This window comes from Mustela nigripes, chromosome 14, assembly GCF_022355385.1.
Source record: "Mustela nigripes isolate SB6536 chromosome 14, MUSNIG.SB6536, whole genome shotgun sequence".
NCBI lineage: Eukaryota > Metazoa > Chordata > Mammalia > Carnivora > Mustelidae > Mustela > Mustela nigripes.
This window is the reverse complement of record NC_081570.1, coordinates 12939119-13080861: the sequence shown is the minus strand read 5'-3', so window position 1 is coordinate 13080861 and position 141743 is coordinate 12939119. Positions and strand designations below refer to the sequence as shown.

Below are 141743 nucleotides of genomic sequence, written 5' to 3'. Positions count from 1 at the left end.
GAGCACAGAACATTCTCAAAAGATCATACCCTGGGGCCAGGCTTTTGGAGGTTAAATTCTGCCTCTGCCATCCACTTGCTGTGTGACCTTGGGTAAGTTCCTTAACCTCTCTGAGCCCCACTTGCCTCCTATGTACTCCTAAATTAAAGAACCTTCCTGAGTGAGCTTCCAGCCCTGGGAGAGAAGACTGAAACAACACTCCAGGTTGTTGACCCCATCTAGACTTTTGTTCCTCTACCCCTTCCCCACGTCACCCCCAGCCTTTCCGCCAGAGCTCAGTCACACCGCTGAGACCTCCCAGATTTCCTTCTCTACTGGCCATTAGCCAGACTTCACAGCTGAACGCTGAGTGACTAATGGAAGCTGATGGCTGAAAGGCCTCCCTATTAATTGGGGCCTAATCGGAGGTGGCTGAAGCCACAGCTGGGCTGTGGGAAGGCAGCAGTCTGCAGCCGGTCCCCCTGGTATCTCTCCTGCCACCGCCGCGGAGGAGGGTCTGAGTCCCAGGTAGCAGGGTACTAGGGTCTTCACAGACCTTCATTTACTCATTCCACAAAGATACACAGGGGCAGCTGCACGTTGGGTGAGGACATGGGGCAGCCGATAGCCATGTCCTGCCTTCACGGGGCCGAGAGTCCAGAAGCAGAGTCGGATGGTAACTGGTAGTCAAGGCAATGTCCACTGGTGAGAAGTGCCCCTGGCCAGTGAAGCAGGGAAGCAGGTGGAAATTTCTGGAGAGAGGCTGGGACTAGGCTTGAGGAAAGATGACTTGAGGACCTGAGCTGAGACTTTAAGGATGGAAAAGAGGGAACCAAGCAAAGAGCTAAGGGAAGAGCCTTCCAGGCAGAGGCAAGGGCCCGTGCAAAAGCAGAACTTGGAGCTGGAGTCGGAAATCCTGGGTTTGAAGCCAGACTCTGCGCGATTTGCTGAGTGGCTTTGGATAAGGCCGTCGCATCCTGATGGGGTTGGACTTATCTTCCGAGACTTACCTTCGTGTAAGTGAAAACTGTGAAGGCCACAAAGTGGGGTGGTAGGAGGGGTAGCCAGGTGCTGGGCAGCCAGGGCCAAGGTGTGGGAAGTCCAGCCAGAAGCCTGCTGGGCTCTGGCTACAGGTAAGCCTGATGTCTGGGTTTCACACGTCCTGACTAATTGAATTAACTCTTAGCACTTTAGCAGCACAGGTCCCCAGCTCTAGGTTTCTCACATTCAGCCAACCCTGGCAGCAATTTAGGAAAGGGCATTTCATTTCTCCCAGGGCGATGGAGAAGGTCAATGAGTGGGTGGGGGCCCCTCGGGAGGTAGACCAGATGTCTCTAGGAACGGTTGGTCCTCAAAGGACAGGCAGGTACAAACCTGAGGGGGAAATCAGTTCTCCCCTCCTGTCCTCACCCCAGGAACTCCAAGAATGATTGGGAGAGACACACCCTGTCTTTGGGGAACTTCCTTGTCTGACAAGAGAGACATAGCGGACCGTGACCAGGCAGGTAAGGCATTTACCCTGGGACAGTTCTCGGTCTGATTTTAAACCAACAAACATAAAAACACATACCAAGAAATTTATGGAAGAAATCAGACCTGGTTGCGGAGGACTCCAAGGGAGCACTGGAGATGTTTGTTTTCCACGAATGCGGCAGGTGCTCCTTTGGGCTGGGTTTGAGCCGTGGTGAGAGGCAGTGGGACATGAAGGCTTAAGAGAGTTAGACGACCTGGCTTCATACCTGGCTCCAGGACCCTCACTGTGTGACCTTGAACATGATATTTGACATTTAGTGTTTTCGCTTCTTTCGTGTGGGAAACGGGAGGTGATGGGACGCAACTTAACTTAATCCATATCTGTAAAGCAGAGTGCTTAGCACAGTACCTGCCTGGCTTGTAGCTGAACTTGACAAGAGCACATCATTGGAGTCTCTATACTTTCCCCATCTTTCAGCTGGGCAGACAGGCTCTGGGAGGGGCGGTGCCTGCCTGGGACTTGAATCCAGACCCCCTGACTCTGTTTTGGGTCTTCTTTCCACTGATTCCCCATTATGGCCACATTAACAACATCCCAGCACCCTCAGAACTGCCCCGTGAAGCCATCCAGGGAGACACGGGTGCCCCATTCTGCAGATGAGGAGACTGAGTCCCAGAGAACCTTGCCTGAACGTAGGACCGCACCTCACTCCCTGCGTGTCCCTAGACCTTGGCATACAGTAGGCGATCAGAGACCACTTTGCGAACTGAAGGTAGAAAGAGGAGGGAAAAGACTGGGGATGTGGCTGAGACTTAGGGCAATTTAATGTTCCCCTGGGCTGGAGCCCAGACTCTGGAGACTCTACCTCTGATCTCAATCTTCTGCCCCCCAGGCCAGCCTCTCTCTCTCTCTCACTTTTCTCTCTCCCATTGCAAATCCAGATATTTGAAGTAGGGTCTGACCCCAGGCCCCTCTTCTGACCTGGGGGCAATTTGTGTGAAGGCCGTGGGGAGGTGGGGGTGGACACTCTGGGTGCGGACGGCGAGGCCTCGTGTCTAGGGCCATGGGAAACCTCACACCTGGCTGGGGAAGATGACAAACACGGCAGAACAGCGTCTATGACATCCTGCGAATTAATCTGAGCATCCTGGCCCTCGGGCAGTACACGCCGTGGCAGCGGGGGGACCCCGTCTGCAGCCCTGATTAAATCAAAGCGTTCTGCCGGTCCGTGCCTGTCAGGACAGCCAAGGAGGGCGGCTCAAGTGGTGGAGATGCAGCTGACACGCTGGGGGAAAGGGAAGCCAGGGTCCAGGCAGAGGGGTCTGAGCAGCCCAGAGAGGGCAGGAGCGGAGGGGCCTCTTTGGTCTTGGGTTCCCCATCTGGACAGTGGTGCTGCTCACCCCAGCCCTCCTCTCCTGGTGATGCAAGCTGCTCCCGGGGCTCCCAGCTGGGTGCTGGCTGAGCAGATTCGCTTGGTCTCTGCAGACCCCAGAAATAGTCAGTACTGCGTGGGTGCCGAGGACGCCTCCTGAACTGGGTATCGTAAGCAGAAGAGGAGTTATCTAGGCTCCCCCCGCCCATGGCCCTCACCTCTCCTTATCTCCCCTCTCCCCATGGTGGCTAACTTAGATCTCCATGCCCCCTCCCCCTTTTTAAGATTTTATTTATTTATTTGGAAGAAGGAGACAGTGAGAGCACACAAGCAGGGAGAGTGGCAGGCAGAGGGAGAAAGAGAAGCAGACTCCCTGCCCAGCGGGGAGCCTGATGTGGGAGGGGTGAGGGGCTCCATCCCAGGACCCTGGGATCATGACCTGAGCTGAAGACAGATGCTTAACGGACTGGCGCCCTCCATGCCTTCTTACATACTGTTCTCTCCACCTTCCTCTTCCCCTGCTGTGGCACCTGGTAAACTCCGGCCCACTGTGGAAATATGCAAGAGCCGCCAAATGAGAGAAGCAAAGGCTTTTCATTCTGCGCTCACCCGTAGCACAGGAATCAGCCACCATCCCCTGTGTTCCGGCAGAGACTCAAAGGCAGACAGAGGAGTGGGAAAGCTCTTGAGTGGGGAGAAAGGGAGTGCTTCGGGGGTGCCCTAATGGGAGGCTGCTGGCATACAGACGTGCAGGGTTAACCGGAGGCAGAGCATCCTATGTGACTGGTTAGGGTACAGAGCTAGCTCTCTCTGGTGGGTCCTAAGTTGGCAGTGGGGACAACAAGTAAGGAAAGCTGTCAGTTGTGAATCAGGTCCCAGCCATCTGAGGCTGGATCTTACAAAGTCATCGTTTAGCTTTACCTAGTGCATCACTAGGGACGGCATCCTGGCTTCCAGCACGTCTGACTGGTAGCAGGCAGACTGGCTGGCTGGTTTGCAGATACGGGATTGATTTCCTGGGCAGGTTGCTGCCAACGTTCTAACTTGGTCAACATTCTGGTTGGTCAACTTGTACATAAGGTCCATGGGTGTGGTCAGCCTCTCAACATCCTTTAAGAGCAAGAGCCAGGGCCACCTCCTCCAGGAAGCCTTCCTAGATTCCGCCAAGATCAGCACAGCATCCTTCTTCCATGCTCCCCTATTCCTCCACTCTCATGGAGGTCTTGTGGCTCTTAGTTCAGACTCTTCGGGGTTTGAATCCCGTTTTTCCCACTCCTTAGCAGCGTATCCTCTGAGCAAAACGATTTCATCTCTCAGCGTCCTCATGTAGAAAACGGAAGGTAATGATAGTACTATCGCGAAGAGGAGCTGACCCAGAGGGCTTCCAACTGGCTGCTTCTTAGCCTTATTAGCATTATTATTACCAGCACCCCAGTGAGCATCAGAGCGGATGGGGATCGTTTTGTTTACGAATCTCTTTCCCCTTTAGACGGTCACGTGCAGGTCCCACCCCCTCCCCTTCAGCCGCCGCTGGCTCCCAGGGCAGCCCAGTCAGTACAACAGGCAGTCCCGACCCGCCAGCCTCATCCCTACTGAACAGGGGGCAAAAGCAGTTGCGTATTCATCTCCGTTCTTAATGCATCGCTCAGAGTCTGCACAGGAGTGGGAGCCCCGAGGAAGTTTGCTGAATGAAGGAGTGCACGAGTGAGTGCACGAGGGGCCGGTGCCGTGCTAGATTCTGCTCTCCTTCTCCCACCCACAGGCCTGAGCAAGCCTCCTCTTTCCTGGTTCTGACAGCTGGTGTGTTTGTGTGTGGGCAGGGGGAGTGGCTGGGACCCCAGCCCATGGCTGTTTTGTTCTGGAAAGGGGTTGAGGATAGAGGAGGAGGATGAGGTTGGGGCGCTCCGTCCAAGGGCAACCTTCTGACAACTGGAGCTCTCCAGGGTGGGGGTCCCTGCAGAAGGGATGAGTTCCTGGTCACTGGGGGTGTGTAACCAGCATTAGAGCTGCTGTGTGTGGTGCTTTTGTTTTAGTCATTCACCTTTTTTTTTTTTTTAAGATTTTATTTATTTATTTGACAGAGAGAGATCACAAGTAGGCAGAGAGGCAGGCAGAGAGAGAGAGAGGAGGAAGCAGGCTCCCTGCTGAGCAGAGAGCCCGATGCGGGACTCAATCCCAGGACCCTGAGATCATGACCTGAGCCGAAGGCAGTGGCTTAACCCACTGAGCCACCCAGGCGCCCCAGTCATTCACCTTTTTAAAAAAAATGCACTCATTCACCTACTGAACATCTCTACATGCTGGGTACTGAGATGGGTTTTAAGGATGGAGGGTGAGCCACACTGGGTGGAAAACTTCATCAGATCAGTGGTTCCCAAAGAGCAGGGTACTGAGAACCCCTCTTACCCCTCCTTGGCCAGAAGCGTCCATAGCCTCCTGGACTTTTGGGGCTATTACAAAAGTTATTGCTTAGTTTCACAAGTTATTTCTGACGGAGCCCTCCATCTCTCCCTCTCAGCCCATCCCTCTCACAAATGCCAGAAGAAAAGAGAGGCGCTCTTGCAAAAACTTACCCTTACCAGCAAAGAAAGCCACTTCTCACTAGAAGCTTAGCTACCACATGTTTGAATAAGTAGAAATCACTTCAAGATGCCAACAAGCTCACGAGCTGAACCCCAGCTGTAGGTGGGCAGATTCTGACCTTAAAGTTAAAAAATAATTTTTTTTAAAGATTTTATTTATTTATTTATTTGACAGGCAGAGATCACAAGTAGGCAGAGAGGCAGGCAGGGAGAGAGGGAGAAGCAGGTTCTCCCCTGAACAGAGAGCCTGATGCGTGACTCGATCCCGGGACCCAGAGATCATGACCTGAGCTGAAGGCAGAAGCTTAACCCATTGAGCCACCCAGGCGCCCCTCCAATTTTTTAAAATTGAAGTGTGACATAAATACAAAAGAGAGCACAAATTGCAAGCATAGAGCTGGAAAACTTTCCACTGGGTAAGCACACCTGTGTAGCTGGTACCCCAGTCAAGAAAAAGAACATGGGGGGGCGCCCTGGGTGGCTCAGTTGGTTAAGCCTCTGCCTGCAGCTCAGGTCGTGATCTTGGGGTCCTGAGATCATGCCTCACGTGGGGTCCTTGCTCAGAGGGGGGTCTGTTTCTCCCTCTCTCCCCCCACTGCTCGTGCTTTATTTCTCTCTCTCAAATAAATAAAATCTTTAAAAAAGAAGAAAAAGGAGAAGGAGAAGAAGAAGCAGCAGAAGAAGCAGAGCATGGCCAGCCAGTTCCTGGGGAGCCCCCTTACACCCCCTCCTCCAAAGATAACCACCTTCCTATTAGCAAAGCCTTCCAGCACTTAGTGTGTGGACTGGATTGTGTGTAGTTGAACCTCATTCTTCCCTTCTCATGGCCATGTGGCATTCTATTGTTGCAAGAATGTATCTCAATTTATTTACTTGTTCTATTGTCCGTGGACATCTGGATAGTTTCCAGTTTCAGGCTACTGTGAAGAGCACGGTCATGGGCGTGCCAGTAAATGGCTCTCGGTGGATGTCAGCGCTCTTGGACACGTGAGTAGGAGTGGGATTGTGGGATCCTGGCACAGGTGCATGATCAGCTTTCTAGATGTGGCCTCTTTCCCAAAGGGGTTACACCAGTTTACACCCCTAACAGCAGAGTGTGAGGGTCTCAGTGGGGCTACATCCTAAAGAACCATAATGTCTCTCCCCATGCTCATTCCGGAATATAGTTCTGATTTAGGTTTCCCCAATGAGGAATGAACTCAAACCCCTTTTCTTGTTTATTGGCCATTTGGGTATTTTCTTTTGTGATATACCTGTTCAAGTCCCTTGATCATTTTGCCACGACTTTCTCTATTTCTCATTTATTTGTAAGAAAAAAGACTTTGTGATGTTCTGGATATGAGTCCTTTATCAGCTCTATGCAAATGTCTCCTCTCTCTCTCTGAGGGCTGCATATTCATCCTCTCAGTGGTCTGTGACTTGACGAGATTTTAGCCTACCTCAGGGTCCCAAAGATAATTCTCCTTTTCTTGTGAACATTTTATTATTTTACCTTCCACGTTTAGACCTGCAGTTCATCTGGAATTGACTGGGTATGGTGTGAGAAAGGGCTTAAGATCCATTTTTGCCCATATGGATTTCCAGTTGTCCCAGTACCATTCATTCTAGCTGGGGAGGATGGGGTGTGTGTGTTGGGGGGGGTGATGTGTTTGCAGAGACATAAGGGTTGGGGGAGCAGGAGGAGGGGGGTGGGGGGAGCTTCTCCTCCCCAGTGAGCAGAGCCATCACTTTGGTCTTTCTGGGGCATGTTGTCTCTAAACCCTGGGATGTAGGGTTTGTCTTCAAAGTAGTCCTTGTCAGAAGCCCGTGCAAGGGGCTGTTCTCAAGTAGAAACTGCCGCTGCCCCTCCCACGCTGGGGAAGCCTGATTGCCTGAGACTCTGAAGCTCTGGGTGAATAAATCTGTACTGTGAATGCCCCTTTCTGGACAAAATATGGATCTTACTACTCGTTCACTTACTTCCCCTTCCTTCCTTCTTTCCTTTCTTCCTCTCTTCCATCCTTCCGTGGACATACTATTCAAATCCCAGTCTCCCACCCCTGATTTCCCTCTTCACTTTATCCTCAGCACTGAGAACATTCGGATACTATATATCCCTTTCATACATATAAATTTTATTTATTTTTTTCCAGGTCTTAGTTCATATACAATACAATGTACAGACCTTACATGTAGAGTTTGATGAGTTTTGACAGATGTATATACCCATGTTACCACCTCCCCAGTTAAGATGTGCATTTGGGGGGACACCTGGGTGGCTCAGCATGTTAAGCGTCTGCCTTTGGCTCAGGTCACGATCCTGGGGTCCTGGGACTGAGCCCCGTGTTGGGGTGCCTATTCGGTGGGGAGTCTGCTTCTCCCGCTTCTTTTACTGCTCCCCCTGCTTGTGCCCTCTCTCTCTCTGTGTCAAACAAATAAGTAAAATCTTTAAAAAATGCATTTCCATTACCCCCAAGAAAGCCTCCCTCATGCCTCTTCCAGCAAACCCTCTCCAAAGGCAGCCACTGTTCTGAGTTCTATCTTCATACGCTAGGTGAGTTCTTGGGCTTCATATGAATGGAATCCTACCGTAACACTGTATATTTCACTCCTTTATCTTTATAATCTGTCTCCTCGACTAGAATAGAAGCACTGTGGGCATAGGTTTCTGTTTGTTTTGCTCGCTGCTGAATTCCTAGCTTCTAGAACAGAGCCTGGCACGTAGTTGCAGCAGATTTGATGAATAATCGTGTGGGTAAAGCTATGGCATTTCCCTTCCCTTCATGTCTCTGTAATAAGGGTCAGGATGGAAGCAGAGGGACAGTTCCAAAGCCACCCTGCATCCTGGTTCCCCCACCTAGCTGTGCTCTGAACCAGGACGAGCAGCCTTCGTTTTTTCTTTTGTGCAATGGGGGTGTGAGTGGGGGATCAAAGGAGTTAACATACATAAAGCACTTTAGTAAGCTTTAATGAAATGCTAATGATCATAATTAAGTGATTAATGAACTGCTACTATGTCCTTAGAATTAATCTAAATCAGCCATTCATTTATTTTACAGATATTTATTCAGAATCTATGTGGTGACACACACTGGGGCTCTAATAGCGAATGAGACCACATCCCTTCTTCCCAGGGGCTGGCATTTTGATGAAAGAGTGTATTGGTTGGGGCCCAGGCTAAGTGACTAGCGTAAGTAAACACAAGGGGCACCTGGGTGGCTCTGTCCGTTAAGCACACGACTCTCACTTTTGGCTCCGTTCATGACTTCGGGCTTATAAGATTGAGCCCCACATCAGGCTTCACACATACCATGAAAGTCTTCTTTCTTTCTTTCTTTTTTTCTTTAAAGATTTTTACTTATTTATTTGACAGAGAGAGACAGCAAGTAGGGAACACAAGCAGGGGGAGATGGAGAGGGAGAAGCAGGCTTCCCGCTGAGCAGAGAGCCTGATGTGGGGCTCGATCCCAGGACCCTGAGATCATGACCTGAGGTGAAAGCAGACGCTTAATGACTGAGCCACCCAGGGGCCACCACCAGGTGTCCCTGGAGTCTTCTTGAGATTCTCTTTCTCTCTCTGCCCCTCCCCCTGCTCTCTCACTCTCAAAAATAAATGAATGAATAAATAAAGAATAAGTAAACCCAACAATACAGTGTCTTAAACAAATTAAAGAGTTTGTTTGTTTGTTTACCTTGTAACATTCCAGAAGAAAGTGGGTCAGCCCTCCTAGGGCAACTCTGCCATTTTCAATGTGGCTTCTACTTCTGGGTTCAAAATGACTGCAGCACCTCCTGCCATCTCATCTGTAACCCAGCAAGCAGGGAGTGGGAAAGGGTAAGAGAATTTTCTGTCCTTTTCCTTTTTTTTTTTTTTTTAAAGATTTTATTTATTTATTCATGAGAGACAGAGAGAGGAGCAGAGGCAGAGGGAGAAGCAAGCTCCCTGTAGGACTCGACCCCAGGACTCTGGGATCATGACTTGAACCAAAGGCAGACACTTAACTGACTGAACCACTACGCTCCCTGTCCTTTTCCTTTAAGGCATGGCCTCAAAGGGTCCAATATCACTTTTACTTAGATCTCACTGACCAGAACTTACGTGACCACACCTAGTCACAAGAAGTTCTGGAAATGGAATCTCTAGCTGAAGTTTGCTTTTTGTTTTTATTTTGTTTTGAGAGAGAGAGAGAGAGAGCAAGAGCAGCGAGGAGGGGCAGAGGGAGAGCGAGAGAGAATCTTAAGCAGACTCTGTGAGCTTGGAGCCCAAGGCAGGGCTCAATCTCACAACCCTGAGATCATGACCTGAGCCGAAAGCAAGAGTCAGATGCTTAACTGACTGAGCCACCGAAGCTCCCCTGTAGCAGAAGTTTTTTAAGAGCTTGGGAACTAGTGATTTGAGGCAATGACTTGACAGCCCCCAGCTGAGCCAAGCCCTTGTTGGGTAGCTTGGGGTACCTCAGAGCTAGGACTGCCAGATTCAACAAATGGAGATACAGGGCCTCCTGTCAATTAGAATTTCGGGTAGGGGCACCTGGGTGGCTCGGTGGGTTAAAGCCTCTGCCTTCAACTCAGGTCATAATCCCAGGGATTGAGCCCCACATCGGACTCTCTGCTCAGCAGGGAGCCTACTTCCTCCTCTCTCTGCCTGCCTCTCTGCCTACTTGGGATCTCTCTCTCTGTCAAATAAATAAATAAAACCTTTAAAAAAAAAAGAATTTCGGGTAAACAATATTTAGGGCACGTTTTTACTAAAAAGTTATTTATGGCTTATTTGAAATACTGTATTTTATCCGTCATTCCCATTCCAAACTTCCTTGGGTGGGGCTTAGGTTAGTCTTCCTACTGCTTCCTCCCGCTACTCCAAAGCCACCGCGAGACAGTGGGCCACCAGACTTCACTGTGTGCTGGCGGGGGGAGGGGCTGGCGCTCAACGTTGCAGAAGGAGGCAGGGGACAGGGTGCTTGCTTCCCTGGGGCACGGCCGTTGGGACAGACAGCTGCCTCTTGGCCCTGAAGGTGTATTAAACAGTTGCTCACGGTTGGCCCCGTGGGACAGCTGGCCCTAGGACAGCCTAGAGGTGCCCATTCCTGGGGTCCCGTCACAGTGTGCCAACACCCGCCTCAGAAGGCTTCTTAGAGGAGCTGAGCCTTGAACTTGGAGTTTCCCTCCTGCGCCAGAGCAGGGCCCAAGTCTGGGAATCACCCTAACCCTCGTTCAAACCCCAAGTCTGCTCCTTCCTAGCTGGGGTATCCTGGGCAAATCCCCTCACCTCTCCAAACCTGGGGTTTCTTATCTGTGAAATGGGGATCCAGATAGAACCCACTTCACAGAGTGGTGGTGAAGACGGGCCGACGGACATGGGCTCCGGTGGTGCTCCTGGCCCGTGTTTATCTTGCAAATCATGTCTTCGGAGTCAGGTCTCTTACAGAGTTGTCCTCACTGTTTTTATGGAGACTTTGAAGGGAACAGGAGGCGGGAAGGGGGACCGGAGGGAGAGCCAAGGTGAAGGTGTGAGAGGGGCTGGTCATCAGCCTGGCCAGCCAAGGGGACTGGCACCCCAGGGTTGCGCTTGGTGTGGTGGGTGACTGGGTGACCAGCTTGGGGACAGTTTAGGGAGGGCAAGTCCCTAAAGGCCAGCAGCACTGTCCCTTCTCCTGTCCCTACGCCCGTGCCCCTGGGCACCCCTCTCACCCGCTCCCGTGTGCCTCTGCTTCCCGCACCCTGCTGCGTCCCAGCCCACCACGGCCACGGCCATGGCCACGGCCACGCTGTGGAATTTCCAATTTTCAGCTAATGTGCAGGTCGTGACAGAGGCTCAGAGGCCCTGGTCGGACATAATGGCAGAAGAATTGTAAATGTCGCCCTGAGTGAATGGCAATGAGGAAGGGCAGGGAGGGGACATTTTCCATCGGCCGCGCAGCAGAGCCCGGGAATGCATTTTCTCTCGGAGTGTGTCGCATTAGATTTCCAGAGGTGCTCGGGCTCCAGGTACATGTCATTAGTAACAGTTTGGGCGATAATGAATCCTTTTATTTCTTTTCCTCACAGCTCATGAATACATAACAAGGCCCCGCTCAGGCGCATCTGGCCTGGGCCCCCAGCCTCCCACCACCTAATCTCCTCGTGCTCCAATATCCAGGCGACCCAGCTGGGGCCTTAAAGGGGACGCATGCCCTTTCCTGCCTGGGGACGCGGGCCGGCCGAGGGGCCGAGCCTGGGCTGGCCCTGGCTGCTGGCCGAGGGCTGGGCACCACGGAGACCTGGGACGTGAAGGGGTCCCCAGGTTCTAACTCCATCGAGAGCACCGTGGAATGCATCCAGTAGGCACTCAGCAATGCTGCTTGGTGAATGGTGACTGCTTGGCTGGAGCAGAACGGTGTGAAGGCTTTCTAGGGCTGCCTGGTTGAGGCTGGCCAGACCCCCTACCAGGTTGGACTGGGAGTTTGTGACCCCCTTTTACAAGGAAGCCTAGAAGTGTGGGGGCTTCATGTGGGGCTGAGGCAGGGCCCAGCTCCTCCCCAGCCGGCCGTCACCTAGGGAGGGCCCCAGGGAAGGGCATGTCCTCAAGGGGTTCCCGGCTTTACAATATATTTGCTACTAAGAATTGTATTTCTACTTTCCTCGTGAATCTGCTTGGCTCTATTATTTCATTGAGCAAATGCTTCATGGAGGAAAGGAAGCTGAGTTTTTTACAATCGCTTTCCCAGATGTCTGCAAGCTTCATCCTCAAAAACGTCCCTCCTGGGGTGCCTGGGTGGCTCAGTGGGTTAAGCCTCTGCCTTCAGCTCAGGTCCTGATCTCAGGGTCCTGGGATCGAGAGCTGCATCAGGCTCTCTTCTCAGTGGGGAACCTGTTTCCCCCTCTCTCTCTCTGCCTGCCTCTCTGCCTACTTGGGATCGCTCTCTCTCTGTCAAGTAAATAAATAAAATCTTTAAAAAGAAAATAAATCCCTCCTTTCTCCTCCCCCTTTTGACCGCCTCTATTTCTCTTCATGGTCCAGTCGGGTCTGCACAGCCTCGATCGTATCTCCCGTCTTGTTTCCCTTGCTTGCTGTCCCACTGGGACCGGAGCTCTGTGAGCACAAAGCCACTGTTCTCTGCCGGGTCATCAATGCCAAGGATGAGGCGGGTGGTCAGCAAACACGTGCGAAAGGACGAAGCAGCTTCTGCCACGGTCACCGAGAGCCTGGGCCGCTGGACTCCGCCAGCCCTCAGAGGACAGACCGGTGACAGGCCCGGGAAAATCCCCCAGACTTGGGGCGCCTGGGTGGCTCAGTGGGTTAAGCCTCTGCCTTCGGCTCAGGTCATGATCTCGGGGGATCCTGGGATCGAGCCCCACTCCGGGCTCTCTGCTCGGCAGGGAGCCTGCTTCCCTCCCTCTCTCTGCCTGCCTCTCTGCCTACTTGGGATGGATGTGGTGGGGTGGGCGACAAGAGAGGAGCAGGCCAGCGTGGCTTCCAGGCTGGGATGAGTTTAGACACTGAGATGACAGCCCGTCTGTTGACGGCCTGGGTCTTGGCTCTTCCACGGTTCTGCTTCAGCCAGGGGGCACCTGCCCACCAGAGCCCCAGCGCTGGTGTTTGAAGGCCACTCTGATGCTGGGACCAAGCCCGGGACATCCCTGCTGAGGGCCTGCCATCTGGCTGGTGACACTGAGAGCACGTTAAAATGATGAAGAACTCAGTTCCTCTGAGTGGCAGGTATTATCATGAGCCCCATTTGGGCACAGAGACAGAGAACTCAGGCAACTTGCCCAGGGATGCACAGCATCGAGTGGTAGAGGTCAGATTTGAACCCAGACCATCTGGCTACAGCGTGCAGGTTTGCGATGACCAGAGACTGTCCTGCTTTTCTGATGTGGCTCCCTAAGAAGCGGTGTTACAAGCACCGTCTCCCCACAGCCATCCAGCCCATCTTTCTGGATCCACTGTACATGGAGAAGCTCTCTACAGTTTCACTCCCAAGTCCGAGTGGGGTTGGTGTGAGGTCTTGAACGGACCTCACTGGGCAGCAGCATCTGGACATTAGCCATGGGGGCCCTGACAGGCCAGACGTGGGTTCTAGATCCACTTGGATCTGCTACTCATGGCTATGTGATTTTAAGCCCCTCTGCCTCAGTTTCCTCGTCTGTAAAATGGGGATGATACAGTCCCACATGAGAGGGAGGCTGGAGAGAGCAGTGGGACGCTGGTGAGGCAGGGCCCACGATGCTCGGTGAGTGTTAGGTTAAACAAAAAAGCACGAGGGGAGGGGTGGGACCCGGGTTAGGGCTCCAGCATGACCTCATCACCGTGCTCACCTGTCAGCACCTCTTTTTTTTTTTTTTTTAAGATTTATTTATTGATTTTAGGGGGGAGGGGCAGAAGGGGAGATCATGTCAAGCAGACTCTATGCTGAGCAGGGAGTCTGATACGGGGCTCGCTCCCACGACCCTGAGATCACAACCTGAGCTGAAACCAAGAGTCCGATGCTGACCTGACTGAGCCCCCCAGGTGTCCCCTGTCCTCACCTCTCACCCCCTCTGCTGTCCTCACCTCCACCATCCTCATGCTCACTCCCGCACCCCACTGTCATTGTATTCCCACCGTGGTCCCCGACATGCACTGATCTGGGATCAGAGGCAGGTTGCCTGGAATGCCCGTGGCCCCATCTGGCCGAGAGCCATGCCCGCACCTGCCTTGGATGCGCGGACGCCACGCCATGCCTCCAGGAATGCAGAACCTGCTCAGGGCTCGGGTCTGACCGGGAGCACCCACGGTGCCACACGCGCGGTCCCCAGGCTGGAGCCTGCTATGTGCCAAGTCCTGGTCCTCAGTGCTTTGCATTTATTACCTTACATAATGCTTGCAAATTTTCTGAGGGGAAGGCATCATTAGTCCTATTGTATAGATGAAGAAACTGGGCTCAGAGAAGTCAAGTAATTGGCCCAAGGTCACACAGCACGCATAAGGAAGAGCCTGGACTCAAACCTGGGTCTGTCTGATCCCGAAGCCCATCATCTTAGCCACTGCCTTTCCTCCGCCCACGCATCTCTGCCTCGTGTCTCTGAAATTCCACCGCAGCTAAGAAGCCTTCCTGGATTAAAGGACAGAGGCGAGATAAATGTCCCTTATTCCTTTGCCGTCATCTGTACCCAGTCGTTCATGGTCTGAGGCGTGTCTTATGTAGATTTTGTGCAAATCTTGCACCGGGACCAACCCCCTCTCAGGGGCTTACCTCAGAGCTGAGTGTCTGGAGGGCAGGTGGGAGCGGAGTGTTAATGCTTCCATGCCTAGCCTTGCCCCTTGGGGTACCAGCACCCTTGGCCTCGACCTTCACCACGCCTGGCTCTGCCATTTGCACTGGTCACCCTTAGGGGAGCAAAAAGGCCTCAGTCCCAGCCCTAGCTTGCCCACTTATCAGATCTGTGACCTTTGGGCAAAGAGTTCCTCCGTGACTCAGTTTCCCCATTAAAAAAAAAGAGCATCATAATGCTCCTTCCCGTGCTTGAAGAATGGTGGTCACTCTGGGATTTCTTCTCTTGGTGCAGCCCTCCCTCAGTGCAGGGACACCCTCCCCCCACAGTGAGGACCCCCCACCCGTGCCCTGCACAACCCCACCGGCCTCACTGTTGACTTTGGCACTCTGCCCTCACCTGGCCTGCCGTGACCGGCCTGGAATTTCAAGCTGAATTTGATTTGACCTGTTCCACGGGGCTGGCCCCTAAACCAAACCATATTCCCGCCGAGGCTTCAGTGCCCAGTGTCCCCCTGAGAGGAGGGGACGGAGCCTGGCTGGGCCACCGCCTGGGGCCACATTCGCCAACTCCTGCCCGGCACTGCCTCCTGAACTAATTCCATAATCCTGCCTCCTGCCTGGCCCCAGCGGCTCAGGAAGGGCTCTCTGGCCTGCTCTGATCCCACCTTCCTGCTCAGCCCGGACCCCATAGCCCCTCGGCCCCTCTCCCGCCCACACCAGGGCTTCTGAGGTTCTGAAACTCATTTAGGTTCCGGGCTCTGCTGCCTTGGCATCCCCGCCCCCCGGACCCCCAGCCAGGCCCCATAACAGGATCCAGATGTTCCTTCTCCTGTCCCCAGGGTCCCTAGAATAATCCGTGACAGTTGGGGAGCCAGAGGGAGCAGGCAGAGCTGCAGGCACTGCTGGGGTAGAGAATGGAAATGGGGCGGGAGGCCAGGGGAGGGATAACCAAACACGCCCTGGGGCGAGCATCTCTGTCCCGGTCCCTCCGCCCTCCCCCAGAAAGCATCCTCGTCTCCCCAGGTGAGGTGGGAGTTCCCGTGCTTGCTGGCTGCGTGACCCTGGGTGGGTTGTGGGCCCCCTGAGCTCATCTTCCTCCCTCACTGGTTGAGCTCTGACCTCCCAGCATCGCTCCAGGACCTCGTAGGTGAGGGGCTGATTTGGCACGGGAGCCTGGCACACAGTAGGAATTCACCAAGCGGTCTTGGATGAGTCGCCCCTTCCCTTGGGTCTGTTTCCTCATCTATAAAATGGGGATAGTAGCGCCTACCTTTCAGGGTTTCAGGGAGAATGGGCACACACAGTAGGTGTTCAGCCACTGGCAGGTGCTTCTCTCTTGCCTTCCGGTGTCGCTGGCTAGCACTATGTGGCCAAAGGGGAGGGGCGCGGCGCACTTCCTGGAGACTGCCTCTGAAGGTCCGGACTGGGGGGGCTCGGAACAGAGACCAGGTGTACCTCTAGGCCGTCTCTTCCTCCGCCTGGCACCCCCTGTCCCATTTGAAACCGAAGATCTCTCCCATCCCCAAGACACAGTGGTGCTTAGTACATGCTTGCTAGAAGATAACCAGGATGCCCCCCACCCTCTTCCTCCTCCTCCTTCTTCCCCTCGCCCCTCCCCTGCTGCCCTCCAGAGGGCTGAGGACCCCTTGGCCTGACCTCTTTCCCTCCCAACCCTCTGCTCTCACAGGGGCCCCTTTCAGTGTTGACACTCAGGAAAGGAGGGACTGAGGACCGGGTGGTGGGTAGGAAGGCTGGCCCCGGAGAGCCACAAGGCCACCCGGGCCCCCTGCAGAAGAAGCTGGGGGACAGAGTGGGAGCTTATGAGCTTTGGTGTGGTGGTGGTGGGGGGGTCCCAAAAAGCCACTCAGCCTCTCTCCGCATCTTCAGTTCCTCCCTGGAAGTAGGCTAAGAGTCGCTACTAAGTGCTGAAGCTTCCTGGAGGGCGGGTCCTGTGTTCAACTCCTCCTGAACCCGCTCTCTTCCTCCCGCAGCACAGGGAGTTGCCGAGTGGTCCCCAGGGGGGCAGCTGGTTAGAGACGCAAATTATCCTGCTCTATCTCCACCTGCTGAGTCTGAAACCCTGGAGCTGGCAGTCCCCGGTCTGTGTGGCAAGCCCTCCCCGTGATGCTTGCTGGGAACTCAAGGGCAAGAGCCACAGACCTCCGTCATCCTCCTGTCTGCACCCCAGGACCTCTGAGACCGTCCTGAGAGAGTCCTTCCCGTCCCCCACAGGCCACAAGGGGCTCCCCAGCACTTCCCAGTGTCTCCAGTGCTAAGGGCTATGCCCTCCCCTGGTCTGGAAGCACAGCTTTTTGCCAAATCCCTGTGAGGTGACTGCCCGCCCCCTAGGGCATCACCAGCCCACAGGTACCCCGGTCTCTGTGACGGGCCAGGTACCAGCCCACCTCCTCTGTAAGTGGAGGCGTGCCCTGCAGCCATCAACAGGACCCTCGCCACGCCACCCTCTGCTTTGTGAGGCGGCAAAATGAAGTGATTTAAAGCACTGATAGGCTGGGTTTGAGTCCTCAGTCTTCCACTTACCAGCTGTGTGTCCTCAGATACGTTTCTTAACTTCTCTGTGTCTGTTTCTTTTCGTCTTTAATGCAGAGATACTAATACTCATTTCTAGGAGGGTTGCGGGAATTAAAGATGATAATGTGGGTTACGGCTGAGAACACCGGGCGTGTTGCACGCCCCATACGCACGTTAGAAATGATGGTTCTCTGGGCCCGGTCCACCCACGCTCTCAGCCTTCCCTGCTTTCTGTCCTCCGTGGACCCTGTGCACCAGCCAGTCTGGGCTGCTGGGAATCCCTGAACTGGCTGTTTTTTTTTTTTTTTTTAAGATTTTATTTATTTATTTGACAGAGAGATCAAAAATAGGCAGAGATGCAGAAAGAGAGAGAGGGGGAAGCAGACTCCCTGCTGAGCAGAGAGCCCAATGCCTGGGCTCTCAATCCCAGGACGCTGAGATCCTGACCTGATCCAAAGGCAGAGGCTTAACCCACTGAGCCACCCAGGCATCCCAATGCCTGCTTTTAAGACCAGCGTGCTCTTTGTTTTCCTTACATTTCAGAAAATTCCCAGTTCTATTTATTTAGTATCTATTTATTTAGTATCATGCATTCATGTGATTCAGAATTCTAAGGACAAAGGCGTCTCTCCCTGTCCCCCTCCCCAGAGGCAACCCCTGTAGCCGGCTTCTCAGGCAGCTTCAAGAGACGTCTCACACCCGTACAAGCAAACACACCACATCTATTTTTCCCTCTTTAGTACACAGATGCTGGTATTCCGCACCCCCCCCCACAGTTCTGCACTTTTATTATGATTATTTTTCACCTCGCTGGATCTCTTGGAGCTCTTTTCCATGTTTAGTAACTACAGAACATCCACATACGAGTATGTTCTTGGGAGCCGTGGTCCAGGTGCTGTTTACGGTCTCCTGCCTGGTGAGCTCTGATTGGCGGTGGTGAAGGTCAGAGAGACTGGGGCTTGGATCCCAGTTCTGCACCAGCCCCTGTGGGAGCCCCTTATGTGGAAGAAACTGGGAATGGAAAAAACTGAGAATGCATGTCTCCAAAGGGGGACCGTCCTACCCCCTTCCCTGCCTTGTGAGCTGTCACCCGAATGAAACTGCGTTATGCGTGTTGGGATCTTAGTTCTACCATAAACGGGGTCTAATAAATGGTGGCTGCCAGGACAGGTGTTAGTAATGATAAAAAGAGGCATTTCTGCTCAGTCTGTTACAGAGAGGACTGCTGGAGGCTGTGAGGCTAGTGTCTTGTTGAAAAGGTCCTCTGCTTAGAAGGAGCCTTACCAATGGCTCATTGCACAGGAAGGGCCCTGGGAAGGGGACATCCCATCCCATCCCATCAAGGTGTGGGGATGGGGGAAGCGGGGGTCACCAGATGAGTCCCCAAACCCTCCCCATGCACCTTGGGGACAGACGTGGCGAGAGCTTACCTCTGCCGTGTTTCGTTCGTTCTTAGTCACTGGACACACTCAGGCTTGACGATTTGGGGAGTTTATTGAAGTTACTTGTCTCCATTTACCTCTCTCTGGCCTGGGGCTGTGAACCAGGCTGCACAATGCCATTCTCAACGGCAGGGGTGAGCTTTCACCCCGCCCCTTCCAATCTCCCTTCTAGGAACGCTGATGTGTTGAAGATCATACCACAAAGTCAGTTTTCTGTCCTAAGTCATTGGGGTCATCCTTGGATTATAAACCTTTTTCTGTGTTGTTGAAGATGTTGTAAAGGTCCATTAAAATGTCTGCAAAGCAGCTCTTTGAGTGGAAATACCATGTTATCCTTCACCATCCCTCTGTTGTTGGATCTTTGGGCTCTTCTCATTTTATTTCACTCTCCTGGCCTCTCCACAGAGATAGCTTTGCCCCCATCAGAGGCTTTTCCCCTTGAGGCTGGGATTCCTAGGAGTGGAGCACCTTGGGCGACAATTCTGATGTTTAAAGATATTTATCCCCTACCCGAAACCCATCACCTCCACTGGGCTTTGTTATTTTTTTTTTAAGATTTATTTATTTACTTTAGAGTGACCTTTGGGGAGAGGGGCAGAGGGGGGGAGAGAGAGAGAGAGAGAGAGAATCTTAAGCCGACTCCCCACTAAGCGCGGAGTCTGAGATGGGGCTCCATCCCAGGACCCTGAGATCACATTCTGAGAAGAAACCAAGAGTCAGATGCTTAACCAACTGAGCCACCCAGGTGCCCCTCAGCTTTGTCTTAATACATGGATTTGCAAATACTGCCTTTCTAACAAGATTCTGACACCAATTTCACATTGGTTTTCCCTGAAGCATCTCTGTGGTTCCTGAATCCAAGGCCATCAGAACCTGGCACAAGTCACTTCCCAACGTGCCCAGGATGGTCCTGGGAGGCTGGGTACCAACTGCTGTTGAAGCAGCACGTGGAGGACAGCCCACCCTGCCACGTGCAGCTGCCTGCGCCCCAGCCGTTCCCATCCACCGCCCCGTCCCCACCACTTTGTAGCTGTGTGATCTCTTAGAATATCTTAGCCACTCTGAGCATCCGTGATCTTTAAAAATAGGACTAAACGTCCACTCATCTGAATGTTGGCTGGTGGTTTCTGAAGGCCCATGCAATTCTAAGCATTCACTCATTCACTTACAATAATCATTTAATTAATGCAGCGTCTGCCTCTGAGTTTGATTCATCATTCTCCACGGGTCCATGTCTCTTCGCCAGTTCAACAGAGCAGTGAGCTGGGTTCAGACAGTCATGGGCTAGAGTCCTGCCTCTCTCGGTAGTTAGCAGGGGGACTTGGGTGCATCAGTGACTCTCTCTGAGCCTCTGTGTTCTCTTCTGGAGATTAGGAACAGTAATGTAACCGGTGAGGTGAGTTGATCGTGCGGATTAAACATACAATGTATATAGAATACTCAGTAAGCAACCAGCAGAGTTTAGCTATAATAATAATTAGATGCTATTATGTTACATAAGGTCTCAGACAACTTCTAAGGGGGTCATTTTGCCCAAGGACCAGGATGATCAAATGCCTTCACTATGTTTGCATGTTGTGTGGAGGTGGGGGCACAGAGTGATCTGCATGCTCCCAAGAAGGTTCCCCAGGGCTCATTCAAGGGGGCTGCTTTATGCTCCCAGGGCCAAGGAGGCCACTGGGGGCGGAGCGCTTCCTGCCCGTGACTCAGAAAGAGACACTGGGAACAGGAGAACCAGATTCAAGGACCTCATTGGAGACCAGACGGACTGAACGATGGAGCAAGGCAGTGCCCGAGCGTTAGAATAATGTCATAATCAAGGGTGACGATGTTATAATGTAGGATGTTAAAATGATTCAATGTTAGACTGTGTGGCTATTACAATAATAGAATGTTATACTAGAAGAACTTTGGCTTTGGGAGGGCAATTAAAGAGGATGTGGTCTTTTGCTGGAAGTGCAGGCATGTAAAGCCGCAGGGAAAAAACACAATATGACTTTCCTAGGGGCTGGTGGGGGCTTTTTTTTCCCCCTAGGGCCTGGTTGGGGCTTTTGATAGAATTGTGAGAGGGAAGAACTGAGCTGGTACCATTTTTATATTCTGTGTTTTATAATTACAAATTATAATTACAAATATATAACACATATTATAAATATATAAAGAGATATCATTATATATCACCGTATCTATTTATATGTGAATTACAGTTTTTATATTATAGCATGCACTTGGGAAGAGAAGGCGAATTTAGAATGTGTTTTGGAGATAAGATGAAAAAGCTTAACCATTTAAATGCATGTTGGTTTTGAGGTGGGCTCTTTGGGGTTATTTGCCCCGGGCATGGGCACTCACAGTCCCTTTCCCCTTCCTTGGGAGGCTCGTGGAAATGTGTGCAGATGGCTAAGTTTAGATCAGCCCCTTCATTCTACAGGTGGAGATGCAGAGGTCCAGGGACAGCAAATGAGCTGGCCAGGTGTGTGGGGGCTTTGCAGAATCCTAAGAGGAATCTGACGTCCTGACTGCATTCCCGGTCCCCCCCCCACCCCTCCTGCCTCAGCTGGCCCCCCAAGTCTTGGTCTCACCGGAGCGGCACGGAGGTAACCCTCCTTCTTGCGCTTGGGATCCGTGAATTCTGGTTTGGAGTAAAGCTAATGGTGTACACGTCACACTCACCCCATTAGCTGTTGACTTGTCTCTGGTTTCAAGGTCAGATCTTATGTATGTCTTTGCACTGAGAAAATAAAAGATTGGGTAAAGGGGGTCATCGGGTCTGCCTTGAGCTTTGCTGTTTTAGAGAACTAAGAAGCCTGGGTTCAAATCCCAGCTCTGCCATTTCCTAGCTGGGGGATCTTGGGCAAATCTCTCATTGACTCAGTTTTTCCATCTGTTAAATGGGGTTAATAGTGACCTCATAGTAGTGTCATGAACATTAAATGAGAGGAAGAGCCTCAGCAGGACGCCTGTGACAGCGCAGGTGCTTAATAAACATTATGTTTACAATAATACTCTGTCCTAACAATCTCTGCCTCCTGCTTCTACTCCACTCCCAACACTGTCCCTGGATACTCACACACATATGTTTCGATGCCCTGGGGTCTCTTCTGGGCATAGAAAACATGGCTCACCCCCAAATACCAACGACATTTTGGAGCTCGGGTTTGCTTGATGGACTAGGAAGACTTTTTTTTTTTTTTTAATATCTCAAAATCCCTTAGCATGCGGAGCCATGGCCTGAGAGGGGGAGTTCATGGCTGCTGAAGGGCTGCCATGTTCTGTGAGAGGTAATTCTCACAGCTCCCACACTTAAGTATCATTATCTCCAACTTACGGATGAGAAAACTGAGCAGAGACCAAATTGGCCAAAGTTGGAGGGCAAAAAAGAGGTGGAGACAAGTCTCTATAACCCCGAATTCTTGATCCTAAAACCTGTTCTTGATCCTAAAACCCATTCTCTTTCCACCCAGATATCCCATTTTGCTTTCTGAGCAGGGGAGCGACCCAGCCTTTATCTGGTCTTGGGGTCAGGAAAGGGGAGGGAGGGTGGAGGGTATGGTAGGATGTGGTCCAAGTTCAAAAGTCCCATGAAGTAGCTTCCAGACAAACAGCTGGGAGACACGGCCCTGGGTCTGGAATTGCTTTGGTAATTCGCTGCGCTGGCCTGGGATGCCTGGTCAGTTTCTCTGGAGAACGTTGAGTTTGTTCCTCGTCAGCGAGGTCCTGCACTCAGGGCAGTTGCAAGACGGGACCTTATCAAAGCAGGTACAAGTGCTGCAGAACAAAAGCAAATGTGCAAAGTGTAAAGCAAAGGGATCTACGCTCTGCCTCTTATCCTAGATGTTTCCCTCAGGCTCCGTGTACACCTCAGAGAGCGAGTTGGAGGACAACACTGCGGAGCCGGAAGAGGGGCCAGACTCTCAAGTAACCCAGGCTGGACTGGGGAAGAGTTGGCATTCCCCTGGAGGAAGGAAAGGCCCCATACAGCTGGCCTGAGAGAGAGAAGTGGGACCACACAACAGAGTGGAACCAAGTCCCAAGGGCGGTGGGGGAGAAGAGTGGGGAAGCCCACCCAGGAGGCCATGGGTCGGGGCAGGAGGCTCAAAACCAAGACCAAGAACCAGGGTCGGGGGGAGGTTGAGGTCTGTTTCTAGGTCATCTGGAGGCAGATCTAATGGCTCAAGAAGTCCACCCAAAGCTCCGACCACAGCGGTGGGTCGTTCATGGTGATAGGCTTACAGAAGATGAGTCTAGCAATAACCTTCATCAAAGTCACCCAACTTGGACCTGGGGACAGAGACCCCCTGCCCCGGGAGCTGAGACCCACTGGGCGCCTCCCCTGTCCACTTTTGCTGAACCCCAAATTTCCTTGTCTAGCCCATGGGGCTGGAGCGAGCCCCAGGCAGCGCCTGCTCGTCCTTCCGTCTCCAGCCATAAAGAGACAACAGAATGGAAAAATAATTAAAAAATAAGAGTGGAGGTTGGGGGCGGGGTGCGTTGGTAAGGGGGAAAGCTGGGGGCTGGGGAAGCGATTTCCAGAGGAGAGACGGGTAGAGGGTTGGAGTGGCTGGCGTGGAGATAACCAACAGATGCGATTCTTCAGATAAGCGTAGCAATTTAGATAAATCTCCGGCTTTGGAGCTGGTCGCCTGCGTCCCTCTCCTCCGTCTGCCTTTTTTCAATTTTATCTCTGAGCCAAGGGAGGGGGAGGGGGAGGGCAGGGAACTCGGAGGGGTGAGGAAATGGGAGGAGAGGAGGGCAGGGAGGGGGGCCAACTTCATCTTCGGGGACTTTGGCTTTTCTTTTTAATGTGTTTTTCCCAGAAGGTGGGAAAATGCCAACACACACTCGGAGACCTAGAAGGCGGCCTATGTTTTTTAAAAAGCGGCGGACAAAAATCAAAATATTTGAAAATGTATTTCATGGTAATTATGTCATATTTCATGGGCTGGTGCCACTACTGAAAGAGAGGCTGAATGCCTTAATTTGTATAGAAATTGTAATCATTTGTTCATTTCAAGGTGAAAATTGCATTTTTTAATTTAAATTGTATCCTGCATGATAGTCTATTATCTAGTAAAATTGTCTCCATGTCTGAATGCCTTATATGCAGCTGCAATGCTTGTTACAAATCCACTTATATTCATAAAAGCAGGTGGACATCTCAGGAAATGGAAGCCGTTGTGTGTGCGGGCGTGTGGCTGCGTGTGGACGCGGTGAGCCCTCTTGCCCGGCTCTCACTCCCGCCTTCTCGTCCCCTGTCCACTCCCCCCACCTCTGACTCTCATGTCAGCGTTTCCAGATCTCCTTAACAAACGAGCGTTCGTTGGAATAAATGAGGAATAAATGCACCGTGCGTAAGGGCAAGGTCCGGTCCGAGTCTGGGGGGCCGAGGCAGGGCTGGGTGCCCCCCTTGTCGTGCGTCCTCCCTGGGCAGCTTGCTGCCTCGAACCCCACTCTGGGCCTGACTGCCCGACTCTGAGTCCTGGTTCTGACCCTAGCGAGCTGCACTCTGGGACTCAGTTTCTTCGCCTTTAAAATGGGATAACAACAAAATCTACTTTGTCTGGTTGCCGCCAGCAAGCCATGACCCGGCAGGGAGGGGAGCAAATCCACCTGCCACCTGTCTAAAGCCTGCTGAGAGCGGCTTTTACATTTTTTTTTTTTTTTTTTTTTTGTGGGAGGAGAAAGAAGTCAAAAGAAATGATAGGAAATTACCTGAAATTCAAATTCAAGGGTTTATAAATAAAGTATTATTGGATCACAGACATACTCGTTTAAAATTGGCCCCCGGCCCGCCACATCAGAGCTGAGTAGTTGTAACAGAGACCGCAGCCCACAAAGCAGAAACTAGTCTTTTTTTTTTTTTTTTTTAATTTATTTACTTGACAGAGAGAGATCACAAGTAGGCAGAGAGGCAGACAGAGAGAGAGAGGAGGAAGCAGGCTCCCTGCTGAGCAGAGAGCCCGATGCAGGACTCGATCCCAGGACCCTGAGATCATGACCTGAGCCGAAGGCAGCGGCTTAACCCACTGAGCCACCCAGGCATCCGAAACTATGTCTTTATGGATAAAGTGTGCCCAGTCCTGAAATAACATAAGTGAAGCGCTTAGCTCAGCGTCTGTCATGTCTAGGCATCCAGCCCCATTAGCGGTGAGGACAGGCTGGAGACTTAAGGAAGTTTGAGTGCCCAGAAGAAAATCAGCCGACCAGTATTTCTGTGGCAACGGTTACCATCTGCCCAGCTTACATATGTGGTAGGTACTGGTCAAAGAGACAGAGTTTCTCTCTGGGGCAAAAACTGGAAATGGGGACCTTGTTATCCCAGAAGAATTTCATCCAGGGTTTTCTTGACAATTCTATGACTTTTTTTTTAATTCCTGGGATGTCAGAAGGGGTTCTGGACCGAGAGTTAGATACTCTCTCCATCCATTACTCTGGGGTTTAGTTTCTCACCTGTAAAATGGGTCCCTTCCAGGGGCACTTGGGTAGCTCAGTCAGTTAAGCATCTGACTCTTGATTTTGGCTCAGGTCGTGATTGCACGTTCATGGGATCAAGACTCCGCCGCATGGAGTCTGCTTGAGATGTTCTCTCCTTCCACCCCTGCTCGCATGCGTGCGCGCTCTCTCTCTCTCTCTCTCAAAATACATAAATAAAATCTTTAAAAAAATGAGTCCTTTCCAGCAAAAGGTCCAGCTGCAAGTGCCTTATGACACGTGTGAAGGGTCACATGTTCCTGGCATATGGCAGCTGTCTAGATGGTTCATTTCTTCCTCGCCTCTCGTAAGCGTAGGTTTGGTGGTCCCTGTAGGACCCTGTTCGGGAGCACTGACCACCCATCTTTTAGTCTGTCCATCCATCCATCCCTCCTTTCCTCCCTCCTGCCCTCCATCCGACAATTTCCAAGCATCTCTGTCCCAGGCACTGTCTTGGAGGAGGGTCCTTTGTGGTGTCTCTCAATTCCAGGCAGCCTTGGGCAAAGGAGATAGAAATCTGCCCTCCAGCACAAGCTGGGTGTCCTTTGGTGAGTGACTTCCTCTCTGAGCGTTATTTCCCCAACCCAAAAATCGTGGCCCTCTCCCTCCCAGGGTTACGGGGGAGTGCTAGAGATGGTGGGTGTCAAAGTGCCTCAGAAACTCTAGAGAGCCACGCAATACCTTCCCCAGGAGTCAGGTTGGGCATGACTTGCCCAAGACCACACCTGGGAGAAAGGAATGCAACTGAGTTTAAGGCCAATACTTGGTGTTATGGACTGCGTGTTTATGTCTACCCCCAATCCCCCAGTTCCTATGTTGAAGCGCTAACCCTACCGTGATGGTAGTTGGAAATGCAGCCTTTGGGAGGTAATTGCCATTAGATGATGTCATAGGGTGTGTCCCCCACGACGGAATTAGTCCCTTTGTAAGAAGAGGAAAGACGCTGGAGTCCTCTCTCTCCAGGTGCTCGCACCGAGGAAGGGCCACGTGGGCACACAGCTGGAAATGGTCTGCAAACCAGGCAGAGAGTTTGCACTGGAACCCAACCACACTGATACCCTGATCTCCGACCTCTGGCCTCTGGGACTGTGAGAAAATAATCATTTATTGTTAAGGTAACTTTTTATGGAGTCCAAGCAGAAGTGAGACACCCAGGTTCTCAGCACTCCCCCCACCCCACTTCCTCCCTGGATGTATTTCATGAAGAGAAGAGAACGCTAGCCTTGTTGTGTAGCCTGGCGGGATCTGGGGTTCAAGGGTCAGGGGTGGGGCTCTGGGGCCTCAGTTTTCCCATTGTTTGTCCATACCAGCCGTATGACAGAATCAACAGGGAAGCTAAAATAACAACAACAGCAGCAACAGCAATAACAATAACAATAAAAATAAACATGCCCGAGCGTCAGTCCCAGAGGTACTGGGAAGAGCCTGGACCCAGCGTGTTTAGTGCCCCTCCCCCGCCTCTCTTTGATTCCACACAGAGTATTTGTTGGGTGGAGGCCCACCCCGAGCACCGGTCCCCTGAGTCTGGGACCATTTCAACCCTTCCCGGGAGCCCAGGCGTAGCGGAGGGGCACTGAGGGCAGCAGCGCACAAGGCATGTCCTCCCGTAGCCCAGCCCCGGCCAGAATTCCTGGAGGGTTCCCAGTGCTCCCTGCCAACTCCGGGGAGTCTGGGAACACGGGAACAATTCAACTGGGATGGATCCTGGGGCTGGGGAGCTGGAACCCAGAGCCCCGAGATCATGCCTCTTCCCCAGGAGCTCCTGCTCCGTTTGAAAGCAGTCTACGCGGGGGGCGCTATCCTGGCCATCTTCCAAGCACGGTTCCGTGTTCACAGGGACATTTACCATTTCCTAGGGGCCTACCAAGTTCTCGGTGCCCCGCTGACCACCTGCCTTGAGGAGGACCTCACCAGTTGCTCTCCCGTCCGGGCTTCGGGCGCCTTTCTCCCTGCTCTCTTGCCCCCTCTGTCCCTTTGCACCTTCGTGCACTGGACTCCTCTCCCTTCCACCTCGGATGGCTGGAGTGCCTAGAGCCCGGTCCTTGGCTCGCTGTTCTTCTTCTGTCTCTACCTCACTCATTCCCTAAGTGACCTCAGCCAAACTTAAATACTGCACAGATTGCACCCCCGCGCCGTCAGCCGCTGCGCCCCCTCCTCTCCTGCACGCGCCACAAGGGGCAGGTGCTGCCTCTTCATGTGGAGCCCCCAGGTGGTTCTCTGCTCCCACCTGCGGAACCCCTGCCCCACCCTCCACTGGCTCCTCCCCAGTCTTCCCAGCTCTGTAAATGGCCTCTCTGCCACCTACTTCTTAAGCCAAAGTCCTGGACAGTTGCCTCTTTTCTTGTCCCCTTCGACACCCCAGGCCACGAGCAGGACCAGCTGGCTCTTCTTCCAAAACGGGTCCTGCATTTGTCTTCTCCTCTCTACCACTGCATCTTTATTCATCTATTTAGCAGAGAGAGAGGGAATGAGCAGCTGAGAGACAGGGAGAAACAGACACCCCTCTGAGCGGGGAGCCTGCCATGGGACTTGGTCCCAGGATTCTGGGATCATGACCCAAGCCAAAAGCAGATGCTTCAACAACTGAGCCACCCAGGTGCCCAGACAACCTTTTCTTGACATAAATCAGATCATGTCATTCAAGATGCCCCCATGGCTGTCATTCATTCAGGAAATAAAACCCAGCCTCTGGCAGGGTCTACAAGGCCCCTGCCTGTTTCAGCTTTCCCATCTCCTACCCCAGATGAATAATCCATTGACTTGCCTAAATGAGCAGACGAAGGAATATCTTGGGAAGGGCGGGGGCTGGGCACTGAGAGGCAGGGATGCAAGCCCCGGTTATTCTGGAACTTTGGACAATTCCCCTTGTTCTCCATATTTGTTGCAATGAAATCTCCTGTGAAGTAGGGTCTGTCACACCCATTCTACAGATGGAAAAGTGGAGTCTTGAAGGAACTCTTTCCCAAGCCAAGGGCACCCTCATCCCAGTAACTAAGAGGGTTAGGATTTGAACACAGGCCTATGTGGTTCCAAAGGCCACACACCTTCCACTGTGCTGCTGCTCTGACTCCGCTTCCCACCTGAGACCCTCCGCAACCCTGTCTCCAGGTTGGGCCAGAGGCACATCCAGCTGCTGGAACCACACCTCTTCTTCTCTGACTCTGAGTGGGAGGGGGAGCCCTCACTCTGCAGAATCCTCCATCTGCCAGGACCTGGCCACTTCCAGACCTGCTGCATGGGCTTGGAGAGGACACTTCCTAAACCACAAGGTACCAGACGGCCACATCCAGCTGTCTTCCAGAAAGACCAGCTCAACGTTTGCTCTTGTAGGGATGGAAAAATTCCATTTACTTAGTTGGTGTGGGCACAGTGCAGGACAGCCGAGGCCTCTATCTCTCAGCCTCGGGGCGACAGAGCTAACCCCTCCTGATCCCCCTCCAATCCCGAGTTTCTCAGCCTCGGCACTGTTGACATTTAGGGTCAGATAACTTTTTGTGGGGGGCTGTGCTGTGTACTGTAAGGGGTCTAGCAGCGCCCTTGGTCTCTGCTCACTAGATGCCAGAAGCATTCCATTCACCCAGGTGTGACCACCGAAATGACCTCCAGACTGCCAAATGTTCTGGGACACCAGGGAGAAGCACAGCTCTCATCGTGGGCGTAGCTTGGTCCTTACCTGCCCTAGCTTATAGGATAGTAACCGTTCTCCCAGATCGTACCCTGCCAAGTTTCAGGCATCTAAGGTTAGTGACTTGCTAAGTGCCAGGTGTTAAACATCTAACAGGGATGACCTCATTCACTCCTTACAGCAGTCCTCTGGGGTAAGTATTATTATTATCCCATTTTACAGACGAAGAGACACAGGCCCAGGGATATCGGGTGAGTCCCCAGCAGGGCTCTATCCCTGTAGATGGCAGGTACGCCCAGCTACGTTCTCACTCAGTCCTGGTGCCGTGGTGTGTCATGGCATCATGGTGCTCAACTTCCAGAGGAGGAACCTGCAGTTCGTGTGGCTTCCACGAGCTCCCCTAGTGCCCCCAGTCACGGCAGTTGGCAGAGTCAGAGTTTGGACCCCAACCTTACAGTAAAGCTCATTATCTTCCCACCACTCCCGGCTGCCTTTTAGACTCATCAATATGCTTCCAACTTGACAGACACTTGGAGATGGTTAACTGATTCAGGAGCTATTTATTGATGTCTACAACAGAACCTGTGGTTAAGAATGTGGGCTCTTCTGGGAGGCCTGGGTGGCTCAGTCAGTTAAGCATCTGCCTTCAGCTAAGGTCATGATTCCGGGGTCCTGGTATCAAACCCTGCATCAGGCTCCTTGTTCAGCGGGGAGCTTGCTTCTCCCTCTCCCTCTGCCTGCTGCTCCCATGCTTGTGCTCTCTCTCTGACAAATAAAATCTTAAAAAAAAAAAAAAGGAGTGGATTCTTCCTTATCTTTTAGAGACAGGGGCTGATGTATCTAAGGATGAAATGATGGGGACATGGAACTTGCTCCGAAGTGGCCCGTGATGTGGAGGGGTGGGGGGTGGTGCAGATGAGATGAACTTGGCAGGGAGTTGATAATTACCAAGGCCAGCGGATGGCTACATCTTGTGTTCTACTTTCATGAACATTTCCATCGTACAATGCATTTAGCAGTGTGGACGCTGATTCCTGGTTTGGGTTCAAATCCCAGCTTCACTACCTAAGGTGTAAACTTGAGTCATTTTCTTTGACCCTCTAGACCTTGGTTTTCTCATTTGTGAAGTTGGGGGACAGTGAGTGGTAGCTCGTAGGGTCTTTGTGGGGATTAAATGAGGAAATGCAGAGTGCACAGGCCTGTTCCCTCACAGGGCGGGGACCTGCTCAACAGCGGGAGTCCCGGTGGGGGGGGGGGTCACAGCAGGTCCTTATTCACTGTCTACATGGAGATGTGGGGAGCCAGTCTCATTACAGGGCTGATCCTAGTGGTGTCCGTGTCCTCCTCCAGTCAGGGTCACCAAGGAGGCTCTGAGCTCTTGATGGCCCTGGAGGGGCCTGAGTTATATATAATATTAACAATAATATATATTATATAATCCTGAGTTACCCACTGAGCGAGGAGCACCCAGAGCTCCTAATCCCCATGGAGAACGCTGACTCTATGCAAGTCCATCCCCTTTGACCCCAGCATGATGAGGCCTCGTCTGGAATTCCTGGTGACCGAAGTGCCACCTTCCCACCCATCCAGCCCTCGGCCTTCGCTTTCTCCGTGCTCCCTCCGGGTTGGCCTCTTTCCCTCATCAGCTCTCTGGGTCGCTTGAATTATTCCCATGTTCCCAGACTCTCCAGAGTTGGCGTGAAGCACTCGGATTCCTCCAGGAATTCTGGCTGGGACTGGGGCACGGGTGGGCGTGCCATGTGAACTGCTCCCTTCCGAGTCCGTCTGCCTCCCCTGGGGGTGGACTCCTGTTCTCAGGGTTGCTGCTTGGGGAATGGGCCTCCAGCCAGCAAGTATTCCATGAATTGTCTTACATTTCCCAGAAAGCCTTGCAAGTTGGAGCCACATGGCCAATTCCATGAGAAATAATGGTGTGACTTCTGAGCCAAGGCAGCTAAGAGCCTGCGTTCCTGGCCACCCTTCTCCCTGACTATGGACACCGGGGAGGCCACACATTCCAAAAGGCACAGACACTTGGAGGAGAAAACAAAATTTTCCTTTGTAGACGCACTGAAACTTGGGGTTTATCTGTCTCGGCAGCAGAGCCAATCCTCACCTGACTAATATAATAGGGCCTTCAGAAACAGTTAACAAAGCCAAAAGACAACTGACAGAATGGGAGAAGATATTCGCAAATGACGTTATCAGGTAAAGGGCTAGTATCCAAAATCTATAAAGAGCTTATCAAACTCAACACTCAAAGAACAAATAATCCAATCAAGAAATGGGCCGAGGACATGAACAGACATTTCTGCAATGAAGACATCCAGATGGCCAGACACATGAAAATGTGCTCCACATCACTCAGCATCAGGAAAATACAAATCAAAACCACAATGAGATATCACCTCACACCAGTCAGAATGGCTAAAATTAACAAGTCAGGAAATGACAGATGCTGGCAAGGATGCGGAGAAAGAAGAACCCTCCTACACTGTTGGTGGGAATGCAAGCTGGTGCAACCACTCTGGAAAATAGCATGGAGGTTCTTCAGAGAGTTGAAAATAGAGCTGCCCTACAGCTAGCAATTGCACTACTGGTTATTTACCCTAAAGACACAAACGTAGTGGTCTGAAGGGGCACATGCACCCGAATGTTTATGGCAGCAATGTCCACAATAGCCAAACTATGGAAAGAACCTAGATGTCCATCAACAGATGAATGGATAATGAAGCTGTGGTGTATATATACACAATGGAATACTATGCAGCCATCAAAAGAAATGAAATCTTGCCATTTGCAACAACGTGGATGGAACTAGAGGGTAATATGTTTAGCAAAATAAGTCAATTGGAGAAAGACAACTATCATAGGATCTCCCTGATATGAGGAAGTAGAGAAACAATGTCGGGGTTTGGGGGGTAAGAAAAGAATAAATAAAACAAGATGGGATCAGGAAGGAGACAAACCATAAGAGACTCTTAATCTCACAAAACAAACTGAGGGTTGCCGAAGGGAGGAGGGCAGGGAGAGGGTGGTGGGGTTATGGACATTGGCGGAGGGGTGGGGTATGTGCTCTGGTGAGTGCTGTGAAATGTGTAAACCTGGCAACTCACAGACCTGTACCCCTGGGGCTAATAATACATTATATGTTTATAAAAAATATATAAAAAATTTTTTAAATCTTTAATCCAAATAATAATAATAATAATAATAATGCCTTCAAAGGGGTCAGATCCACCTCCAGAGGGTCTGGAGACTAAAGATGAGCTACATGGACAACTGGACATGTCTTACCAATGAAATCTCTGCAGGCCAAAGCTTAGATGAACTTTCCTGGTTGGTGATAGTCTGTGTATATTGTTATACCCTGTTGCTGCAAGGAGTTATCACTGGCTTTGACTCCACAGGGCACGAAGCTCTGTGTTTGGAGACCCCCACCCCCACCACCTGACCTCAGATTCCAGCATGCATCTCTTCTCCAGGCTGATTTGCCCCTGCATCCCTGTGCTGTCGTAAACCACAACCATGGGTGTAACAGCTTTCGATGAGCCCTCTGAGTTTTTCTAGGAGATTATCAAACCTGACGGTAGTCTTGGGAACCCCCAAACACTGAAAGAAATGAGTGTCAGAAGTGAGGGTGGTTTTGGGGACACTGTCTTTGACTTCCTCTGTCCTGGAAAAATTATACCCAAATGTAGTACCAGGCGAATGGACCCATATATCCCAGGGGGTGGGATTCATGGGCCAACTTGTCTTCTGGGGACACAATCACAGATGAGGAAAGTGGTGAAGAAGGTCACCCCTTGAGAGCAAGGTGTTGTCTAGCAGGACTTGATGACCACCCCCATCCCAGTCTCAGGTGTTTAGGCCATCCCGTAAGGGGGCTGGCGCAGGTGTGCCACCAGGACCATTTATGGAAGTGGAGACAGAGGCGAAATCGGATGGGCTGTTACCTAGCACACAGAGGTGACGCTCAAATATAGTCCCATGGGGGAAGTTCAGTGTCACCGAACACGAGAAGGAACAGAGGGAAGTCTATAGCACAAAGATATTCATGCAAATTCTTCACACACACACACAAACACACAGAGGTATTTTTCAGGAATTTAAGGATGTACTTTCAACATGAGAGACGCTAATGGGTGAAGAAAATGATCAACAAAATAAGACCATGACAACTGCGTTTGATTAGAATTTACAGAGCTATGGGAGGGCACCCTAAATTATAAAGTTACTAGCAGAACTGGGCTCACTTGTCTTGGCTCTTTTGGAAAGTCTTCGCCTTGGGTTGTCCCCTTTTCTGGTCTTCACCTCAAGCAAGTGCACCGGCTAGCATCAATTTTGATACAGTTCCTTCTGCTTTTTGTGGTGCCTCATGTCTCCAACCTGCCTTCAGCACCGCATGCACCCAGAAAGATGGGTAGATCTTGATGCCTCCTCCCAGCTAGTCAAGGGGTCTCAGTCCTGATTGCAACTTAGAATCACTTGGGGTGCTTACCAATTACCTGCTCCCTCCTGTGCCACACTGCTGATTCTGTTGCCTGGGGTGGAGTCTGACATTGACCTTTAAATGGCCCCAGGTTGAACCCATGGATGGGAACCATGGAGGTTCCTCATCCAGGCTTCCCTCACTCAGAGCCTGCTCTCCTGCCACTGACATCACCCATGTATCCCTCCCTGGCTCGGCTCTTTCTAAAACAACCTTGAACGGGACCTGGCATAGACTGACTTCTCAGGGGAATATTTCTTTGAGATGAACTGTTTTAGACGAGATCGGGCGCGTTCAGGGTGGTATGGCCGTAGACTGAGATGAACTGTTTTAAAACTGTTCAAATAGATGAGTCACACATGTCCTGCGCCATTCAGCCTGGTGCTGCAATCATATATAATTGTTTTTTCGGCTGATCCCAGGTTCAGCTCCTAATTCCCACTGGATCTCAGAACTCTTACTTACAGAGGGCAAAATCGTTGTCTTTTTTATTTTTCAAGTTTTGAACAGCTGGGACCCACCTCCTTGCTTGTGAGCCCCACTGCTTTATTGGGAGTCCATGGGTTTGAGGCAGTAAGTGGGGAAGGGCAGGCTCTGGGGTCATTTGGGTCTGGGCTTGATGCTCCTCAGGCATGAGATCCAGAGTAGGATACCAACGGCTCATCATAAAATGGGCTGACTTGAGAATGGAAAGAGATTGTATATGCAGACTGCTTAGTGCTCTATCCAGCACATATAAAATGTATCATGAATAAAAAAGGATTCTTAACAGCTTCTTTTGGTGATTTTAGATACCTCCCAGCATTAAGATACCTCCTTGCCTGCAGAACCAGGGGCCCAAGAGGGCACAGAAGCATGGGGCCAGTAGCAGAGAGTTTATGGAGAACTTCAGAACCAGTGGTCTTACAGAGCCCACTTACCTGCAGTTGGGACAGAGCTAATAACCTTGTCTTTCTGGCCAGAGGACTATGAGAAAAATCTCCTGTGAGCCAGAGAGTGTGAGAAATCTCCAGGGTTTTAAAAAATTGATTTTTCAATCTCTGCCCGGCCCCGAGACCAACCCCTATGGTGGATCAGCTTTGAGGTTATGGAAGTGGTGGCAACTGGGCCTTTAAAAGCCAGAGAGAAAACTTGTCCATCTGGATGGAGGAACCAGGCAAAGGGGTCCCATGTTATGAGGAGTGCGGAAGGAGTTGCAGGGTTTAAAAAATATATCTGTTGCTCTCCTGTGTCTTCTTCCTGAAGGCGGGTCCAGTCACATCAACCGTGACAGTGTGGGAAGTTAAATGCTAACAGAACCTCATCTTTTTGGCCAGAAGGATCAGAAAAGGGAGCCCCTGGGAGCCAGGGGATATAACGAGAATCTCCAAGAGGAAAGAGATGGAGAAGAGGAAATCCTAATTCTGTATATAAAATGACACAAATACCTCACCCTCTAGCTGTGAGTGCACAGAACACACATTAAAACGCAAAACAAAACAAAGCAACGGCTTTGAATACTGAAAGAGTCTATAAACCACTACCCAAGTCCCAGACCAACCCCTGACTGGCACATGAGTGGGATAGACTGAAACAGCACAGCAAAGGCTTTGCACATTGGGCTCAAATTGAATCTACTCTTCCCTGAAGGCAAGACAGATCTTGAGATCTGAACTTAAGTGGGTTGATTGTCTGCTAAATTAAAACAGAAACAAGATAAACAAAATCCCCATTCTCCAAAGGATTTAACAGGCTCCAGAATCTCATCACATAATGTTTCAAAAATCCAAAATTACTTGATGTATTAATAACCAGCAACCACAACCAATTTTCAAGGGAAAGGACAATCAATAGATGCTAACCCTGAAATGATAGAAATTAGAATTATTAAGGATTTTAATATGGCTTTTATAACTGCACTCCATGAGGTAAGGGGAACATTCTAGAAAGGGGTGATGATACAGAAATTCATGGCAATGAAATAGACACTACAAAAAAGAAGTAAATAAAAATTTTGTAACCAGAACATATGATATCAGAATAATAATAAAAATCACTGGGCACATTGAATAGCAGGATGAAGATAACAGAAGATAGTCACTGCATTTGAGAAATGATTTAATCTGAAGAACAGAGAAAAAAAGATTGAAAAAAAAATGGACAGAGCTTCAGAGATCTGCGGGACAATAATGAAAGACCTAGTATTTCTATCATCAAAATCTCCAAATAGGGGAATAAGAGATAGACACAGGAAAAATATTAAATAAAAAAAATGATGGCTAAAGTTTTTCCAAACGCAAGTGAAAAAACTTAAATTTACAGATTCAAAAGGTCAGTGAATCCCCAAGAGGGATAAGCTCAAAGAAAACCGTGCCTAAACACAATCTAATCAAACTTCTGCAAATAAAAGATAAAGAAAGGCTTTAAAGCATTCAGAGAAAAACTACATTTACGCAAAAGGAAACAACAGTTCAGGTACCTGTAGATATTTCATCAGGAACCACAGTGACCTGAAGACACTGGAACATCTTTTCTGAAAGAAAATAAACTGTCAACCCAGAATTCTATACCTAACAACAACAAAAAAATCTTCTAGAAGTCAAGATGGAAATGACTATACTTTTGAATGAGGGAAAACTAAGAGAATTCTTAACCAGCAGACATTCTCTAAAAGAAAGAGCAAAGGAAGTTCTGGCTGAAGAGAACTGGTACCAGAGGGTAACTTGGAAGTTCAGGAATAGAGAAAAGGCAAGAGAAATGGGAGATATCTGGGAAAATAGACTACTTTTCTCCTCTTAAGTTCTTTAAAATATATGATTGTTCAAGGGAAAAGTATAATATTGTTTGGGGTGTTTGGTGTATGTACATGTATACATATGTCAGCTATAACATCAAGGTTGCAAACTTCTACATTTTATTTGAAATTGTAAAATATTAACTCTAATTAGACTGCAAAGGGTAGTTATATAATAATTGCTAGACCAATCTCTAAAAAAATATTAAAATATGTTCCAAAAAACCAACAGATAAATTAAAATGGAACATTAAAATATGGCTAGAACTCTTTCTTTTAGAGAATGTCTCTCTCTTTTTAGAGAATGTCTGCTTGAGATATATATATATATATATATACATATATATATATATATATATGATATATATGTATATATACATATATATGACCTATACATATAACAAATAAGATGTATATATATAAGATTTTTATATATATAATGGAATACTACTTAGCCATCAAAAATGAAAGTTTGTCATTTGCAATGATGATGACCTAGAGGGTATTATGCTAAGTGAAATAAGTCAATCAAAGACAATTATCATGATTTCACTCATATATGGAATTTAGGAAACAAAACAGAGGAGCATAGGGGAAGGGAGGGAAAAATAAAACAAGATGAAATCAGAAAGAAAGACACACCATAAGAGACTTTTAACTATAGAAAACAAACCAAGGGTTGCTGGAAGAGAGATGGGTTGGGGGACGGGGTAGCTGGGTGATGGGCATTAAAGAGAACATGTGATAGGATGAGCACTGAGTGTTATATATAACTGATGAATTACTGAACTCTACCTCTGAAATTAATAACACACTATTTATTAATTAATTGAATTTAAATAAAAGAAAATAAGATTTTAAGAAAAGAAAAAAAAAAGAGACAGTCCCTCAAAGCACATCTTTTATTTTTTTAAAAAAGATTTTATTTATTTATTTGACACAGAGAACACAAGTAAGCAGAGCAGCAGGCAGAGAAAGAGGGAGAAGCAGGCTCTCTGCTGAGCAGGGAGCCCAATGCGGGGCTCAATCCCAGGACCCTGGGATTATGACCTGAGCGAAAGGCAGACACTTAATCAACTGAGCCACCCAGGCGCCCCAAAGCACATCTTTTATATTTCAGGAGTTTATTCTTGAGTTCTTATTTTTGTCATCACACTGTCTTATTTAGAAAGACACTAGGGAGAATGTCCTTTAGCGAGTTTCTTTTTCTTTTTCTTTTTAATTTTTTTTTTTTTTTTTATTTGACAGACAGAGATCACAAGTAGGCAGAGAGGCAGGCAGAGAGAGAGGAAGGGAAGCAGGCTCCCTGCTGAGCAGAGAGCCTGATGCACGGCTCAATCCCAGGACCCTGGAATCAGGACGTGAGCCGAAGGCAGAGGCTTTAACCCACTAAGCCACCCAAGTGCCCCTTTAGAGTTTCTTATTTTCTCATTGACATCAGTACCTCATCGTAACTCATCGGTTTTCCTATTTTCCATTGGTTGTTAGGAAACTCCTGGCATCTCTCTATAATGTTAACAAGCATTCCTATAATAAAAGATCTAAGGGTCACATAAGTTTGTGAAAAAGAGCTAAAGAAAGTGAAATTGGTTTCATTCATTCTGTGATCTCACGTAATCTTCACAAGTGCCTTGGAGGTTGGTACCATGGTTATGCCATTTTTGCAGATGATGAGAAAGCCAAGTCCTCAGAGAGACTACTTGCCCAGTATTAGCTAGTAGTGGCATTAGGATTGGAACATGCTGTTTGATTTCAATCTGCTCTCTTAAAACCACAGGCAAATCATGTATATAAAATACGTGGCAAAAGGAAAAGTTTGTCCACATGACATAGGCATCAAAAGAGCTGGCCTTAAGGGCTAACTTCACAAAAGGAAGGTGTTCTATAGGGTCAGGAGGATGTAGCCCAGCCCAAAGAATCTAGGAATCCAGCCACCCATACCCCAACACTTACCCAAGTCCTTCTGCCTGGGAATGCTCCAGTTCCTGTCAGTTTTACCCAAAACTGTTCTTGATAAACCACAAACTTCATACTGGTGCCTGTTCCTCACCCTGACTTCTCCCAGTCCCTACTTTCCTTTCTTGGAAATCTGCTCTCTGCAGACCAATTTGACAGGGCTGGGAAAGGAGGCTCTATGGGCTTCAAATATATGATGGAGGTAACTGCTTATGGTCAGCTGTGTACTGATGGACATGGGGGAAGTAGAACCAGACAGAGGGATTTTTGGTGTGTGTGCTAAATTTCCCAAGTAATGGGTCCTAATTCCTAATTCTCTGTAATAGATATCCAATTCTCTGTAATAGATATCCAAACTCTTTCCATGCCTCAGCAACAGTGAAATGGACTCCCTTGTCCCTTGACCTTGAGCTTGACCATGAGCTTTGCCTTGGCCAATGGGATGAGAGTGGATCCGACAAGAGAAGAAACTTGAAGTGGGGTTTGAAAAGTTTGAAATGGGAACCTGACGATGCCCTTTGAACTCTGGTTATCTGTACTTATGGCCCAGTAGCAACCTGAACAAATATCATCAGACCTAGAACCTCAAGTCTTGCTGCCCATCTGTATTAGTTTTTTATTGATGCATAACCAATGAGCACAAACTTAGTGGCTTAACACAACACCCCCCCCCACCTTTATTATCTTGAAGTTTCTGTAGGTCAGAATTCTGGACACATCATAACTGGGCCCTCTGCTCAGGATCTCACCAGGCTGGAATCAAAGTGTTACCAGGGGCTGTGATCTCATTTGAAGGCTCAATGGTGGAAGAATCTATTTCCAAACCCATTCAGGGTATTGGTAGGATTCAGGTCCTTGGGTAAGACTGAAGTCCCCACTTTTTTTCTGACTACTGCATGGGTCACTCTCAGCTCCTGGGAGGTACCCTGATGTCATGTCATAGCTGTCATGATAAAGAAGCTTACTTCTTAAAGCCGCAGGAGAATCTCATTCCAGTCTGCTGTGATGGAGTCTTGAGTAATGTAAGGTAATCACAAGAGTGACTATACTATCATCTTTGCCAGACAGTGTAACCATGTCAAGGTAGTGACCATCCCATCAAATCCCACCCACTCTCAAGAGCACATATACCAGGGAACAGGAGTCGTGGTGGACATCCTACAGGTGATCTGCCTACCATAACACCCAAGCCTAGATTAACAAAACCATGGTTGACCTACAAAACTGTGGAAGTGAGAATTAATGTTCATTGTAAGCCAGAGTTCTGAGTGGCATATTATGCAGCACTACAGTGGCAATGGCTGATTGATACACTTCAAGAAGTATTGTCCTCCCGGTTCACAATGTCCTATCTGCATTTTGGGGAGGCAGCCTGCTATGATGGACAGGACATGGGTATGAGTCATGGGTTTGAATCTCTACTCCTCCACCTCCTAGTTGGGGATGTGGAGCCAATTGCCTCACTTCTCTGGGGCCCTTTTCTCTTCTGTACAGTAGGGTCCACAATGCTTACCACATTGCAGATGGTGGGACTGTCACCTAAAACAAGGGCTGAGGATCACCTGGTACACAGTAGGCACCATAAATATTAGTGTCTTTTCTATCTAAAGCTCATATTTCTAGCCAACATGCCCTTGTATTCCAAGAATGAGTGTGGTAAAAATTTAGTGTCACTGCAATGTTCCTACCTGTGGGTTATCTGGATGGTCTCTCCTCATCAGATGACAGGGGAGACCTACAGGGCTCTCTAACCCTGAGCCAGATTGTGGAAGACAAGCCTGCTTGGTTTCCATGGGGTACAGACCATCAACATCCACCATCAGACAAGCCCCCTGTTCCACATCTCCAGCACTTCAATATTAGGATGTGACATGGAAGCCTTCTTTTGGAGAGTTCAGTCCCTACCAGTAACAAGCTGTGCGAGCTTGTGCAACTTTCTGACCCTTGGCTTCCTTCCCCATACATTAATGGTGAATTCTGCCCCCCAAGCAATGTTGTCATGCCAATGATAGGACAGAAAGGGCATGCATGGCACACCGCAGGAGATTTTTACTCAGTGTTCCCTTTCCCTCTGAGAAGAGACCATCTTTGTGGTTCATTTAGTGCCACTCTTTGCCCCATCCTATCTCCAGGTCCACTCTGGCAAGGGGCACAGAGCGGGCCCTTATAGAAATGTATGTTTTCACATCATTAGACTCACTTGATCCTCAAGAAAACCCCCTGCATAGGTGGGCATGGGTCCCAAGTGCTGTTCCTGATAGTTCCCTCTCCCATCTCCCAGGCACAGGATGCATTACACTTCCTTCCTCCTTTCAAGGTCAGTGTAGCCATGTGACTTGCTTTGGCCAATGGGGGGTGAGCACTTGTGTACACCAGCCACTTCAGGTGGACACTTTAAGAGCCAGCACACAAATTACCACATCTCTCTTTCATTCTGGTGCCAGCAGCCAGCAATAATCAAGACAATGCCTGTTCTTGATCAGGTTGACTATGATGAGTGGTGGTCACAACTAGGAATGAGAACAAAATTAAGCCTTTTTGGTGTTAAAAGCCACGGAGGTTTGGGGTTGTTGGTTACCACATTCTAGCCTGATACAATGGGACAAATGTTATTCCCATTTCAAAGATCAGAGGAAGTGGCTTGTCTGCCGTCACACAGAGGGTACCTGGACCAAGGACAAGGCTTTATCTGAGGGAGCATTTTTATTCTTTCCAGGGGGGCACGAGAGAGCAGAGGTGACTGGAACCCTGAACATACTCTCCCGGGTGCTTCTGGGAAGTGAGTCCCCACTCCCTGCAACAGGTGTTTACATCACCAGGGCTAGGAGATTGATTCTGTGTTCAGAGAAAGTCAGTGGCAGCCTGGGGAGTGGAGGAGGTGGGGTTCTGGAAGCTGTGCTTTCAGGTGTTCCAGACTCAACACCACAGCAGATGGAAACCTCATCTCTCTCTCCTGTGTGTCCCTCCCCATTCAGGGCCCATGTATCTCCTGTTTCAGGAATTTCTTTCCTTAACTAGTCAATTTTACTCCAGGAAAGATTGTGAAACTCATTGCTATAAGATGTGCATGAGCAATGAGACTAGGAACAGAGGCTGCTATGTTACACAGCATTACTGCAGTACTGTGGCAATAGCTGACTGATACACTTGTCTATCCAATGGTTGTTCTTTCTTTTTCCTTTAGACACAGAAACCTGGTCTTATTCTGGACAGTAATATGCCTGGGCAGAAGATTACATTTTTCAGCTTTGCTTGGTCTGTGGGATGAGATTCTTAGAAAAGGTCCCCTAGAGGAGGGTCAGAGAGCTCTCTCAGGGCCTCTAAGGGCAAGTTTGTGTCTGGGAGCAACTCGGCATCATTCAGCACCCAGCACTGAGCATTGCTTTCCCAGCACTGACAGTGGACAGCTCTGAGCCATTGCGGCACTCTCTGGGCCACATTCCACACCAGCTTTCAGCTCAGTTTACTACCAGGGTAACCTGAAAGATCCTTAGGGATTATCTAGCCGGTTTTTAAAAAAATATAGAGAGAAATAGGGTCTGAGACAGGGAGAAAATTTTCTCAGGACCCACCTCAAGTCACATGCAGAACTAAGAGTACTACTTGACCAGTTCTTGACTCTTCCCCATATCTTCCTGACTGACTGAATAACTACACAGTTGGGGGTGGGAGGGTGGGGAACGTGGGAGGCAGCCCTGGTTCTGACATAAGCTTCCTGGGTTCCTAGACAGCTGGTGGAAAGCTCATCACCCTGCAGGGATACTAAGTGAGGGAGGGAAGACCCAACCTCCCTCAGTCCTGCTGTGGAGCACCTGGCTGGGTTAGATGGACTCAGGTCCATAGAAACACCTTACAGTCCTTCACGTACAATTTCTCCCAGCAATTCCCCCACATTGCCCCTTCCTGTTCAGATTATCTGAGTATACCAGTACCCTGAAATGACATGGGTATCCTGATTTAGAGCCAGGGGAACATACGTGGAGGGGATGCTGCTGTTCCTTGCCCAGATCCCCTTTACAGGGCCAGCGTACTTGTCCCCAGTGGATGTGATATTGCATTGCATCACAGTGCAATGTGATTTGGGTGCCTTGCTGCACCTTCCTCTGGAGAGCTGCCCTCAGGCCACAGGAGCCACTTTGACCAGAGTCGCTTGGGCACATTAGCCTTTACTCACCTACCCACATTCCGAGGGACAGCCAGCAGCCAGTGAGTGACTGACCCTTTGGAACAAAAGGCCAGTCCTCCACACTCAAGGTGAGACTAACTCTGTGCTACTCATCCTCCAGAGCTCCCTGCACTATCAGGCTGAAACTAGACTCTAGTTAAAGCTCCCTCTTTGTTTAGCTCCTTCCCCTGTCCTATGTTATTTCCTTCACTCCCTTATGCCCTTCCCTTGAGAGCTCTCCCTCCATAAAATCACCTGTCCTTAAGAACATCAGGTTCTGCGTCTTAAGGACACATGGAAGCTTCCTTCCCCTCCTCCCCCCACTCCTCCTCCTCCTTCTTTTTCTTCTTCTTCTTCTTCATTCACCTCCTCCTCCTTTTTTTGAAAACATGAAAGTTTCTGAGTACTCTCCTACCTTCCAAATTCGATGTATTGGGAGAGGACCACAGAGGGCTCTAAACTTCGCAGCAAGAAATCTAGCCTAGTGAACAGAACCGAAATTTCAACAGCGAGATGCTTAAGCAACACCATTCATTGATCAAATATTGATTAGGCATCCACTATATGCCTAACACCTGCTTGGTATGGAGGACCAAGAGGTCTTACCCTGACCCCCTAAATTAGGCCAAACAGCTTCTCAACCACCCCTTGGGTCCTTTTAGGAAAGCTGCCTAATGACAATCAATTGAGGACACAGAATCTCGGAAATGCTTTAATTTCTTTTAATGTATAACAGTTACGCCTGAGTTACAGAGGAAGCACTTACAAGCAGGTAGTTAAAGCAAATGCCAATTTCTCTTTCTAGTCTACTATTCCATATAGCTGAATAAATTATGGTGCGATTATATTTAAACACACACCCTTGTGCCCACAGGCCCACACTCACACCCCACTCACACTCTCATACACACACACTCACTTACACATGGAGGAATATGGCTGTGAGTCAAACACAGAAGCAACCAAGTTGCAATTATTAGGAAGAAGGAATGATCTAGAGTGCTATGTAGAAATTTCCCAGGTGGGGGATTGGCGATGTTAGAGTTGACAGAAAAAGCATTCAATACACAGTTGTCGCTGAGCATGTCAAGATGGCGGCCGGAATACCCCTCCCCCACCCCCCATTTGGTCTGGGTTAGGTGTCTTTGCAGGACAGAGCTGTCAACTTCAAAAAGCGTCCAGCAGGGAAGGGCACATCAGGAGCTTGGCGAGAATATCAACCTGAGAGAGGCAGAAGAGAATGTCTTTTTTGGGCAATCATGGAATTTCACCAAGTTCCAGGATCCAAATCTCAGAATGCTTTGCCAGCTCCATCTAAAACGTTGGATCTTGGTGGAGTCTGGGCAAAGTCTGGGCCCTGTTCTGCTCTCAAGCCATAGTCAGATTGGAAATCTGACCTTCTCATTTTCCTTCTGGGCAAACCTCCCTCTTCATCCTTCTGTCCTTCTCCCTCATTTCTCTATCTCTCTTCTTCATATTCTTCTGGCAAAAGAATGGGAAAGGTAAATCAAGTAAAAAATAAGAGTATAAAGCATAGCTTGGTTCTTACACATCACTTTTTTCATAGCAAGAGAGAAATACCAAATGGGAAAACAAAGCAATAAAAATGAAAGAACCCAACAGAGCCTGGAATGTATAATCTGAAACACACAATATGTAGATATATCCCTACAGATGGTCCCTGGCACTAGCACGACACACACTGTGGGGGTTTTCTTTCCTTTTTTAGTATATATATATATGTATATATATATATATTTATATAAAAGTCAACTTCCTATAAACGAACAGCACATCACCACATTTCCAACTAATATACAATGAGTTAAGAAGAGGGACCCCCCCAATAGGTAGGACCAACAGCTACTTGTGATAAGTTGGAGGAAACATCTCTTATTTTGCTATGGATTCTATTTACAGGAATGGATGGGGATTGTTTCTGGGCTGGCATGGCCACTGAGTTTCAGGCCTTCTTTGTAGGCTGTGGTCAATCCTAGAGTTTGAAGCCTTATACCTCTTGTCCCACGTTATCTCTCCAGTGAAGGGGTGAGCTGCCAACACGAGACAGAGTTTTATGAACTAAGGTGGCCAGACACATTAATACACAAGGTTTTAGGGAAAACCCATCAAGGTCAGGGTCTCTCTCTGAGGGGGCGGGGCTCCAGGCGGAATAAATCCCATTTACTACCAAGATGGCGGCTTGGGAGAACTCCAGAGAAGTCAGACATAATAAGTCGCTTGGTTTATTCCCATTTCATCACAGAGGGCAGATGTTTGGGATTGGTCCTAGCATAGGAATGTCACCTCCTGGGGGTGAGGCTTGGGCAGTTTTAATGTCACCTGCCTGAGAGCCCTGCTCCTGGGTATGTAAGGGGGCTCAGATGATTTCTGAGTCAGTCCTCCAGCGGGGAGGACTGACCATTCAAGGAATGTCAGTGAAGACCGTGGTTGATCTTAAAATCTGCTTCCTGGTTGTGTTGGTTTCAAACACGGGGACCAGGTCACCAGGGGATGACACAGTCTTCCTTTCTGTCCAGAACTTGAAGGATCAAAAGTCTCCTGTAGTAGATGTTTCATTCGAAATCTTGGCTGAACTCCATGGGCTACACATGTCCAGGTATCTGCTGCTACCAGAAAGTTTATCTGTCCCCATATATGAATAGGTTCCTCTAAACCAGAAATACAAGCCCCCCTGGCCACAGTCCAGGACAGGCTTGATATTACCAAGTCTGAAGATGAGAAGCAGGTGAACATCTGTCACAGAGGAGGCGTCCATGCAGGAAAGCATCCTAGCATCTTGCCAGTCCAGTTTCCCAGTAGGGAGGAACTCAGGTTGACTCCCAAGGCAGCAGCCCTTCCCTCCAGGAATGTCATGTTGGCTGAGAGCAAGGGGCACGGGTGGAGCAAAGAGGTGGCCTCACATGCCCAGGTGGGGACAAGCAATCTGGCCCAGTCTCTGCAGATTCAGTGCTGTGTCTCCCGTCACAAGTGCCTTTAGCCTAGCAGCACTTGATAAAGGTGATCCAAGTGTAGATTATAATCATGTTCATGGTGAAGATGAATATAGTTTTGAAAGTAGGTGAAGGTGGTGGAAAGTCCCAAGGGAGGCATAGCCAGGGGCTTGAACCGTTCCCCAAATGTCTCGACTTTTAAAGAGAAGAGATAGGAGCAAGCCATGGGTGTGGCCAAGGAAGGCGCCTTTCCTCTACTCTCTGGAACATTTGGCATCCCCCACCTGTACAGGAGTGGTGGCCTGAAGACTGGCCACATATGTCACCCCCCCCCACCCCAGCTGTGCTGGATGACCAGACAAGGCCCTCTCAGCCTAGAGTGGATCAACACTGAAAGGTGCCACTGTCAGTGGGACAGGGACACTCCCCCTCTCACCCCAAATGTTAAGGGGAATTGGTGGTCTTGTCTGTGGGTAAGCAGTCCTTGCTGGTCCAAGAAACCTCCTCCAGAGCTCCAAGGGAAGCTCTGTGCACCCCAGCAGCTTAAAGGGCAGATGGAGGACCGCTTCCCAGAGGTTTAGGTCTCCGAGGCAGGCTCTGGGAGAGATTGCAGCTCCATGGGTTGTGGACTCAAAGGCATAACCCTGAAGACTTTGGTGATACAGGTCTGATGCCCACAAGCAGAGGGACCCCAGCTATGAAGCCCCCTTCTGAGCCTACCCTCTGCCTCTTCACACAAAACTTGCTCCCTCCCCCTCCCATCTGATTCAGAGAATGAGAAAACTGAAGGGCTCGTGGGATCCCCAGACCCCACGTAGGGTGGGCAAGATTGGCATTTGGGCTTCAGTCTAGACGCCTGCTGTCTCTGGGTGCCTAGGTTGGGTACTTGTACCCGGCAGCCCACTGCTGGTGAACCCTGCCTCCTGGGAGGCCTCTATCTGCCCTTTCTGGTCCCCCTGCCTGGGCTAGACTCCTCTCCTACACCCAGCAGAGGTGTGTGGGGAGGGTCCTGGAGTCCTCAGAATTCCTGGGTGATTCCCCTGGGAAAACCACAGGGCTAGGGTCCTCTCTCTGCTGACATCCCAGCATCCAAAGGAGGAATGGGCTCTGGTTCTGGGCCAGAGATCCACCTGCCAGGGCTAGTTCCCAGCGCTTCCAGCTAAGAGTGACCCTCTGAACTCCACCCCCACCTCTGGCCAGGGCACTCACTGGAGTCTGGTCCAAAGGGCTCTAGTACCTCATCCCAGTCACCATCCTCCTTTGGGTGCCCAAGGTACTCTTTTCAGGGTGAGCTTCCAGTTCTGTGCCTGAGATAGCACAGAGACCAGGACAGGATTTGACTAGGGGGAGGACTGCAGGCTTAACCAGAAACCCTCCGGGGGAGACAGTGGAGGGGCAGATTCCAAGGGGGTCACTCTGGGCTCCTGAACATAAGTGAATGGTAGACTGGCTGCACATCTCCAGAGCACTGGCTATGAGAAGGGAATGGGCTCCTTTCCTGGCCTCCTGGGACCCCAGGGCAATGAAAGGACGGAGGCTGGGAGGCTCGGGGATCAGTAAGGGCTGGACTGGGACTTGGTCTGGGGCAGGTTGTCCCAGGGGCCCTAGTAGGCCTGGCCAGTTTCCACAGGCAGGAGTCCCAGCACAGCAGAATGCTCCCCAAGCTTCATACGACGCTGTGTGGAGAGGCTCACGTTTTTGGCCAGGTAATCAACAGCAGCTGGAGGAAAAAAAAAAAAAAGAAAGAGAAAATCCTAGACATTGAGGTTCTTTTTGCCGATTCTTCCATCTGCCCCACATCCATCCGTCCATTTATTCATTCATTGATTCATCCATCCACCCTTCTGTCTACTTGTTCTTCAATCCATCCATCCATCCATCCATCCATCCATCCATCCATCCATTTATTCATTCATTGATTCATCCATCCACCCTTCTGTCTACTTGTTCTTCAATCCATCCATCCAACCATCCATCCATCCATCCATCCATCCATCCATCCATCCATCTTGTCACGAAACTCTTGCTCTTATCTCCTCTCTGACCATGCAACAAATAATTTACTTAACACTTACTATTTGCTCAGTTCTCTCATGGGTTCTGTAAGAAGCTACAGAGGATATCTACATTGCTGACTGAAGAATTAGTTCCAACACACCTGTATGTATGTCTGTTATGGGGAAAGTCCAGTGAATCTCACAGAGCCCAGGTAGTAATGAGGGCAAGGTCCTTCTGTCTTCTCTGGACCCTGAGCCCAGCTCATGGATGAGGCAAAGCAACATCCCTTACTCAAAAGCAAAGCAGAGATTAAGAGCCTCTTATGGTTTGGGGGGTGGGTGGGAGGGATGGGGTGGCTGGGTGATGGACATTGGGGAGGGCGTGTGCTATGGTGAGTTCTGTGAATTGTATAAGACTGATGACTCATAGACATGTGCCCCTGAAACAAATAATACATTATATGTTAATAAAAAATGTTAAAAAAGAAAGCAAAGTAGAATTTGCAATTGAGCTGAGGGGTAAATGCAGAAGGAGAAGCCAGGACCCTGATACGAAGAGAGCTGAGGCCTTTAGCTTTGAAGTTCTGGCCATCCAGATGGGGAGAGGAGAGTCTGAGCATGCATGAGCAGTGGAAATGAAAACCTCTGTGTAGTCATGGGCACGAGCGTGAACGCTGACATATGAACAAGGCTCACACGTGTACATGCGGGCAAGCCGTGTGTACCTGTGTGAGTAGAACAGTGGGGATGCCTGTGCACACACAGGTAGATGCGTACAGGTGGGTGGCACCTAAGCCGGGCACACGTGTCCGTGTATGTGTGTGTGTGCAGGTGTGACTGCTGGGTCAAGCGTGCACGTGCTCTGTCTTGATTGTATGAACTGCGCCTGCATGAGGCTACTGCAGAAGTCAGCGCTGGCCAGGTGACTTGGCTGGCATGTGACCAAGGTCTCTTGAGGCACAGAGATGCCTCCTCCGAAGCCGGAATCCATAGCTGTGGCCAATCCAAATCCTGGGATCTCTTGGATCCATGAGGTGAGAAGTAATCGAATGAGTGCTGCCTTGGAATCACAAGGCCTGGCCCGATACTCTCCCTGTCACCTGCCCACTGAGGGACCGTGAGGGTAGGGCCAGGAGGTGTGGGCACCGCCAGTGGGCAAGGCCCAGGGAAGTGAGAGGGCAGTTATCAGTAATTGGGGCCATATTCCCTAGAGGTTCAAATCCTGCACCCACCAACTTCTACTCTGTGATCTGGGGCACACCAGCTCACCTATACAAGCCTCAGTTTCCCTGTCTATAGAACGAGAATGATGATAGCACCTAGGTCAAAGAATTGTGGGGCATGAGGTGAGAAAATGTATATGAAGGGATTCAGTGCTCAGTGAGCTCAATGGCTTTGGGCTTTTGTAGGATTGGGATTCAGTGGGATTCCTACCTGATGAAGGTAGGAAGGAAATGAGGTGCGAATGAAACAACTCAGAGTCCCAACTCTCTCTGGTTCATGCAGCTTTGGGCAAGTCACTTTGCTTCTCCAGGCTGGTTTCTTTGTCTATAAAATGGGCACAGTAAATCCCAGCCTCATCAAGGGCTTTTATGAGGATTAAATGAGATGATGCACTTTAAGATGCTGGGCATAGAGGGCTCAGGGATTGCACCTAGTTTCCCAAAGATATGCAAATGTCCTGGGGTTTTTGGAGTGCCTGGATGGGCCCTGTGGTCCTCAGCTTCCCAGGTTCTTGAGCTGGAGCTGAGACCCTGAGTGGTGTCCCTGAGGTCACCCAGCCTCCAGACTCCCAGCTGGTAGCACAGAGGTGGTGGTGGCCAGCCTTGTCCTGCCTTGGGTCTGCCCCTCACTCTGGGTGGAAGCATGAGAAGCTCTGATCTCTGGCCTCAAGCATCTCATCTCTGCTCCTTGGAGCAGGTCTTATCTGGGTCCTGGGGGACCTGGAGGAAGCCGAACTGCAGAGCAGCAGCAGGAAGAGAGGAAGGAGCTGCTGCCTACTGAGCTGGTGCTCCGCCCATCCTGGTCTAAGTGCTTCCTGTGTGCTCACTTCCATGATCCCATTTTACAGATGATGCGGCTGAGGCCCGACCCTAAGACACTGTGTAACTTGAAAGGTCGTATGGCTCTTAGGCTGTGGAGCCAGATTTCAAGGCCAGGTGTTCTGGTGCCAGCTCCTAACCACCCCCACACCTTTACTGGCAGCGTCCTACAGAGAAACCCCTGATGTGTGCACAACACTTAAGGGGCTACGAAGCACTCTACACCCCAAATCCTGCACTGGCCCCATTCTCTACTCTAGGACATGTGAGGGGTCCCAGGGCATGTGGTCAAGCCAGGTGACCTTTCCTGACTAGCTGAAGGCTCCCCCTGATTGTGCCTCACACCCGACTCTATGCTGGGCTCTCCAGCTCTTCCGGGGTGTGGAATGGAAAGGTCTGGCTGGGAGGAACAATCAGAAGGACAAAGCCTGATCCCTCCTGCATTGCGCACTCACTAGAGGCTGGGTGGACGCAATCTCATTTCACCTCTCACCGATCCCAATAATCTCAACAATGGTACAGCTGTTCCCATTTTCCAGAGGTGGAAACTGAGGCACAGAAAGGTTGCTGACCCACAGTCAGACATAGCCTGTGAGCTGGAGGAGACCAAATTTGTCCTGCTTGCGCCTGTGGTCACTCTGGGTCATCCTTTTTAGCCTCTCGCGGCTGCCAGACAGGGCTCAGCGGACAGTAGGACTCACGTCCTGTCAAGATGGGCAAGGAGACACCAAGAAACTCAACTTTGCTGATGAGCAGCCAACTTCAAGGGCAACCCTCCTGCCGCACAGGCTGCCTCTCCCTGGGGTCGAGCTGGAGGCCGGTGAGGGTGGGGCTGTGACATTTCTCATTACGGCCTCTGTCAGTGGCCCTCCCTGTCCCTCTGTCTCTCCGCGTCCCTTCTCCTCTGCCTTGTGCCCGCGCCTGGGCTCTAAATGTCTCAAATTAGATTAATCGGGAGTTGGCAGGAGATGCCAACCAGTAAACAAATCTCAGCCATCACCGCCTCGTCAGCCCGCGGCCCCAGAGGAGGACCCTTCTAGACACAAATTCTTATTAGACTTGTCAGATCTATTAAAATTCTTTTCACACTTCTGCGTTCTATCAGTCCCATCATTAGTACGGCCCTGGCCTCTGGGAACGCCAGGGCCATACTAATCTGCTGTGTGCCCCGTCCCTGCCCCCTGCCCCCACCCCCTCCAGGGACAGGAGAGACAGACAGATGGACAGATGATGGCCGGGGACAAGCAAAGAGGGTGTGGAGGTGTCCCTGGGAAGACAAGAGGCCCAGGAAGAGGAATGGACTCTCCTGCGCAGGAGTCTGGCCACGTGCACGTGCCCCGCCCACCAGCAAGGCTCTCTGAGGGCGGGGCTGTGGGCGTGGCTTCATTCACACAGAGGCGGGATCTCAGGCAAATAGCCTCTCTGGGATCCCCTTCCTCCTCTGTCCCCCAGGAATAAACCACGTGCACCACACAGGGCATCCATGAGAGTGAGACCCACAGCAGGTGCTCAATAAACCTCGAAGCCACGTGTCTAGACACACGTCAGTGCACACTCAGGAATCAATGTGTGTGTGTGCAGCTCTCTGTGCACTGGTGCCTGTGGGGTCACGGACGTGAATCTGTTATACAAACGTGGGCCGAGATGTGTATCATTACTGGGTGTCTGACTCAAGTCGGTGGTTTGGCCAAAAGAGAAATGGGTTGGAAGTTAGGGGACCCAGGGCCCATCGTTCATCTCCTGTGTGACCTTGGGGAAGTCCCTAGGCCCTCAGAGCATTAGCTCTTGCATCTGTAAGCTGAGGACAAATAAAATCTACTTGGGGTGGGGTTTTGAGGATGGCATGAAATGAGCCATCAGCCCCATGCGTGGGTGGGACTCACGCTTGGGACAGATGGGAGCAGGGGATGGGCGGACCAGGGCACAGAGGCTGTCCGGGATGTGCACTCTTGCACTTGGGCTGGGAATCCAGTCATAGGTGTATTTGGTCTCCCATGAACATGGGGCAGGTGGTCCATGGCAACTTGATGCGTCCCTGTCCCTGGCTGTCCCAGAATGTCAAATGCGAGGAAGAAGGTGCAATGGAAAATCTCGGGGTGGGGGGGGTGTCTCGTCCCTGGATTCCCATTTCCCGGATGGCAAAACTGAGGTTCAGGGGCAGGGGGATCTGGGGGCAGAATCAGTGATAGTGGGGCCAACTCTCCCCTGAGCCCCTCCCAGTCCAACCCTGGGACCTTTGTGGGGAGGGGTGGGGTCTGCCCCAGGGATGCCTTCTGGATAGGGTTGGAGAATATGGCTCAGGAGGAGCTCTGAGCCACCCCCTGGAGGAGCCAGGGAGGCAGGGCTGGAGCTAGAAGGGGAGAGTGAGGAGAACCGAGAACGGAAAGGAGGGAGGGGGAGGGGAATGGCTTTGGCCAGCTTCTCCCCTAGCAGAGGGGGAACAAACACTCCTTTCTCGCCTCCTGGGCCCTTTCCCTTTTGATCCCCCCTCCTTGCAGCCCCCATGCTGACTTTGGGGTTAATTTTATTTCCGACTTGGGCAGGCACCCCTGGAGCAGGGCGCGGGGCTCCGGGTGTGACTAACGCCCGCCCGGGGCCGGCCGCCGCTGCCTCCGCGGAGCCGCTCTCAACTCTTTATCAAGAGCATGTGTGTCCCGTTCGCCCTGCCCGGGCACGGGGGCTGGGGCCAGGGATCGCCCTGGGCCCCTCTGGAAACACTCGCGTGCACACGTGCGAGCCCTGCCCTCCACCCTACCTGCACACACGTGATCTACCCCCTGCACACACTTGCTCTACCCCCTGCACACACTTGTCCCTCACGCGCACCACTCCACACAGGCACGGCTACACACACGGGCAACACCACGTGTCTGTGCCCTGAGACACAGCTCTACACAGGGACACGTGGCCTCACCTAGGTACACACCGTAGCACACACGCACCCAGATTTACACACCGCCCATGTAGTGTGCGTGCCCATACACGTGTACTCCAGGACATTTACGGATCCATGGACACAGGCAAGCATCTGTGCATACCAGAACGCACAAGCGTACCCTCAGATATGGAGCCACATGTACGTATCCGCACACCCTTACACACGTCTGCACACATGCGCACCTGCTTGTTACACACATCCCCAGAATGACATATGCCCATCACAGACATCACACATACAGACACACCACCTGTGCACACCTGAATGTACACTGAAACACACGTGTATATGCAAGACAGACACACTCACAGGACCAGATGTGAGCACTTGCGTGTTCACACAGACTCACACGCCTATCACCTGGACGCAACAGGCTCATTTAAATTCAGATACGTGAACAGCCAGGTGTACACACACTCACGTGTGCCCCTCACACACTCACACATACAGCACACACCCACACACAGAGATGTGTGGGCAAACACGTGTATGCTGAATGACAGGACACACACAGACACACGAATCATACCTATCTATGCCGTGTGTGTTCTCATACACATAGGTGCACACACATGCACTGAACAGACACACACACACACGGGGCAGGGGCCATGAGCACAGCTTGGAGGTGGAGGCCGGCACAGCTGGCCCTCATTTAGCTGTGGAGGCCAAGGCCGAGTGAGGAGGAGTGGCTGGTGTGGGGGGCAGGAAGCAGAGGTCAGGGAGGCCGGCAGGGCGGCTGCGGAGGGAGGCAGCGGACGCCCTCGGGCTGGGACCTCAGCCTCTCACCCAATGCCCTTCTGATTAGTTTGACACCAGCAGGTGAGGCCTTTGCTAGGGGTGGGGAGAGGAGGGGAGACTCCTCCCGGTGACCCCCGCTCCCAGTGCCTCCCGCCTGCCCTCACACTGCCCCGTCTGGCAGCTGGAGGCTGTGGCTGGGTCACTCTGCCTCTTGTAGCCTCTGGTCCGAGGGTCACCCGCCCCCCTTCCCCAGTCCGCATCTAGGCAAGGTACCAGGGCGATGGTGGCCAGGGAGGGTACGTAAGACCAGCTCAAAGTTTGGAGCAAACAGGGCTGAGGACGGTGGGGGCTTGGGTACGGGACAGAGAGGAAAATCCAGCTGTCCCCCCTCCCCCGCACCCTGGGGCAGAAATGGTCAGGGTCCCTAGAACCACACCATCCATCATGGCAGCCGCCAGCCACACGTGGCCCTTGAGCCCCTGAAATGTGGCCGTGCCAGCGAGGAACCGGATTTTACATTTTAATTTAATTTTATCTAATTTAAATGTGAAAAACTGAAATTCGATTTAGCTTAATGATTGGGAAACTTTACAGTATATCTGGAACAACTTGGGTGTGTAAACCCACTACTCCGTTGTAATTTTATGAAATTTAAATACGGACTGAGTAGTTCTATGAAAACTTAAGTGACCGAATTAAAAAGGGCCGGATTTCTAAGATGCTGCATGAGAAAAGAAACGGGAAAACATCTCACTCATAACTCGGTATGGATTACGTGTCAAAATGATCGTTTCCCATATACCAGGTCAAACAAAAAATGTTCGCGAAAAATCATTCCACGTGCTTCTCCTTACGTTTTCAGCTGTGGCTCCCAGGAAATTGTAAATGCCCTTCGTGGCTCCTAGTACGGTTCTATGGGACGGCACTGCTCTAGAGCCACGGTAGCGGGAGTGCAGGGCCCGGGCTCAGTATCAGCTTAAGACAACAGCCCATTCTTTCTGGGCCTCGATTTCCTCATCTGTGAAATGGGCACTCCCACCCCAACACCGCCTTGCCGCTCTCTACAAATCAACAGACCATCCTCGGAGTGGGACGGGGAGAGGGAGGAGGACGCCTGGGGCGCCAGGCACTCACTTTGGCCGTACTGGCCGTACTGGTAGCCAGCCACGGGGTCCACGCTGTAGCCGGTGGTGCTGTAGGTAGGCGGGCAGTAGGACTGGGAGGTGGGCAGGCTGTCTCCTGGCTTGATGGAGTCGGCCCGCTGGCTGCAGCTGGCCGAGATGGACGTGGCCGAGTCCAGCCCACCATGCAACGGGGAGATGGAGAAGTCGGCCTGTGGCTGCGGCGGCACGGCGCTGGGGTTGCTCAGGATGCTCATTACCTGCGGGGGAGAGACGATCAGCGTGGCCAGAGCGGCAGGCTCGGAGTGGGGGGCTCGGAGGACCGGCCCTTGGCTGGGGTTGCTCCCTCGACATCCCTGTGCAGCACCAAGAGCCTCAGTTCACCAGGTTTGCTAGCCCCTGTGGGTCAGACATTTGGTGGTTTCTCCTGGTCGGATCCTGACCCATGGAATGACCCCCTCATCCAGAGCTCCAGGGGGGCAGGGAAGGGCCGCGTTCCCCTCCTGGGTATCCCAGGCCTGGCTCTAAGAGACATCGGGTGCCTGTCACATGAATGAATGAACCTACAAACTAGCTGATGTCTCGCCCATCAGACAGGAGCTCCTCTGAGACAGGAAACCGTGTCTCCCCTATCAGACTCAGAGGCTCCCATCTTCCAACACAGAGGTTAGAACAGGACCCTGGATCTAGCCCAGCTTCACCCCTGGTCCTGAGGCAGGCCTGCTCTGCTCTTGACTTGGAGATCCTGCCCCTACAATGCCAACATCCATGGTCAATCCTTTTGAAGAGCGTCGCGGGTATCTTTCTCTGAATCTGGTAACTCTCAGATGTCTGTGATCGTCACCGCGTCCCTGCTTGGACAGGATAGCAAATAGGACTGGTGATCCCAGCCTAGCTGGGAGAGGCTCACTTCTCCATACTCAGCTTAAAGAACCTGGCGTCGGTTCACAGATGTGTTCTACTTATTCCTTCAACAAACATGCACTGATGGTGACTGCAGTCCAAGGCCTCGGGCAGGGCCCTGGGTCTTCAGAGGAGGAAGAACCACAGTCCCTGCCCTCGGCAGGGGGGATGTTCTACATCTGGTGGAGGAGGCAGCAGGGAGCAGACCATCAGGATATGAAGTGGTGAGGAGCACGACAGAGTCCGTTCAGCGAGGGCTGTGGGAACCCAGGGAAGGGCCAGTCTGGTGGTCCAGGAAGGCTTCCGGAGGAGGTGACAGCTGCTGTCCAGCTCTCCAGGAGAGAGTGGGGAAAGGCAATGCAGGCCGCTAGGCGCCCCTCTGTGTGGAAGCACGGGGGTCCCGTGCCATCGCGGGAGATGATGGAGAGGCAGGCCCTTGTGCTGCCGACCCACAGGGCCCAGGACCCTGCTGGCCTCCTGGGGAAGCCACATGCCTTGTGGGAGGGAGGCTTCAGCTTCAGGTGGGAAGCTGAGCTGCTAACCCGCCCCGCAGGGAGCTGTAGCGGCAAGCTGTGTTCTCTGGTTGCCTCTCCAGAGAAGACAGCCTAGAGGCATCAGAGCAATGATCTTGTTGCTGACTGGATGCCTTCTGGAAACTTCTACCTTCTCCCCTGTGACTTGTCCCTACCAGAAACACTGAGGCAGGGCGGGCGTCGAGGGCATGGATGTGGAGTCCTCAGGCCAGGGACTGCCCCTGGTCTCCTCCACTGACAGCCTAAGGTGTCCCTTAGCAATGTGACTGCCCGCAGTCCTGAGGAAAAGAACATGACGACTGTCCCTAGTTCAGAGGGTGGCTGGGGGGCACGAGTTGGTGTCTGTGTGCCGAGGGCTTTGTGCCAGGCCAGCGCTCCTGGAGACAGGTCCCCAGCGTCCCCCGGCCTTGTCCTCCCTTTTTCCTTCCTTTCCTTCGTCTTGACATGAGCTCACACGGCTCTCCCGGTCCAGAGGCCTACCGAGGTGTGCGAGGCTGCGCCGTGAGGCCTCTTCCTCAGACGAAGTAACAGAGACCTTCAAAAGGCTAAGGCCTCTCCAGACCTCACCGCAAGCCTGTGGGGAGCAGCTCCCCACAGAGGCCTGAGCCCATTCGCCTGACAGGGTCACAACTGACTCTCCAGGGGTGGGTCTGAGCATCTGACCCCTTCAGAGGTCCACACTCCAGGGGCCGGCAGCAGCTCGTGCCCCGGGCAGCCGCTGCTCAGGGGCCCCTCGTGGCTAGGGCAGGAGCACAGCCTCTCCCTGACCCTTCCCTGGATGCTCCCGGCACAATCCCCTCACCCTGGGGCTCACCATCCTGGGTCCTTTCGCTCCCCTTTCCCCCAGAGCCAGAGTCAAGGGCACTGGGCCTGGGGAGGGCTGGTCTTTGCCTCCCCTACAGCTGTGGGGGGGATCTTGATGGTGTATCAGCCCCATCAACAAGGCAGACACGCAGGGATGGGGGCGCGAGAAGGGGAGGGTCCGGGCAGGTGTCTAGCTACTCTGGGCCATGGCCTGACCCGTGGAATTTCCTGAACTCACACTCTTCAGTGGGAGGGGTACAGGGAAGGTGGCAGGAAGGACCCCCCGAAGGGGTTGGTGGGGAAGGAGGCCTGAAAGTGTGGGCTGTGTTTGTTGCTTTCCGACTGTGCAGACGGGTTCTCTGGGGCCTGGGAGATTTGCTGTGTGTCTGGGCGGGATCTGAGGGCGAACTCAGGAATCTAGCATTTGCCAGGGGGCTAGGGGACCTGATTCCCTTCCATGTTACCCGTCAGGTGCCCAATCTAGACTCCACTTTCCATCTGATTTAAGAAAATCACCGCCCACTCCATGTCCACCCCCGCCCACCACCGCCCCAATATAAGCGTTAACCCTGCTCTCCCCTGGAAGGAGGCCTGGACTCCAAAATTAGACTCAGAGGCTCAGGAAAAACACACAGACCCCATTTCCCATCCTTTAGGAGGATAACCGTGGGCACGGGGAGACTCTCGGGAGGGTCTTGCAGCTCTCGTGAGACCCCGGTTTAATCCTCCCTCCTGCGCTCCGCCAACACACCAAGCCCACAAGAGACGATGGAATGCAAGGGGAGAAGCATGTTTTGGGATGGGCTGGGAGCTATGCACAGACGGTGCTCATCCTGGCAGACAGAGACCCACAGAGAACTGCCACAGATCTGACCACAGCATTCAAGAAAGATCAGTGGCTCGGCACCTGGGTGGCTCAGTCGGTTAGGTGTCTGCCTTTGGCTCAGGTCGTGATCCCAGAGTCCTGGGATCCAGCCCCACATTGGGCTCCCTGCCTAGGGGGGAGTCTGCTTCCTCCTCTCTCAGTTGCTCCCCCAGCTTCTGCTCTCTCCTCTCTCTCTCTTGCTCTCAAATAAATAAATAAAATCTTAAAAAAAAAAAAAGATCAGTGGCTCCTCATTACCTCCCAGATAAACAGGACCAAGTCTTTTTGTGATCAGACCGCTACCTACCTGCTCTAACTCCTCCCTCTCTTCCTGCCTTACACATTGCGTCCTGGCTACCAAGTGATATGGGGTTTCCCGAAGACATCTGTCATTCATTCATTCATTCAACAAACATTTCATAGAAGGCTACCATGTGCCAGGCTGCAGAGAGGGCTGGACCCACCTTTGCCCCACCAGCACAGACACTGTGCCTGCTACATACTAGGAACCCAGAAAAACCAGCTGAATTCATGGATATCACTTAACAAGTCTGTAGTGAGCACCTATTACGTGCCAGACGTTGAGCTGGGCATGGAGGATGCAGCAGTGAGCACCAGCTACTCCATGCCCTCGTGGAGCCAGCCTCTCCTGAAGGAGGCTGACAACAAACCAGTAAATACAGAATATAATTTCTGATGCTGAGAAGTGTTTATAGAGGAGAGACAAAGGGGATAAGTACAGTAGTCAGGCAAGAGCTCCCCAAGAAGTGCTATCCAGCAAGACCAGAAAGAGCCAACCAAAGGAGGATGTAGCAGAAAAGCTTTGCAGGCAGCGGAACCAGCAAGTGCAAAGGCCCTGGGGTGGGAGCATACCCAGCAGGTTTAAGAAATAGGAAGAAGGTCAATGCTGAGAGTGAAAATCCTGAGAGCTCCAAGGCCTCTTGGAGTTTGTCAGAAGGGGCTTGTGTGGTGCTCAGGGGCTGGGGCTGGGGGGCGCTCAGCACCAGCTTCAGGCCAGGGGAGATTTTTCCCGTAATGGGATTTGTTCAATGGGATTTGCCCCGGAACATCAAATCAAATCCACATCTGGGAGAGGTGTGAATGAGGATGCAAGGAGGCTGCACACTCTCTCCCGCAGTCCCTGGCGGCCTCTGGATCAAAGGGCTGCCATTTCAACCCGTGCCAGGTCTCCAGGCATGGCAGTTTCCAAGCAAGTGGGACAGGACCCAGCTGAAGAGAGGTGGTAGCATGGACTCCTCGAGCAACCGAGCTAATATTCCCCCTATTATGCAGACAGGGAAATTAAGGCACAGGGAAGAGGAAAGGCACACCCCGGAGCACCAAGCCAGGAAGCGGCAGGGTTGGGATTTGAACCCGGGTCTTCCTGACCCGGAGCTGTGCTGCTTCCTACTAGGCTGTGCCAGAGACAGTGGGGAGAGAGGCCCTTGACAACCTGGCAGTGGGGGGTGCTGAGGACCCAAGTGGCCCTCTGTGGCCCCAGGCTGGCCCCTGGACCCCTGGAAGCCCCTCTTCGCCGGCAGAAGCAGGAAGCTTGGGCCAGGGTTAGCGGCCCAGCCAAAGTCTGGGGCCTGCAAACTTTTGAACTTGAGGAAGTCCCAGTCTGATGCGGTAATCCACCCCCCTCAAGAATGCTAAGGCCTCTCCCCCGGTGGGTTTTACTTTTTTCCCCGTGACCTTGCTTTCGCTAATGTATTACTTCTTGGTACGTTACCGTTACTAACTCAAAATCAATACCGACCTCCACATCTGTAAGGTTTTATCTGAAGGCAAATCTCCGGGCTGTCTGTCAGGCTGAGTGACAGCCGTCCCTTCCACGGGCCCCCACCCGCCGCAGCCCCCGCCCGCCCCCAGCCCCTTCCTCTCTCTCTGCTCTAAATCAGTCCCAGCCTCCACCAGACTAAATCAATAAGGGGCGGCCTCATCCCCCTTCCGCCGCTGGGGAGAGGCTTGCAGGTTTGGGGGGTGCGGGCTGCAGGAGCCCCGTGCCAGCCCCTCCTTCCACATCCTCCGCTCACCACCCCCTCCCCGGGACGCGGTGGCGCTCTCCCCTCCTTTAAAAGAAGGGGATGGGAAAAATGTAATTAAGTCCCTCCGCTCCTGAGCTGGCCCCAGGGCCTGGGACCGAGGAGGCTGAGCGGTGGGATCTGCACCCTCTGTGATAACCAAGCGCGCTTCGGGAGCGAGGCTGCAATTAGGGGATCGCCATCACGGGGGCTCCGTGGCAGGGTGCGGGGTGGGCGCCTGGGGACCGCGGAGGGACACAGAGGAGACAAGCAGGGGCAGGGATCACGCCTGCAGAGGTCAGGACAGTGGGACCTGGAGATGGGACCACGGCTGGGAGGTGGCCAAGGACCACCGGGACCTGTGTCAGCAGGTCAGGGCGCCCCCACCTCCGCAGGGCCAGGGGGGACCCCGAGGCCCCAGAGGGACTCAGCTATTTGCCGCCGGCCAGAACACCAGCACCAGCACCAGCATCCGGGCTCCTCCGCGGGTGAGCTGGGACCCTCGGTGATTTCTTGAACCTTCTGTGCCTCAGTTTTCTCATCTGTACGATGGGCATGGCAAGAATTGTAGCTACCTATAGGGGCATTGTAACTGAGGAAATGCACCTGGAACGTTTCAGGCAGTGCCGGGCACTGGGGCCTGTTCTCAGCACAGGCTCGCACTCCCCCTCGGCTTTCACTTGGAGAAGGCAGGTGGCCTGAGCTCGACATCAACTGGAGGGCAGATTCCCGGAACTCCTCCCTGCCCTGACTGTGTCCTTCTCATCCCTTCACACAGTGAGAGCTTTCTGGGTGGAGAAGCCCTGCCCCCACACAGAAGGGCATGGGCCCTGACGGCCAGTCTGTGAAGTCTCCAGCAGAAGCTGAGGCCTGAAGGGGGTGGTGACTTCCACTCCAGGAGAGTGTCACCACAGACCAATGGCACACCATCCCCCGGGCTTACTGACACTCCTCCTGCCCTCAGCCTGGAGAGGGGCTCCCTGAGCACTTTCATCTCCATTCCAACTCAGATCTCTGGGTCACTTCTGATTCTACAAGAGGTGAGGGAGGGGGGCATGTTTGGAAGGCAGCCTGTTCCCACCATCAGGGGAGAAGGCAAGGGCACAGATGGCCAGGAATGGAATGCAACGCTTGAACTTCATGGTCTATGTCTCTGTGAGCTGAGGGATTACCAGGGGCAGCCTAGCTCACAACGCACCCTGGTCCCCAAGGGCCTGGGGCCTGGAGTCCCTCCCTGGGTGCAGATGGAGCTCACTGGGGTTGACTGAGGGCAGGGGAGGCGGGACACGGCTGCCCCATTGGGCTCTGTCTGCCCAGTTGCTGCCTCCCCACCTTGGCTGCCTGCTGGAATCAGCGGGGAAGTCTTTCAAAATGCCGACACAGTGGGGACAGGATGCCTGGATGGTTCAGTAGGTTAAGCCTCTGCCTTCAACTCAGGTCATGATCCCGGGGTCCTGGGATGGAGTCCCGCATCCGGCCCTCTGCTCAGCAGGGAGCCTGCTTCTCCCTCTACTTGCCTCTCCCTCTGCCTGCTGCTCTCCCTGCTTGTTCTCTCTCTCTCTGACAAATACATAAAATCTTAAAAAATAAATAAATAAAATGCCAATGCCAGGGGTGCCTGGATGGCTCAGATGGTTGGGTGTCCGCCATTGGCTCAGGTCATGCTCTTGGGGTCCTGGGATGGAGCCCTGCATCAGGGCCCCCTGCTCAGCAGGGAGCCTGCTTTTCACTCTCCCTCTGCCCCTTCCCCACCTCGTGCTGCCTCTCTCCCTCTCTCTCCTCTCTCTCAAATAAATAAAATCTTAAAAAAAAAATATATATATATATATACACATAATGCCGCTGCCAGGATCTCTTACCCTGGAGATGCTGATTAGTTGGTCTAAGGGTCTGGACATCAGGAGCGTTTAAAGCCTGCTGCCCCTGCTGCCCCTGGTGATTCTAATGCGAAGCCAAGTTTGCGAGCCACTGCTTTCAAATCATTGTTATTACCGCTACACACACATAGTAATGACGGCAAGTCCTCACCCACGTGGAGAAGACATGGGCGCGCACACCAAACACACTGACACGCGTGCTGACTGCACACGGCCTTAGGCAGACACACCAACACGAACACACAAAGAATGATACACATGAAAAAGTGTGCATACGCACACAGCTGGGTCACAGCCCGTCACATGTGTCACAGACCCACACGCAAACACGCACACACGTTCACACACACTGCAACCTCACAACACAATCGCCAGCTCACGGAGGCAAGCCTACAAGCCTATGTTCACCTTACCGCAGCCTCCAGTGGACCCCCCAGGCACACATCACACAAACACACCCCCCAGCCTGTCCCACCGCCGGGCCCCAGCTCCTCACTGGGATTAGTGCAAGCGAGAAATCACCCACCCAGGCAGCCAAGCACCCCCCTGCTCCCCCTCTCTCCTGCTCCCGTCTTGCTAAGAGGATCGGCCCCCTCCCCTCTCCCTGCCCCCTGTGGACAGCGGTAATGGGCTTCGGGTGCTGACTTTGAGCTTCCAAACAAGATTTCCTGCCAGCCTCCCCATCCCCGCCCCCCCTTCGCCTTCCATCTCTCTGCCTATGGCCCTCACCCTCCCTTCACTGTGAGCATCTCAACCAGGAGAGCTGGTGCCCCGCCTGCCCGGCCCGCTCCCCTGCCCCCGCCACGCACCCCCTGACCCCAGCCTCTCTCCTGCACCACCACCAGCCTTCCGCGAATGCTTTTCTAAGCCTGGTTACTGCCATTTTCTGGCCCAGCACAGCACCTTACTGTTTCCGAAGCACTTCCCTTCAAGCCTCCAACCTTTCCAGACGAGGGACAGGCTTAGGGGCTCACTGAGAGTCACCTGGGGGAGTGGCATCAGTGCGGCAAGAACCCTCAACGCCTGACTTCTAGTCCAATACTCTGGTCCTGCGCCCAACTCAGGTCTTCTTTTACCATAGACAGCTCTAGGTCATTCTTGGGTCCGTGTGTGTGCGTGTGCGCATGTGTGCCTGTGCCTGTGTGTGTGTATGTGTACAGTGTGGGTGTACATGGGGATATCACATGTGGGAATATTGCATGTGTGTCAGAATATGATGTGTGTGCACACATGCATGTGCATGAGAGGACTGTGTATGAATATATGAACTTTGTGTGTGTGTGTGTGTCTACATGTGGGTCAGTATTGCACGTGTGTGTGTGTGTGTGTGTGTGTGTGTGTGTGTTCAAATATGTGTCCTGGGTGCCCCCTCTATCTGGTCTCCCCAAGGGAGGGTATACCCCAGGGCTGGGGATTCAGCGGGTCACTGACTGCTGTCTCTGACCGGAGGGGAACTCCCCAGCCCCAGACTCCTCTGGGTTCTCTCTCCCTCCCACGTAAAAGCCCAACACAGCTGACCTGAAAAGACCAGGAGAGAGGGTCTGTCTGTTTGCAGAGGGAGGCAGGGAGAGTAAACTCCGCAGAGAAGGTCTTCAGCCTACGCTTGGGTAAGAAGTCCCAGAGTACGGAGGAAGATGAAGGAAGGCTAAGCTGGAAAGTCTTAGGCTTGGGCCTCATCCAGAGGGATGCTGCCAGCCTTGCGGTGGCACTGACCCTGATCCTAACCCTGACCTGGATTTAGCCAGGAGCGGCTGGGGGCAGACTTGCTGTCCTAGTCCCAGTGCCTGGCATGTAGTAGATGTCCAACTAATATTGACTGAGTGAATGAATGAATGAATGAATGAATGAATTTATCTGTCTTCCCCAGCACAGGGCCTGGCATGGAGTTCCACGAATGAAAAGAAGAAATGGAGGGGTCTTGTGGCACATTCACACCCGGCTCCTCCCCTCCATGGATTTCAGAGCCCCCCCCCCACCCTGGGGGTCCTTCGGGCCCAGCGAAAGACTAAAAGTAGGGGGGATGGACTGAATGACTCCCATGCATTGTCTAAGAAGTTAAAGATACTCTTTTTGTAACACATACACACACACACACGCGTGCGCGCGCACGCCCGGACATCTCCAATGTTTGCTCTACGAGATGTTAATCTCCAAAATCTGGAAACATCTAGAAATATCTGGAAGCCCTGGAGAGGGGCTGGCTTTGGCATCCCCTCCCTGGATGGTTCCTGAGTAAGGTATCCAAGCCAGGATGGCCGGGGACTCCTGGCTGCCGGCGGGGGTGGGAGCTAGTGGGGTGGGGTGCAGCGGGATCCGGGGACCATCTCTGATGGGGCGATAATGGCGGAGGGGGATTAGAGCAACTGCTCTGAGCGGTGGCGGGGCTGGAATAGGAAGGGGCCGATCGCCGGGAAAGATATGACTATTTAAAGATAATGATTGCATAAATTTAATTAGCACAGTTTCACGCGGCAAATGGCCGTTTTGTAATTAATGTATCTGGCCTTACTAAGCATGAAAGATCCCATCTCCTCCCCCTCCCCTCCCGCTCCCCCTCCTCTGCAGCCCTAATGAAAGACAGAGAGCAAGTGACAGAAACAGTTCGTCCGTCAGTGGTTCCGCAGCTCCAGGTGTCAGGGGCGTAATTGGCTGAGCCGAGGGGAGGGGGGTGGGAGGGGGCTGGGGGGGGCGCGAAGGGGGCCTCCTGGACTCTGGGTCCAGGTTGGGAAAGGAGGGGAAGGAGGAGGCCTAGGCTCTGGGCCCCCCTGGCGTGGGGGATGCTCCCCCTTGGTAATTGCCGGAGACGAGGACACAGATTGGCCGTGGCAGGGAGTGAGTGCTGGCAGGGAGGCCTCGTTAGTACCTGGGCAGACAAGCTGGCACATATCACAATGCGTTAAGGACTCCCAGCCGTGATAGCTCAGGCCCGGCGTCCCTTCTCCAAGGAGCCAAGTCCCCGGAGCAGAATGACCAAATGCCTCCCCACCCCCACCCAACCCCGTTATTGAGAGGCTCAAAAGGAAAACTAATCATTAGCTTCCTTTATGAAGCACCTACTGTGTGCCAAGCACCTACTATGGGCAGGCAGCTCTGCCGTTCACCCCTTAAACCTACAGCGGGAAGGATGGGTATTTTCATCTTCCTGAAATTGGAATGCATTTTACCACCTGTCTTGCTGGGGCTGTCCCAGCAGCCAGGTAGCATCTGTGTCCCGCAGCAGTGACCACGGAGCTGCGTGCGAAGGTTTTCACGATGCCTTCTGATAAGATCAAGGATGGGCCAACATCGAATTGTCTTAGGTTCAAGGAAATAAGGGTATCAGCTGTTCCAGGTTCTAGGTCAGGAAACTGAGTCTTGGGGAAGAGAATTACTTCTCTGCAGTCTACACAATGAGTGAGTGCCGGACTGGGATCTGAACTCAGAAGGTATAATGCTGAAGATGATTTTCCCTCTAGCATCTACCTAAAAAACCCACTGCAGGGCGGGCTCGGAATCCTTCCTTCCCCCGTGATGCCATTCCCGGCGGGCTGGCAAAGATGCTTGGCTGACTCCGTAGGAAAGCCTCTTTGTTAGGTGCGGATAGGGATCAGTCATGGTGACGTCCTTCAGATTCAGAACAGCCTGGTTTTCCTGGAGGATGACCAGGTAACAGAACGGAGAGGGTTCCTGCTGGTCTGCCCCTTACCCTCGCGCTGTGACCGTCTCGGGGCTGTGTGCACACCCACCTCTCCGACAAGGCCCCTCCACCGTCTTCACCCGCCGGCCTCTGCCAGGTTCGGCCACCAGCCCCTGCCCGGTTTTCTCGGGGTGCGGGGAGGCCCCAAGCCAGCCTAGGCTGGGTGGAACAGGGCCCAGCCAGCCCTCTCCTGGACCAAATTCAATTTCAAAGCTTAATGAGTTTGCAGAGGAGCCGGGTGAGCTCGTTGACGCTACTCTTTGCCGGCTGGGTGGTTCCCGGCCGGGCCACCGAGCGCGCAGCGGCCCAAGCAGGGAGAGCCCTGGGCTCCATCGACGGTGGCGGGGGCACGGAGCGAGTGAAAAATGTCAGAGCAAATTGTTCTTGACAGCGTTAATATCTGCACCTCATAGCAATAATTACATGTAAATAAATAGCAAAATCACAGTCAGCTGGAGGCAGCTTGGGGAGGACAGACGCGGCTAAGGACCAGCTGGGGACCCGAATGCATTGCTCCAACCCTTTCTTCCCTCCTTCGAGTCTCTGCTCCCCCCCTCGCCCGCAACCAGATCCTTGCTGCAGCACGGAACAGAGACCTCAAGTTCCTGGCCGCTTGTATTAAAAATGGGAGGGAAAAAAGAACACGTTGGGACCCCCCCCCCCCCATGGCTCACCCTGTTCTCATCCAGCTGTGGGGGGACAGCTGGAACAAGCATCTTCCCCGCCTCTTCCTCTCCTCTCTCTCCGAGCATGTCCCTCCACCTGCGGGTCTCTTAGAGAGACTCGCCTCGGAAACCCACATCCCTGCCCTGACCCCTGTCCCGGGCACCGTGCTGGCCGTCTCCTGGCCTTGACCTCCGCACAGCTGCCCCGACCCAGGTCCTCCTTCTGCACTCTCTGCTTCTCCGATCCAATCACTTTCTCGGTCACCCAGACCCCACACGTTCCTCAGCCTCTTCGCCTCCCCGGCCAGCCCGACAGCCCTGCTGCTGAGCAACAACACACATCACACGAAAGTCACCAGCCGAACGTGGTGCAGCATCCTGACACGACCCTACTTTACAGCCCCATTGTGACCAACAAATATGGCGGTGCCGTGGCCAAGAACCCAAAAGGCGCGTGCGTGTCTGTGTCGCAGGTCTGTGTCCCCAGGGCCCCGAGAGTACACACTCAACCCGTAGCAGGGGGACTTTGAGAGGAGCTGAGAAGCCCAGTGTGCGACCAGAGTCGCCTCTTGCTATCCCACTGGTTGGCTTCTGTGCTTCTGTCTGCAAAAGCAAGGACCAGTCTTACCCACGTCTGGGTTCACAGTCCTTAGCAAAAGGCTCCCCGGAGGTGTTTGGGGGACCAGGAAAAGAAACCAAAAGGAAGTGGAAGGGCTGAGACAGGAGAGGAAGGAAGGAAGAGGCTAGGAAGGTGGGAAGGGGGGAGAAGAGAGGAAGCGGCTGCCCAGGCACCTGACACTCTGCAGATGAGCCCAGGTGTACCGCAGTGGCTGGCCTGAACCCAGGGTTCCATCGCTCCCCTCCCCAGAGAGACCCACGGGCCTGTCCTCCAGGGACCCAGGCTCCCTCCTACTTCCTGTCTGCACTGTAGAGAGTTCCCCTGTCTGAGCTCCGCTGCCCCAGGAGAAGGAGCGCGGAGGGCCCTCCAGCGCCGTCCCTGCCCGGCCTGCCTCGCCTGCGCAGGGCAGGGAACGCAGGCTCCATTCTTCACGAAACAAATATCTTCTCCAGAGCAGCCCCGCGTCCCACACTGTCTTATTTAGTTCACCGACTAATCCACTTATCGAGGATAAAGCGCCTGTGAATCCCCATTTGATAAAGGCAGTCACAAAATTAGCAAAAACGTGCCCACGGCTCCGACGTACCAAACAAACAAGAGGCTGGGGATGGCTGCGGAGAGATGTTGTCTCTCTCTGGTCCCCGGGCCCCCGCAGAGATGCGGGAAGAGATAGCAGCTTTCTCACGGGGCGCTGCAGGCTGGGAAGGCGATGCCACGGGTTATTTGGGAAGGGGGCTGGGCAAGTGGGGAAAGGAGCTGGAATGGGGTCCCGGCTCCCTCCGACACTGCGTGCACCCCAGTGCCAGGCCGGGGCCCCAGCTCCCAGTATGGCCCAACTCCATGACCCTGTGCCCATCACACGTCCAAATACCACTGCTCAGCATCCTGGCTGACGGCCCTTCATGGCTTTCACTCTATTTGGACAGCGTTCCAAGCCTTGCATGTGTTAACTAATTTCTCTGCTCCTCACTATACCCCTGGGAGATCGGTACCCACATTTTATAGAGCAGGAAACCAAGGCACAGAGAGGTCAAGTCACTTGCTCAAGAACACACAGCTGCTAGCTACTGCCTCCAGCTGGAGAGTTATTATTGAAAACTCTTCCACTCAACCCTGGCCAATTCAAACTTAGTCTCCATCTCTGACTATGGTCCTCAACCCTGACAGCAGTCCGACCACCTGGCTGTACCCGCCCCATGATTCATGGCCCCTTCCCCTGCCACAGCAAACAGCCTTCAAGTTGCTGAAGCCTGGATGCCCCCTCCAAAATCTGACAATGCCAAATTCAACTCTCTGTGCCTCTGTCCGAGTCAATGTTATTCTTTGCCCCACGTCCACCATTAGCGACTGTGGCATCTAGCAGAGCCCAGAAGTCTCCCCGTGTCGCCCCAAGGGGCTCCAAGCCCTTCGAGGACACTACCTCCTCTCGACCACAGCAGCTGGGTTGTTAATGCCATCACACAGATGGGAAAACAGAGACATGAATAAAACCTCAGCCTGAGCCAACCGACCCGTCTGAGCGTGGCTTCGAGGAAGGGATCTTTTCTCTGTTCTTGGTGGCTGGAGAAGGTGCAGGAAGAGGAAGGCACAAGGAGAGGCTTCTGGAAGGCTCAGTCCCTGTGCTGCCCACACAGCCGCTGGCTTGGGGAGGAGGGGCTGGTCTCTGGCCTGGGGGGTGTGGGGACATTAATCACAGGGAGCACCTGTGGTGGGGGGCATCTGGAACTAAAAGGAAACACTTGTCAGAAGGGCAGGACTTCTTAACCCAAGGCTCTGGGGGCTCTGAGACCAACCACTGCCCCGCCAGGAGGCCAGGGCCAGGAGCAGGGCATCTGGGGGTCAGGCCCGGGCAGCCCCCTTTGCTTGGGAAAAGGTGCTGCCATGGACACCCGGCCTGCCGAGGGGAGGAGGGAGCACAGAGCAGCAGGCTACGGTCAGGGCATGAAGACCCCTTTCTGCTGCTGCTGCCTTCCTGCAGGAGGACGGAGCCAAGGGCACACAGCCGGGAGGTGGTGAGGCTGCGGCTCCTGCTGCTGCGGCTCCTGCTGCAGAGCCCGCTGTATCTCCCTCAAACCCTCTCTCTCTCCGTGTGCCCCCTCCAGCTTCGGGGGGCCCCTCCTGTCTCAGCTCCCGGTCCCCACCCCACTTCTGTAAGTACGTGTCCCTCCAGTTGGGCCCCCGAGTAGCCATCGGGCCCTGCTTGCTGGCCTGTGTGCTCTTTGTCTTCCTGCCCCCGTCCCTGCCCCTGTCTGCACGCCCCTCCCCGCATAGCTCTGTCTCTCCATTTTTCCTTCTCTCCCCCCTGTTTCTGTCTCTCACAGTCTCTGGGTGTCTCTCTCTTCCTGTTTCTATGCCTCCATGGGCTTCTCCCCCAGACTCTCTTTATCTCCCCCTACCTCTCTCCCTCTCTCCCCATGCCCCCCCGCTGCTGCTCCGTTTCCCTGAAGCAGCTTAGACCCTGTCTCTCTCTACGGGTCTGCTGGTGTCTCTCTGCCTTTCACTCCTGCATACCTCCAGCAGGAGGCGCCTCCCGCATCCACCTGGAGCTTCCTCCGCCAGACCTGAGCCCACCCCGCCCCGCCCCACCCCGGGGGGGCCAGGCTCACACCCTGGCCCAGCTGGCTGTCACCATAGCATAGGACTGCCCGGCCAGGGGAACACTCAGGCCACCTCCCCCGCTCCCCTGCTTCTCCTCTAGGCCTTCCCTGCAAGGCCCCTCCCTTCTCTTGCCTCTGCTGTCCAGGGCGGTCCACTGAGTCACTGCAGGGAGCTCACGGGGATTCTGAGGGCCGGGCAGTTGCACAGGCCCCTTCAGCCAGCGCTTCTCAAACTTTCCTGAATCCCCTGGGAACTTGAAATCCAGACCAGACCCAGAGCAGCCAGGGTCTAGTCCAGCCTCTGCCTGTCCTGGCAGCCCAGCACAGAGGGGAGTTTCCTCTCTGCCATCTGGCAGATCTGGGCTTTGGATGCCAACGTTATCCCTTGTTCTTGACCTTGACCTTTGGCTCTCTGAGTATGCAAAATGGGCCTGACGATTCCAGGCCCTCAGGATTCAGTGAAGATCAAATCATGGAACAGGGCAGAGGTACTCATGGATATCCAGGTTCTAAACAAATCGATGATGTCATTGCCGTCACTATGGACAGTATCAGAGCTGAAAGAGCCACCCTGTTCCTGCTCCTTCGGGAGCCAAAGCAGGGAGGGACCCCATTTGGGACAGCTGCTTCCTCCCTAGAGAGGAAGCATGGAATCAGCTGGGTTTGAGGTCAGCATCCAGGGGACCTGGGGGAGAACATGGGGAGTTAGGGGAGCGGGAGCTGGGGTGGGAGCACTATCTGTGGTGGGGAAGGGAAGGTAGGCCCTGTGGGAGGCTCAGGAACTTCTGCCTTGGGCATCATGTCTCAATTGCAGCCTGGGTGTGCCCCCTTTGTATAAGACACTTGACAGCGGCCCTTGTAGGACCTCTACCCTCCAACCTCGAACATCAGACCCACTGTCTGGAGAGAGGAGTGCATGCTGAGCCCTCATACTCTTGCTGGTCCCCAAGAGACCATCAGGATGGAGGGACAGGAGCTGGGCAGGGGTGGGTCTTCCTCACACATCTCACCCCGCTTTCCTCTTCTGGTGCTCCACACTCCAGATTTCCCAGGGCTTTGTGTCAAAGTGGGGATAGCCCATGGCACCGGGAGCAGAGGCAGAGCTGAAGGCAAGGCTGTCCGTCCAGCCACTGGCACACCGACTCGTGCCCTCTGAAAAGCCTTGTTAATCCCTGAGTCCTTCTAGGCAGTGAAAAAGGTGCAGGGCCGCCGTGGGTGTCTGTCCTCGTAAGAGGAGGCACTGGGTCGAGTTCACTCTTTCTAGGATGCTTTCTGCCTTGGACCCTGCTGGAAAGGATCTGAACAGTTCAGTTCAGACAGACCCTACCCTGAGGTCACTTCCTAAAGAAAGGGGAGGTCAAGGCGCTCCTGAAGCTGACAGGGGGGCCAAAGTTTGCTAATCCAGTGCTTTGATAATCCAGGCCGCCTTTGATGGTGTCTTTGAAAATACGGATTCTCCTGTTCCCCATGCAGACCTAGGGCATCAACCAAACGGGGTGGAGCCTGGATTTAGATTTTTACAGGCATTCCAGATCATTCTGATGCACAGGCTTGGGGAACAACAGTCTCTACTGAATCCCCGACACCAGATTCTCCAGCTGAACCCCCCCAGAAACAGGGCGCTCAGGGCTTTACGACATCACCCCTTCCACGCCAGCTTGGATGTGGACATCCTGGGCTGAATTCTGCCTCCCCATGACCTCCATGCCCTGCCACCAATGGGAACCTGCTGGTTCTCTTGCCCCGCAAAAGACAGCTTTGTGGAGGTTTCTGGTAGAATGGTGGAGGTTCCCTTCTGGTTTACTTTACAAAATCTGACCTCCCGGACCTCCAAGTGGGACCGCAGCTTGCCAAGGAAGGTGGCTGGAATCACAGCTGAAACCCTCCAGGTAGTCTGTCCGGCTCAGCCAGCCCAGAGGAAGAGATTTCCCTTGTAGGGGAATTGGGTGGGGGGGCTGTCACAGATACCCCTCTACCCCCATTCCTCGTCTTGTCTGGGGCATCCCCTTCTCGCCAGAGGCTTTAGGCTTCTGGCTTGTTTGCTTGTCTCTTGCAGAACTAGCTGGAAGGAAGGTCCTCGAATGCAGAGGCCACGGAGCTGGGCAAAGAACAAATGGTCAGGGTGTCCAGCCATGCCCACAGCTGTTTGCTGGATCCCTATTGTGTGCTAGGTTTTGTGGTGGAGACATGGGCCACCAGGATAACCTGGTCCTGGCTTTAGGGGGAGATGGCAGTACCCAGAAAGTTAGAATTCAGAGCCAAAACTGCTACTGTGGAAGGGGGTGTGGCCACCCAGACTGGAGGGTCCGGAAGGTTTCTCAGAGGAAGTGGCCTCTGGGCTGAGACGAGACAGATGAGTGGGGGGTTGGCTAAGAGAAGGAGGGAGGCTGAGCATGTTCCTGGGGAGGGAAGGGCAAGCGCACTGGCGCAAGGGAACCGAATGAATGCACGGGGACTGGGGGAGGAGCCCTGGCCCCGCTGAGGAACTGCGTTTCTGCCTGCCTCTCTCCGTCTCTCCGGAGCGCCAGCCTGGCCCCCGGCTCGCCCACTGTCGCCGCCCGGCCCCTGGGCCACCACCGTGCGCACCTGGCCGGACCGCGGGCCGGACGGACTGCGCGCGTTCCGGGGGCGGCCTGGCTCGCGCTGCTCCCCGGTCCCGGGCCCGGGCAGCAGGAATTAAGCAGGCCGCCGAGCCCGAGCGCGTCCTTATCTCGGGGAGACAGTTGTTGGGAATCACTTTGACTGAGTGGTTTTGTCTCCCCGCATTTTCCACTGTCAGGCGGCCTCGGGCCATGGATCAAAGGCGCGGCGGCGGCAGCGGCGGCAGAGCGCAGGGAGGGGAGGGCGGGCGCGCGGATCCGGCCGATCCCTCGCCGACCGCCCCCCCCCCCCCGCCCCGTCCCCCTCTCCCAGCCAGGAACCGCGCCCAGCCCCCGCCCGAAGCCTCACCCCTTCCCACCCAGGGTCGTGAGCCTGCGAGGTCCGTCGGAGAGGGGAGGTTGGGAAAGGAGAAATGGGGGGTGGGGGGAGCGGGGGCTGGAGACACAGCGGAATGAGCGAGGGAGTGGAGGAGAACCAGAGATTAGGGGAAAGAGAAGGGAGAGCGGGACTGGGTTTGTGGAGAGAAGGGAGGAGCGAAGAAAGGGGTCTAAGAGCAGTCTGGATGGAGGTCCGGTGAGGGATGGGGGCAGGGAGGGCTGGGGAGCTGGAGCCAGGCGTGGGGGAGGCGGAGAAACAGAGGGAAGTGTCCAGGAGAGACTCAGGTTCGTTTCCCATCAGCTGGGACCAAGAGAAAGTTCTGGGCTGAAGATTGGGGTTGGGACGTGGAGGCAAGACTGGCTGGAGACCGAAAGGGGGGGGCATGACTGTCTGGGCTGGGACTGCGGGGGCGGGGGGGGGGGGGGGGGGGGGGGGGGGGAGTCTGTCATCCTAAAGAAAGTGCTGTCCTTCATCACTCACAAGGAAACAGGTGCTGAGTGCAAGTGACTGAGCGAGGCCGCACAGGAATGGGGATGGCGCTCAGGCTTGACCTCCCAAAGTCGCCAGCAGTGCCTGGGAGACACGGGTCTGGATCTCAGATGCTCCCAGGAGCCCCAGGGGAGGATGTTCTCTGCCTGTTTCCTCTCCATCAGCCGTTATCCTACAGCCGAACTCCCCGGGATGGCTCAGAACACCTGTCCCCACTCCCAAAAGTGTTGGAGAAAAGTTCACAGCTGGGGAGAGGGCCAGGAGAGAGGAGGGGCTGCTGGGGAGGGTCCACAGGGAGGGGGACCCTGGGGCTGAGGTTGGGGCAGGGCAGATGCCTAGACAAGGAGGCAGGAAGGAGCAGGGGAACTTCAGGGCACCGGGGGAACATTATTTCTGCAACAGGATGTCTGGGGCCTGGCCCTGCCCCAACTCACTGTGTGGCCTTGGAGCCCCATCTGCAAATAGCTACCCCGAAGTGTGCCAGATGCCAACACACTTTGCAGATCTCAATGTGCTCATTCCTCGGACCACTCTATTAGATGGGAACAACCGCTAGCCCCAACTGACGGCAGGGGAAACTGAGGCAGAGCAGACTCTCCTTGGAATCACGCAGGTAGGAAGTGACAGTGCTAGAGACTGGGACCAGGTGCAGGGACCCCAGAGCCCACGTTTTGATACCCCTGCTCTCTTTCCTCTTAGGGCACTGGGAATAACGACAATGAAAACTCACCAGCAAGTGGGAAACAGACCGTTCTCATGACATGTGCCAGGTGAGAGCATGGTCTCTGGGGCCGGACGGGCAGGGTTCAAGTCCCCGGCTTGCCACTTGTTAGTGATTTGGCTCAGGCAAATGATTTAAACTGCTTGGTTTCTCTGTACCCCCCCCCCATTTAGGAGGCCCTCCCCCTCCAAAGGAGATGGTGCAAAAAGATTAAATGAGCTGATCCCACGTGAGGGGCTTCGCACAGCGTCTGGCCTATGTTAGTGCTCTGGAAAAGGAACAGTTCTTTTTACCTACTATTGTCTAGTAATACAAGCACTTTCAATGCAGCGGTAAAATGTGACAAATGCACAGGGAAAGCACAACTAACCCACCATGAGGGGGTGAGCAAAGGTCCTGGAAGTTGGCCAAGCCTTAAGGAATAAGCGGGAGCAGTTTCGAGATGACAGGGTAGGGGAGGAGGAGTCCCAGTAGAGAGAGACACAGCAGAGAGACGCAGGAGGAGTCCCGGCGGGCACAACATCCTAGGGGCAGGGGACGGTGTGACTCTTTGGAGACCCTCCCTCCCAGGACCCGCTGCGTGTTCTAGCTGGGGAACTGCCCCGCCTCCCAGGTCCAGTCACTGGCCATCCTGGCGGCCTCGTTCCCGCTGGGGACCCCAGGGACTGGCCTGGAGCCACTCGGCGCATCTGCCTGCTGTATTAATTGCTAATCTCCCTCATTTTCTTCCCCTCTATCTGCTGGGACTGTCTCATTCCAAGTCCCCGTGCTAATCACAAAGAAGGACAAATCCTCTATCTGCATTCTTTCCCACCCAACCGGGCAGCTCTGGGAGGCTAAAGCAAAGGCCTGCTGGGAAGGCCCAGGCTGGGGCCCCACGGGGGTGAGGAGGGGGTCCAGGACACAGAGGAGGGCCAGCCCCTGCCCACTGATCTAGGGGCTGTGACTCATGGGCTCGTACAAAGAACCCACAGAAATCGCAGACTCTGAGCGGGAAGGTTCCTAATTAGCAGCCGGACCATCTCTTGCATTGCACAGATGGGGAAACGGAGGCCCAGAGGGGAAGCATCTACCAAAGGTTGCACAGTGGGCGAGAAGCAGAGCTGGCAGGGAGCTCAGATCTCCTGAATTTCCAGTTGAAAACTGGCCACGCCAGACCTCTGGTCCCAGAAAAGAAATGGCCCAAGAGAAGGAGGAATAAGGCTCATTCGGTTTCTAATCAGAGCAGGGAGAAGCAGAGAGGAGGAAACTGTCACTTATTAATCTCTTACTATATGCCCAGGATGGTACTAGGTGTTTCTCATGAACATTCCCAAGGCCTTATTATTGCTCATAATCCTGCAGGGTGAGCAGTATCGGCCTCATCTAATAGCGGAGGAAACCGAGGCTTGGAGAGCTCATGTAACTTGCCTGTGGTCACAAAGCAAGGAAGCAGGAAGCTGGTGTCGGAACCCTGGGCTGTACGATCATTCCACCTGCCCATGACGCATCTGCACTAGACTCGGGTTTCGTACTTGCCCTGTGATTTGCTGTTGTCTTGCCAGCACCAGCCTCCTACCCCTTCCGTAAATATTGTCTCCCCTGAAATACACTTGGTTAGAGAGAGACAGCCATGTCGTTTCTTTTTTGAGCCTCCCTAGAAGCTGCCCTAGAAGCTGTGTTAGTAACAGGAGCTAGGGAAATGAACTTGAAGGGAATCGTAAGTAATGACATTCAAGTACAAACTAAATGATCAGCGGCCTCAAAAACCTTTTGGGAACAGAGCAGAGCATGTGATCAGGTTTCAGAGGCTTAGGGGCTCACCAGTGGTAGTTGGAGACCTACTATGTACCAGACGCTGGGGTCTGTGCAGTGCCAAAATGAATTATCAGCCACTGGGTGCTAAGGCCTCCCTCACTAAAGAGCACGTCCCTGCCATCCAGGCTCCCCTTCTCCCCTTGCTTGAGCACCCAGTCTCACTCTGCCTGTCATAAGCTCACACCCCTAGCTTCTCAAGGTGCACGGTCCAGATTGCTGCACCTGTTTTGGTGGTAGGCGAAAAAAACGGCCCAGAGCAGCCCCGACGGAGGGCAGCCCTTGACCTACATCTCTTTTCCAGACTCAGAGACGTGGACTCCAGATGCTGTCTTTCCAGAATCCCACCCAGTCCTCTAAGGAAGGAGAAAGGGCCAGGGGTGACCCTCCTACTCCTCCCTCGATGATAAAAAGACCCTAAAGTCACCCAGAAGCAATAAACCAGGCCCCCCCCAGTTCCTGGCATTTCCTGCACATAGGCATGACCTGACTTCCTCAACCGCAGTCTGGAAAGTTCCTGATCCCAGCCAGTCTCGCCTCCCCAGCCCCCCTCCACCCAGGAAAAAGGGGTGAGAAAGGCAGAGAAATAAACAGGGCTCTGTTTTCACAGGAGATGAGGCTCTGTCCTGGCCTCTCCCTGTGGGCTGGAGCTGAGCCTTTGATTGACGGGAGCAGGTGGTTTTGTTTGGCGAGGAGCTGCCGGGCAGGGGCGGCAGCGGTGGGGGATAACTCAGCTTTTCCCACTGAGGTGGGTTAACTGTGGACAAAGGCAAAGCTGGTTGTGAGAGCAGGATCTTGGCAGGGTTTGTCCCTCTAGGGACTGGCTGGGCTCAAGGATGCCCCGGGCCCCACGGCCGATTCTATGAGCCCCGGGACTCACCCCTGCCCTAGGGCTGGCCTAGCTAGGAGTCAAGGGGAAAGGACACTTGGGGTGCGGGGTCACCTGATGAGCTGAGCTGATACTACCCACCGCCCCCGCCTGGCGCTTCGATCAGGGCTCGGAAGAGAGGCTGGCAGATGTGGATGTGGCAGAGGGCTGTCCGGGAGCTGGACTAGCCCCGGGTACGAAGAAAGCCAGCAGGGGAGGGCCAATGCTGCTCAATGGCATTTGGCTTTAAGGCTAGGAAACTCTGGCCACAGACTGTAGCCCTTCCCACCAGCTGACCCCTGACCCCGTTACTGTTGGTCACCATGAGAAATGGGTATGTGGGCTGGGTGGGGTGACTCAGCTCCTCTGTAATCCCGGGGAAAACCACTCAGCGTCAGAGCCATGTCCTTCCAGCCTGAGCCAGTCACTCTTTCCGTCCTTGCTCATCCTTTCCAGGGACCTGAGGCGGGCCAGCGGAGAGAGCCTTTCCCCGTGTTTTCTGCAGAAGAGGGCGCTTCCTGCGCCCAGCACCCTCTCTTCCCAGGACTGGGGTCAGGGGGACATACTACCCTGTCCTGGACTGGAAAGCGAATCAGGCATTTTCCAACTAATGGAAGGGAGGGTAGGAGAGCGAGGGGGGAAGGGAAGGAGGAAAGAGATAGAAGGGAGTAAGCAGAGTTGGAGGCCAAGATACAGATGCGGAGGCAGGGGTGAGGATGCAGGGAACGAGAGACGATTTAGAATTTAGTAAGCACCTTCTATGTACCAGGCATTTTACTCACATTCTCCCTTTATCCTCATGGCACCCCCTGAAAGGTAGGGATTATCACTCCCATTCTCAGGCGGAAAAAAATGAAGACCAGAGAGGTTAAGCAAGTTGCCTTAGGGCCACACAGCAACTCACTAAATGGCTGAATCAGAACTCCACCCCAGAGCTGCTTGATGGCAAGGGGCCGAGCAGTGTCTTGCCCCTCTCTTCCTCCTACTGGGTGGTGGGGGGAGGGCCTGTAGGAGAGATCCCCGGGGAGAAGGCAAACCTGGGAGAGATCTTGAGAAGACACGGGGAAGGAAGCTGGAGGCAGAAGAGGCGCCCAGAAGGGAGGAGAAGGAAGGGCTGGACGCCTCACTCGGCTGGGGGCTGGGGTTAAAGCCCCGTGTTCCTACAACCCACTAAGCTGGAGAAATGAATTTTGATCCCTCCAAAACCCAACCTTGGAAAATGTGAGAAAGAAGGGTCTCCTTTCAGGGGAGCAGGAAATCCTCCACACCTCCTCCCGATGCCCTGGTAATGCCAGGATGTCCCCAATCTGCTTTGAGGAATGGAGAGATTAAGAATAATAAAAAAATTGCAATAAAATACGTGTGAAGGAGGGGGTAATTGTGGACAAACGCAGCATTCAAATTCATTTTTCAGCTCTTTTACACACCATTTCAATCTTATTTTCTGCTTGTTAATGAGATCTTGTTGCCTGGGCTAGGCAAAACCTTCCAATATCGGGACGTAATTGCACATAATTTTCTCTCCTACCAGTGATTTGCATCAGTTTTTTAAAAATTCTGGGCTATTTAACACCCCACTATCCCCCTCCCGTCTTCCTGCCTACAAATCTCCCACTCCCTCCTCCTTCCTCATCCCTGGTCCAGCAAGACTCATTTTAAATGCTTATTATAAACGTAGTGTCGCCAATAAAGAGAAGAAAAAAAAAAAAACACAAGGAGGAAGTGATAGGAGAAAGAGGCACAGGGAGTTTCCAGAGCCCACCGCATGAGGGGCACAGCTCAGTTCCCCAGAGCCAGCGGTCATATTCCGCTGAGGGTCACCGCAAGGCACAGTGCGTGGTCCTGGCTCTGCCACTCAGAGGCTCTGTGGCCTTCAGCAAGTTGCTGAACCTCTGTGAACCTGTTTCTCCAGGCGGAGGTTTTCTGCAGAGTTTCAGTGACTTCCTAGAGCCAGAGTGCTTCCGTGGGATCTGGCTCTCTATAGGTATACGGCTCCCCTGGGGCCCTCGCAGAATGCCAGAAGGGGCATCTGTTATGGTGAGGCATTTGGATACCCCTTTCATAAAGAAATTAAAATAAAGCCTTGAGCTTTTAGGAGGAAGGGAAAGCTTAGCATTTGTGGATTCGGACTCTGAACCTGACCATGCCCCGTGGGTGCCAACGTCAGCTTCACCAGATGGGGTGCAGGACGCACCTGGGGGAGGGCAGCAGATAGAACAGCTAGCCCGGTGGGCTCTGGAAGCAGACCCTTCCCATCCCAGCGCTGCCACTTTCCAGAACCTACCACAGAGCCTGGCACATGGTAGGTGCATGGATGGATTTGGATGGATGGATGGCCCCAGACAAGTTGGTTTTCTCATCTATAATCTGAAAGTCACAAGATGTGGCCAAGACTCTGTTAGGGAAAGTGGTTATAGAGTTTATCTCTGTCCCAGCCGGCCCATCAGGAGCGTCTACTCCACGTTAGCTGTCGCCGTAATTATTCTGGGCAAAAGAGGGGAAGGAAAGGAGAACATCAAGGAGCTGAAAAGGACAAAAAGACTTGCTGTTCGGGGATCGTGGCTATATGAGAACCGTACACTTAGAGTCCGTTTCGGGAGTTCAGTGTAGGAAAAGGTAAATATGTAAATCCCTTGTACAGGTTCCTTCCCCTTAAGCTCCAGAGTGGAGCAAAGGACACGATGAATGTGGAGCGAGATGAGCGGAGGTGGCCAGGAAGAAACACCCCCGTTCTGGGAGGCAGCGGCAGGAGCCCTTGGCTGGGGGGTTGGGGTTCTGGGGGGCCTGGAGCAATTCTCACTCCCTGTCTGGGCCTCAGTTTCCACTTCCAACTCTGACAGAATCTGCATCTAAAAAGCCGGAGGGTTTGGGGAGCTCAAGCCAAGGATGCGCCATCCATAGATAAAACTCTACCCGTAGATGCCCTAGGGCAGCGGTAGAAGCCAGGTCTCTCCCAGAGAGCTCCCAATTTGAGGGGATCCTGAAGAAGCCCCCAGCACAAGCACAAGCCCCCACCCTGCCCGTAGCCTTCAGCAAAACGACAGGACTGCACTCTTGCCCTAAGCTGTCCCAGGCTGTTTTTTTTTTATCTAAGAGCCATTTCCAAGGACCTCAGCCTAGGGGATCTGCGAATCCTAGTTCCCTACATCTCGTGGGCAGTACACTGACCCTCGAACAACATGGGTTTGAATGTGTGGGGACACTTCATACGCTCTGCCCTGGACCCCGCCTCTCACATAACAAACAGTTACGGGGTGCCTCGTCTGTGCCAGGCGCTGTTCTAGATGCTGTTTCAATGACTACAGCACAGCCCCGCTGCACATGTATTTTCTCTTCCTTATGCTTTTCTTCTTATGATTTTCTTTCTTTCTTTCTCTTTTAAGATTTTATTTATGTATTTGACAGAGAGAGAGATCACAAGTAGACAGAGAGGCAGGCAGAGGGGAAGGGGGAAACAGGTTTCCTACTGAGCAGAGAGCCGGATGCCGGGCTTGATCCCAGGCGTGATCCTGAGATCATGACCTGAGCAGAAGGCACAGGCTTAACCCACTGAGCCATGCAGGTGCCCCTCTTATGGTTGTCTTATGACAACATCTCTAGCTCACTTTCTCGTAAGAATGCAGTATAAAAGAAATAGAACCTACAAAACAGGTATCCGTGCCCTATTTACCTTCTCACTAAGTCTTCAGGGCAATGACAGGCTATTAGTAAAGTTTTGGGGGAGTCAAAACTTGGACATGGATTTTCAGATCTGTGGGGGTGGGCACCTCTCATCCCCACATCGTTCAAGGGTCAACTGCTTTGGTTTTCCTTGTACATCTTCAGAAAGACCCCATGTGCAAAACTGGGGACGTCTGCGTGCTGAGCACCGAGTCCCTGATCTTCTAAAGCTGGGCTTTGGGGTGGGGTTACGAGGGAACCAAGCCTCACTGGTGTCTGAAGTTCTCAGAAAGCCTCTGCCCATGTGAGTCAACTCTGTCCCTTGGCCCCTAACCTGAGGTCCTGGCCTCAGTCTTCTCATCCAGGACATGGGTTGAATGAGGTTTCCCCTCCATCTCCACTGAGCAGAATGGGAGAGGATTTCTTCTGCCAGTCTCCATAAAGGAGGGTAAGCATTTATATTTCTGAGGTCACAGGGTGGTGTCAGTTCTGGTCTCAGGCTCCAGAGAGGAGAGCAGAATCCTGGTTTTGCTACCCAAGTAGTGAGGGTAGAGGAAACACTCAGAACAGGGTGCGGGCCACAGAGGCTTGCAAGTTTAGCTGCCCTTGCCACAGCGGTATTAGATACATTACGTGAACTTGCAGTTTTATTATGTATTGTCTGTCTGTCCTGTTAGACCGCCGGCTGCATGAGGGCGGTGGGGGGGGGGGTGTCTTCATCTCTGATGTGCACTGATTTATCCCCAGGGCCTAGAAGAGTGCCCGGCACATGGCAGGCACTCCGTAACTCTTTGTTCTCTGACACCCAGTGTGCAGGGTCCAAGGCAGAGCTGAATCAGTGGTTTTTCCATGGGATTCTGCTGGGCAGGTCTCTCCTTGGAGACTCTGAGGCCTGACAGCCCCTACTTCCCAGGTTGGGTCTGAGACAAAGACCCAGGTCGGGCCCCGGGAGGGGGGGGGGCTTCTCCAGGCAGCAGCGCACAGACCAGTGTGAGCAGCACATGCTCAGCAGAGCCCCAAGTTCATTTCCCAAAAGAATCACTTTGGGCTTTCGTAAGAACAAGGACTAAGGCTACCTGCGGTCTGAGAGGAGGAGAAGCCCCATCCCAGACGGAGCCCACCCCATCCCTCTGGCCCACATGAGCTCCGGACAACCACCCTGCTACTGGGGGGCGGAGGATGAGACCCAAGGAAGTAGATCTGTCCTGGTGGAGAGCGCCAGCCCGCACCCCTCCCGAGATGGCGCCCATGTGCCCGATCGTGCAGTTGGCCCGCTCAGAGGGAGGAGGGGCCGTCCCGGGACTCACAAATACCAGGAACTCTTGTAAAGACCCAGAAACATCCCCGGCTGCCCCCTTCCTCCGGAAGCAATTGAAGCTTAACCCCGGCCATTCACACGGGCAGAAGCACACACAGCCTGCCCTCCTGTCCCCACTCCGTGCAGCCCCCTCTCCCTGCCGGCAGCTGTTCACCTCCTGGTCCCCTCTGCCCCCGTCAGACCCTCCATCTGTCTTCACACCTTTGGTGGGAACCTCTGGGCAAGTCTCCAGAGTTGGCCCAATCCATCATGTCCTCAGAGCCTCTCTGCCTGAAGTGGGGAAGGGGGGAGCCTCCCAAGCAAGGGTCTCTGGGAGGAGAGGCGAGGGTCCAGCTCAGGCAGGGAGAAGGTCAGGCTACTGGCTGCTTACAGTAATGGCTGTTTTTTCCCCCTCCTTTTTCTCTTTTTATCCTCCTTCCCTGAGGCTTGTTTCTGGGCTCACACAGGTCCTGGGACATCCTTACTTTTTACCGCATCCCTGAGCCAAGCTCCAGAAGCCAGAGGCCTTTTATTTGCTTGTCCCTTCTCTGCCCTGTGACAAAACTGGGCTTTGGGGAGAAACCTCAGCCCATGCCGAGACAGTGGGTTGCGAGTCGGCAAGACGGTGCCCTAGACTCTGGGCTCTGCCCGGCCAACGGGTCCCTGGTCCCCATTCATGAAGTGAGAAGGCTGGCCCATATAATCTGATCTTCGGACTTCCGAGTGATGCTCCTGTGACCTGTCTCATACCGTGAGGCCAGGCCTGGACTGCATCCTCAGGTGTGGAGACCTCGGGTCTCCATGGCCACGGTCACCAAGCCAGCTCTTGGGTCCTGTCCTGTCCGTCTCTTGACTCTCTGGAAGGTTAGCTCAGCCAGTGTGTGCTCAGTACTGAAGCCATGGCCTTGAGCCTCAAAGACGCCAGCTACATTCCAGCAGGTAAACGTTCTGGTTTGCCGGCTGCATCATCCCCGCCCCATAATGGGCGCTCCAACAGGACGTGGTGCACCACCGTTAGGAGCTCTGCAAGGAGCTGGTCAAGTCCCCCAGGGCTCAGCTCTGCCCTGGACCTGGGCGACGTGCTTCATGCCTGTCCGCTCACAGCTTCCTCAACAGCCCTATGAGATGGATGCTAGTGTCATCCCCATATCATGGATGGGAAAAATCAGGACAGAGAGAGGTGAAGGAATCTCACCCACAAATAAACGATGACACGAAAATGCAGTCAGCTGTCAACCACACTCGATAACAGAGGCAAACAGGGATGAACCCAAACCAGGCAGAAAATGAACATTCTTGCAAAGGTCTTAGACCAAGGGTTGGCAATGGGTTTTCTCTAAGGGCCAGAGAGCAAACACTCTTTGCTTTGTGGGCCGGGTGGTCTGTTTCGAAATTTCTCAGCTGTGGTGTTATAGCCCCAAAGCAGCCATAAATACGTAAATAAATGGACATGGCTATGTGCCAATAAAACTTTATTGACAAAAACAAGAAACTAGATGGATATGGCCAGGGGGCTGGAGCTGACCTTCCCTTTGGTCCCCTTTTTTCTTCATGTAACAGATTTCTCACGCTAATTGAATCATCTTGGCGATGGGGGGTTGGCAAGAGGACTAATGTTTTTTGGTCCCTATTTGGTGTCAGGCTGGGTGCTAAGGCTTTGGCCAGTTAGACGCTAAGTTCAGAAAACACCCTTCTTAGGAGGTCAGCAACACCTGGTTTGATCACTCTTTAGTTCTATGGGGGACCAACCGAGGCTCAGCAATGCTAACTTCCCAATGCCCTGAGCAGTGGAGATGGGATTTAACCCCCTGCAAGACTCCAGCTTTCCTACCCGAAGCACAACAGTTCAGAAAAGCTCGCGCCAGGTGTGTCCCCATAGACACGAGGGAGGCGACTCAGAAGGCAGGAGGAAGGGTGAAACCAACCTTGGATTTAATTCTTTCCTCTGTGGGTATTTGAGAGCCTGCTGTAGCCCCAGAAAAGAACTCTCAAGGTCACATGTATCACCACATCCTGCCCCCCAGACCCACTGGTCACTGCCATCAGCCTCAGCCCTGTCTTTCTGACTTGATCTAAGGGCAGTCCCATGACTTCTGACAGCAGGAGTAGGCACTGAAGGACTTTGCCAGCAACCCATTGGACTTGAGAGAATGAGCTCCAAGACCCCATAGGGACCCCATGGGAGACCCCATGAGGTTCCCAGTCTAGAACTCTAGAACCTTAGCTGTGTTTCTCACTACCGATCGGATGCTGCCTCTCACTCACAGGTCACTCCTGGGGAAAGGCAAGAGATGGAGCCCAGGACGGCATCCAGAACCTGGTTCTAGAACAAAGTGCGAAGCACAGTCAGCATCCCATAGGAAACGGTACAACCCACACAATGTGTGAAAATACCCGACTTTTATGGACCGAGCAGCCATGAGGTGGGTGGAGGGCCAGTTTCAAAAGCTCTGGGGGACTGTCAAGCCAGGAGCACATCTATAATGTGGTCTCTGTGTGCTGCTGGTGGCCAGAGCCCTTTCTCCGCAGCCGCCTGCTGGGTCACCAGGACCTGCGGCTTGAAGAACATGAACCCAGGGCGAAGGATCCCAGAACACTGCCCCGTGAAGGTGGAAGGAGCATCTCCACTTCCCACTGTAGCTCTCTCCAAGGTACCCAAGAGTCTGCCATTTCCCGGGCACCAGTCTGGTGAGGCCACCTACCTGGGGAGACAGGCCGTTGCTGACGGGGTTCATGTGGTTGGAGGACGCCGCCGGGTTCATGAAGCTGTCCGAGTAGCTGGAGAAGCTGTGGCGGGCTCCGTAGGCAGAGCTGGTGTCGGCGGCTGCGGCGGCCGCGGCCAGTCCCCCCTGGTGCATGGTGGACGGAGGGAGCGGCTGCGGCCGGTGCACGGTGCTGCCCCCATCTGTGGAGAGACCCAGAAGACGGCCTGAGCGAGGGGCCCCAGCCCAGGGATGGTGGGAGTCCCAGCACAGGGAAAGAAGCACCTGCTTGGAAAACAAGCCAGAAGCCTCCTCCTCCCAGTGTCCACCCAGCAGAGGGAGGGGACCACCTACTCTCACTACTCAGGATGGGGCAAGCTGGCTTCTGGGCTGGGCACGAGGGACTAGCCGAGTCTGGACAGACAGCTAAGCAACGTTCCACGTAAACTCCAAGGCAACTGTGAGCCAGCCATGTTGCTCAGTGTTTGGCACACAGTAGGTGCTCAATAAGTGTCCTCTGGACTCAGAGTCACGCCTTGTTGGGAATTCTGTTAATCTACCCAGACCTGTCCCGATAGCATTTGTGGGGACCAACCACTTGCCTGGCGCCTTTACAAGCACTGGCTAAGGGTTTGAAGCAAGAATACTGTTCCCATTTTACAGATGAAGAAACCAAGGCTTGGGAGGGTCGGGGCACTTGTGCAAGGTGATAAGGCTAGTGAGTGGTGGGCCCAGGGTTTGAGCTGCTGTTTCCGTTCCTGGCTGTAGGGTTGCTGTTTTGCTTTGCCAGGGTTCCTCCACGCAGCCTTCCAGAGGACGGGACAATCCTCCATTTTTCATCAAGAATCATAGGGAAGGTCCCCTGTCTCCTGGGCTTCCAGAATTCCAGACTGCTAGCCCTTTAAGAGGGAGCCATAGGGACATCAAGTAGTAGGACTGCTAATGTGTGCTGGGAGGGGAAGAGAGTTGGTGGGCTGGGGCAGAATGGAAGGAAGGTCTCGGAGGGAGGGTAGCCTTGTATGTCACTTCTATGTTTTAATATGACTGCAGGAGAGGCACATGACTTTACAGTGTGAGAAGCTCGGTGCTAAAAGTGTATGGGAAGGCTATGTTGTGCCCTCACCTGAATGCTCTGTGGTCTGTGGGCAGAACCAAGAAGTTTAAGGCCAAGACCTTTGTGTGTGTGTGTGTGTGTGTGTGTGTGTGTGTGTGTGTGGTAATAGTCTATCCATATGCAAATAGACAAATGGTCATTTAAAAAAAAATAGCCCTGGGGCAGCTGGGTGGCTCAGTTGGTTGAGCATCTGAGTTGGGTTCAGGTCATGATCTTAGGGTCCTCCACTCATGCTCACTCGCTCTCTCTCTCTCTCTCACGTAAATAAATAAAACCTTTAAAACTTAGCCCTTATGATTCCTTTTTGGTTAAGGAAGGGAGGAACGTGGGGGTGGGGGTGAAAAGGTGTGGTTGGAGTACCCTGACAAGCTTGCACACTCACCTTGAGAGATGGTGGTAGTGGGGTAGGTGGAGTCCGGCAGCTGGTAGGGGGGCAGCGTGGGCATGCCGGTGGGCGGGAAGCCCCCGGGCAGAAGGTGGTTGAACGCTGCCAGCTGGTTGGCTCCTGCCTGCTTACGCCAGCGGGCGCGGCGGTTACTGAACCAGACCTGGGGGGGTGGAGAGCGGAGAGTGGAGAGCCCTCAGCCCGCCTCCGAGTGGAGAGCTGAGCCACAGCTAGAACCGGTCGCCGAGCCATCACCCTCTGTCCAACCAGGATCCTCCTCTGTGGAGGATCCCCTCCTCTGTGGAGGTCCCCAGCCTCCTGCAGCTCGGGATAGCGGGCAGAGGCCTCCTGTGGGTGTGATCCCAGCCTGTCCTCACCACCAGCGAGGGGAATATCATTGTTATCCCCATTTTACAGATGAGCAAACAGTGATGCAGAGACAGCAGGGGACTCGTCCACGTGATAGGGTGAGCAGGATGCGTAGCCAGGTCCGGGAGGACTCTGGGTGCAGTGTTCCTTCCACTGTAGCGGCTCCTGTCCTAAAGGACATCCGTGGGGGACCACCCTCATTCTAACACATGCTGCCCCCCACCTGGCCAGAGCCACTGGCCAGAGACAGATGCAAGAACCAGTCCTTTGTTCAGAGCCAAGTGGCTTGGCTTTGCTAAATTCTGTTTACCCAGCACAGGCCCCCTCGATCTGGAAAACCCACCTTACACAGACACAGGCATTCATTAGGCATCCGTGGAAAAATAACCTAACACATTTGAGGCTTCCTCTGCTCCAAGCCCTGGGCTGATGCTTCACGTCTGTCCATACAGAGACCCATGAGATACATCCCTTTAGACCCATTTCATGGAAGGGGAAACTGAGGCTCACAGAGGTCAAATACTTTGCCCAAGGCCACACAGTTGGCTGTAACGAAGCTGAGGTTCAAACTTAAATCAGTCTGACTTTCTAAACTCCCCTGTCTGGATTTGCAATGAGTTCTGGGCCCAAAAAGGGGAATGAGTGTGGGACCCAAGGGTTGCTTCGGGGGGTGGGAGGTTCTTTTCCACCCATGGGCTTTTCACATGCTGTTCCCTCTAACCGAGACCCTCTTCCCGCTGGCAACTCCTCCACCAGCAGGCTCGGTGGCAACGCCTCCTCCTCTCTGATTCCCTAATCACCGCATCTGAGGCAAGTTCAGGCAGGTCCTGCCTCCTCGCCAGAGGCCCCCAGCTTCCTCATGAGCTCCCCACCACACACGCACTTAGTCTACATATTTGTTTCTGGGCTATGCTTCTCTTTGTCTCCCTCTCCGGTTCTAGTCCCATGGGCAGAGGCCACACCCTCCTTGCTCAAGGATTAGGGCTCCATAGGTGCTCACGGAATACTTGTTGAATGAACGAACGAACAAAGGAATGAACAAGGCTATAGAGACATGCTCTGGTGTGTCTTTGCCAGGGCTGGTGCCGTAAGTCTCAGTTGGGAGCCAACCGCTGCACCCAATGAAGACCTTGACCTGTCCTGGCATAGGATCACTTAAGATCCCCTCCCCCAACCGGTAGACCATGTCCATGGACACGGGGGGCGGGGTGGTGAAGGCAGTCTCAGTTGGATGGTGGGGAGCAGAGTGCTTCTGTGCCCCTGGTGTCTTTCGTTTTCTGGATCCTTCTGGAGGAGAGGAGCTCTGCTTAATTTTCCGAGACAGATGAACAGAAAAGCTGCCTCTGACGCGTTGAAGACGCGCAGAGAAAGGAGAGGAGGTGGTCAGATCAGAAGTGAAAAATGGGCTTTGGGTCAAAATTAAGGTCCCGGCTTCTTCCCAATCCCCAGGGGGCTCCTGGTGGGATGGATGCCAACTGTTGGACCGAGGAGCTTCTGAACCCATGAAAAGGGGGCAGTGTCTCCTCACTCCCTGCTTCTGGGAGAGGGGGAGGGGCTCATGTTGTTTTCATTCTGTGTTTCCCAAGGGGTGTGCCTCCTAGCACCCCATGCGGGAGGAATATCCCAGACAGCAGACCTTAAAGAGCCCTGAACCGCTCTGCTTGTCCTCTAGGCCATCTGGGTGTCGGGGAGACAAGGTTTGGGCTTGGTGCTGATGGGGCCTCAGTGCCTGGCTAACACCTGCTGAGCTTCCTTTTTAGCACACAGAGAGGAGCCCCAGCCTGTGCTGTTCTCCTGCGGGACATCCACCGTGTTTTTCGGCCTTCCCTCGTGTTTCCAGAGGCCTTCCTTATGTAACAGTGGTAGATGCTTTCACTTGAAAATATATCGATTTTATTTTAGAACTGAATTACAATCCGCGTAACCTGTATTATGTGGCAGCAGTCTCGAAGCTGGTCTGAGAATGACTTAGCTGTGGGACCTGCTGCGCCCGTGTGGCACGCTGCCGCTGTCCCTTAGCTGGGGGTCACCCCTTCCTCGAAGGAAGAATACTGAAGGAGGTTGGAAACGTCCCCCCCCCCCATCCTTCCTGGTCTTTTCCTTCTCGCTCCTTCCTTCTCATCTCAAACCCTCGCTGGGACTCCGCTCTGTGCCAAGCCAGATGCCAAAGATGGAGAACAGAACAGGACAGTCCTAGCCTTCCTTCAAGCTGCCCTCTGCTTGGGCACGTGACAGACAAGGCAAAGAATGCCTATTTCCAGGGCAGTAAGCTCAGGGGACATACAGGTGCTGGGAGGAGGTGTGAGGATGCGCTTCCAACTTCACCTCTCAGAATCTGGGAGGACTTCCTGGAGGAGATGACACGCCCTTTGCTGTCAATTCTCTCACCTCTTCTTCCTCTATTGTTCTGTTTTCCCTGGAATGCCTCCTTCCTGGCAGGCACCTCCCTCCTCACAAAGTATAACAGGATGATTAAGAGCAGGGACTCTAGAGCCCGACAGCCTCGGCTCGATTCCTACCTCTAACTCCTAGCTAGGATGGGCAAATTCCCTTAACCCTCTGTGCCTTTGCTTCTTTGTACCTAACACTGGCAATCCCCTCCGGTGCTTCTGGACCTCCAATGAGTTCACACTGGCCAAGTGCTTAGAACAACATGTGCAACTCTCATCCTTCTAGAAAAGCCTCTGATGGCTAAGCTGGGGGAGCTCTTAGCCAGCAACCGCGGCAAGTGGCCCATTCACAGGAGGGGAGCGGAGGCTTCGGGAGGGACAGGGGTAGCCCCAGCACCCACCCAGAATCCCCGATCAGCGCTGCATTCTTTGAGAGCAGAGGCCGAGTTTTGGTAACCATTTTTGATCCTTCTATCAATACCTTGCCCTGGGAGCAGGACGCTGCGGGAAGCAGCTTTTACGGAGCTGAATATTCCATTTGGTCCTTCTCTGGATGGAGCACAGAAGAAAAGAACGGGACAGGCGGACTTGGGTTCAAGTCCCAGCACTGGTGCTTCGTAACTGTGTCTTTAGGACATTTCTGTCCTCCACTAAAGCTCAGGTTTCTCACCTGGAAAGGGAGTGACTGACCGTACCGACCTTCTAGGATTACAGGGAGGATGCTAAGGATAACATAGGTGGAACACATCGTCCCTAGCACAGAAGAAGGGCGCGATAAACACGATCTACTCTTAGGGAAAGATGCAGTCACCGTAGTTCATCAGCGAGTTCTTCTAGTGCTTCTAAAATGGGATTCCATTCAGGGTGGCTCTGTTTCTGGAGGAAATACGCAGGCTCAGAGATCCCTGCACTTGGGACAAAGTGGATTTGTTTACCTCCAAGGAAGATGCGCGGTTGGCCCCCAGCTGTTTAAAAATGAAGATTCTTCCAGAGGAAGTTACTGGTCCCCAGGCATGTGTCCTCCTGCCTGACCCCCTTCCCCACACTTCCTGGTGGCTTGCTGCCTGCCGGCGAGACAGGGGTGTCTCCCCCAGACATCACAGATGCCAAGTGACACCTGCAGGCTTCAAAAGCCCGCTGGAGCAGAGCCCAAGGGAGGGAACGTATCTGGGTTACTAGAACCCCGCCTGACATGTGTTCCTGTTTCCTTGTTTCCTGGGCTACAGCTCCGTGACAGCAGAGATTTCTGTCTGCTGGGTCCCCGGCGCCTAGACCAGCGACCTGCATGGGAAAGGTGCTCCGTTAAGTGAGCGCCAGAGGAAGGCACCGGGAGTTCCCATGGTGGCCAGGATCAGAACCATCAAGAACAGGTGCAGCTTAATGAGACTGTACCCCGCCTGCGGCGCTTCTGTGTGCCAGCCACTTCTTAACATTGAGTGTGTGTTTTTCTCATGTGGGAACACTGAACCCTCAGAGTAAGGGGGGCTATTAATGTCACCTCCACTTAACTAAGGCCAGAGGGATGTCCAGGTGGAGCTGGACCTCACACCTCGGCATCTGGCTCTGAGCCTGCTCTGACCGGCTCTACCCTCCCACCACCTCACTGGGGCCACTGAGATGACATGTCTCAGGACTGCAAAATCCCAGAACCACAGACTCTTAGAAACAGAGACCCGAGACCCCAACACCATAGGCTCGGCGCAGTGCTCAGAAGGCTTTGAGCTCCCTGCCCGACTACCCACAGCAGGAGCACTCTCACCAGCTTTTCTGATCCACTGGACATTGTACTTTGGCTTGAATGCTTCTAGTAATGGAGATCTCATCACCTCACCAGGCAGCTCTGATTGTCAGTAAATAAGGATCCTAGAACTTTAAGGAGCGTTGGTGATCATTCAGATCCTTGCCTTTATTTACAGATGGGAAATGAAGTCTCAGGAAGGGAAACTGATCGGTTGAAGGTGATTCAGCTGATTAGAGTCAGAGACCAATGCAAACCCAGGCCTGTGGCTCCCAGTCCCACCATCAGCGGCCTCTTAGCTGCCTCTTCCAAATCTCTCCTCCAGGCCAAATGTTCTATCAATATTCCTGTCCTGGTTTTTCGGGAGTCAACCTTTGTTTGTCCTTTTAAAACCCAACATATATGGACCTCTGCCCTGCTGGGATTAAGCTAAGTTCTCAGGCTAAAATTGGGAAGACTCACTGCCTTGGGGGAGCCCAAAGGATGGCAGAGGGGTCAGCATGAGCAAGAAGTCTGCCTTGGCTCCCTCGTTATGCATTTGCCTGGGCTCTGCCTGCTCCCCCTATTCCCAGCCCCCCTCCGTCCTTGGACCTTGAGTGACACCTGTTTCTGGGTCCCCTGGGCCAATAAAAGCACGGCCCTGACAGCCAGGAAATTTTACAAGGCACAGTCAGGCTTCAAGGTGGTGGGAAGCAGCCGCAGCCGCCAGACGTGGGAATGAGAAAGCACCCAGGAATGTGCCCAGGAGAACAGCTGCAGGAGGATCAGAGCCGGGGGAGGGAGGCCCGGAGCCCAGGGCAGGCTCAGATATCAGCCTGCAGAGCAGGGGTGGGAATGAGACGAGCTGGCTGCTGCTGCCTGCTCCCTTCCCCTGGGGGTCTTCCTCAAAGGCAGCCACGGACCCGCTACTCCAGGAGTGGGGGTGGGGAGGGTGGAGAGAAGTACACTGGCTCCATACCAGCTTGCTTCTAGAACTTTCCCTACTGCTTTCAAATCCTAGGCTCTGAGTCAACCTCTTCCTTCCCCATGGAAAAAACTTGGGCTCTGGATTCCTTCGGGACTGAGTTCCGGGGGCCCAGCTCTGTGCCCCTGGGCATGCCTCTTCTCCAAGCCTCTTTCCGCCCCTGTGGCTTGCCCGGAGGTGCCAAGCCTGACAAGGTGGTCTTAGGTTCCACCAGGTCATGTGTGAGAAGGCTCAAAGTGGGTGCCCAGCAAAGGCTGCTTGCGCTCGGCTGGGAGTCCCTAGTGAACAGTTTGGGGGGCCCTCCTACAGACCCGTCTCCCTCGCTCGCTGAGAAGACGGGCCAGGAATGGGTCCCCTCAGGAGATGCTCAATGGAACCCTCTGTCTTCCTCCCTGACCTGGGGACAGGAGACTGCTCCCTCCCCCACTGCTGGCCAGGTGGCAGGTGAGGGCCAGGCTGAGCCCAGGCAGGCTCGGCTCCTTCTCCACCTCCCCCGCCCCCAGCCCCCCTGATGAGGAACCACACTCATGGGCATGGAGGGAGTGTTCAAGGTCTGCCCATCCTCCCTCTGATGCTTCTAACCCACCAGGAACGTGTCTGCTCCGTGTGCTTCCATGCTGCCTGTAATGGGAAGCTCTTCACCAGTCTTAAGAAGCTAGGCCGCTCACCAATTTCCCTTCTAGTCACTTCCTTCCCTTATCAGAGACCTGGAGCCGTTTATGCATCCTGAGCCCTCTCTTCTGGCCCTTCCCTGGAGGCCTGAACACAATCCAGCAGGCCTCGCTGCACGTCCTGGCTCCCCCAGGGCTGCCCACCCTGTGCTCAGTGAGTCAAGCAGCACTTACTGCCCGTTTACTCCGCATTACGTGCCTCGTCTACACAGTCCCTGGACCACCCGCTGGAGAGCCCTCTGGGGGTCCACTCAACCCTGGGACACCGGCCACCTCCACCTTCTCCGTTCCGCCAGCTTCAGTATGCCCGCAGGGCAAACACCCACGGCCCCGTCTCACCTGCACACGTGCCTCCGTCAGCTTGGTCCTCTGAGCCAGCTCCTCGCGGGTGTAGATGTCCGGGTAGTGGGTCCTCTCGAAGGCCTTCTCCAGCTCCTCCAGCTGCTCAGCCGTGAACGTGGTCCGACTGCGGCGCTGCTTGCGTTTCAGAGGGAGGTCGGGTTCTGACTCCACGTCCGAGCCCTCGTCCAGCCGGTTCCCTGCAGCAGAAGGAGCGGGCCGAGTGAGACGGAGGGGCGCTTTGTGCCTGCCTATCCACCCACTGCCGCGCTGACCGCCAGATCGCTCCTGAGCTCAGGAAGCGTGTTTCCCACAGCACTGCTCACCAGAGCGATGGGGGGACGCAAACTCCATGCCCAGCCTCAGGGCACTGGCTACATACTTTGTGGCATGACTGGTCTTGCTTTTAAATCCCCTATAGTTGGGTACTTGGGTTAGTTCCACTGACACGGAAGGATGGCCACGACATAGGACTCAGAGTAGTTCCATGATGAAATACATTTGCTGAAATTTCCTACAACTATATTCTTCAAGATGAGAGAATTTTGCTGTGCATGAACTGTATCTCCATATACCTAACTTGAAGAAAAAGGCAGGGTAGGGGCACCTGGGTGGCTCAACTGGTTAAGCCTCTGCTTTTGGCTCAGGTCATGATCTCAGGGTCCTGGGATGGAGCCCCGTTTTGGCCTCTCTGCTCAGCGGGAAGCCTGCTTCTCCCTCTCTCTCTGCCTGCCTCTCTGACTACTTATGATTTCTCTCTGTCAAATAAATAAATAAAATCTTAAGAAACAAAACAAAACAAAACAAAAAAAACCCTAGGGCTAAGAGGAAGGCCAGAAGAAGGGGAGAGAGGGAGACAGAAAGCACATGCATGTGCTCAGGGCTGGCAGCCCAGAAGCTTAGATTCCAGACCTGATTCCACCCCTAAATCCCCAGAACCATGACCCCAAGAGGGTTACCTTCCCTCCTTGGGCCTCAGTTTCCCTGCTTATAATATGAAGGGTTTGGACTTTGAATTCTACACAAAAGCCCTTCCTGGGGTGTTTCAGGATCTGTGCTTCCAGGCTGGAAAAGGAGACCTTACCTGACAACCTTGGTTGTGGTCATGGCCCCTACCTGATAGCCCCCTGTGGGTCTGGGTGTGGGTGAAGGTCATTGCTTCCTGTGCAGAGAGAGCCCAGGAGTCTGGAGTCAGCTTACTTCTTAGTCCTAGATGGGGCTATCAGACCAGGTCCAGACCAATGAGGTTGCAGGAATGGCTTGATCAAGCTCCTTGGCATCAGAGCTGAAGACACCCTGGGGACTGAACTGGCTTCCCGACCCCACTGATCCTGTGCCTCTTATCCATCTCAGTCCAGCAGAGGGAATGCTAGCAAGGAATAGCCTAACTGGGGCTCTGGAGCTGTACCCTCTGTGGCTTCCAGGTGAACGTGGGGAGCACATAGTAGGGCCAGGAGAAGACCAAGGAAGGGAGAGGGAAAGAGGAAGCAGGCTGTCAGAGATTATCTTCCTCCCATTCCTGCTTTCTCTCTCTTTCCTCTTTGCCTTCAGTGTCTCTCCCCTTCCCCTCCTATCTCCATCTCTGGAATTCCTGGAAGTACTTGTGTGTTCTGTCATTCATTTGTTCACCAGAGCATCAACAGAGCACCTGCTAGGTGGTGCCCCCCACCCCGGGCTGGGTACACTGTGCTTATAGCGCTTAGTCTGAGTCAATCATGTGATCACACTGTACAGATGGGAGAAACTGAGTCACAAAATCTCTCAGGAAGTGTCCACGCCTGTTTCCACTCCTGTTCTTGTTCAACTCCTTTAACTGTCTGTTATACAGATAGGTCTAGACCTCTCCCACAAGGGACAACCTCTTCCTCCCTCCCCTGAACACCTAATACAGCTTCTTAGATGTTAGGAGATGGGACAGGCATTCTAGGTCATGGTAAGAGTATTTGCCAAGGCCTGGCCTGGCCAATGGCACGATGGGCAACCTTGTCATAGGGCTGCATCCAGAGCTCGGATGTCCTCCAGGCTTGAGTAATGCCCCTCTGCCCCATGTCTCCTTCCTTCCCTCCTCCTGTCTTGGTCATTGGACAGTCATCCCTGCTTTTTCTTGGCCACTGCCAGGCTGTCCCTGATTGTGATGCCACAGGACAAAGGAGACAAAAGCAAGGAGCTCTCCCTTCATCATTGCCTACACCGTCCCCAAAGGCAGAGACCTGGGGTCAGATCCAACCCCCTCCTCTCCCCATTCCCGGCTCTCCAGCTTCCCATCATTGAAAGGAGGCCAAGCCGGCACAGCTGGCATCCTGGGCCACCTTCCCCAGCACATCTGGGGCTCAGAGCCAAAGACAACTTTTCCCAAGGATTCGATCCTGAAATTCACTGCATCACCCTTTAGGGGCACGGGAGGGGGTCCCGTGGGCAGTGTGGACACAAAACACATACACTGAACAGAGGATTTTGGGGTGGGCCGTGGGGGAGCAGCCTTCTGGCCGGCAGCAGTTCCTGCCCTCCGCCCCAAACAGCTGTGAGATGGAAAGCTCCCAGAGGGACAGAGCTCATGCGGGTGTGGGGAGAGCCCCCAAGACAGAGGGAGAAGGCGAGGGACCCGCTCTCTGGGTTCCTGGATCCTATCTCTGCTCAGGGATGTGGGGAGTCTAACCCAGCACAAGGATAAAACAGCCCCTCCTCCCAACCTTATGGGAGAGCCTGTGTCTTAGGAAGTTCCCAGTCCGATGGAGGAGGTATCAGCCCCCCCCCCCCCATTTTGGGAATTTCCCAGTCTGATAGAGGAAATGTGGCTTCCATAAGAATTGGGGCCAGGACAGGCACAGAACACAAGACCGCTGCCGGACTTTGGAGAGTCTCTGAGAATGAAATGGATGAGGGACAGGAAGGGTGACGGGAGCTGTTGGGTTTGTCAAAGCTTAAAAGTGGGCAAGAATGAGGTCTGCTCAGGGCCGAGCCCAGCCCAAGGCTAGGCTGCTGGAAGTGGAGAGAAAATCACCGGGGACCATCCCTTCCAGGGTCTACCTCAGCCACTGTCCCTCCGCCCGAGCCTGCTCAAAGCCACTGATTCTAGAAGCTTCTGCGATACCAGGGAGGTCCCACCACGTGCACAGATGAGCCCATCACTCCACCCGCTTCCCTGGCCAGCTCTCGGCATCCTTAAAGGACCAAGCCAGACCTCCTGCCTTTAATCGTGAGCTCCCTCTGTTTGAAACGCCTCACCCCCTCCACGGGGCTTCCTCTGGCTCATGCAGCAGAACTCAGCTCATGGGGGGCCTCCCCCAGCAAGGCTTCCTGAGCGCATCCACGTTGGTCTCTGGGGCCCTTCATGGGCTCTCAAGGCTCATCAGGGGACCCCGAACCTGCCTGTTTCTGGGTCTCTCGGTCCCATCAGACTGGGACATCCCCAAATGGAGCAGACATTGTGCCTAGCATACAGAGGGTGCTCAGTAAAAGCCTTCTTAGATGAATAGGGCTTGGCAGAACAAATACAAAGTGCCTTCTGAACTTGGACACACGGCAACAGTCATCACCCAATATGTACACGCCGCACCCTACAGTTTACAAGGTCTGTCCCTGTTCTGCCGCAGTCTCTCCCAATAACCCTAGAGGACCGAGCAGGTACTATTAGTCCCATTTTACAGATGATCAGTGTAGTCCTGGGGTGGTGGAGCTGGGAAGAAAACCCAGGACTCAGGAGTCCCAGCCCAGTAGAAGTCCCCTTTGCCATGGAGTACTCCCAGGTGGTGGAAAGTTCCATTTCTGAGCTGGGGGGTGGGGGGGGGGGTGGGGGGGGGAGGGGGGGGGGGAACCCAGGTGGCTTATTCTCCATCCCCATGCCCAAACTTCTCCTGCTCTCTCTCTGGCCAGAGGAAGACACTTGAAAGGAGATGAAACTCTACCAGCTTCTCAGAGGGCAGGAAGCTGCGGATCCCAGTCCTCCTGGATCTGAGGGAGACAGCGGTGGCCTTGAGGTTTGGGGTCCTTCTCTGAGTGCAGCCCCCACCCCCACCCAGCGACGCCCTCCCACCTGGGCTCCTGCGCTCCCCCTCCCTGCTGCCTCCGAACCCAGTCTTTATTACAGTTTAACATAGGCCCGGCTCTAGCTGCGGCAGAGAAACGAATCACATAATAGTTGATATGCGTTTTAATCAAGTAATTCGGGCAGAGCCGAGAGCTGGCGAGTGTGGGCCCAGTGTCCCTGAATACCAAACAGGCCTGGGCGCAGGTCTCAGAAAATGGAAAAGTCATTTACAGCTCAGCTGGGGGCCCGGGGAGCTGGGGCCAGGGCGGGAGCCCCTCCCGGCCCCTCCGCAGAACCACTCAGCTGTAACCAGTGCCTGCCGGAGCCGGGCCCCACACAAGGGCTGGGAGCTGGATCCCCAGCTTGGGGGGGACAGAGAGGCCGGGCTTGGAGTCTGCATGGAAGCTCCCTGGAGGCCAGCCCTCTTGTCCACCACCTCTGCCTGCACTTCTCTTGGGTGCCCACCTCAGCACCGCCACCCTGGTGTCCAGATCGAAGACCTGGTACTCAGCCCTAGCACCCCTCTCCTTCCCACTTCGTGCCTCCCAGGCAGCCAGCCCAGCACCAAAGCAGGGGTGGGGGGTACGGGACTCAGAATTCCCGTGGGCTCCAAACCTCCCACTTATGGCCGTACCCACAGCCCTGGCTCATTATGCCCTCTCCTCTCTCCCTGGACTCCAGCAACCATCTCCTGCTCTGGCAACCATAGGCCTTTGCACAGACTGTGCCCTCTGCCTGGAGCGCCCTCCCTGTGCCCCCCTAGGCCTGCCGTTTGCCACTGTCTGGGCCAAAGTGAGTGGACATCTCAGCGCACAGGCTCCTGGAGCAGTCGGCCTGGATGTGAATCATGGATAATATTAGAGACCACCCCCCCATGCCCACCTGTTTGCTTTGTCTTTTTCCACACCACATATCCCAATCACATGGACTGACTCTTCTATTTTTTGCCCCTCCCCCCCCCCCCATCGTCTGGGCCATCACTAGAACTCCATGAAAATGGGTGGTTTCATCTTTGTTGTTCACTGCTAAGTCTCCAATGTTTAACACAAAGTGAATGGCCAGATAAATATCTGTTGAATGAATGAACAAATGAATAAATGAATGAGAGGATACTGAGGCACATGAAACAGTGACAGCAATGCTCAGGGAATGTGAGCTTCTGTTGATCCTCACCCTTTTCGATTAGCTTGGGATCACTCTTCCAGGAAGCCTTCCTAGGTCACCCCCACCCCCGCACCTGGTTCAGAGGCGCCCACCTCTGTGCTGTCATTGCTGGGGCTCCAACTGTCCACACTTGGTTCACTTCAGTCCTGCCCTCTGGGAGGGCTCCTGGGGGTTGAGAGAGGCACTGATGAGGTGGGGATTTCTGTCCGACGCTACACCAGCAACTGAATCAATGGCCCAGCTTCACTCTCCCAGCTCAAGGAAAGGAGAGGCAAGGTGGAACTCTCACTTTATTATAACCTAAACCCGACAAACCTTTTCTTTCTCTGGGAAGTCCCTATCCATCCCCACCAGGCTGCCTTTTTAAAAGTTGGAACTGCAGGTACAGAATTTGCATTACAAAATGTGGAGCCCTGGGGGGTGTTCTTGGGTCGTGGCTTCTCTGCTAACAGCTTAGTACTGCTCTTAGGCACTAGAGGGCACTCTTTATACATTCCTGCTAGGAAGGGGCATCTCTAGGAAGAAGGAAGCAGTACTGTTTGAAGTGGTACTGTGTTGTGGCACTGCCAGAATTCAGGGCCACAGTCTTGCAATGGAACCAGAGCTGTCTCTGTAGGGAATTGTGAACCAAGCCCAAGTCACATGTGGGAAAGAAGAGAGAGCATGTAGAAGGCTGGAATTGTCCGGGAGTAGCTATTTAAAATAAGGTTTCCCTGCTAAAGCAAGAGGTTAAAACAAAGATCTCAAGAGAGTCCTTCCAACTCGGACTCTTTAACCTGTTGGCATCATATGCTGCAAATGCGGAGTTCTGGAAGGGGGCACAGCAGCTGTGGACTAGGAGAGAGGAGAGGGCAGGTGACTTGGGGGCACAAGCAAGCCCACTATAGGAGGATCTCAGCTCACCATCTCCTTTAACACTCTTCCTCTGACTTTAAGACAACCTTACAAATAATCACCAGTTTTTCTGTGCTGTTTCAGCCATTCACTCATCGACCTCATGTAAGGACAGGAAGAGCCAAGCTTGGTGCTGGGCAGGCAGCAGAGCCCGCTATGGCAGCACCTAAAGGAAGCCTGTCAATGGGTCCCATCTTTGTGGCCCAGGCTGGCAGGCAGTGGGGAGAGAAACGTGGGGTCAGATGGACCTGGGTTTGAATTCTAGATCCGCCTCTGACAAGCTATAGATGCTGGGCAGCATTGTTGAACATTTGAAACTCGCTTTCTTCATTTCTGAAATGGGATGGTGCTGGGATCCAGAGCCCCCTCCCCACACTGAACCATTAAGCAGCTGTGCCTCCAGATCCAGAGTCCCCTCTGGTTCAGAGAGCCCAGCAGGGGACAGCTGGTCCTCCAGGCTCACACCCTGAGATGCTGTGTGACCCCGAACACGTCACTCACCCTCTGGGATCCCCATCTCCCCACCCATTCCTGGGAATAAGAATCCGCGTACTGACCCCATGGGGTGCCATGTGGCTATACGGGGTGGGGGTGGGAGTGACCTCAAGAAATACCAAGTGGTGCCTCTCACATGGCACTCCTGGCCTGCTCCCCACACTAACTCGGGAGTCACTCCCCTCCTCTGGGTCACAGATTCATCTGTAAAACGAGGAAAGTAATCCTAAGTCATCATGCACAAAGATTAAATGAATTACTGTAAGACAAGGGTTTATACCAGCACTGGGTATACAGTAAGTGCTCAATATACACGAACTATTATTATTATAATGATGATGATGATGGCGATGATTTTTGTTTTTTCTTTTTAAAGATTTTATCTATTTATTTGACAGACTGAGATCACAAATAGGCAGAGATGCAGGCAGAGAAAGAGAGAGAGGGAAGCAGACTCCCTGCTGAGCAGAAACCGCCCCCCCCATGCTGGGTTCGATCCCAGGACCCTGGAATCATGACCCGAACCAAAGGCAGAGGCTTTAACCCACTGAGCCATCCAGGCGCCCCAATTTCTGGGTTTTTTAAAAAGACTTTATTTTTAAGCTATCTCTGTTCCTGATGCTGGGCTCGAACTCACAACCTCGAGATCAAGAGTCTCATGCTCTACCGACTGAGCCAGCCAGGCACCCCTCATTACTGCTGGTGTTACTGGTGTCGGCGTATGCCGAGAATTTAACCTCCCTCTGCCTAGAATTTAGCCTCCCTCTGCACCCCGCCCACAGGCAGGCAAGTTTTCGGAGCACACAACACAAAGGAATGAATGCACATGTGAATGAATGATTGAATGAACGGCGACCCCTTTGTTATCCCTCCCTTGTTCTCCTATAGCCACGTGCTTGGCACAAACCCCAGGAGGCCCACAGACCACGCCTGCCCACCCTCCCCCAGGAGGGCCATCCCTGACGCAGAAGGTGCCCGCTGAGCAGAGGCCGTGGCGGGCACAGGCGCTCACAGGCGCGAAGGGCCAATGAAGGAGCCTGGCCCTCAGGAAGCAGGTCCTGGCGGAAGCCTGGCTCAAGGCCTCAAGGTCAGCGAAGGGGAAACAGCAGCTGGGGCCCCAGCGGCCAGATGAAGCTGCCCCGCATGGCGGGCGAGGAAAAGGCAAGCCGGCCACCCGTCGGCGCCCCACAATGCCACTGTGAAAGGGCCATATGCCTGAGAAGTCAAGCCTGCTGGCCCGACTGGCTCTGCCTGCCACCCCCTCGCCCCTCCTCGCTGCGAGAACTCCGGGGGGCAGAGGGGTTCAGCCAGTTGCAAAGTCATCGAAGGAGGCAGAGATGGAAAAGGGCTCAGCACCCCGTTGGCCCCTGCCTCCTTTCGTCCATCGAACCCCCTGCCTCCAGACTCAGCCCCGAGGAAGGGCTTCCACCTGGGGCTCACTGGACCCTCGGATCCTGAGGACAGGGCTCTGAGGTCGCACAAAGCCTCCCGTGGCAGGACTGGGCATGAAGGCCTCCGGAGAATAAACCTAGCAGCAGCTGACGTGCTCTGGCCATGCCGGGTGCCTTTACTGCCACGAATCGCAGTATCCTGGGGAAACCCTGAGAGGGACGGGTATGATCAGCCGCATTCTACAGGTGGGGAAAGAAGGCTCAAAGGGTAAGTGAAAGCCGGGCAGCTGGCCCCGGAGGCCCACTGGAGCCAGGCATCCAATGGCTTTGCAAGGGCCCAGGAGCCCCTTACCCTGCAGGTTCCTTCCAGGCCTTTGTACTGCGCTGGGGCCTGGGCTGATGCTCTACTCTACCTCCTAGATCCCCCTCTTGCAAAGCTGCACCTGGAGTTCACCTAGACCACGAGGCTCTCCCTGAATCCCCAAGGGAAGCATCCGCCACCCGCACCACCCTCCCAGCACTTGGCATTGGCTCCTGCTGGAGATGGACGATGAACATCTAACCCATCTCTTCTGTTAACCAAATGCACCGGATCATACGGCTTGTGAGCTGAACTTGAGGACGGTGTCTCCCTGCCACTGAACTGAGGACCCTCGGCCTTAGACGGAGGTTGTGCTTTCCCGATCAGTCTGGGAGTGTCTTCAAGGTGGAAACTCTGATTTCTCTATTATAACTGGGTGCTTCCCTGTGCTGGGTAACAGCACTGTGGGTCCTATCATTCTAGATGTTTTTGTTTTTGTTTTTTTTTAAGATTTTATTTTAAGTAGGCAGAGAGGCAGGCTGCGGGTGGGGAGCAGGCTCCTCGCCGAGCAGAGAGCCGGATGCGGGGCTCGATCCCAGGACACTGAGATCATGACCTGAGCCAAAGGCAGAGGCTTTAACCCACTGAGCCACCCAGGCGACCCTCTAGAATGTTCTTAATGACAGTCGTTGGTAGGAACGGAAAAGCAAGCCAGGCTTCCACTGCTAGGGGTGGGTGAGACGCATTAATAGAGGGCCGCCTCCCTCCTTAGAAACTCCAAGCTTGACCTGGGAAGGCCACCTCCTAGAACAGACTTCCTCTCTGGAGACCAAAACCAAAGCCAAGAACCAGAGGTACTACTCCACCTACTGCTACCTCCAGGATTTCTGGGTAAAACGCAAATATTGGCGGCAGAAGCACCCTCCACCCTGGTTACAGGCACCCAGCACCCTGGCCAGATGAGGCAACCGTCACCTTGCCCAGAGGCAGGACGCCAGGGAGTCTGGTGGGTAAGTCTAGGAGCTTTGGGTTAGAGCCCTGAATTTGGTTCCTGACTTTGCCTCCATCTTGCTGTGTGACCTTTGGCAAGTCTGAACCCCTCTTGAGCATCATTTTCCCGATCCCTAAAATCCAGAGGTCCTCCTGGATCTCTAGGAACAATCCTGAGAAGGGGGCCAAGGCTAGATCTGATTTATTCACTACTTCACACTCCCAGAGTTCCATACCGCTCCTGGCACACAATAGGGCTTTCAATAAATGCCTATTGGTCGATAAATAATGACGGATCGATGGGAGGAGGCAGCAGCTCCAGAAGGGACTGGGATTCTAAGTCGGTGCACGGTGTGGGACAGTGAGACAGCAGAGACTTTTCTGTTCTTGTGGGGACAGGGAAGGACAGACGTCAAGACCCTCCTATTCCGCTTCTCAGTCGTCCTCAGGCCCTTCTTCTTCTCTTAGGGGAGGGGGTAGGGAAGAAGGCTTCTCTCTCCCCCTTCCCTCTCCCTCCCTCTCCTCCCCTCGCCGCCCCTCCCCAGGCCAGTCCTGGGCCCCTTGTGTCTCAGGGGTCGCTGGGCCGCCAGAGGCCTTTCATGGTGCATTCTCGCCCTCCCCTCCCCTCCCCGCCGGCTCTCCCGGGCAACCCCACCCTGTCCCGCTCCCATCAATCTGCGGCAGCCCGGCCTCTCCAGCTGGCCTGACTGGGCTGTTCCCAGGCAGAGCAGGTCCGCAGTGGAAGGTGGTGGAAAGATGTGGACAAATTTCTGATTTGCAACACTCTGGGAAAGAGTTTATTGCCATTGTTTGCGGACGAATGTATAAATAAAGCAAGGCGAAGATTGCAGGGGGAGACCGATGAAAGGCAGAAAACGAGAAATTTTATGGCCATAAGGAGCGTACTCTAATGGTGATTTTTGAGGCACTGGACCATGGTAGTTACTTAGCCAAATGATCGCTGTGAAGCTAAGCAAGGCGGCTTATTTCTTAATTACTGTTACGTATTATGTCAGGCAGATGCCCCAACCCTGGAAAACTTGGTCCTGAAAGCAGACACTGGCTCAGAGTCAGGTCCCAGGGCCCAGCGTTCTGGCGGGCCGGTGGGAGGGCCATCCCCTGTGCCCACCGAGAGCAGGGGGCCCCTGGGGCCCGCCACCCTCTCTCTCTGCCCCAGGCTCCTGTCCTCAGATGGGAACCCACCCGCGCCTCACGTAGGTGCCCAGCACGTGCCGGCTTCGAGCCAGCCACAGCAGGTGCAGCACAGAATGAAACAGACACAATGTCTGACTTCGAGATTTTCGTGGAAGCACCTTGGGGCTCATTTCGGACTCCTCACTGTGTGTCTCTGTGCAAGATAACTCGGGACTAGACAGACGCAGGGAGGAGGTGGGCTGACTGGCCAGAAGAGGGCTGCTGGGGGCGGGGGGGGGGCGGCGAGGCTGGGACATGCTGTGTCCCCTGCCTCTGTTTCTTCACCTATAAAAAAAAAGGTGGGGGGGGGGACTAAATCATCCCCATTTGGGGACTGATTCCCAGATGCTGTGATTCTCTTGCTCTCACAGTTGATGAAGTTGATTTTTCAAAAGTGACCAGCCCTGGCCCCATGAAACACTAGGCTCTTATCTTACTGGTTCACCACTGTCAGGGAACAGAAGGAAGACGGGGGTTCCGGTTTACTGAGGGCGTCCTGGGTACCAGGAGCTCAGCAGGCACCATGTCCTCTCACGACCTTTCTGTCCATCATCTCAGTGCTCCTCCGGGAACCCTCAGAAAGGCATGGAGACTTTTTCAGAAGCTAAGTTGTAAAGCCTCCATCAACCATCAACTCCAGTGGATCCCAAAGTCACCAAATATATTCCAGGTAAATCAAACGATCCCCCCGCCCCATACCTCGCAGACCAGCATTAGGCCATCAGATTGCTGAAACACAGAGTGCCGGCCCCCGCCCCAATCCACCCCGGGTGGATGGAGCCAAGAAAGAGCATTTGCAACAGGTCTGCGGGTGGTGCTGATCCTGCTGGCGGGGACCCCAGTTTGGAGCCACTGTTCTACAGAAACAGAGAAAAGCAGCACAGCAACAGCCAACACAAAAACCACACTGCTCTGGGGAAGGGGAAGCATATGACTCTTCTTCCCTCTTATCAGAACAGAGGGACTGCAAGAGAGTGCCAAGCCCGCACCCCCTACCCCCCACAGCGGACCCCAAACCTGACGTGTTCTTCACACTGGGATTGGCGGGGAGAAGACTCAGCCCAGGGTGGGCCCAGCCAAGGAGCCAAGCTTGGCAGGTGAACTTTCTTCTCTGTGGTCCCTGCTTCTGCCACTTGCCGTGGTGTCTGGGGCATTGGATATATATATTTTTAAAAGATTACTGATTTATTTGAGAGGAGAGAGAGGAATGCAAATGGAGGTGGGGGAGGGGAGAAGCGGAGTCCCTGCTGAGCAGGGAGCAAGTCCGCTGTGGTAGGGCTCAATCCCAGGACCCTGAGATCATGAGCTGAACCGAAGGCAGACGCTTAACCGACTGAGCCCCCCAGGTGCCCCTGGGTCATCCGATTCTTGACAGACCACAGCCCAGGATGCCTGGAGTCCCAACCAGGACCCATTCCACCCTCTCTCTCTGCCTTGGCTCCCTACCTGGGTCCTCTTCCCCTTCCCCACACCGTCGGGGGAAAGACAAGGCTGATGTCAGGAACCAGACCTGACACCTGCTTCCTCCCTGACCCACCTTCCTGTCTCCTAGTTTGAATTATTCGAAGAGGCAATTCTTGCTCCAAGAGGATGGTTTTTGGTTTTTTTTGTTTTTTTTTTTTTAAATCTGTTTTGTTCATTACTGAATTTCCAATGCCCCAAAGAGGGCTGGGCCCATGGGAAGAGCTCAACACATGTTTGTCCAATGGCTAAATGAATGAATGGGCGAGTGAATGCATGATTGTGTGGCCTCTTCCCACATGCCCAGAGCCATGCAATAACTTGGAACATTCCCACAGACGCCTTTGACAGTTTGTTTCTCGAGCCAGCGTGACTCCTGGTGAGCAGGTTAGGATCGTCCAGCAAAACCATCTCATTAGAGATGTTCATGCAACAGCAGACGCCTGGCCCCAAACTGAGAACCCAAGCTAGCCACCTGAATGGCTCCAAGAGATCCAGAGGACTGATGCTCTAGAAACCAACACACATGGACTCCGCTGATTTCCCCCTTCTGCACCCAGATGTTTGGTCCACTCAGAGGTGACCCCAAGGCAAATGTGGGGTCCTAATGAAGTCTTCGAAGTCACCTCCACTGCCGTGGGGTGATCGCCCAGCCACCCCAGACCGTAAGCATCTCCCGGCAAAGAGCCTTCGGCTTTGGAAGTGGGTTGCTGGAGGGAGCCGGTTTTTAAGGGAGTTAAAATCCAATTTGATCCTGCTGCTTACGCCTTTTCTAGTTTGATGTGCTTTTGATAAAAAAAATTTTTTTTGATCAATAAAAATAAAATCTGTTACTCGCACCCTGGGGCAATTACTACTCCGGGCCCCGTTTGCTGATTCTTGATAGAATACATAATGCTATTTTTCAAAAATGTGGTCAGCCACAGGTTCGCTGCATTAAACCAGCAGGGAGGGGGTAGAATCTGAAAATGGAGCTGTTCTCAGAGGGCACAGTCAGGTTCTAGGGGCTGAGGGATGGGGCTTCCCAGTTCTGAAGGGCAAGCGGTTCTCACAGAGAACACAGGGAGGGATGCCCTTACCTGGAACCAGGTACTCTGGCCTGGCTGGTGCCCCTGGTAACTGGCTTCAGCCCCCAACGCTGGCTGAAGACCTGGCGGGCCCTGATGTCTGAGCGGTTCCAAGGAGAAGATTCAGAGAAAGGCAACGCTTTACCCAAGGTCACACAGCTGCACATGGCCACTTGAGGCCCGGGACTCCAGTCCATCGGGACTCTGAGCCCACGTGCAGACCCCTGCCACTCCAGCTTTCATTTCTCTAAGTGAGGGTAGAGAAAAGGCCTTGGAAGGTGGAGAACATTCCCACGCCAGGGCGTATTTCTGACCCACCCCTGCGCCCTCCCCTCCTTCCCAAGTGCCATACTGCGCCGGTTCCAAAGAGCCCTGATCGGGGCAGCTGGAAAGGCCAGCTTCCTCTGGCCTGGGGTTGCATGTGGAGGAAGGGGATGGGGCATTTGAGACACAGATGGCTCTCATGGGAAGGTACTGGGGTCTGGGCTTTGGGGAATCAGTGCAGGAGGACACACACACCTACTGTTAGCCATAGTCCTACTTTGTGCACGCGTGTGCGTGCACGTGCCTATGGTCAGGGACGATTTCACTTTCTGTTGCATATTTCTGAACGATGACAAAATATGATCTGTTAGTAAAAGAGTCCTACATATCCGGCAAGGGTCGGGGGAGGGGGATGGTTTGGTGGCCTCACCGACGTAAGATGCCAGGCGAGGGGGCCCAGGGACCTGATTCAGAGGGTCAGTGGTGAGAGAGGGGAGATTCTGAGTCAGGGGAATTCTCGAGAGTGCCTGGCGACGAGGGAGGGGTTTGTGTTGGAGGTGTGAACACTGGGGACCTCCGTGGCTGCTGAAGGACGGAAATAAGCCAAGACGGAGTACCCAGTGGGCGCCAAGCCTATCCAAAGACATAAAGCAGACCCGAGACGCGGGATTCGAATTCAAGCCAGCTGAGCCTCCCCCAAGCCCCGTGTTTCCTCTCCTAGCCCCCTCGCACGCAGCCACGGGGGGCCCCCCAGCCCAACCTTCGGCTCCCATTGCTCTCGGGCTCGGCTGCCTGCCCTCTAATTAGATTCCCCTGGAAATAAGAGTTCATTGTACAGTCCCGCTAAAGGCAAACTGATTTCACAATTTCTTTTCTTTCCTCCTCTTAATAACTCGCAATGTCTCAAGGAGGTTTCACTTACAGCCTGCACACTGGAAAATTATTCTGTCTCTCATGCACTCATTTTTCTCTTAAGGAAAATTGAAAACTGGATTTCTCCTCCATCACCAGCCCCCTCGCTTTGCCTATCTTGTGCCCAGACTATTCTAGTCCTTGGCCCCTCTCTACCTTGCAAGCAAGCCCCCCCCCACCCCACCCCACCTTCCTGCCCCACAGCCTGGAAAGGCTGGCAGCCCCACTGATCTTGGGAACAGGGAGGCGTCTTTCAAAAGTTTAGAGAGGGGCCGGAGGGTGGGAGGGAGGCATGCGGTGGCGGGGGGGGGGGGGTGAGGCTGTCCTCTCCGCTGCCGGATGCATTTGCCTCCAGAGAACTGGACGGGCTCCAGCACTTTTGAGGTAGGAGCTGGGTGAGTGAGGGGCCTTTATTGGTCCCATCGGGTTCCCGTTAAGTGTCAGAGAGTAAATTATAAACAAATGGGTCCCATTTCCATTTCTGAAGGCATCTCCCGCCCTGCCTTCGCCCTCCACATTTAAGGGTACATGCCCCTAAGTGGTGCCTCATGGGACGAGGAGCCAGGTGGATGGCGGCACGCAGGTGTGGGTTGTGGTCTGCACAGTCTGCAGCCTCTAGCTGGCCGGCCGGCACCCACTCCCTAGGCCCTGGGGCCAGACCAGTGAGTCACGTGTGACAGACGGACAGATGGACAGAGAGACAGACACTCCCGAGGGACTGCGGATCTGGGCGATAAGTGAGCAGGTTTCATGAATTAGGGTTTGAGAGCCCGCCCCCCCTCCCCAGGGGGAAGCGAGAGGGTAGAGGAGGGTGCTTGCTGGAGAACGAGGCCTGGCCCAGGGCTGGGCAGCTGGGGCGGCGTGAACGGCCACCGCCATGGGCTGGAGCCAGGGAGGAAGGCAGCAGGTCCCAAGGCCCGGCACTCAGGACGTGTGGGACGGAATGGGACCCTGAGCTGGGCAACCGAAAGCCACCCACTCCCCCATCACTCTCCGCCCGCTTGTGAGCTTCTACTGCCCCTGCTCCCATTGTGAGAGCTGGAAGGGGGAGAAAGATCCAGCCACACCCGTGCAAACAGCTGATCTTACAGGAACTGGGACCGTTCGCCAGGCACCAAGGCCCCGGCACTTACAATCTCATTGAATCCTGGCATTCACAACCCCACTCCGTAGACAAGGGCCCTGGAATGCAGAGAAACCGTCACCAGGGGCCACCCCAGCTCCTCGGAAGCGCCCCTCTGTGCCACGCACCATGACGGGCTTCGTGTGGATTAGTGGCTCTAACTGTTCCAACAATGTCACACTGTTAGTCCATTTACAGATAAGGAAACCGGGGCTCAGAGAGGCAGAGGCTGGGGTCAGTCTCAGGTCTGGTGCAGGCACTGGCCTCCGTGTTTAGGATGGCTTCTCCACGTGGACTGGGTCTCTAACGTTTGAGACCTCCTTTCTGTATCAGGGGAGTCTAGAAGTTCAAACTAGAAGCGACTTAAGAGATCATTCAGTCCCATCTCATCGTCTTACAGATGAGAACAGTGAGCCCAGAGAGAGCATGTGACTCGCCAGAGGACACACAGCAGGTCAGTGCAAGAGCTCATACTGCTGTCAGGGGTCAGGCCCCCTCTCTAGTCCCAGAGATCCACAGACACTCTCAGGGTGTGACCAACGGCAGGCCTCCACAGCCAGGGACGTATAACCATGCTACCAATAACTCCACGTTAGCTATGTCCTGGGGCCACCGAGTCACGACAGGCTCTGGAGCTCTAAAGATGCTCTGGGTTCCTGGCTTCCGCTGTCAGGCTGGAAGCAGTGCCAGCGGCTGCTGCAGACCTGGGAGGAGGACCAAGGAGAAGGCCGAGTAAGGCCAAGTGCTAGGAAACGAGTGGTGTCCAGCCAGGCTTAGGATCCAGAAACATCATTCCTTGGTTCCTGCGGCAGAAACGGCAGGCTACCGGCACGAGGGGACTCTGGAGACCAGGCACTGCGGGTCTGAATCCTGGGTGACCTCGAGTTGGTCACTTAGCCTCTCTGAGCCCTAGCATCTAGGAGGCAGGGGGGTGCTCAGGCAAAGCAAGCGTCTGAGGAAGGGGAGGCAAGAGAGAGAGAGACTCCTGTCCTTTGGCCCCTGTTCCCTCCTGAGGGCCCCAAAGAAAACCGACACAATCGCTTGCCATCTCTTCGTGGGCTCTAACATGTTGCAGGAAGAAACTTGAGGACCTGGCCTGGGAAGGGACTGCGCTGGGGCTGAGTCACTGTTTGCCGAAGGTTACCTAGGATGCGTCCAGACAGGAACCAGCCAGGGTCCTCCTGCAGGGCCTCCAGACACACCAGCCTGCCCAAAACCAGGACAAAAACAACCCTCCTTCTGGGGAAAGACATGCCAAGCCAGGAATCCAGGTCCAGAGAAAAGCTTATGTAAATGTATGCAAAAATCCCTGGCTCTGAGCAGGGCTCTGTGAATGGAAACCATTATTACCTTAACAAGCATTTAATGAGCACCTACTAGGTACCAGGTGCTGTCTCACACACTGTGGCCCTTCTGTCTGTGAGAGGGCACTGGTGGCCCTGGGTGTTTGCAGGCGAGGACGTGGAAACCGGGAGGGGGAGGCTCAGGCATCGTGTGGTTTCAACACCCACAGCTCTGACTCTGGGTGAGGGGTCCCTCAACCTGGGCTGCTCACTGGAATCCCAGAATCATGGTCGGCGGTGCAGCTTGGGGCACTGGGATGCGGAGAGCCTCCCCTCTGGACCCCTGGGTTTTGCTCTGGATTTGCCCGTCTCCTATTGAGCTCCCGAGGCAGCAAGGCTCAGAGAGACTGTGGAAGGAAAGATGATGGAGATTTCGGAGGGAGGCGAGAACTGGGAGTTGGGGCGGGGGCACGAGACCTATTGGCCTTGGCTGGGGAATAGAGAAAAGACTAGACCCTCCCTAAACCTTGGTGCTTCTTGGGCCAGCTCAGGGGAAGGGATCCCAGACAGAGGTGACAAGTGGGGCAGCAGCTCCTGGGACTGGGTGGGAGGTGGGGTGGGGGTGGTCCACTGCCTCTACCGCATTCCCAGAGCAAATACCCCCCAGCCCCCGCCACTGGCCCCTCTCATCTCCCTCCTCACCCCAGGACCTCGTGACTTGTAAAGACTATAAGTGTGCATTTCTTCACATCTAAACTCAAACCCCTCCAACTACAGCCTCCAGAGTACACCTGCTAGAGCTGGGCTGCCTTGTGCTCCCTTGTCGTGTGATGATCTGGCTTCTAGGGAAAAGGTCTCCCTTTCCGGGGCTGTTGCAAAGTCAGGGCTGTGAGACCTAAGCATCCTTCTTTGCCCTGAGGCTCTCTGAAGGATGGAGGGGAAGCCCAGCCCCAGAACTAACGTCCCCCTGCCCCTTCCCTCTCGGCAAGACTTCACGCTTGACCTAGAACCTCACAGTGTTATTATTCTTCCCCGTTTTACAGACGGGGAGCAGACATAGAGCAGTAACGCGGGCTTGGCCAGCGGCACACGCGCCCGCGCGTGAAGCTGTAGTAGGGTCAGGACTTGAACCTGGTTCCTCAGCTCAGCTGCTGAGCCAGGAACAAGCCACCGGGGTCACGCCGTCTTGGATCTGCAGCAGGAGGGAATGGAGTAGGACCAAAGGAAGAATTGCTCGCTCTCAGTAAGTCTATGCCCTACCACCAGCTGCTTTGGGGGAAGCTATAGAATGTCTCAGAGGCCTTTCCTGATGACCCCAAAGGACCCCTGCCCCGTTCCGCTTACCACTGGAGTCAAGCTCCCAGATGCCTGTCCCCCACCCCCACCAACCAGTCTGAATGTTTCCCCAGGTGAGTTGGAGGGGAAATTCAATCCTGTTTCCTTTCCTCCAAACGTGCCAAAAGCTTGTTTGCTCTGAGAGGCCCTTGAGGCCTTGGCTTCCCTGGTTTCAAATAATTGACTTTCAAAGCCTGTCTTCAGGTGGAACGCTGCCACGTAGCACCTGGGTGAAGGGCTGAACCCCCGAGGACATTGCCAGGGAATGAGTGGGGAGGTGCCTAGGCTCCATGATTGGCCAGATGCCTTCCACAGTCACCTCTGGGCCCACTGACCCCTTCCCCCACCCGGAAGCTTGTCCCACAGTCACTGCCTGGCATGGGGGGCGGAGATGTGGGAGGCAGGCCCCACGGGGCTCCCCAAGCTCTTACTGCGCAGCTATTAGAGAGAATGTGGTACATGCAGGTGTGTTCACCTGTGCCACGAGCCCTCCTGGGGCTTGAGGCTGAAAGCCTGGCACCCCAAGACCCAGTCCACAGGTCAGAGCCCTTAGGGTGTCCCCTAGACCACAACTGGGCCACTATGCATGGAGGGGGTGGGAGAGGCTTGAGGTTTGGGGTGAGTGCAGAGCTGGGCATTTTCCCCTCCACACTAAATATTTTGAAATGGGATGAGTTTCATCGGCTCAGTCTCCTACCTCAGCCCTCTGTGTTGGCCAGGGACCACGAACGCTCTAGAGTGTCATCAAGGCCACTGCCATGGAGAGCCGGGTCACCATCAACCCCTCTCCATCTGCCGTGACTGCAAAAACAGTAAGCCACCCACATTTACGGAGCACTTACAGTAAGCAGGCAGTCTGCTAACCTGTGTGCGTGGCTCATACCATCTAAGGGACACGGCCAATCGATATGAAGCCCCGTGTTGCCCCTGGGGAAGCTGAGGCCCAGAGAGATGCGGTAGTTTTCCCAAGGACACACACAGGGCATTCGGGTCTAGCTGACTCCGGGACCTCGGAGCCTCGCTACCACCTGACACCGCCATGGTTAGAATCACTAGGAGCGGGAGGTGGTATCTCTGACTGCACCTCATGAAATGTTTTCGGGGAAAGGGACTGCATTCTGCTGTTTCCTCTCAGGATCTGGGGTCACCTGTCATGTGTCCAGGGGATCAGCCTATGTCTGGGGAAGACGTCCCAGAGTAGGGATTTCCTGGCTCCCCCTCCTCTGAGCCTCATCCTCCTCATTTGTAAAGTGGCGGCACCGATCTAGAGGGTCCAAAACCTTCCCCTCCTCCGGGTTTGACACTCCATCGCTCACTGTGTGACTCAGAGCTACTGGTATCTGTCACGCTATGGGCCTCAGCTTCCCCATGTGTACAGCAAGGGTGATGGGCCACTTCACAGAGGATTGGGAGGGTCGCAGTCCTGGGAGAGCTCCGGAAACTGCCAAGCACCGGCCACATGGGAAGCTTTGTCTTTCTTTTCCCAGGTCGCCAGCTCCCCATCTGTTAGGCCTCCTGGCGTCCTCCGGGTTCAGAAGACTCTCAACAGTGGGGAGGGAAAAAAACCCAGATGTGGCTCCAGGCGGTGTGGAGAGGTCACCGCTGCGTCAGAGGGATAAGATCACCTTTCCAGCCGGCTGGGATCTGTGCGGGACCTGCCGCTCATCAGCTGTGTGACCCTGGGCAAGTCACTTAACCTTTCTGGGGCCTCTGCCCCTCCATCTGTGAAAGTGAGAGGGTCAGACTGGATGCTTCCAGGGCTGACAGGGGAGGAGGCGCTGATGGAGGAGACTTTTTTTTTTTTTTTTTGCTCCAAATCCTCATCTTTGTACAGTGATCTGGAGGAGCTGTGAGTTTCAAGATCCCAGATCAGGAAAGAAAACTAGAACCCAGACACCCCATGTTCTTAATGTCAATGGGGGAGGTGTGTGCTTACTAAACCTCCCTGTCTCTCTGGTGGGGAGGGAGGGACCTATCCTGGACAGGCTGGGAGCAGCTGACCTTTACTTCTAGTTCATGTTAAAGCCACCTAATGGCTCCTGGCCGGTCAGGAGAACATCAGGGCTGCTCATTTTTCGCCTCAGAGAGAGGCTGCTGTTCTTAACTGGAGTCTGTCTGTTGAACGTGGCGGTTACATTTGAGGGTGGGGCCAACCCCTCCACACACCCCAGAATATTCCAGAGGACTTAGAATCAGAAAACTCACACTCAAATTCCATCTCAGCGACTTTCCAGCAGGAGGCCCAAGGGGATCATTCCTGGCCTCTGAGCCTCAGTCTTACCTTCTATAAAATGGGGACAGCAATGGCTTCTAGAATGGACAGGTGAACGTCACAGGCACGGGGGCAGGCACCCCTGTCCTCACCTGTCAGACTGACAGCGACTTAAGCCACTGATAGAACTCACTGTCGGCGAGACATCCAGAAGAGGAAGCCCCCTTGTACCAACCTCCAGAAAACGACGTCCCCAACGTGCCGTTCACTACAGAAGTCCAGAACGGGGCGCGCTGCAGAGCCCCTTTTGCCAAAGTAAACATATGTGTACCTGCGCACCTTTCCCGGAGGAGAGATATCTAGACGATCAGATTCCCAAATTATTTGCAATATTTACCTGGGGCTTGGGGGGCCGGGGGTCGGGGGAAGGACAAACCTTTTCCTTCTACACCCTTCTAGTCTGTGACTTTCTTTTCCCCACCACACGCGGGTCATTCTCATATAATAAAGAACCAATAAAATGTCGTCGAACGTTGGACACCAGCTTCCTTTTCTCCCTCATTCCAAGCAGAAGCCTGACCGGAAGCTGCAGCCTGTCTCACGGGACAAGCGCATAATGACGGCAGGAATGAATGAAGGGACGAGCCAGCTAAAGGAGGAACAAAGGGGCAACGGCAGGCCTTCTTCACAAAGGTTATGTCACACCACTGAGCATCCCTCAGCGCGTCCGTCCAGGATGTGGGCAGGGGTCACAGACCTCAGGCCCCCCTGGAAGACAAGATCACCAAAGCTCAGAGAGGAGGTGAGGCGTGACTTGGCCAGGGCCCCGGTCACATGCTTCAGAAGTGCTCGCTGTGGGCTTTGGGAAGCCGGAGCTCTCCCTGCCCCGCCCCCCGCCCCAATTCGGGGTCCTCCCCGGCCTGCCAGAAGCTCACGGAAGAGAGGCTGCTCCCCTGGCCCCCAAGTGCCCACCCTGTCCCTGGCAAAGCGCCAAGCCCCTCGGTCCAGCCCCGGAGCAGACCTCAGAGGACCAGGCAGGGCTCAACCAGGGACCAAAAAATAAATAAGGCTGTTCTCTGGGCTCCAGAGGCTGGCTTCCACCCCCTCCTTGGAAACGTTCTTTGATTTCAAAACAGGCTGGAGTGTAAAACCAATAAAGCTTTCTGGGCCCATAAACAAACAGGCAGCCGCTTAACCTCCCTCCTCTGGGTGGTGCCCTCCGCCCACCCCCTACCACTCCAAGGCGCGGGCAGAGGGCAGGGCTGAGCGCCATTGTCCTGGGTAATTAATTGCGGTAATAAGGAGATGCACAAAGCTTCAAAGCCACAGGAGCCGGAGCCCGGGTTGCTGTGTTGCAGCCAGAAGCCAGTCTGGGCTCCGGGCCCGCCTCCGGCACCAGCACCCATGCTCTGAAGACCTACTGTGTGTGGGCGCGGCACCCAGTGCTCCGATCTTTCCCATACTGTGCGTGGGGTCATTCACCCTGTTTTCCTGATGAGAAGACTGAGGCTTACAGCGGTTGTTTCTTGTCTGAGATGACAGAGCAGAAAAGAGCTAAGCTGACATGGAACCCAGGCCCACGTGGGCTTCTAGAAGATCTGAAAGGAAAGCAGGGACAGACCCTTTCTCTTCTTCGGCCTCTGCGTCCCCATCAGGGAGATGGGGGCAGGGCGAGGGATCTATAGGCTAACACAGGAGACGCAGACACACCAAGGCTGGTCTGAGATGGGTGAGGGTGGCCGGGGGGAGCAGGGATCAGAAAGTTTCTGGAAAGATGCACAGGAAATGTGAGTTTGAAGAAAGAAAGAAAAGTGCATTTCCATCTCACGAACCCTAATCTCCCAAATCTCCTACCGTGGCTGGGTCCCACGTCAAGCACCTCTTACACTGAGTATGGGGGGGACTGTATGTTTTCCTGTCTCCTCCAGGGAGAGACAGGGGGTGCTCTGAGGACAAGGACGTTCCCATGCTGCTGTCCACCTCTGCCCCACGCCTGGCATTTACTCAGTGCCCAAATAGGACAGACTGATCCTCTGACAACAGGGTCAACTCCCCAAATCCTCACTGGACCCCTAGTCTGTGCCCTCAACTGATGACATTGTTCCTGTCACTTTTCCCCTCTAGCACTGCTGAGCCCCTATGATGCCCCAGGCTCAGGGCCGTGGCTGTCACCCGTGTTATCTCACCAAATCCTCACCAAAACCCTTCTGGAGACAGTGGTTCTGGTTCCATTTCACAGGTGGGAACTAGGGTCAGAGAGAGGAAAGCCATTCCTAGGCAAGGGGTTGGCATCCACTTCTCCCCCCAACCCCTTCCACCTCCCGATGGCCCTCCGGTCCGCACTCACCCCCTCCTGGGCCATGTGCTCACAGGCCCCACCTCTGGCCCCCTTCTGGTTTTTCGCTCAGGATTCCTGAGCCTGAGGAGCCCAGCGAGTTTATAGCTCTGCCTGCCCGGTTGCCTTGGTCCCAGATCAGGTCAGCTCTCTGGGGCTAGGAGGGGCTTTTGAACGTGCTAAATGCGGGTTACAGGGGTCAGGGGTCATAGCCCTTCCTTGGGGGAAGTTTGACTTGAATCATCCATGAAATAGCAACTCTTATCTGTGGGGAGGCAGGACAGGCAGATTTCTGACATTAGGATGATTCTTAAACAACCTCCCTGCCTCACTGTGCCCCACTCGCCCCCCCCCGGCCCCCCAATAACCTCCCTACACTGCTGTTCCCCACTCACCCCTGCTCCGCCATGCCCCACTCACTACCCGCCCCCCACCCCCTACCCTCCTTCAGTCTCTCTATAGATTCCGCATCTGGATTTCCCGTTTCCTTTCCTCTAATTCTGTCCTTAAGCCAGAAAAATATCTGGAGTCTGGAGGATGAGCAGAGTAGGAAAAAAAAAAAAAGGGAGGAATTTAGCATCTGTTAGAGACCCACTTTGTTGGGAGCAGATCTGGATTTGGATGTATCACTTTGGTGTCCCAGACCCGGGGGTGACTCTGCCGGCAGCTGTCGTGGCCCAGAACTCTGTTAGTCTAAAGCAAAGGGCCGAGCTCCCTCTGCCCCTCTCCCCTGACAGGTCCCCTGCCCCAGGCTCCAGCCACGGAGGACACCCCCCATCCCAGCCACCTAGCACAAAGTATAGGCACCCAAAAGGCATCTCCAAGGGAAGGCATCCACGCACCGGGCTCCCCCATGCTTTTCGCAGCCCTTCTGCGGGCCCTCTCCCTGCTCACCCAGTCCTTTCACAGAGCTGGTGTGAGGCTGAGATGTCCCCACCGGATGGTGACAGATCTGGGCCTCACAGGCCACAAGGACCATCCCTGCATGCCGGAGAACAGAAGGACCCACCACCCAGTTTGCTCAGGACTGAGGGTTTCCTGGGATGTGGGAACTCTCAGTGCTGAAACCAGGACAGTCCCAGGTAGACTGGGACAGTGAGTCGCCCCACGGGGGAGGGAAGACCGGGGGCCGAGGCCAGGCTCCCACCTCTGGGACAAGAGTGATTTTTCCTTCTACCTGCTACTTGCCTGAACCCCCTTCCCTTTGTCTCCATCCCTTTCCCTGGGGAGGACAGCGACCAACAATCTCCCCGGCTCTGCCGTGAGGTGGGCTGCTCAGAAGCTGAAGGTAAGTGACGCCATGATCCAGGATCCTTAAGGGTGCTCCCTTTTCAGGCCTCCTTGGAACCCAAATTAAGACAGGTGTGGGGTTGAGGGGGAAAGGAGAGAAGCAGGGAAAGGGCTGGTGGTCCCTCTCCCTCTCCCCTCCACTGCTCAAGTGTATAAGGAAAGTTCTAGATTTAGAAAGTGCTTATTGGGCACCTACTCTGCTTACTGCGTTGTGCTGGGACCTGGGAAAAAGCCCTCAAAGGACATTCCCGTCTGGCACGGGGATAGGAGCAGAGAGCTAAGCTCACCAGGACAGTGAAACTGTGCACAGGCGCACACACACACTCACACACACACACACACGCACACACGTGTACGCACACTCCCCATCCCAGTCAGAAGGCACCAGGCCTTACTGGAGCAGAAAGGTCTTCTCCTTCAGCCATGACGGACAGGACAGGATTCTCCAGGGACCCTTCATGTCCCAGCCTCCCGTCAGGTGGCTCTCAGCCTCACCCACCCGGCATGCCGGAGTCCAGCCCTCTCCCAGACGACCTCCCTCTCGGAGCGTGGGGACTCTCCCGGAGCCCACCGAGCCATCAGCCAGCCGGTGAGCGAGCCGGCCTGTAACTGGGGTGACACAGGCTTTGGCTCTCAACCCTCTCCAAACGCAGCCACCGAAAAATGGGAGGGGCGGGGGGTTACAGGAGGCTCCGGAGTCGGCGGGCCCACAGTGACCCCCCCCCAACTCAGCAGCGGTTCCCGAGAAAGGCACAGCCGTCCTGCCTCACTGCTCTATCCATACTTGCTGGAAGGGACCCTCAGCTTGCCGTAAATGCCCACAGGAGTGATGACACGCACACGGGGTCGTCCTCCAGCCCCGGGACACAGGGAAGGGTCAGTGAGGGTGCTTGTTACTAGGAGGACAGACAGCAAGAGCCAGAGTCCCAAGAACCCCACTCTCTGCTCTTCTCCACGAACACCCACCCCGGGGTCCCTCAAAGACACAGCAGGCTGCGCTGGCAACATATGGCTGGAGGGCCTCTGGGCGAGGGGGCGGGCAGGGCCGGGGAGGAGGGGCGGGTGGGGGCAGGGGAGAGGCGAGGAGGGGCGTATTTAGGAAAAAAGAAAAACCCACACAAAACCGACAGAATTCCAGCTGATTATTCCTCCCGCTGCAGATGTACATTAATGCAGGAGGAGTGGGGGACGGAGCTTCGAGCTTCGGGCTGGGGAAAGAGAAACAGCTCGAAGTTCCTTTTAACAAGCCCTTGTCTGGCTTGATCTTGTCACTCTAAAGAGGGCCATTGAGAGGTATTCATGCGTCGGCCCTCGGGGGACAAAAGGGCCAGTATATATACTGACTGCTCAGTTGCCTGCGGGCCTGGGGGCTTTTGTCTAACCTTCCCTTAATAAACTTTTGGGAAGAGTTCATCAATCCACTTCAATAGCTGATGTTCTCATTTTCAGAGGGAGAAGAAAAGTAGCAGAAGGCCGGCGTGGTGCTATTTTTTTTTTTTTTTTTAAGGAGGCCTTCTCAATAAGAAGGTGAATGAGGGAGAGAAAGGGAGAAAGGCCGCGACACCCCACTTTAAAGGCAGAGAGAACACATCGCAACTACAGCCACAAATCCTTAAATGGGGGCCCAGACAAAACCGCTATTCATGGGGCCCTGGAGCCGGCCTCGGGGCCGAGGGTCTCTGAGCCCCGCTGGAGCCTGATCCCCTTGGCAGAGGTGGGGAAGGCCCAGTTCGCAGCTGTAGGGAGCCCAGAGAAGGAATTTCTTGGAAACCGAGTGTGTATTAGAACGGGCAGCAGGCAGGAGTCCCGCTTAGATCTGGGGTCTGCTGGTTGCCCTCCCCATCGGGCGATTTTTTAAAAACCAGAGGTGTTTTTCTTTACCGAGGGCAGGGAGGGTGCAGTGTTTCCTTCTGCTTCGGAGGCCATGGGGACCTCTGCCCGCAGGTGGGGTCTCTCCAGGAAGCTGGTATCAGCCCCCGCCCCGCACCCCGGCTTTGCTTTGCATGGTAAGGTGTGGGACGGGTATCGCTCATGGTCCCGCAGGGCTGGACACCACGCTAACTCTGGCTCCATCTGTCCTAAGTCCCTTCTCAGCACAAGCCGATGTCCCAATGCACATTTTCCTCATCCTCCTCAGGGAAACTGAGCCTCAGAGAAGTGAGCCCTGATCCAGGGTCCGGAAGCAGGAAGCTGAGGTCCAGACTTGAATCTTAACAGCTCCCAATTTCAAGTTCTCAACTAAGCTGTCTTTTACATCTGAAGCTATCATTTTTTTAAAAGATTATTTATTCATTTATTTATTTATGAGAGAGAGATGGAGAGAACATGAGCAGGGGGAGAGGCAGAGGAAAAAGCAGGCTCCCTGCTGAGCTGGGACCCTGGGATCAGGACCTGAGTGGATGGTGGCCACTCAAGGGACGGAGCCACCCAGGAACCCCCATCTGAAGCTATTATTAGTAATAATAGCTAAAAACATTACCACTACCACTAACAGTAATGGCTACCAGTGGCCGTGTTCTTAGAATGTGTCAGGCATTGTTGCGAGAGCCTTCCACACGTACTTTTCCCAACGGCCCAGTGAGGCAGTTCCTATCAAAAGCCCCATATGGAGGCGCCTGGGTGGCTCAGTGGGTTAAAGCCTCTGCCCTCAGCTCATGTCATGGTCTTGGGGTCCTGGGATCAAGCGCTGCGTCAGGCTCTCTGCTCAGCGGGGAGCCTGCTTCCCCCTCTCTCTGTACCTGCCTCTCTGCCTACTTGTGATCTCTCTCTCTGCGTCAAATAAATAAATAAAATCATTTTTAAAAAATAAAAAAACAAAAAATAAAAGCCCCATATTCCAGATGGGGAGACTGAGGCCAGAGGATGTAAGCCTGGGCCACGTCAGACAAGCGGGAAAGCAAAGGCGGATTCCAACTGAAGTCTGATTCTGGAACCGTGCCTCAACCCCCACACTGTTCCACCTTCGATGAAAGGCACAGGCAGGAGGAAGGAATCGGGACTTCTGCCCTGGCCAAGCCTCGGAGGTGGGTCTCCCAGGGCCTGGTTCAGCTTTGCTGTGCATGCTCCCAGACACACACACACACACACACACACACACACACACACCCTCTGCGAGTCTCCCCAGTGGCTCTAGTTCAATGTTTTACAGGCCTAATGAGTGTTGACAAGTTTAATGAGTTTGTTTTAAAGAGGGGAGGGGGAACCTGGTCAATTTGAGATTTCCGAGTCAAATGAATTAGTGGAGACCGCCAGACTTCAGCTGACAGGTCTGGAAAACCTCCCGCCAACGGCAGCCTTGGGCCATGGACCCTGGCTCCCCTCAGTGGGAGCCGGGCCCCACGCCAGACACTGGGAGGGCTCCGGGGGACCTCTGAGTGGCCCCCAGGCGCCCGGGTCCCCGCCGAAGCCCATCTCCTTATCCTGCGGTCCCCTTCCCTGCCAGCCTACCCCTGATGGGCCCCCCTTCCTCTGGGCTCTCCTCCCCCACTGGGTCCCCAATGAGAAATTTGATTCAAACCCAGTTTGGCACTTGTTTGCATATTGATTGTGTGGTAATTAAGTGGCTTCATCTGCGGAGGGGACTCGCCACCTGCATTTCTAAGCTTCCCCAGGCCCGGGCTGGGACAGGCCCGCAGCCCTTGTTTCTGACCGTGGAAACTGGAATCCAGGGAGACCAGCTTCTGGCCGCGGGAAGGGAGTATGTCGTCTTTGTTTAAAATGGTATTTATTTTTTACGGAGAGATGAACTGGGAAGGAGCTTGCAGAAACGTGACCAGCTCCTGACAAAATAACAGTCAAAATGAAATCCTAAAATTTATGCCGAAAATAAAGGGGTGCATATGCAATTCTGGTGTCGAGCAGATGCCACTGTGGCAGGACAGGCAGGTTCAAACCAAGATTAGCTCTCGCCTGGAGCGGCCCCTCCTGAGCCACCCAGGGGCTGACATGAGTCCTGGACCCCAAGCGGGAAGAAGAGGCCAGGTTCTAACTCCTTCTGCCTCTTTCTCAAGTCCTGATCTTAGGAACTCTGAGCCCCAGCTGCCTGATCTGTAAAATGGGATTAGCGAGACCTGTGATACTGGCGGGACTGTGGGGCTTCCGGGAGATGCGCCCCTCACTTGGCAGGTCCTCCTGTCCTCCTCCTCCGTCCCGGGCTCGCCTCCCAGAGCTGCATCCCCGCAGAGGGTGAGCATGACCTCTTCATGTCTAATTCTTGCAGCCTTGCAAGGAGCCGAGCCGGCATTGTTTGGTATTTTTCCCCTCTGCTAGCCCGGGCAGCCCATGACGTTCTCAGGTGCCATCTGTCTCCCTTGCAGCTCCCCAGGAGGAAGTGGGTGAGCAGAGATTCAGGAAGGAAAAAGGCATTACATCCCTGTGCTTTGGTTTTATTTATTTTGTCGTGTTTTGTCGTCTGAGTTCAGGAAAACAGAGCTGGAGGGGACACCTCTCGGGCTGGGTGGCAGGGTCTGGGTGGGATGCCAGCTGCTCCCCCCCCCCCCGCTCCTGCTCCCTTTCTCATGTGCTACTTTATTGGCTATTTCTCCCTGGGAGGGGGCACCCCCTCCTTTAAGCTTCCCCTAACCTCTGGTCCAGTGTGGGGCACTTTGTGGGAAGGGTTCTTTCCAGAGAGAATTTCATTACAGACTGTTTTCCCTTTCCAGCTGGGAGCATGGAGCTGGGGTAGGGCTGGGAGCGGGGGTCACACTGAGTCAAGTGGGCAGACCCTGTGAACCACATCTCTGGACGGGGCTGTCCTGTCTCTCCGGCTACTTCTGCACTTCCTAGGTCTCACCATTGTTCAGGGCCGTGGCCAGCTGCAGTGTTAAGCTTTGACATATTTGCAGTCCCGAGAATGAAAGGCCCGCGTGCAACAGGGCTGGGCTGGGGGCCTGGGGAAGAGGCAGAGGCTGAGACACCACGAGGAGAAGGGGGACATGCATGTGACCGCATGTATATACATCCCCCAGGCTCTCCCTGGCACTTAAACCTTTTGTTGTCACTTAAACCTTTCTGGGGAGCTGGGGAAAGAGTTACCCACACGGACCAACAGAAGAAGACAGAGCCGCCCACTCCCACCCCCAGCCCCAGCCTACTCAATCTAACCAGGACCCGCGCTCTCCTTTCCTGGCTTCCAGCTGTGAGTACACAGGACAGTTCCAACAGCAAAATACACACAAGAACGGACACTCCCTCAACAGAGTCCCAATGTCTCCCTTTCAACACACTCCTAAGGCCAACTGGGATTTCTCCATTCATAATCCCAAATGCAAGTCATGCACACGGGCAAGACACTCCTGCGAGAAGACACGCCTGTAAGCCTTCCTGCAGAATCTTTGGGTTAATGACAAGCCCTTGGCTCCGGAGAGAGGGAAGCCACTTCCCAGGAACACAGGGAGTCTGCCAGGAGGACATCCCAGAGTCAGGTGCCCACCACAGAGCTGGTGCATCACGGCAGGAAGAGTTTGCGGGACCTGCAGGCCAGGCCTGGTTCTGCTACTTGGCTGTGTGACTCTAGGGGCTGGAGCAAACATCTCTGAATTCTGCTCTCATCTGCAAAATCGGGATACTAGATCCCCGTGGGGTAGGGCTGGGATGGGGGGGGGGGGGGGGATTCAGGAGACAGGAAGCAAATAGAACACTTGCTCTGGACCTGTATGTTGCAGGAAGTGGGCACCTTGAGAATATCATACAGGCTTCCAATGAGACGTACCTGCCTGTCTGTGCCCAGGGGTCTAGGCATCTCCCCATGCCTCAGTTTCTGTATCTATGAATGGGTATTTTAACATAAGGCGTCCTGCGTGGGTTCATAGAAGTGCTTAACTCAATGCTTGGCACAGGTCACCTGCCGCGGGGCTAGGCTTCTGAGTATTAGATGTTAAGTGGACGGCAGTTGCTTTCCTACTACCCTGCTCTCAGAGCAAATATCACCTCCTCTGGGAGGACTCCATGCTAACCCATCACCTCCCCAGGCGGCCACTTTCTATGGTGACTCTGCGTTCTGTTCTCCCAACCCCTGTGCACTTCTGAACGTGTTCCCTGGTTTGTGAACCTGCTCACTGCCTCCCTCCCCCCAGGCATCAGCATCCCCCGGGGCCGAGGCGCTTTGTGCATTTCGAGGCTGTGCTTCCAGCCCCTAGAACTATGTGTCTGGCACACAGGAGATGCTCCGCACATCATCGCTGTGGGCATAAAAGGGTAGTTCTAGCTCCGCCTTCCTGGGGCACTAGGGAGCCGGGAGGGGAAGAAAGATGGTGGAGGCAGCAGCTGGAGGGGGCCTCCCTTCTCCTCCCAGGCCTTGGCCTCCCCGCACGCACACACGTCGACCCGCCCCCCACCTGGGGAATGCGATTTCCAGCTGTTGGCCCAGCCTGTCCACTGCCGGCCTGGGATTCTCTTGGTGCCCTGGCTAAGAGGCGGGTGAGCCTTGATGGGTTTACCTGGGTGTTAATCCCCCCAACAATCCCGCCTGGCCTGACCAGACCTTCAGCCTCTATTCTTGTCCTGGGTCTAATTAAGTGCCTGAAATGCCACTTCCCCTTTGGAGGCTCTGGCAGGTAAAGCCTAGCTTGCCGCTTTGAAGCAGAGGAGACCGGAAGCCCAGGCAGGTGCACAACAGAAAGGAGGAGGGGAGAGGTGATGAGGGGCCCTGGGGAGGAGTGGGGAGGAGTTGGGGGCGGACTGGGAGCTTCTGTTGCCCCTCCTTAGAGAGGACAAACAGCTGCAAATCTCCTACCGCAAGGTGCTTAACCTTTTAGGGACCCGAGCCCTAGAGACCCAGGAAAACTAAAGATCCCAGGGAAATGCATGTGTACATACACATATCTATACCTGAATTCAATTCTAGGGTCTCGCGCTCACCCCCGGGGTCTCTAGTGTCCCCAGCTTCAGTGGCTACCCTGCCACTTTAACTACCCAGGTCTCTATCTAGACTCGCTGCTGGATGCTTAGATACAGATACAGATAAGGACCCATGAATCCAGACAGCGATACTGCCAAACTCAACAAGATCATCTCGGGGGGGAGTAGAAAGATTTTCCATTTTTATTTTGTCTGCTTAAAAAAAAAAAAAAAAACAACTTGAAATTTTACAGGTACCTATGACTTCGGTAGTAAATCTTTATGGAGAACTATGCATATGTATCTTCGAGGCCCTGATAACACCATCTGCATTTGATTTGGGAAATTCTTATCTTAGGAGCCTCTATGGGTCCTCTGCTCCCTACCCACTGCTTTCAGTCCTTTTACCTCATTTTGATCACACACATCCTGGGTGCCAGCCCCCTCTTCTGTGTCTCCGCTCCTGTCTCCTTTTGGAGTTTGTATCTCCAAGGGATGGGTGGAAACACCAAGGCTCAGAGAGCAAGCAGGCCAGGGGACCCACTGTGGGATCCTGCTGATTAGGAGTTCAGGGCTACTGCTGTTGCCCACCGCTCCCTTTGGATGCAAGAGCTGGGCCCAGAGCTGAAATGAGAGGGAGTGTCTGGGTGGCCGTGCCCATAGTGTGGGCAGGAGTCTGGCATGGCAGGGATGGGGGTAGGGATGGAGTTCAGACCCAGTGTGAATGGCCCCCATTGAATGGCTAGTCCTTCTAGCCAGTGCCTAGTAAGGCAGGGGTCTTATCCTTACAGTCCCCTTGTTCCTGGGATGATGCCTTGCCGGTCAGACCCTCCGTTGGGGCAGGTGACAGTAATAAAAGGTGAGGGACCCAGTGACTTTGGAAGAACGGTTCATTCACTGCAGTCTGGAGACCAGGTCCCTGCTCTGACTCTGTTCCCTATCTGCTGTGCAACGAGGAACAAGTTTCTTCCCCTCTCTGGGCCTCAGTTTCTCCATTTGTAAGTAGGGGTGTTGCGGTGGGCCAGTGGCTGCCAACTGGGGTGTCCATCAGAAGGACCAGGGCAGCTCAACCCAAAAGTCACTCCTCTCTCATGTTCCAAATCAAGAAAGTGCTCTTGTGCGCACCCTTTGCCAAAGTACCAGGATGACTCTGGGACACCCCCTTTGGCCGTCCTGGCTCCTGGATCTTTCCATCTCCCACACTCTGCATTGAATTATTCTGCACTGAATCCTCCTTCCCGTACCACCCTGGGATGGCACTGAAATCCAGCCACACCACCAGTAGCTGCCAGTGAAGCACAGAGAGGGTAATGGCCCCTTATTCACACAGCAAGCTGAGCCAGGACTCAAAAGGTACCCAGTGTCTGGGGACCAGCCCTGCCTGTTCTTCCGAAGAGACCTCCTAGCCAGGAGAGAAAGTTCCCTAATGCAGGGACTAGAAGAGGAGCAGAATCATTTGTCACTAGATAAGCAGTATCAGCTTATCTCTGAAGACCAATAACCACAGCCCCGGGCTCTGATTCCTGGCGCAAACAGAGAGCTCCTCCCGCCCTCCCCCTCCTCCACTGGAAGTAGTCCCTGCTCCGCCCTGGGACAAAGCCCTGCCTCACCAGAGCTCCCTCGGTCAAAGGGGAACACAGCAGGGTTTTGACTTCCTCCCTTCAGTGCAAACATGCCTAGAGGCTCAGAGCTCCAAGGGTCCTCCCCTGCTACCTGCTCAAAAGAGCCAAGGCTCCACGGAACTCACTTTGAGTGGTTACTAGACTGATTGTGCCTTGCCATTGTTCAGACACAAGGGCAAGGACCAGAGAAATTAAGTGGCTTGTCGAGGGTTACACAGCAGTTAGCATCACAGCCTGGGCCTCTCCCCGGGGAGACCCATTCACACTGGGTCTGAACTCCATCCCTAGCCCCCAAACTGGGTACCACCATTCCTTTCCCTCTGGGTTTTATTTGTCCTTGCTGTTACAAGAACTCTTCCCAGGAAGGTGGCCAAGTCTGTGACATCTCTCTGGTCTCCAAATTCTAGCAGGTGCTATGGGTGCTGGGAGTGTGGGCAGTTGTGGGGGGATGCTGGTTGGAGCCACAGTCTCCCCTGGGCCTGGATCTAGGGTTCCTGAAGAATGGGGGCAGGGGCTGGCGGCTGCAGCTCTGCCGATGGGACAGGAAGAGTGGCCGGACTTGTGCCCTTCAGGCTTCTGAGGGTAAAGGTCTTGGGGTCCTACTAGGAGAAAACCCTCCTTTCCCTACTTCTTTGAGCAAATCTCTCCAAGCCTCAGTTTCCCCCTCTGTGAAATGGAACAACAACAACAACAAAAAGCAGGCATCACATTAAGCACAAAGGGTGACAGGCAGCAGGGATGGACAGACGCCAGACTTCCCCTGTCCTCACCCTGGGCCTCCTGAGCTCCTGGAAGCAAGACTTCAACCAGCACTTTTTGCTCCTCTATGAAGGCAACTGCCAGCGAATCAGAGCTACCGTTCCCTCCTCCAGGCTCACTCATGCCACACTCTCTGGACCTCAGCCTTTCCATCTGTAAAATGGCCAGATGAGCTCTAAGGCCTGTTCAACTCTGACTCACCCTTGGGGATCTCACCCTGGAGTCCCCTAATTCCGGGGCCACAGGTTCAGCACCCCAAGGCATCCGGTAAAGGGGGAGGTACTTTGAACAATGCCTCCTCTCCGCCTTCCCTCCTTCTCAGGCTGGGGCAACCTCTCCTCGACATCTCTCTCCCCATGCTCTGCTCTCCACGTTCTCTGCACCTTTTCCCTGCTCCCTTCGAAACCCTAAGATCCTAGCTGCCCCCCCCCCCCACACACACACCCTCCAGTCCCTTCTCTGCGGTCCATCCCTCTCCAGCTGCGGTATCTTCCCGGGCTCCCCACCGCACTTAGAACAAGTCCTAACTTCTTAATTCAGCCTGGAGGGGCCCACAGCCTGGGCTCTAAGGGTATAACCCCCACCCCCACCCCAGGGCAGCAGCCTGCAGGAAGCAGGACTTCAGAGACCATTGAGGGATGAATGGATGAAGAGCCGAGATGCCTTCAAAGCATCTTCCAAGTCCTTCTAGCCAGTGCCTAGACCTAACCCCTATTTCAAGCGAATGGGGGCAGCTATACTTGCGGAGGGGATGTGATGGGAGGACTGTGTCTCAAACCCTCCTCAGCCTCTTCAACACCTGCAGGAGGTTTCTGCCATCTCCTTCAATCACCGAATAGGGCTCACCCGGACCGTCCCCACCCTGCCCACCAAAGCTGGGAGGGGAAAGAGCTCACCCAGGAAGGAACGACCCTCCGCACATCTAGCAGGGTCTACTGGGTCCCAGGAGCTGGCTGTTTCTGCCTTCTTCCCCTGGCCCTCCGTTGACTGAAGAGCTGCCTGCAGGGCCCACTTATTTCTTTTCTTTTCTCTTCTCTTCTCTTCTCTTCTTTTCTTTTCTTCCTTCCTTCCTTCTTTCTTTCTTTTTCTTTTTCTTTTTTCCTTTTTTTTTTTTTTAGATTTTATTTATTTATTTGGGAGAGAGAGAGTGAGTGAGAGAGAGAGAGAGAGAGAGTGCAAGCTGGAGGAGGTGTGTAGGGAGAGGGAGAAGCAGGCTTCCTGCTGAGCAGAAAGCCAGTTGTGGGACTTGATCCTAGAACCCCTGGATCATGACCTGAGCCAAAGGCTCAGGATGCGTGGGACGGTGTTGCGGGAGCATTGAGGCTTGGGGGGAGGGGGTCCCTCCTTCAAACTTGCCCAGATCTTTCAGGTTGGGGAGGGGGCTCGTCTTTGTCCTTCAACCCCCTCCTCCCCAGCAGCCCTAACTCAAGCACCTTTTCGAGAGCATCTCAGAGGAGTGGCCTCTGCCCACCAGATGTCCCCATTACTGGACCCAGCTCCCCAGGTTCACCGAGGAGGAAGGAAGCGGCTGAGAGCCAGAGCCTCGTGCCCAAGCCACCGCCACTTTGCTCAGCGACAGACACACCAATCTCACCGGCCCCGTGACTTTCTCCCTCCCCAACCCCGCACCCCTCCCAAGAAAGCCACCGACTCCCTTTCCGGGCGGGCCCAGCTCCTCCATCCCGCACCCCACTCCTCCACGGGCCGCCCGCCTGGGGCAGCTGACCCAGCAGAAGCCCGGGACGAAGCCCTCCGCCGCCAGCTTCCCTCGCCCGCAGCTTGGGTTTTGTTGTAGGGTTTTGTGCGTGCTGTTTTGTTCGGGTCTCCCCGCCCCTTCCCGCGCGGGCCCGGCGCCTCCCCCCTGCCCGGCGCCCCCGTCCCCCTCCCCCGGGGCTCCCCGCGTGCCCGCTCTTGCCTCCCCCCCCTCAGTCACTAGCCCCGGGGCGGGGGCGCCCCCCCCCCCCCCCCGCTCCCCCCGCCCCGCGCCGCCCCCGGTTTTCTTCTCGGGATAATGGGGGCCCTTTGTGGCCTAATCAGCCTCCTGAGGGGCCGGGAGGCCGGGAGCGCTTCCCCCGCGGCCGTCGGTGAAAATGAAAGCGGGATTAGGCTGGGGCCTCGGCCCACACCATAGTAAAGCGCCACCAGGCATTCGCCCCTTCAAAGCCCCTTTCGGGGGTTTGGTTACTTTATTTCTAAAGTTGTTTGTATTTCTAAAGTGGCCATTGAGGCGCGAGCGGGGACTGCGCCCAAGGAGGGGGCGGCGGTGCACGGGGCCGGGGGAGGAGACACTCCTGGAGCCTCCCTCTCCCCCTCCTGGGACCCGCTGACCAGTTTCCAAGGAGCCTTCCAGGGCCTTATTTCCTCCTGCCCCAGGAGGTGGGGAGGGGCGGTTATCCCCACTAATCAGATGGGGAAACTGAGGCGCGGGCCCTGGAAGTCCCTGAGGCAGAAGACGAGCTCCCAGCTTGCAAATCTGCCACGCAGCCAAAAGGGGGAAAGGTGTTTCTGTTTGTTTGCTTGTTTGTTTGCTTTTAGCAGGGGGGAGGGGAAGGCGCGTTTACCAGTGCTAAGCCTAATCGCCGCCCCCACCCCCACCCCTGCGCAAAGCTCTGAGCGCACCAGCTGCGCTCGGTCCTGTCCCTTGTATAGGCCATCGAAGGGAAAGTCCCAAACTGAGCACAATTCGACTCCCGAGAGAGGAAGGTTATCCACCTCCATTTATTAAAGAAAGTTCGAGAACCTCTTTTCTTAGGGTTCACTCCCAGCACCTGCAATCAATCCCAGAAACTACCAGCCTGATGATTCAGTCTTCCCCATCACCAAAGATGGGAGAGGGCGGGCATTTGATGGCAGCTGGAGAGACATAATAGAGGAAGGGGTACAGACTGGGGCAGAGGGGGGCAAAAATCAGTAGAAGAAAGCAGAAGAGCATCTCCTAGCTGCGCCCTTTCTCACACACACACACACATACACTGGAATTTCTTTTTTCCTATTGGACTTTCGGTTCTCTGAAGAGTGTGAATCCAAGCTCAAGCTCTCCAGGTAAAGAGAAAAAATGGCAAGGATGAGGACCACTGTGGGGTGGGGGTGGACAGGGGGGGGGAGGGGTTCATACAAAGTCAGGCTGGAAAGTTCCAGGTTCCCCCATTCTGCTGCTGGACCAACAGTGGGAGTTGGTTCTGTGGTTACAAGAGAGTGCAGGAGAAAGAAGCTTTTCTGCAGGCTTCCACCGGGAATGAGATCATTCTAGACGGTTCCTTAGAACCCCCCCTGACCTCTACCAACCCCAAAGTTGTTGCTCTAGAGGTGAACTCTAAATCAGATAAAGCCGGTGGTGTAGACTATAGGACAGGTAGGTTTCCAGGGAACTGAAGGGCTTGATCCCAGATACACAATCCCCATGCAGAAGTAAGACAACACACCATCCAAACACAGGACACCCCACAGAAATTCCCCTGAATGTTGCCTTCTTTTCACCTTTCCCAGTCGCTTAGAGACCCACAACTGTAATTCGAACCAGGAGCGGACCCTCTCCACCTGTTAACCCCAAGAGGCTAGCAACTGGGGGGGGGGGTTCCTATGGAGAGACAGGTAGCCCCTTAAGTGGGGCTCCACTTGGTCTGGGTCCCATGGAAAAGACCCCAGTAAAGTTCAGGGTGGAGTTTTCCAAGCTACTTCTGGGGCCGACGCCCCACCCCTTTTTCTGCCCAGGCCTGGGGTCTGTTTGATCTTTTTTCAGAGGCAAACAAAGAGCACAGTGAAGGGAAGAGGCTCCGGAGCCCAGCCGCCTGGCTACTCCTTCCTCCTCTGCTCAGCTCCAACCCAGGTTGCTTCCAAGCCCTGCCGGATGCCTATGGCTCCCATAGCCACGTTGGGGGCTGCCTTGCCAAATCTGGCTCAGGCCCCAGACATAGCCCATTGTTGCACACACCAGCAGATCTGCACAAACACACAAAGGCAACACTCACAAACACCAGAGCACACAGCCAGCCGGTAAGGGGGCAGGCACACACGGAGACCCAGGTAAATATGCACAGAAACACATGCCCTGAGTCAGGTCTGTTCATCCTGAGCTTGTTTATTTTCTGTCTCAACCACCTGGCTCAAAACTTTCTGAAGGCAGGGACCTTCCTGACTTCTCAGGTACCCCCTGGGTGCTTAACACAATGCCCGGCACATAGTAGGTGCTCAACAAAATTTTATAGACTGAAGAAATTGACCCTTCGAAACAAATTAATTTCTTTCTTTCTTTTCTTTCTTTCTGGAACAGAAAAAAGGGGAACACAGCATTTGTGCTCATTTTATCCTCAGAAAGGATGCTTCCAACAAATGAATGGGGGGGGCTCTGCTGCCTCTGTTTTTGAAAGGCAAAGAAGCAGCAAGGACCAGATGGAGGACAGGCTTTCAGTCTCAACTCTCCCCCCCGCCCCCCCAGTTCCATCATCTCTCATCCTGAGCTCCTGGGCTCCGGCTCTGGGGTTGAGCTGCTGAGTGGGGGCGGGGCCAGGGGACACACACTGGAATCACCCGGAAACTTGCATAGGCAAGGTTCCTAAGGGGTGTGGCCTCTAGAGACCCAGAGACCCCTTTATACTGTTGGCAAAATTCTATCTGAATGGCTTTGTGTGATTGGCCAGTTTTTCCGAATTTTATCCAATTCTCCAAGGGGTCTAGGGTTCCCCCAAAGGACAAGAATCTTTGACTCAGTCCAGTTCTCTGGCTTTCATGGGAGAAAACAGAGACCCAGAGAAACTGAGCAAGTTGTCCAAGATGACATTGCCTATGAGCTAGGGGCAGGATAGACTCGAGAACCCTTCCTTTCTGGGCCCACCGCAATGCACTCTGACCTCCCGATTCCTCCCGCCTAGCGCAGTTGGCTTCAGATGGAGACAGGGCATGCCCTCGGAGGAGGGAACGGGACTCTCAGCCACTGGGAACCTGCGGGTGTGAACTGGGCCCAGAGCAGCACGAAACTTTCAGCTCTCCAGGGTTGCAACCTTGCCTCCACTCAGCTCCCACTCGGCAGCGTGGGAAGCCCGGGAGTGCGGACGCTGGCCGGCACGCCATCCCTTCCCCAGACCTGAGAACTTAGAGGGGCTGCTGCGAAACCTCGGAAGGCAGCGAGTCTCCCTCTCCCGACAGCGAACCCCCCTCCCCGACCCCGACAGGCCTGTTTATTTAGCAGCGCTCTGAATAAGGGTTTCCCGCTCCCCCCCCCCCCCCCCCCCCTCCTCGTTCTTAGTCCCGACTGGGTCAGGCTCTCGGCCGGCCCCTTCCCAGCGCCCCGGGTCGGAGCGCAGAGCTCAGGCCCCCGCCTCGGGGTCGGCCTCCCTCCCGCTCCGCTGGCCCGACTCGCTCGCCTCTAATTAAGCGACGGGATCGCAGCGAGCCGCCGGGCCGCGCTGTAATATGATGAACCGCCTTTGTGCCAGTGTCACCGAAAGCGCTTCTGATAAGGGGAAGCCGCCGAGGATCAAAAGGACGACAGCGGCTCGCCCGCCTCCCGCCGCCGCCCGGCTTTGCGCGCTCGCCCTCTCCGCCCGCGCGCTCCCGCGGGCTGTCTCCAGGTCCCGCGGTTTCTCCTGATCTGCCTGTCCCGGGCCAGCCTTTCGGTGACTCTGCATCCTTTTGTCTTTCTACCTGCCGCTCCGCGCCCCTCTCGGTCCCTCCGCATTTCTCAGCGTCCTCAAACGCTCTGGGCAGGTTCTCCTAGGCCTGCTTCCCGTGGATTCCTGGAGCGCGCAGCGTTCTCCCTCCCTCCCCTCTTTGGCTAGTCTCCTCCTTTCTGACTCTTCCTTGTGCCACCTCCATGGCTCTGCGTCTCCCCGGTCTCTGCCATCCTTCCCTGGGGTCTCCACCTGGGCTCAGACCCAGCGCCCAGCCAGGGCCCCCGCGACCAAAACTTGGACCATTAGCTGCCCCGCAGTCTCGGGGAAACCGGAGGGAGCCTTCCTCAGCAAGCGTGCAGAGCTCCGCGGGTCCCTGAAACCCGCCCTCCCTCAGGTGCCCAAGAGAGGGCCAGGCAGGAGCACCCCAGGTGCCCTGGAATGCCTTGGGGCCTCGTGGCGGCTTGATCTGGGGAACACACCCTTCCCCTCATCCCTCCCGAAGCTGCAGTGAGGGGAAACCTTTCTTCTTCCCCGAAGGCTGAAGTTGCAAGTGCAGCCGACCCTCCTCCGGCCTCCTCTTCCCTACACCCCTTCCTTTGGCCCCCACCTCCCCTTTGCCCTCGACCCTTTCTCTTCCTCCTCTAGGCCCCTCCCCTTCGCAGTCTCCGGGTCCCCTCTGTGCTGACTCTCCGGACTCCTTCCCCGCCTGGCCTCTGCCTCCCCTGCTTCACCACTCCTTCCCCCCCCCCACCCCCACCCCACTTTGTTTGAAGTTTTGGAGAGATCTATCTACTAATGGCGAAGTTTCCCCCTTAGGTCACCGTTCTGCCTTGATTCGATTTGGGAAGGCAAGTTCCCTCCCTCCCCCCTGCCCGACCCCAGCCGGGGCCAATCGCTCTGGAGCAGGTCAGAAAGCGCTGACCCCACTTCCACCTTTTCCTCTTTCAGCCAGAGTTGGGGGGAGGGGGGAGAAGGAAAGCGTAGGACAGCAAAAAACCGAAGGGGGCAACCGAACCTTCCAAGCCCCTCTTATCCCCATCCCCAACTGGGTTTCCTAATTACCTCATTAGTCTGGGGTAGAAGAGGCAGAAGAGCTATTTTTCTGGAATTCCTGGAATGTGCCCCCCCCCCCATCGTAGTCATGGCCTTCAAGGCCCCTAAGTCCCTGGAGCATCTCCCCTTTGGGGCTTCTCTTCTATGCTCTTAGCAGTAGGAAGGCTTCCCCTCACCAGGCACTTCTGGGTCTCTTCTGTGGGTATGAATTCTGTCTGGCTTTAGGCGAACTCTGGGGCCAGAACCAGGGGCCTGGTCCACTTCAAGTTTCTATAGGTGCCCATTAGGAACCAAGCCCTCATCAACTTGGCCGATGATGGCAAACGGGAACTCCAAAGAGGCAGCCTGGTAGGAAATCCCATTTGCTCAGCCTCCGTATATAAAAATATATATGTTTTTATATAATATTATTTATATAAAACGTAGTGTGTGACAACTATCATTTTCAGAAAGACATTCTTTTTTTTTTTTTAAAGCCCAAATAATCACCTTATTGCTTTAAGGCTACTGTTATATGTGCTTTTAAATCCTTCCATGTAAATTCCACTGAAAAATTTGGAAAGCTGTGAGGGGGGGGGGGGGGGGGGGGGGGGGGGGAGGTTAATCCGGGTTTAACGCCGTGATGGCGTCTTAGGACCAGGGTTAGCCTGATTGCCTTATCTCTTCCCAACATTTGAGACGCCCATATTTCACCCAGCCAAATAGCTCGGAGAGCAGCGCAGATGGCTGCCGTGGTCGCGCCTCAGGAAAATGTGTTATTAATATCTAAATAACTTCCCAATACTGTCTGGTAAATCTCCCCTCCACCATTCCAAATGATGAATTCGTTTGAAGTCTTCCCCCAGCCTCGTCTTTTCAATGTCCCCCTCTCTCTCTCTCTCTCTCTCTCTTTCTCTCTCTTCTTCTTAGCCAGGCTTATTTCAAACTGGTAAATATCTAATTCCTTTCACGGCTGTGCCGCGCGCACACGAGTCTTTTAGGTACAAACGCCTCGAAACAGCCGGTGTGTGGCGGTGCGTGCCCGAAGGTGAACATAAAACCCGCACGCCTTCGCGGCGGGGGACCCCCACCCCGTTTAGAAACGCGTCGGGGAGACTAGAGCTGCGCGGGATCCTCAATCTGGGAGCCCAGCCCTTCCTCTGCAGGCCCTGGGGACCCTCTCCCGGTTCCCCGTGGAGTCCCAAAGACACCCCCCTCAAACACGCAGCTCTTGCACGGCTCCTGCCTCCCCCCCGCCACCGCACCCCCAGCCCTCCAAAGTCTTCCCTCCATCTCTGGGGCGGATAATTACCTTCCGATCGCCTGTTCTCCCTTGTTTCAACTTTGTTTGCTAAATGTCTTCTATTAGATTACGTTCGTTCATTCCCCCTCCAACCTTATCTCCTTCTGTCTCTACTCTCCTTGCCCGTCACACTCGATTTAGGCACGAGTTTATCTGGCAAACAGTTTGCCGACTTTGTTTATGTACCGCGGGTTCCGGGGCTGCGAGCGAGCGAGCGAGCGCCAGTGTTTGCCTTTGTAATACTTATCTCATTGTTGTTCTCCGTGAGTCTCAGCTCCCTCCTTCCCCGCTCTCCTCTTCGGTCGGGGGGGGATGGAGGGAAGAAAGGGGGGAGTCTTGTCAGCCCAGTGTGGGCTCGCCCCCTCTCTGCTCCCCCCATCCCCCACGCCCCCTCCCCTCTCTCCCTCTGGTCTCACTGCCTATCCACCGCGGAGTGCAGCCTAAAGCCGGCGAATTGCCTGACACCCTCCCATCTTCCTCCGAGCCCCCATTATGCGAAGCTGATCCCACTCTGAACAGCCTCAAATCCCGCCTGGACTCTGTTTGATTAGATTGCCAACCCGGGGTAATCCTTTGATATGGTGGAGTGTCAATTACCTTTCTCTAAACACACATTTACAGAGGAGGGAACTTGTTGGTTTAAATCAATGCAGATTGTTTCTTGATAAATGGACTATCTTCGTCCCCTCCCTCGCTCCCTCTTCCCAGGCCCCTCTCTCTGCACCTCCTCCCCTTCCCTCGGCCGGGCGCTCTTGCCTATCCGGTAAACAATGCCCCTTCCAGGTGTGAAGCTGGGGGAAAAAAAAATAAACGGTGTGTGCTGAGGGGAGCCTTGCCCCCTTCCCCTATTCATGTGCTCCCCCGGAGCCTAATTAAATTTGGCAGGTCCTTGTACACACAATCAAAACAGCTTCCTCCAGGGTAGCAAACGACCGAAAACCGCATTAGCAGCTAGCGGCGCTGCCAAATTAAATTGTTTCCCACCTCCTTTTACAAGTGTCTAAAACCGACACTTCGGGCTCTCCCTCCCTTTCCGAGCCTTCTCCGTCATCTCCCACTCCACACCTGTACGTTTGCTGCTTTAAAAATAAATGAAGGAAAAATGCACAGAAACCCAGATCTGCCTCACACACACCACCTTCGGCCCCCACCTGGGATGGTCTTTCAAACCCGGGAGGTCGGCGAATCTTGGATGGACTTTGGCCATGGCACTTCTCCCCATAGAGGAAATGCACGCTCGCTCTTCTTCTTTTAAATACTGCGACCCCCTCCATTATTTCCTATTAATTGTGACCTCTCTGGGTATTGTACCCTAGAGACCCAGGTGGAGCCCCATGTCTGATCTGGTCAGTTTCAGCCCAAGTTTGTACATTGTCAGATGCACGAGGCTTTGGTGTTCTTATTGTTTATTGCTGTTGTTACTGCATTTTATTTTATTTTATTTTATTTTGCTATTGCTTCCCTCAGAGAAACGGTTTGACTTTTTGCAACCCCTTTTCAAATTTCCCACCAGACTCTCCCTGGGCTCAAACTAGGAAAAGCTTTTCCTTTCCCATTCGTCTTAAATCCTTTCCCGGTTGGGGTCTCTGTCCTGTGTCTCTCCCCTGGTCCCCGGAGAAGGGGTGAGGAGAAGAGAGTCCAAGTGGACGAGGGCAAGGAACTGTCCATTTCCCTCTCCAGGTGAGCAGAGCACGGCTGGAGCCCCTATCCGCTGCAGTCTGAAATTCTCACAACCAACAATCCTAATAACTCAGTCTTAACAAGGATAAGAGCAAAAAAAAAAAAAAAATATGAACAGCCTCATGAATATCAGCCCAAGGGGAGCAGGAGTGAGCTGTTCAGAGATGAAAGTGCACAGAAATAAAGGCTCAATTTAATCTGCTTTAAAACCCTTCAACTTAACGTTTGTGCTTCAAACTCCGAGAGTGAGGACTGATTGCGGATAAATAGTTTCTTACCATGCCTGGGAGCTATAACACCCTTCTGCAACACAGTTTCCTATTCAGCAGCCCCAGTTTTCATTACCAGCTCTAATAAGTCTTAACATTATTAAATGCCAAGCGGACGATAGGGAAAAACGGACTCAGGGAGGGATCTCTCTTTAGCGCTTAAAGAGGAGAGCTCTTAAACCCCTTCTTGGAAGGCTCCCCGCCATGAGAGGGGCAACCCCTCCGGAGAAAGCGTTTGTCACAAGCAAGAAACCAAAACAAAGTTTGTGGGTGTGCACCCCTCCCCCTGCTCTGCCCTTTAAGGCTTCTCTGCCTCTCCCCACCTGGTCGACTTGGGTGGAGGTTAGGAGGTCTTCTCCTCTTTAACTTGGCCATGAAACTGATGGCTGGGGCCTGGGAGAGAGAGGAGAGGTTCCAGCTGGGTGGTTCACTGGGATGCTTGCCTACTGCCCCCAGGTACTCAGGGGGTTGATATGTTCTGTTGGGGGGGGGGGACAGACGACCGTCCCTCATCCCCACTGTCATTCTGCTCATTCACACCCGCGTCCAATCACCCTGCGCATCCACGCAGAACCCCACCCCCACCTGCACAGAATACGACCCACGGCACAATGATCCAAAGGCCCACGGGCAAACAGCCACACGGAGAGTCACATGCATTTTTACACAGCCATCGAGCTCATGGTCCCCGCGTTGGATGTGCCCACTGTCACTCAAAACCTGCCAGGCTCTCTGGATACCGGACCCAAGGATTCCGTTTCATTTCTGCAGCTCCTGTGCTCTCTGCCTTCCCGTCTGGAACCAGCAGGCTCCTTCTAAACCCTTGGAGATTTGGAGCTTCCTGGTTCTGCTGCAGGGAAATCCTCTCTCCAGCGAAGCTGTCTGTGAGCCGGTTTTATAAACCCTGGCCAACGCCAGAAGCACCCGAACTCCCTGGAGCCAGAGGGATCCCCAAAGCTCAGGCTTTCTATCCCCTGCCTCTTTTTTCCTTCTTTCTCAGAAGACACTTACCTATTTTGCTTCCTCACAGACTGAGCTGGGCACCCCCCCCCCCGCCACACACACACACACACACACACACACACACACCCTAAAATCTCGGCAAATAAAACCAAACCTCCTTCTGCTTCTGCCCGGTACTTCTCAGAAACGGTGTCTGCTGTGTGGTATTTCACCAGGAAAGATCATTTCAAGTTCAACGTGTCCCACCCCACAAAAAAGAAGAAGCCCAACCAAGTCCCTTTCTGATACAAACTGAAGTCAGGAATGGGTCCCCCCGCCCTTGCAGGGGTCCCAGGGCTCTGGGCTGCCTTGTCCAAGCCAGGGGCTCCTGAGCTGCACCAGGCAGCTTCCCACTGAAGACCCGGGGCTCCGAGGCGGGCCGGGCACAGCGGGGTGCCAGGCACAGCTCGCTCCCTTTCTTCCCTCGCCCTTTTGTCCCTGGCGGGACTGGGCTCCACTTGGGGCCCTGAATGTCAATAGCCCGCCCCTTCCCCAGCTCTCGGCTCCTCTCTCAAAGGGGCTGCTCCTGCCCCTCCTCCCACCTTCCCCCTCCACCAGGCCTGTGGGGGCTGGGCCTCCCTGGGTGTTGTCTTTGGAAGCGGGCTTTGTTTGTGAAGTTCATCTTCAAGGTTGGGAGACTACTGACAACTGCAGAGAGAGAGAGAGACCTGGGCTAGGAGTTCATGGAAAGCGAGAAGAGGGGTATCTCGAGACACCTCTGGAAAGGAATTCAAGCCAGATGTGCTCCTTGCAAGTTTCCAAGTTTGGGGCACTCCCCCACTTTTTCCAAAGCTACCGCTTTGCAGGCTTGCCGGACCACTATCTTTCCCGTCTGCCTGCTGCCTCCCGGCATGCCCGTTTGTGGGCTTCCTCTTTTCCCCAGCCAGTCTTTGTGACTCTGGGCCTTCTACTTCTGTTTCTCAACCCCTTCCCCCATTTAAGGCACACTGACCAAGTCTCAAAGAGAAGTTCAGGGGGGCCGGTAATGTGGAACACTCCCCCCACCACACCCCTCAAGAAACAAAAGCACACGCCCCTTTCCCGGGCGTGCCGGCGTTTGAAAGATAAACGCCTTCCCTAGCCGACCAGGAGAAAAAGCAGGGCGCAAGGCCCCGACCCCAGCCGGCGGGGCGGCGGAGCTGCACGAGGGGAGAAGGTGGGTGCCGGCGGAAGCTTTCTCCCCGCCTGAGAGATCCTCCGATCCTGGGCCTTGGGGGAACTTGGCCTCCACGCCTGGCCCCGCCAGAGGCAAGCGCTGACCGGTGCGCCCGTCTGCACCCAGCCGGCACTGTCTCGGTTCGGGCCCCTGGCAACGCCGGGCTGAGGCTTAGGCGGCGGCCCTCGCTAATTTTTATTGATTGCAGCGGTCAGTCAACTGTCAGGCAGGGTTTCAAGGGACCGTTTAGAGAGCGTGTGCGGGTCTGGTTAACAAATTCATTTAGGGAGCCGTAGGCCGGCTCCTCCTTCCTCGCCCCCCGCCCCCTTGTCCAAGCGTCCTATAAATAATAGATCCACACAGGGACTCGCCGCCAAAACGCCGGCCCCGCAGGGCACACGCCCGGGAGCGCTCAGCCAGGCCCTGCGCGCGGGGCTTGCGCACTCGGAGGCGCGCAGTGCACCAACCTGCAGCCGGCTCCGCGGGGAAGCCGAGGCCCGTCTGCGCCCCGGCTCCGCCTTCTGCCCTGGTCCGGGGCGCGCCGAGGGGGCGCTCTCCGCAAACCCGGAGGGTCCCGGCTGCCCCGGGGGGCTGCGAGTCCTCCCGCTAAAGTGCGGTCGCTAGCCCTGAGCGGCGGAAGCGAACCACTCACCGGTCCGCACGGTCTCGCGCGGGGACGCGGGGTTCGGCGGTGGAGCCCCCCCCCGGAGAGTCCCTACCTTTGTCGCCCAGGATGCCATCGATGCTGTGCTTGGCTTTCTTCTCTCCGTCGTCCTCCTTCTTGTCCGCTTCCTCCTCCTCCTCTTTCTTCCCGAACTTGATTCTGAGCACGCGGCTAATCGAACTCACTAAACCTCAGAAATTCAAAGGCAAAAGAGCAAGTATAAGTTGTTGGGGCAGCGGACCCAGGCGACCTGGGTCCCTGGGAGAGAGCCACGCACGGCAAGGGGACTCACACCCACTGACCCCCCCCCCCCCCTTAAGCATTTACAGCCAAGTGCAGTCGCTGGGACACACTCACAGTGGCATTCCTATGCTCCCCCTTGCACACACTTGTGCCTAACACGGTCACAAACCCTAGATGCACTCACACCCATGCCCACTTCCCCAGGACCTTGCCAGAGGCTCTCCAGCCCCTGTGACTGCCACCCCTACACCAGGTGTGTGTCCCCATCTCGCATGCCTGGATGCCCTCCTCCCCCCTGGCACACGTGCACACATGAATGTCCACCCCAGGCCGCTTGCTGCCTCACGGGCAGTGTGGTGGAGAGCCTCCCTGTTTGGGACCCACTGCCAGCTGGTGGCATTAACAGAGCGGAAAGAGTGACTTGGGGAAAGGGGTCCAGGGAGCCCAAGGAGATCAACCCTCCTAGGACAGATCCTTCCTTTCGGAAGATCTTCCTTTCGGTTTTGATTCCCTCCTTTGCTCTAACTCTGCCCTCCTGCTCTCTTTCCTCACAACTTTCCTTGGCGCTCCCCATCATTCATCGCCTTCCGTCCTGTCCGACCTCCAGCCCTGCACAGCCCGAGCGGAGCCAGACCGTGCTGTGCCCGGCTTAGCTAGCTGCCTTCTCACCTGAGGGCACCGTGCTGCGGTCACAGTGTCCGTCCTTCAGTAGCCTGTCTCGGATCTCCCAGCTGAACATGCCTGGGTTTTCCCTCTTGTATTCCTCGATCTTTTTCTCCACATCCGGAGTTGCCACCTGCTTCAGAGGTGGAGGTGGGGGAGCAGGAGTGGAGAGAGACGAGGTGGGGAGAGGGAGGCACTTTTAATACCAAACTCCCAAGAGCCCCGGGCCAGGCTGGTGGCTCTGGATCCCATGTCCCTCCCTCCGACCCCCCTTCTGAGATTGGCTTTACCCTTCCACAAAACCTGTGCCTGCCTTCAAGGAAGGCAGCCCGGTGCATAGGGTAGTGACAGGTAATAAGATAGGACCTGATAAGGACTCCTGAAAGTCCTTATTGGTGGATCCCACCCCCCCACTCACTAATCAGGCAAGACCGAGGGGACAGTTCCCCTGGTCTGGGATGATGCTGGTGGTCTGGGCCGATGTAGGAGCAGCCCAGGGGATGGCTCATTGGCCTCAAAGTCCTGGACAACATGGAACCTCAGTTATCTTATCCCCTAGAAATCCAAATAATGAGGAGGATATCTGGGGGTGAGGATACTCTCTTCCTGTACTTTTCTTAAGAAGCATATGGACACCCCAGTGGGACTGGACGACAGAAGGAAGTGAAAGGGGCCACAGCCAGGATCCCCCAACTATGGGAAGGCCGACTGCCAGTTCTGCAGCAGAGACACTCACTCTGGGCTTGCTGCCGCCGATGGCCCCAGGACGGATGGACCCAGTCTCCTGGTAGCGGCAGAGAATCTTGGAGACGCAGCCATGGGAGACACGCAGCTGGCGGGAGATGACACAGGGCCGGATGCCGTGGTGGGCCATCTCCACGATCTTGTGGCGGATGTGGTTAGGCAGGGGTCGTCCGTTGATGAAGACCCCACCAAGCTGATTGACCCGGCCTTGGCCAAGTGGTGTGGACACTGGAGGAGTGAGGGGAAATGAGGAAGGAGAGAGGCACGGGGGGTGAATGGGGATGAGACAGTGAGAACGCCCCTTGACTCCAGTTCTGTGAGCCCCAAGACCCCTGACAGAGGGTCTGCGGGTTCCCCCCCATTTGGAGGTGTGGCTGTTCAGAGGTCAGGAAAAAACTGTCAGCTGAGAGAGGGTCCTAGGAGGATGGAGAGAGTCATAGCTGGCGGCTTCAGTCCCCCAGATGCTGTGTGCCCCCACTCCTGTCACAGTACGGGGAATGAGGGATCTGAAGCTTCTGTGAATGGGAGGGAGAGAGCAGAGCCAAGAGGCTGGTGGAGTCTTGGGAGTCTGGGGGTCCAGTGGCTCCATCCCCCAGGATGCAGTTTGGGACACAGGTCTGCCTGCCTCTTAGGGAGGCCAATGGCTAGTGAGAGGTGGCCCCCTCTCACTGGTCATTTCCATGCCTTAAGTGGTCAAGATTGATCCATTTTGGGGGGAGCCAGAAGAGGCTGGTTAATTACCAGAATTTACAGTCCTAGCCTGGACAGCAGGTCTTCCTACTTATAATTGAACAGCGAGGAACTGGTGACATGATGCTGTTGGTCACTGCCTCTGGGGTCACCTGGCTGTCCCCCGAGGGACTCCCCATGGTTCCAACGCCTCTCAAAGTTCTAATTTCGTTTGGGGGCAATTTGGGGGCAATGCTCCGCTGTCAGCAAGCTCCCATATCAAATACTTATTTGGGTTCAGAAATCCAGACTCGGTCCCTGTAGGCTCTGTGAGGGTGGTACAGGATGGGCCAGCGTCTCCCCGTGTGGGGGACTTTGGGAACCGGGGAGACAGGCACCCCTGCTGTAGTGTGCCTGGGAGGGGAGAGCTCCTCAGAAGCCTTAATGCAAAGTCTACACAATTTCCTCACAGAAGGTTGGGGGGCACCCGGTGCACTAATCCGGCCTCCATTCCCCCAATTTGGGGACCAGGCGGCTGCGGAGATCTGGCAGATTAGAACGATTTCACAGACGCCGGAGTGGAGGGAGCTGCCAGTGTAATTGGAAGGGAGGAGGCGAGAAGGGGCTCCGGCTGCCCAGCCGTTCCTACCGCCTCCTCCCTCGCGCGCCTGGTCCCCCCACCTCTCTTTGTAAAAGTAGGTGTCTGAAGCCACCCTCGGATTTAATCAGAAATCGTGCGTCGCCAAGTCAGAGTCACTCGGTCTCCGCGGCGGGATATGCCATTAGCGCTGGAGAGCTCTCCAGCGCCCAACTTTATATTCAAGAGCCTCTTTAGCGACCGGCGCTCGGCTCTCCTCAGTATTCTCCGTCATGTTGGGCAAATATTGTTCTAATCCGCTGTGCGTCCTCGGCCGCCTGTTTTACTTGCATTCGCTACAGGAGAGTGCTACGGCAAATCCCCGGGCTTGTGCGCTCTCCCGCCTGCGTGGCTGCAAGCGCGCACTTGATCACGGAGCCACTCTCTTCGCCTCAGTCTAATTCAGGGACCCGCGCCATCTCGCTGCCAGAGGGACCCCTCCCTCCCCAGATCGCAGGCTGCCTGCCCGCCCACCCCTCCCCGCCTCCTTTACTCTTCCTCACGCACAAGGGGCTCGTACAATTACAAGAAGAGTAATTAAAAAATGAAAGTGGCACCTATCTCTCACCACTTCTGTAGGACACCCTGGGCTACCCACCCCCAGAAACCCAGGGATCCCTGGGTTTGTTGACAGGTCGATGGCCTTCCGTTAGTTTAAGAAGAAAACAAAACCAAAACGCAGGGAAGGGTCTTGGCAGCGCGATCCCCCTCTTTCCTCCAGCCTGGAACCGAGCACTGCCAGTCCTCTCTGCTCACCCCCGGTGCTGGGTACTGACGGAGGACACATTACAGAATTCACCTTTTCCCCTTGTCCGGACACTGCGGTGCCCGCTCACCGTCCTGAGGGTCTCTCCTAGGAGAGTTGCGGAGTTCCGAAGCCCAAGCGAAAAGTTTTTTTGGGGAAAAATCGTTACTATTTATTATTTCAAATTAGTTTGTTTTGTAACCCAAAGGCAGGAATTTCTGTCTGGTGCTTTGGAAGAAGCGGATAGCCTTTCTAGACGCTGTCCGCACATGGCTGGTATTTCGAAATAAAAGGGATTGGAGGACCATACCAGGACTGAAAAAAGGAACAGTTCAAAACCGAGAGTAGAAAGCGCTGTAGCGGGCGAGCGCCGAGAGCTGAGAAAGTAACCGCGGGGAAAGTGTCTGAAAATAGTGGCCACGACCTGAAATTCGCTAGGACTTGAAATTTACTCGGGGCCGAGATCTGCCGGGAGTTCCGCCCTGCGGGGGAAGGCCGCCGGTCACCGAAAGCCGCGCAAAAACGGACAAGTGTCGGCCCCCGAAACTTCCGGGGGTCCAGCGCCCCGGACTCGGTCCCCAGAAGAGAAGGGGACCCCCTTCCCTTCCCGCTGCCGCGGGCGCCGCCACCACCCCGGGACATCGCTGCCTCTGCAAGGACCTCGGGTTCCCGGCGGAGGAGCGGAGGCGCGGCGAGCCCAGGCGCTCTTACCTTCCAGAGGGAATCCGGTGCGGGGATAGTTCTGCCCCGGAGCCGGCCGCATCATCCTCGGGACGGTGCCGGGAAGGGCCGCCATGCCTGCGCGCGCCGCGGAGGAGTCCAGCGTCGGCCAAAATCGCTTCCCGTCCGCCGCCTTTACCCCCGCCGCGATCTCTTTCTTTCCTTCTTCTTCCACTTCTCTTTTTTTAACCTCTTCCCCCTCCTCCCCTGCACACACGCTGCCTACCCCCACCCCCCACCCCGGGCTGCAGTCGAACGCGTCCAGAAGCTGGGGAGGGGGGCGAGGTGGGGGCGGAGGTTGGGGGGGGAGGGAAGGTGGTGACAAGGAAGTTCAAACAAACAAACACAGCAACCCCAAGTCCGCCTCTGCCCGCTCCGCGCGGCCAGAAGTTGTGCGGGCGGACGCGCGGGGCGGAACCGGGAGGGGAGGCCGGGCGGCCGAGCGGGACTCGGGGGGACGCGGCCGGAGGGCAGGGCCCCGGCCTCGCACTGACAGCGGCGCGCTCTCGCGCTCCGGGCCAAAGTTTCTGCGCCCAGAGGCTGCCGAGTGGATTCTCCTCCGTATTTATTTATATATTTTTCCTCGCGCCCGCGCGCTCCCTCCCCGCACTGCTCTCCACGCCTTTCTCCGGACCACACTCACGACTCCCTCTCACACCCGCGCTCGCACCCCGCCCCCCACAAGGCTCAGGGGAGGGAAGGCGGTGGCTCTCGAGTTTCGGGGCTTGAGGGGAGGCGACA

General features: G+C 54.1%; 1 protein-coding gene across 2 annotated transcripts; it reads right to left on the bottom strand.

The window, feature by feature from the left end:
- Positions 1–46632: 46632 nt before the first annotated feature.
- Positions 46633–141078, bottom strand: PAX7 (paired box 7). Of its 2 annotated transcripts, none has more exons than XM_059376430.1 (9): positions 140994–141078; positions 138224–138459; positions 137494–137623; positions 136637–136771; positions 90911–91110; positions 84437–84602; positions 82941–83143; positions 53881–54127; positions 46633–46748 (listed from the first exon to the last, which is right to left on the bottom strand). In XM_059376430.1, the coding sequence occupies exons 1-9, from the start codon at positions 141076–141078 to the stop codon at positions 46633–46635; spliced, it is 1518 nt and encodes a 505-aa protein (XP_059232413.1). The 2 variants fall into 2 exon arrangements, with proteins under 2 accessions (XP_059232413.1, XP_059232414.1); XM_059376431.1 differs by having other exon boundaries at positions 136637–136765.
- Between the last annotated feature and the right edge of the window lie 665 nt (positions 141079–141743).

Coding starts and splice junctions, on each gene's coding strand:
- PAX7 (XM_059376430.1), bottom strand. CDS start 141,078: ATGGCGGCCCTTCCCGGCACCGTCCCGAGGATGATGCGGCCGGCTCCG. Junction 136,772..137,493: donor CCGCAGCACGGTGCCCTCAG/GTGAGAAGGCAG, acceptor TGAATTTCTGAG/GTTTAGTGAGTTCGATTAGC. Junction 84,603..90,910: donor TGACGGAGGCACGTGTGCAG/GTGAGACGGGGC, acceptor CCACCCCCCCAG/GTCTGGTTCAGTAACCGCCG.